Source organism: Heterodontus francisci, chromosome 27 (assembly GCF_036365525.1).
Source record: "Heterodontus francisci isolate sHetFra1 chromosome 27, sHetFra1.hap1, whole genome shotgun sequence".
In the NCBI taxonomy this organism is placed as follows: domain Eukaryota; kingdom Metazoa; phylum Chordata; class Chondrichthyes; order Heterodontiformes; family Heterodontidae; genus Heterodontus; species Heterodontus francisci.
In genome coordinates, this window is record NC_090397.1 from 39,702,356 (window position 1) to 39,845,272 (window position 142,917).

Here is a 142,917-nt window from a genome sequence, read left to right on the forward strand (position 1 = left end):
CACATGAGGCTTGGAAAATAAATCAAATTAAACCAAAAATTACAGCTAATACTTTCTGGTGCCCCACTCTATTTGTTCAGAATCAAAATTAAAAGTAGATAATGCTGGAAATATGCAGCAGACACATCACATTGTGAGTCTAGATCCTTTCTTCAATTCTAGATTTTGATAATTTTCTGTTTCTAAATCAGAGTTCCAACATTGGCAGTTTTTAAAAATTTGTTCCAAACCAAAGCTTAGCAACTCCACCTTGGGAAGAACGTGGAGAGTTTGTTTTACAGTCTTCCAGTTGTACAGCATGACAGACTTTGCCCTACTTTCACACAATCAGAAGAGGTAACTTTCAGTATGCCCTCTCTGAGCTCAACTTGTCCAGAACGCCTACCTCTAGTTCTCTCAACCTTATTCCCACTAAACCGCTAATCGCCCAAGTCCCTTTCCTGGCCCCCATGCCAGCTGATATTGTAAAGGGTTCCATCCTCCCAGGTACTGTCCCGTTCCCTTTCAAATCTTCCTTCATCAATCCCCTTCTCAAAAAACCCAACCTGGGCCCCTCTCTTTTTGCAGGCTGGTGCTCCATCTCCAAGATTCCTTCACTCTCCAAGTACTTGAACCTGCTGTCACTTCCTGAATCCATTCCCAACTTTCCTGCAACTTTATGCAGGCATCTAGATTAGATTTTAGATTAGAGATACAGAACTGAAACAGGCCATTCGGCCCACCGAGTCTGTGCCGAACATCAGCCACCCATTTATACTAATCCTACACTAATCCCATATTCCTACCAAACATCCCCACCTGTTCCTATATTTCCCTACCACCTACCTATACTAGTGACAATTTATAATGGCCAATTTACCTATCAACCTGCAAGTCTTTTGGCTTGTTGGAGGAAACCGGAGCACCCGGAGAAAACCCACGCAGACACAGGGAGAACTTGCAAACTCCACACAGGCAGTACCAGGAATCAAACCCGGGTCCCTGGAGCTGTGAGGCTGCGGTGCTAACCACTGCGCCACTGTGCCATCCATTGATAGTAATCTCTTGATGTGCTGATTGGCCTTTTTTCAAGTTTCTGCCCTGCCACAACACAACCTTGATCATAATCCCTCACCATCCTTCTTGACTTATCTGCAGCTTTTGACACGGTTGACCACACCATCATCCTCCAAAGACTTTCCGCCATTGACCAGCTGAGTGACACAGCCCTCGCCTGGTTCCACTCATATCTATCAAGTTGTAGCCAGAGAATCTCCTGCAATGGCTTCTCTTCCACCCACAAAATTACCCCTGAAGTCCTCCAAGGATCTATCCATGACCACTTCCTATTTACCATCGACATGTTGTCCCTTGGCAAAATCATCTGAATATATGACATCAGGTTTCACATGTACTTTAATGACACCCAGCTCTACCTCTCCACCAATACAAAAACAAAATATTGCAGAAGCTGGAAATTTGAAATAAAAACTAAAAATGCTGGAAATGCTCAGCGGGTCTGGCGACATCTATGGAGAGAGAAACAGAGTTAACTTTGCATGTTTGCATGAAAGTTTACATACCTGAATCATTAACTCTGTTTCTTTCTCCACAGATGCTGTCAGACTTGCTGGGCATTTTAGCATTTTATGTTTAAAGTGACTCCTGACAATGCAGCCCAACGCCGACGTCATCAGAGCGCTCCCAGATTCGCACCTGCGGGGAACAGACCCTTGCTGTCAGCATGATGATGCACACGCGCAACTTACATCAGCACCCGGCTTACCAGGGCTAGTTCACGCAGGTGCGCGAAAACGTCAGCGCAAACTGCAACGCCTGCTCGCCACTCGCTCCACGCCTCGCCACTTCTCCTTCCTCGGCCGCTTGCTCCCCACTTCACCACCCCCCCCCCACCCCCCCACCTACCTGTGGGCCACTTGCTCCCTGCCTCGCCAATTGTCCCCTCAGCCACTCGCTCCCCGCTTCACCCCCACCCCCCACCTACCCGTGGGCCACTCACTCCCCGATTCGCCACTTCTCCCCACAACCACTCGCTCCGCGCTTCAACTCCCCCTCACCTACCCATGGGCCACTCACTCCTGGCCTCGCCGCTTCCTCCCCTCTGCTCTGCCTCTGCTTCCCCACTCCCTCCCACTTCTGGTCCCCGCTTCCTTCCGCGATCACCGCCTTTCTTCCCCACACGGGAGAAGCAGGAGAGAGAGAGAATGACAAGATGGGCAGGGAGGGGAGGGAGACTGCGAGCGAGACGGAGTGGAGAGCAGAAGCGGGAGGGAGCAGGGAGCAGAGGCAGAGCAAAGGGGATGAAACAGTAAGGCTGGGAGCAAGTGGCCCGGAGGGGACAAGTGGCAGCTGTGGAGCAAGTGATGGGTAGATGGGTGCGGGAGGCAGCGGCTATTAGAAGCACGGTGCAGGAGGGAGCGGGCGACTGCTGGGGGTGGGATGGAGGCAGCAATCGCAGCCACTGTGGGCACTTGGGTTTCATTTGTTTTTGTTTTTGTGATAAATTGAGCGGTACCATCTCTACTACTGGCAGCTGCCAGAAATGGTGAAGACAGTGATGTTTCAGTGCATGATGCTGCACTTGCACATGTGTAAGTCCTGCATCACCTAGTGGTTGCGTTGTCAACAAATGCAGCCGTTTATGTTTTTATTTCTACCTCTCCACCACCTTTCTTGACCCCTCCAATGCCACTTATGCCTCTTATTTATCAGACTGCTTGCCTGGCATCTAGTTTCAGTTGAGCCTTAGGTTCCTCCAGCTAAATTTTGGGGAGACAAAAGCCAATGTCTGCCATCCCGCCACAAAACCCATTCCCTTGCATCTAATTCCTTACTCCTCCCTAGCCATATTCGCTCCATCAGCATGAGCTCCTCCTTCTACCTCTATAACAGATTGCATCTGAGCCCCTGCCTCAGCCCATCTGCTGCTGAAACCCTCACTATTATTTCCAAACTCAACTAATCCTGTTAAGTTTCTGGTCAATGGTGACTCCCAGGATGTTGATGGTGGGGGATTCAGTGATGGTAACGCCATTGAATGTCAAGGGGAAATGGTTAGACTCTCTTTTTTGGAGATGGTCATTGCCTGGCACTTGTGTGGTGTGAATGTTACTTGCCACTTATCAGCCCAAGCCTGAATGTTGTCCATGTAATACTCGTTCTTTTGATATGTGAACAGTTGGCACCCAGCCATGATGGCTTCAAATTTCCTTCCATCATTAAATAGTGCATCTACGGTGTGTCCTTGCTTCTTTTCTTGCACGTCTTTTTGAAAGGCCTCTATTGGAGTAGACACAAATACTAGTTCTATAACCCATTGTAACAATTCAATATCTGCGAACTCGCATTCCTGAGCTTTGTCTCAGTACCTTGGAACAAGCTGGTCAATGTTTTGACAGATTACTTTTTTGAAGGCCTGCCCCTTTAAGTGTGAGGCTACAAGTTTTTTAAGCAGAAAGAGCAGTTCTTTGTTTATGCAGCTTGTTTTTTTGAAATAAAAGAGAATATTTTTCTCTATGGAGACCACTGTGGCTTGTAGTACCAGCAACTGCCACAGCCAGCCTTTTACTTTGTGCTGGCCCTTGAGTGGCACTGTTAAGTTCTTCCCTCTCTTTTTGGCTTAGGCCCTACCTACAAAGCAAAAAAACAGGAAAACTAAAAGAGTAATGGCTTCAGCTACTGCTTTTCAAATTTTTCAGCCCACTGCCAGATTAGTTGAGAGCTCCAATCTCCTGGCAAATTACCTACTGTACTCACAGAGTTTCAAGACCTCCCAAGGGTCCTGTCTGTGGTCCTATCTCACTGCATTGTTGTGGGGTTTCCTGCCAGTTGCTCTCCAGGATTTTCAGCCACTCCAGGTAGGCAACCTGCTGTTCTTCGGAAAAAAATTAAATATTGCCACGATGTAATATTTGGTGGTCATTGGGAAAAATATATCCCAAACATAGCCACCATATAATATTACTTGTTCCTTTGATATGTGAATTATTGTAAGACTCACAGGCCTCCAAGAAATATCCAAAGAAAATGTGGGGTTTTATTCTAACTTACTAGAAGATATATATACAAACAGTTACTGCAGAAGCCACATCCAAACATATTTCACTCTGTTGGGCTAAACCAACAACTCCCTGGTCATGTGTGACACGACACCACTTCCTCTGGTGACTTTCATCCACAGCTTCCCAAGGTGGTCCTCTCATAAGATCATCCCACTACAGTCCAGGTCATGTGTATGCAGGCATGGACTGCTTCCTTATCTGAGGTATTGCGAATGAAACGGAACACTGTGCAACCATTAGCGAACATCCCCACTTCTTATAATGGAAGGAAGGTCATTGATGAAGCATCTGAAGAGAGTTGGACCTAGGACACTAACCTGTAGCAATGTCCTGAGGCTAAGATTAATGGCTTTCCATAACCACCACCAACTTCCTTTGTGCTGGGTATGACTCCAGCCACTGGAGAATGTTCCCTGATTCCCATCAGTTTTACTAGAGTTCGTTGATGCCATACTCAGTCAAATGCTGCCTTGATGTCAAGTGTCACCTCACGTCTGGAATTCAGCTCTTTTGTCAATGTTTGGAAAAAGGCTGCAATGAGGGCTGGAGCTGGGTGTTCACGATGAAACACAGGAAATGCTGAGTAAGTGCCGCTGGATAGTGCTGTTGATGAACCCTTCCATCACTTTGCCGAAGATTGAGATGGGATTAATGAGATGGGATTTGTCCTGCTTTTTGTGGACAGGGCATAGCTGGGCAATTTTCCACCTTATCAGGTACATGCCTGTGCTAGAGGAGAACTGATCCATCACCTGAGGGATGGCAGTAGGTGGTAATCAGAAGGAGATTTCCTTACCCATGTGACTTCGCGGAGTCCAGAGTCAATGTCCGCGACTGTATACTACTGTGCTGCCATCTCTGGTAGGTCTGTCCTGCCAAGAGACATACCAGGGATAGTGATGACGTAATCTGGGACATTGGCTGTTGGGTACATCGGGCTGTTGCTTGACTACTCTGTGGGACAGGCTCTCACAAGTTAGCGAAAAGGAGAACTTTGCAAGGTTAACTGGGCTGCATGTGCCTTTGTCATGGTGAATCTGATGCCTAGGTCAATAACAGATGGTCCATCCATTTTTGTTATTATATTTTTTGCAGTGGTTTGATACAACTAAGTGGTTTCCTAGGCTTTTTCACAGGACAGTTAAGAGCCAACCACATTGCTGTGGGCCTGATGTCACATACATGCCAGACCAGGTAAGGATGGCAGGTTCTTTCTCCCTAAATGGCATTCGTGAACTAGTTGGGAATTTAAATTTTTAATTCTAGATTTAGTTAATTAATTGAATTCAAATTCACAAACTGCCATGGTGGGATTTGAACTCACATCAATGGATTATTAGTCCAGTAACTTAGCCACGGATAGAAGAATAAGAGAACAACAAGCAAGAACAAAAAGGAATAATGAAGTGTCAAAGAAGCTTTTTTTAATTAGTGATGATTCATGTAGACAATATAAATGTGCTGACAGCCAGCTCTGAGAAACATTGCTAATTGTAGACTCAGTGAGCTATAAGCTTTAACAACACTGGAACTTCCACAAAATATTCACCTTACACTGTATCTCTTAGCTGTGAATTGCTGCACCAGTTACTCACTCATAATGCGTAACAAGTTACAATATAGATTACTCACTATCCGATTTTCCCTTCTTCCCTGTGCAAAAGCACATGGCGTCTGGGCCACAAAACTGGGCTCCTTAACACTGCTGGTGACGGCGCTACAGAGATCCCAAACCACAAATATGTTGGCTGGGATGATTTTGGCCACTTCCAGCGCATCCCTGGTAATGAGGGTGCTAACGTGGGTATGCTGTTAAATCACTGGAAGCGAGAGGGCGGATCGTGACATCAAACAGCCTCTAATGATACCATTTTGGACAACATAGGTCCAGTTAACACCCTCTGATAGTCACTCTCAGCTAAACTTCCAGGCGAGGTGGTTTTGACTTACTTTTGTTGGTGCAGAGTTATTGGAAGTACTGTGTTTTGCTTTTGAAGGAGTTTTGCTAACTTTTTGGATTTTCAAGGGAGTGATGCTGAATCCTGATGAGGCAATCAGAGGATTTGAGAGGCCTGTCATGAGAAAGTCTGCTTCAGTAAAGGGTGCTATAGTTGCAGTCCCTCTTTGGCTGCAGCATGACTTGGAAATGGAGCAGTAGAGCAGGGAAGCTATACACAGAGGGAGAAGGAGGAAGGCTTTCAATATAAGGTCTTTAGGGAGCACTTCTCCGACCTCCACTTCAGCCAGAAAAAGTGTCTGAGACACCCGTGTTTCAACAAGGACATGGTCACTGAACTGTGCCACCTCCTCCAACCCGACCTGTAGCCTCACTGCAGGTCTTGCCAGTGGCCGTCAAGGTGACCATTGCCTTAAATTTCTATGTTAGTGGATCCTTCCAAGCAGCACCAGCAACATCTTGAAGTTCTTTGCTCCATCTTTGCTGCCTCCGGACAATCATTGGCATCAGGTGGCAGGACTGTATCTCCAACACAGAAGTCCTCGAGGTGGCCAACAAACCCAGCATATACATCCTACTGAGCCAGTGGCGCTTGAGATGACTTGGCCATGTGAGCCGCATGGAAGATGACAGGATCCCCAAGGATACTTTGTACAGCGAGCTCGTCACTGGTACCAGACACACCGGCCATCCATGTCTCCGCTTTAAAGACGTCTGCCAATGTGACATGAAGTCCTGTGGCATTGACTAGAAGTCGTGGGAGTCAGTTGCCCATGATCGCCAGAGCTGGCGGACAGCTATAATGGCGGGGCTAAAGAATGGCGAGTCGAAGAAACTTAGCAGTTGGCAGGAAAAAAGACTAAAGTGCAAGGAGCGAGCCAACTGTGTAACAGCCTTGACAACCAATTTTATCTGCAGCACCTGTGGAAGAGTCTCTCACTCTAGAATTGGCCTTTATAGCCACACCAGGCGCTGCTCCACAAACCACTGACCACCTCTAGGCGCTTACCTATTGTCTCTCGAGACAAGGAGGCCAAAGAAGATGATGACTACAATGAACAGTGAAGCAGAGCTACTTTCACAGAGAAGAATAATGCAATAACAATGCAAGTTTTTATGTTCCCTTTTCTCACAGGCAATAAATATAAACATTTGAATATAACCAGGAAATGACCTCGGCAGTTTGAGTTTCTGGTAAGGAACATTAATTTGGTGTAAACTGCTTTGTGTAAATTCTGGCAATGACACAGCAGAATAAATGCTGAAAGTTAATTTGCATACAATACAAAGAGGGCCCAATTTCCCCCGGGGCTTTCAGAGTCAAAGATTTTCAGTAATTGCATAACTACAAGAACAATGAGCTCTAGTCAAATGTTGGAAAGGAAAGGATATCTTGTAGTCTGCAGATAATGAGATAAAATGGGAGTTAAACTGGATAAGATCTGTCAATGCGCACAATTAACCTGCACTCGTTCATTGCATTTCAGGCAGCCTATTAAATCTGTGCTGCCTGATGTTTTATATGATTGCTGCATGCAGCCAGTGCTACCTGCGCTGTTTGTTGGCTGCATGCATGAGTAGGGTGCCTGTTTTCTCAGATGGCTGACGCTATTTAAAGGCAGTCTGCACCTCTTAAAGGGGAGGTGCATTGTGGCTGCAAGAAGTGGTGGGAATCCTTTGTAAACTGAATCTTTGCTGTAAAAGATTGAAACATTTCTGAACATGAGAGACAATGCATCGGGTTTTTTCAATATTGCACTAGAGACACTGGAAAGGAGAAGAAGTTTCCTATATCCATAGGGAGGCAGGAGACCCTCCAGAATATGCTCAGAGGCAGTAGGAAGTAGTAGCGGCAGAGGTCAATGCTAGGAGCGTTGCTGTGACAAAATGCATGTATGGCAGGAAGAAGTTTAATGATCTTCACATGAGTTATCAAGGTGAGTGAGTTCATCTTCAAATGGAATATTCTACAACTACACTTCATCCACTGCTGAACTCACTACACCCTCTACACCTCTATCAATCAGAAATCCACCCTAACATTCACATGCTTTCCCTCATCCTCACACGCTGAGTTCTGTTGCAAGCCTCGCACTTACAATACACAGCTCATATACGCAGGCAGCTATTCAATCATGACCGCCAGATCACTCAAACATATTGCAGGCCCTCACTGATACACTTCTCTGTTTCTTGCAGAAGGTGGTGGTGCATAACAGGAAGCAGCAGCAAAGAACTGGAGGAGGACAAATGCGCCTGCAACTTTTAACCCACAAGGAACAGAATTGCTGCCCATCATGGAACGGCATCACTGCGGTCATGGCTGCAGGCAGGGCTGAAGCGATTGATGATGAGGGTATCTACATGCCTAATTCCTCTTCTCTCATCCCACTTCTGCCTCATCTTTCTGAATTAGAACCTGCAGATGGTGTAAGCATACACTTCCACTTTCACCTCTCCTCTCACCATAACCCAACCTTTATTTCTTTTTCAGTTCAGATAGCCAAGGACTGGACCCTTTCCAGTCAATGGAGGATGAGGAAGAACAAATGAGCAGACACCATCACTCAATTTCACAGTCGCAGCCGTCAGCTCAGATACTGACTCTGTGCATCAGTTCAAGGCTGGGATAGAAGAGGGATATGCACATGGTGAGACACCGGGCACAAGTGCCAAGGAGCCAGGGTGGGAGAAAGGATAGCACAAGTGCCAGTTTGCCAGAGGGCTAAGTCGTGCACTTGTCCTACAACAGATGACTCAAATGAGGACTTTGATGGGCCAAGGCACAGGAGAAGGCTGATGGGTGTACATAGACAAAAGCATGGTGCACTGAAAAGCCTGATTTAAAACCTTCACTTAATATGAAGGAGCATGGACAAGTCCAACACTCAACTTGGCACAGAACTTGGATCCCATCCTTTCAAAATGGAACAGGTGGCCACCTCTATCAGCACATCTGCGAAATCCACAATGATGCAACGTTTCTTGGCCAATGTTACAGCTTGCATTGTATCCCAAACAGCTTCCATTAAAGTTCTGAGCGCTTCAGTGGAAGCTCAGACTGCTGCCTTGCAAGATCAGATTGCTGTCATAATGATTCTAGATAGCACTGTTCAAAAGGGCTTCCAGGGTGTCACAGAAGTCCATCAATCTGTACTCCAACAGATCAGTAATATTGCTGAGGCATCGCACTGGGACAGTGTTAGTGGCTCCATGGAGCACATACCTGCTGTCCTCTCTCAGGATGACAGCACTCTTGCTGCCACCTCTGCCACTCCACCAGTGCCCTTGCTGTTGCCTGTTAGCCAGCCAGCCCAGACTGTTGCAGCCTGAAATTGTCTTCCAGGCCCAGAGCTGCTTGAGGCCATCTGCAGCCTCCACAATTGAAGGTCATCAGCCTTCCACCACCCATGCTGCTGCCACTAAGGAAGCACCTTGAAGCAGCACTCTGATAGGCAAAGGCAGACACTAAGGGAATGCACAAGGGTCATTAGTTTATTTTTGTCTGTTTTAGGAATGATTGAATTTATAAATTTGGATTGGAATCTATTTTCTGATGGTTTTTACTTCTGGGTTGTCAGAAAGACAACGGTTTTACGATCAACGATAGAGAAAGGTGAGAAGTATGGGACGGTTGGTGGATGGGTAGGTGTAGTTGGGGTTACTGGTATTGCTCATTAATTCATTGATCATGTAGAACCTGGGCAGAAAGCGGCTGTGCACGTTGTAACCGCCTTTCTTCTTTCTGTTCCTCCACTTCCTGTTGCACTTCCTCTTCCTCGTGCTCCTGCTCCGCAGCTTCTCTCTTGATAGGTGGTGGCAAGAGCTATTCCTCATAATAGCAAGGTTTTTAAATAAACAAAAAATTTCTTCAGCGCCAGCCACACCACTCCCTGTAGACTATTCAAAATTTAGGCATCTTTAGGAAAGCTCCAGAAACACATACAATTGTACCAGCAGCCAGAAGAAATAATCCAGCAACTCACCTGTAAGTAGCTCATGATCCCTTCAAGTAGCATTATTCGGCCTTTCTTCATGCCACTTAACATTGCCTTCAGCTGTGTGAGATTAAGAGAAGGTGTAGGCTGTTGCATACCAGTTGAAAATGGCAGTGACAACATCTAATCAGCAATGCACACTGATTGACATCATAATCAGTATGCTCTGTGTGCTGCCAGCAATCGTTAGGTGTACACGCGCAAACACTTTTACCAAGATGGAGTCTGGTGCACTTCCGATCAGAAGTGTGCACATGCATCTCAAATGCTATTTTTGAGTGTTAGCGGGGGCTAAAATGCGCACCTCTTGACTTGAAAACCACAAGATACGTGAAGCAAAACCGGCAGGGTATATTTGTTCTCTAAAAAACATTTTAACCAGACCCACTGAAGTAAAAATGTCAATGCATGGTCCCATTACAAAAACTGGTACTTGTGGGTTCATGCATGGCTCAACATTTACAGGTAACCACATCCTGGATTTGCAAATGCTGACAGATATTCCAGTTATCTTTTTTAATTCTTAATATAAGTCTTCCCTCTAAACCTTCCAATGTGGCTTAGCGTTCTTCATAATTAAGGTCAGTGACTTGTTGCAGGAAATAGCTCAGAAACAAGCATTCCACCACTTCTCGAACCTATTCACAATTGCACTCCTCAGTAGTAGATCTGTCTGCACGTGGTAACAGAAGAAACCTATGGGAATTTTAACAAGATGTCATGTCACATCAGATCAATTGTGCTGCTTATAACAGCTGATATTGTAAACTCAGTACACCAATGGCCTCAAAGAGAAAAGAAATGGTAGCATTTTGCAGCCAACCGTAAGCTTATCCACGGTTGCTGGTGCCTAGCATTCCACACTCCCATCCCTATGATGACCCTAGCCCACCATGCACTAAGTGCCAGAAATGGCCTCATACTGTCATGCGGCAGCAGCTCATTTTGGTATATGGTGTGCCCAACACCAACTTATACTTTCTCGTGTTGGTGAATTGGCTGTTAGAGGCCAAATTACAAGAGTGGCTGAAATTAAGATTTAACTCTCGAACAAGTATCATTTCAACTGAGCACTTACTGCCTGGAGCAGTGCTGAGGGCAGATCTTAACTTTGTGTGAGTCTGTGAAATAGGTGCAAATTGGGTTAAAATGGGAGAGATGTAAAAAGGGCTGTCAACTCACCATCACCTGTTCTAGACTATCGCACATAGTCAAGATCCACCCCCTTCTCACATCCCCAGGATGTCCTGAAGCACTTCATAACTAAAAAATAACTTTTGTAGTGCTATCACAAATGGACAAATAAAACAGCTAATTTCTACATAGCACAGTTTCTCAAACTGATGTTATTCAGCATGGTGCCACTGGCTGAGGGAGAAATGGTAATCAGAAAAACTCCTTGCTCTTCCTTAAGTAGTATCTTGGGATTTTTTGCATCCACTTAAAAGTAACAGAAGAGGCAGACAGAGCCTCAGTTGAAGTTTCATCTGAAAGACAGAACTTCTTACAATGCAGTACTCCCCCTGCGTTGCACTGAAAGGTCAGCCAGGATTATGTGCTCATGTTCTGGAACAGAGTTTAATCGACACCTTCCAACTCAGAGGCCAAGTGTCGTACATAATGAGCCAAGCTGCCAATTGATTTCTTCTTGAATTAATGAAGGCCTCGCAATTGATTGCAGCTTAGACGTATGGTGTCATCTAGGGATGTGATGTGTACAATTTTGCAAATAATCAGGGCCATATAATTTGCAAAGTGGGTTTGCATTACATCAAAAGTTAAATATTTGTTGCAGTGAGTATTGGTGGTGTAATGTCTTTAATTTATAGTAGATATCAGTAATAACCTTCAGTCATCTCCCAGGATTTATGAGTGAGTGACTCCAAACATTATTGCCAATAAATCACTCTCTGCATCTTCCAATATTGTTTTCTTTGTTTCTAACAGGATTATCATCCTATGGGATCTTACATGTCAGTTGTTACAAAGTCCAGTGTGTTTATTTTCATATCATTCTCCTACTATTGTATTAATGTGCACTATTAATGTTTCCTGTTAATGAGGAAATTATATTTTAATGCCAAAACTTATGGAAAATTACTGTCAAATTATAAAATTTCCTGTTAGAAATAAACTGTTGTAATTACTGGATAATCCAAGCAGGTTTATTTAAATTACAATAAAAGCAGAGGTTGGGTATAACAGGACAACACTGGATGAACTGCCAAGAAAATAGTGACTTTCTTTAATTTACAATAGTTATTGTCTCGGAAAATCAATCGGAAACACAATTAATCAAAATAAGGAATGTAGCTCTTCAGAAGGATCTTAAATAGCATTACAGCACAGCTGACCAGCAGGATAGAGTATATTGTAGCAATCACACACGGCTCCATGAAATGTCAAGAAATGGGGTCACGCCCATGATCACCATGCTGGAAATACTCAACATGTCAGGTAGTATCTGTGGAGAGATAATCAGGTTACTGTTTCAGGTCTGTGACCTTTCATCAGAAATGGCAAAGGTTAGAAATGTAATGGGGTTGGAGCAAGTGAAAGGGGGAGGGGGCAGGGAAGAAGAACAAAAGGGAAGGCCAGTGATAGGGCGGAGGAGATTAAAAAGCAAAGGGAGTAGTAATAATCCAAGTAAAATACAAAGCATTTGTCCAGAGAGAGTCTTAATGGCAGAATAATGATCAGAATTAATAGCATTAGCAGAACATTGGACGAGGAGCACCGAGCAGACTTCTTGAGTACAAAATGACCCAACTACTAAACAACTTGTCACATACTAGATGTCTGGGCAAACTTGGTCTTGACCTTGTGGACTCATGAGAACACAAGAGGAGCAGGAGCCATTCAGCCCCTTGAGCCTGCTCTGCCATTCAATATCATGACTGATCTGATTGTGGTCTTAACTCCACTTGCTTGCCTGCCCCCATAATCCTTTACTCCCTTGTAGGTCAAAAATCTGTTTAACTCAGCCTTGAATATATTCAATGAACCAGCCTCCACTGGTCTCTGGGTCAAGAATTCCAAAGATTAACAGCCCTCTGAAAGAAGAAATTCCTACTCATCTCTGTCTTAAATGGAAGATTCCTTAATTTTAAATTGTGCCCCTAGTTCTAGATTCCTCATGAGAGGCAACATCCTCTCAGCATCTACTCTGTCAAGCCCCCTCAGAATTTTATATGTTTCAGTAAGATCCCCTCTCATTCTTCTAAACTCCAATGAGTATAGGCCCAACCTGTTCAACCCCTTCATCCAGGAATCAGCCTCGTGAACCTTCTCTGAACTGCTTCCAATGCAAGTATATCCCTTCTTAAGTAAGGAGACCAAAACTGTACACACTACTCTCGGTGCAGTCTCACCAATGCCCTGTACAATTGTAGCAAGACTTCCCTGCTGTTACACTCCATTTCCCTTGCAATAAATTACAACATTCCATTTGCCTTCCAAATGACTTGCTGTACCTGCATGCTAACTTTTTGTGATTCATGTACAAGGACACCTAGATCCCTCTGTACTGCAGCATTCTGCAGTCTTTCTCCATTTAAATAATATTCTGCTTTTCTATTCGTCCCACCAAAGTGGACAACCTCACATTTTCCCTGGGTTTTACTCAAAGAGAATCATTCACTTTCTTAAACAATTTTCACCTCTCCCTCTTCTCTTCTTCCTACTGTCTGGTTTCTTTTCAGTTTCTGTGAAATGTCTTGGGATATTTGCAACATTAAAGTCACTCTATAAATGCAAGTTACGGTTGTTGGGATCCCAGTTCAAAATGCTCAAATTGAATTATGAATAAATAAAGCCACTTTCCTTTATTCTTCCATCACTCACACACACTGGTCTAGAATTCATGTTCCATTTCAGGAGACTCACAGACAATCCAAGAAGTGTGGCAACCCTAGGAGACCTCCTGTGGAAATTCAACCCCAATGTGTGTTCATGAGACATGCATCTCCTGACAGTACTCTATGTGTGTTTGTGTTTCAGTATCACCAGTCCCATAATGTAGCCTAGGGCATCTCACAACCAATCTTCCTTCACACTGTGATCCATGTGAATGTATGTATTTTTTTGAATGCAGCCCTGTGAAATTGAACTTTGTAAATCATCCACTTTATACAATGCTTTAATGTAGTCAAACCCAATCTGGGTCACTATTTTAAAAAGAAGTTGGTCACCATGTCATCTAAAAGAAGGGAGAGAAACAAAAACCATCTTAAGCTACTAAAATGCACAGATTGTAAAGTGGGTTAAGGTTTGAGTTAGGGATTCTGAACACAGCTCAAACAGCAGCTGGAGGAATTCATTCTCTTAACTGATTAAAGTTCTGATCCTGACACAAAAATATTCATCCCTCTCAAGTGTTACTTAACATTATATAGAGTAATAACAGCTGCTGTTGACCAAAGCAGGCAACTTAATTATGATTTGCACAATGTGTCTGAGTCGTGCATGGAACAAATGGAATGTCATGGTATATCTGACATGATGCTGGTTCCGTGGTATACAAAATGTGTGAACAATAGGTAACTCAATTGGTTCATAGTCAAATGACTCTTAAATAAGAATGTACATTTATAGGATGCTATGGAGTATGCTATGCAAACCTTTGATTCACAGGTCACCATGCTCTTACAAACTAATGTTAGGAAGTAATCATCAGGAGCTAACACTTTAGGATGTCAGAAGCAAACCAGAATATGTGTTGATACCTTTCTAAATAGCAGGCATACTATGAGTTGTTTTACTAAGCATATAACGTAACAAGTTAACTTACAGATGCTTCAAGAGCATACACAGGAGACAGCAAAAACAAAGGAATCACTTGACTAATCACGTGAAGTATCACACAATGATGACTCAGATGCCATGCATGTATTGCAAACATACACCCTGTGTCATTGAATGTGGAAATATTTTTCTCCTGGGTTCCCAGCAATAGAGCCTGGGCAATCAATATATGTTCTGGAGAATCCTGGATCACCTGGGAGGGTTGACAATCCTAATTTAGGCATTATAATTCTGTAGTTTGTAAGATGGCATTCACGCTGTTGGTGAAAGTATTAATGAACAGGTCACCTTCTGAACATTGCTTGTTCAAGACCATTGCAATCTTCTTTAGTCCTGGACAGACTCTGCAGCAATAAAAAATACTGTTCTGACTTTTGCAATCATAGAGAGATCTGGAGCTACTACTAGGTGCCTCTGTGACAATCTCCTTGCTCAGCTTAATTTTCTTGACACAATGAAGATCCTCAGCTAATTAAAGAAGAATCCAGGCTTCCTTTGCAGCAATGTAGAAAATATGATCAAAACTTGGCGCTAAAGAAATGGGTTCTATTCTTTTCCAATGTTCTTGCTATGTGTTTTTTCTGAAAGTGGTGACTGATACTGGGGTGCAATTCCTTACGTGTGTGACTCGATGGTGAATCCCATTGGACTAATTGAATGTAGGGACCTTTACACTGTGTCTTTACTCCATCCTCACATAGCATTTCCTGCAAGGGTTGTTGGATACAATTTGGCAGTGGTGGGAATGCTCTCCTTGTGATGTATGTACTTATGATGTCATCACACAAGAATGTATTTCAGCGATGAGTGCACTCAGCTCTTATAGCAATTTTTCCCTCCATGAGTGGATTCTCTGGATGAGTTTTTGCCTCTGTCACTAGCTCAGATAAGCTGGTGCTTTGTTTGCTTTTTATTCATTCTTGGGACGCACCCAGCATTTATTGCCCAACCCTATTTGCCCTGAGAAGGAGATGGTCGGCCTTCTCCTTGAACCACTGCAGTCCATGTGGTTGAAGGCACTTCTATAATGCTGTTAAAGTAGGAAGTATTTATAGCAGTTTAATACAACTTTGTGGTTTGCTGGCCACTTTAGAGAGAAGTTAAGAGTCACTCATGTGGGTGTGAGATTGGAGTTGTATATCCATCAAACCAAGTAAGGACAACAGGTTTCCTTCCCCAAAGGACACTTGGGTTTTTACGATAATCCAGCAACTTCATGGTCACATTTACCAATACCAGCATTTTTTTTTTAAATTTCTGCATTCTTTAAACTGACTTCAAATTCTCAAGCTGCTATGGTGGGATTTGAACTCAGGTTCTCTGAATTAGTCCAGGCTGCTAGATTACAAAGAATCAGCAAATGACTGGATAAACTGTTGAAAATTATTCAGCTATGTTCCGTCCCATTTTATGCTGGTTAGTGACAGAAACAAATACATTTCCACTGCCACCAATTAAAAAGATATTGATTAGTTCCTACCATACTGGTCTTACAGGACATCATGTCACAAAGTATTGAACTTGTTTGTTGTTGATGCTGTGGATTTTATTATTGTGTGCCAACTCCAAGAAATGGCAGTTTGTATTGTACTGTTTAATTTTGTGTTGGGAACAAAAGACATCCATTCTTGACTAATCAACTATAGCAGTAATCAGGAATTTTATAATTGCAAAGCAGGATAGAAAAACGGAACATAGTGGCCTTTTACATCAATCTGCATTTCTAACTCAATAACTTCAGTCATGCTGTTCCTCAAATGCCCTTTGGTGCTGGATTTATGCCATGATTTTCTTTGCACCTGTGCCAAAAGTATCAGATAATGTTGCTAGTAATGGCTTGTGGGTGTGTAAGGAAATCAAACTGCAAGAAGTAAATTAGATATGGAGCAGAATTTTAGGTTTTGGGTCTGGACCCCAACACTGGGGTCAAATGGGGGTCACAACCCCGCACTGTGTGGGAAACAGTCACCTGGCAGTGATTTTCTCCAAATTGGCCAATTAGTGGCCAGAGATTGAGCTTGCCCTTGAAACTGAAGGACCAATAAGTTCAGATAAGAGCGAGAGGGGGTGCCCCAATTTTGAGGCGCCCCCTCTGCAACTTTTAAAAGTTTTGAATTAAAAATGACCTCAGCAGCCAGTTCACCATTGTGGAGGGGGAACACCTCCACAGGGTGGCCTGCGGCCACAGCTGTGGCTGGGCAGGTGGGGAGGGCCTCAAAGCATGCCTGGAGTGCTGGCTCCCCAGACTGCCATTAGGAGACTGCTTCCAGGCAGCTGGCCTCTTTCCTGATGTCTCAGGGAGCCTGGAGGCCAACTGGAAAATTCCAACTGGAAAATAAGCCTTAAAAGGTCATTAACGAACATCAATTGGTTACCCGATACTAATGGGCGGGTAGCCTTTCCGACCTGGATCCTGCCTCCGGGAAATGGTCCGGGGGTGGGATGGTACTAGCAAACTGATAGAGAAGGTCTGATTACCTGCCAGACAGTGTCACAGAATCACAGTATTGTTACAGAAGGAGGTCATTTGGCCCATCGGGTGTGCGCTGGCTCTCTGAAGGAGCAATTCACCTAGTGCCACTCCTCTGCCTTCTCCCCATAACCCTACACATTCTTCCTTTTCAGATAATAATCCAAGCCCCTCTTGGAAACCTCGATTGTAGCTACCTCCACTACATTCTCAGGCAGTACATTCCAGATCCTAACAACTCGCTGCATCAAAAACTTTATCCTCATGTTTCCATTGCTTCTTTTACCAATTACTTCAAATCTTTGTTCTCGATCCATTCACCAGTGGGAACAGTTTCTCCCTATCCACTCTATCCAAACTCCTCATGACCTTGAACACTTCTATCAAATATCCTTTCAACCTTCGTTTCTCCAAGGAAAACAGTCCCAACTTCTCCAATCATAACTGAACCTACTTATCCCTGGAACCATTCTCGTGAATCTTTTCTACACTGTCTCTATTGCCTTCACATCTTTCCTAAAGTGTGATACCCAGAACTGAACACAATACTCCAGTTGAGGCTGGACCAGTGCTTTAAATACCCCTATTAATAAAGCCTAGGATGCTGTGTGCTTTATTAACCACTCTCTCAACCTGTCTTGCTACCTTCAATAACTTGTGCACATATAAACCCAGGTCCCTCTGCTCCTGTCCCCACACCACCCCCCACGATCTTTAGAATTGTACCTTTTATTTTATATTGTCTCTCTGCGTTCTTCCTACCCAAATGAATCACTTCACACTTCCCTGCTTTAGATTTCATCTGCCACTTGTCTGTCCATTCTACCAACCTGTCTATGTCCTTTTGAAGTTCTATACTATCCTCCTCACTGTTTACAATGCTTCCAAGTTTTGTATCATCCGCAAATTTTGAAATTGGTCCCTGTACACCAGGGTGACATCCCGAGAGTATTTAGCAATAACTTTAATTACCCGTGTGGAAGATCTTTAGCATAGTCCTGATATCACCATGGACCCTCTGGTAAGTCGGGGTCTGGAAGTAGGTCATGTAGTCACAGCATGCCTGTCCTGGGACACTCAGTGAGCAATGTCCCAGGAATATGAGGCAGGATGTCAGGAATGCCCGCTGTCATCTCATGACATGTTTATAACGGGTCTGTGCCTAATGTAGGTGCAAGTTTATTTCCCCATCGTCCCACTCACCCACGGGAGCCCCAATTATGCTTGGGCAACGTAAAAGGGAAGAGATCCAACAAAATAGTTTTCAATCCCTTTATTTATAACCATTGAGTCTGAGGAAATGGGTGTTCCCAGGGACAAGGTCAGAAAATCTACCCTAACAAGTTGGACACAGTTGTCTATTTGACATTTCTGACAAACAGTCTACCACCTGACAAACAGTCTACCACCTGAAACATTGGGTGGAATTTTCCCAGACCAGTTGGAGGCAGGTTCAGGGTCAGGGGGTGAGGGGGTGCTCAGAAAATTTCAGAAAATAACATTGGGTCGGGATCTCACCAGGGTACCCCTGTGGCTGAGTCAGGAAGCCAATGGAAGTACTTAAGAAGGCAATTATGAGCAAATTTGCACATGGATTCCTTCTTTCTCAACAGCACAGGAGCTCCATGCTGTGTCTGCACCCAGCAGGTTGCAAAAGGGGTGTGCACAGCAGGAAGAACTTCCTCAGTGAAACTGATGAGCTGTAAAGGCTTTGATCAGTCACACTGAAGAGCTCCAGCCATGGCCAGGTGAAAGACTGATATCACTGCTTGACAGGTAATTGCTAACTGCTTGAAAGGTGCTTCACCTGCCCACCACTTCACCCAGCTTCAGATACAGCTCCCTGCTGCCAGCCTTCAGAGTGGCATGGGAGCAGCTTATGCCGTTCCATTGTCCACCTCTGCTGAGGGTCAAGGGCAGGGGGCACAACACTGCCAACTGTTCCAGCAGCAGGAGCAACATCAGCAGCAGCACCCGCTGCCTTCTCCTCAGCTAAGTGATGCTCCACAGAACAGAGGGGATGGCACCGAGATCCTGGAAGGAGGTGAGACCCTCAACACAAGGTCTACAGGCAGAGGACCAGCACTTTCGACATATCTGAGCACCAGTGCTTCAGGCTGTCACGGCAAGTTGCTGCTGACATCTGCATCTTCATGGAACAAGACCTCTTCCCAGTGGACCAGGTGGGCACACATTGAGAGTGGCCAACAAGGTGTCTGTCACTATAGGACCCTGTCCCCTGCCTGCCCCACCCCACATCTCTGCCTCTCGCTAAGTTGTCTGCTGTCTCCTCCTGAAAGGAGAGAAAGCAGGGAGGTGTGAGTGCTGGTAATGGCTTGTGCACAGAGGAGGGAAGGACACCACTTATGGATGGTTACTATGAGGCAGAGTATGAGTGGGCAATAGATTGAGGGAAAGTGTGAGTGTTGCTGCTCAGATGCAGATATGAGGTGCATGCAAGGAGAGGAATGTGTGGAACTCAAGGGTGTGATAATCTGAAGTGTGCTGAGCAGCAGAATGCTCAGCAAGTCAGAGTGTGGGGATTGGCACCTGAAAGAGTTACGACACTCACTTTTCCCACCCTCCCAAGGTCCTGGATCCTCTTGGTGCACCATCTCCAGGTTGGAGGGAACACAATCCGGCTGATAACTTCCTCGGCCACTTCCTATTTGGTTGGAGAGATTGTCCTTCTCTTCTCATCCTTGAGAGAGCTTACCTCAGTACAGTCGCTCAGCTCCCTCAGCTAAACCGCCAGGTAACAGCGAGAGACCTGGTGGGGGTGGCAGGAGGGGGCTGCCTCTCCAGCTCTCCTCACCATTCCTGTGGGTGCTGCAGCCTGAAAAAAATCCAACAGATGTTCAGCTTTTCTCAAACATGCCGTGGTCCCTTTAAAAGAAATCCTTCCTCTGACAAAATGGCTGCATCATCCCTCCCACCCTCCCTAATTGCTCAGGGAAACCGGAGGCGTGTTCTTTATTGATTTGCTCTCATATAGAATAACTGGAAGGCCCACTAATCAGGAAGTCGGGTCTAAAGGCCTGCTCGGGTATGTAACTGAAACCCGAACCGGGCTCGACAGAACCACATCCAACCAGAACCCGACCCGACCCGAGTCCTTTGATTTTTTTCCCACACCCGACCTGACCCGACTACCAGAATGAAATTGATTATATCAAAGAGGTTGTGCTCTACCTTGGTTGGAATTGCTCACTGCAGACTAGTGCGGAGTTCGGGTGCACGTTTCCCGCCTTGACATCCTGGCCATTCAAATTTTGAAGCTTTTCCCTCCCTGAGCAAAAGGCAGCACTGTGGCCAGTCCAGCCCGACCTGACCCGAGCCCGAATGCCGGACCCGGAAGAGAGACCCGACCCGACCCAAATCCGACACGTCGTCGGGTCTGGTTGGGTTCAGGTAGGGTAGCCATGCTCTAGTCGGGTCCTACCGTTGCACCAGGGACTAAGGCAGTAAAATTCCGCCCATTAACTCTGTTTCTCTCTGTACAAATGATACCTGAGCTGCTGAGTATTTCCACCACTTGCTGCTTATGTTGCAGTTATCGCTTCGGTGTTCAGCATTTCTCTAACAATTTCCGTAAAACCCATAAAAACACAGGTCACCTTTCAGGAATTTTGTGTCACTTTATAAATATGCTATTCACTAAGATTTGCAGAAGCATCTGCAGATCGAAACATGTACTAAAAGAGTCTACTATTGGCAGACAGCTCGTGGGAACCTGCAGAGATTTCAGTCCGTGTAATGAGCTAGATTTCTCAAACTATTTAACTGTGTTGTGACTGACAAGATTAGAACAAAGGAACCGTGACATAGATTTTTTTTTAGTCTGGATGAAATCCAGAGTGGAAAATTAGCAGAATCGGCTGACCCTACTAATGCTTCCAGGATCAGCGCCAACAAGGTCCTTGCATCAGGAAAACCAGTTACTAGGAGCCCATTAGAGGGTTGGAAGCTGCTGGATTTAGAGCCTTGGAGAAGCTTACAGGTGCAGCACAGCAAAAGCTAAAATTTGCACCAACTCTGAAAACTCTCAACAGTTGATGTCTGATAGATCAACAGAAGAAATGTGAGCTGGTAGGTTTATGGATTTGGTGGTAGAAGTGTTTCGAACTGAAGTTAGGCAGAGGAGAGAGACATTATTTGGAACCCTACATTAGCATGCAGAAATAGAGCAGCAATGCAACAATGGCAGAAGGTAGGTAAGAGGATCCGGGGCCACCCCCACACAACCCGAGACATGGCAACACAGTGCTGTAAAAATATAACAATCTCAGCAAGGTCAGCAAGGTAAGAGGAATTAGTCACAAGGTGCTGAATTAATCAAGTTTGCATCTTACAATCACATTCCGCTTACTGTGTTGAAATGCTTCATTAGTTCACCATCAATGTCTTGGAGATACTGCAGGGAACTTTTCACCACCAGCCTTTTCCTACTAGTAATCCTTCACTCACGTCCTTGGATGTTTGACATCACTGATAGCCTCACATGGTAGGTAAATGCTTGGTTCCTGCACCTGTTGTGACTCCCAGTCTGGTTTCCATGCTGGCACCTGGGTTTGACAGCATCTCATGTTAGCTCAAGGTCATTCTCACTTTTTGTATTCTTTTTAAAGAAGATAGCACGTGATATCAGAGAGAGTTAGACACAGGTGATGGAGCCAACAATCTTAGCCCTCTCACCATGTATGGAGTAGAACTCAAGTGGACAGAAATATCAGGGGAGACCAGGATTGGGAAGTCAGAAGTCAGGTGCCAGCTAGAGGTTTGTTAGGACATTCAGGGGCAATTGTTCCTCTTTGGTCTCCTGCTGAGTACCATTAGGTGCAGTGTATCTGAGGTGCGTTGTGTCTGTAAGAGAAAGGGAGCACTAAGTTTTCCCGTCTCGGGTGAGTTGCATGGCCCAGACTGTCCAGCACTATCTCTGGTAGTTTATTTCCAGCTGTGGATGGCAACTGTTCATTAACCACCTCCCATGTTGACCAGAAGCTTTCTAGTGGAATAGTAGAGAATTGAAAGTGTACATGCACAACAAAAGGTGGGGTGCAATTTCAAACTTCATCACTTGGGCAGTGAAATGAAAATCAGCTGGGTTCTATAATGGATAGGCAATCCATTCTGCAAGATTATCATCCATGCAACAAAAGAGAAAATGCTACCTCCTGTGTCTATCTGTGAACTTATTCAGTGATTTCACTGAAGAATAGTCTAACTGGAAATGTCTATATTGGAAAATAATCATGTAAGTTAAACTAAACAACTCAGGTCACTGGTGTTTTGCAACTCACTTTAGTTTTGATGCCAACTGAGCCAAATAATTGCTGCCTCTATCAAAAAAAGGACAAAGTCTTGTTTTTTCCTGAGCCCGATCCAATCCATACCTTCAAGTGGGTAATAAAACCTATGTGACCATAAGCTGTAACTCAGTCTAAGATGGGAACCATTGTATCCACTTGATTCTTTATGCCTGAATTAATTTGTTTCTCTTTTCACAACGACAATGATGGTAGAGAACCAAAGTGAATAGTTTTATCATAGATGTAATTAATTTGAAAACCCTATTTAGATCTGATCATAGACTTTGATTCAGTACACTTATTACTGCAATACAGCGGCTAGTTGAGAAAGACAAGCCAGAATTCAGTTTCCAGTAAGAGCATCAGAATTACTCTGGATAACATTCCAGCCTGGATTAACCTTAGAATTACCAGCCTAACTGGAGTAAAATAGATTCTTAGAGACAACTACCTCAAATTCACCACAAATAATCTGCTTCTGAATTATTCTGTCAAACAAATGCCAGTTCCCTTTAAAGGTCTATGTCATTTAAATAGGGTCAGGGTGAGGGAATGGCTAACTTCTCTCCCATTCTCTGCACCAAACTCATCGCAAGTAATTATTAAATCTATGTAAGGGTTGCTAGGACTGAGTGCATTGGACACATCAAAGATTATGAGGCTTGACAGCACTCTGGTTGTAGTGCTGAAGATCTGTGCTCCAGAATGAGCCACACACTGAACCTTGCTGTTGTAGGATAGCTATAACAATGTGGGAAATTGTCCAGGTATTTTGTGTCCACAAAAAGCAGGAAAAAATCCAACCTGACCATCCTATCAGCCTACTCTCAATAATCAGCAAAATTATTCAAGGAGTCATGAACAGCACTATCAAGTGACACATTGATGGGTCTTCCTGCTCCACCCTAACCCATAATAATATTGCAAAAATACTGACTACAATTGTAATATGAAAGTATTCTAGATATAAAGACTGACAACATTAGGTAGTCTCGACTGAATGATATTTTTGTGGCTCTGCCTTATTAAATTTTGTCATCAAGCTTTTACTGTCATGACATGATTAATGCCTCAAAACTTCTTATGATCACTGTGTTACTGAAACTTGTTGCTAAACTTATTGAACATGACACATTCAAAAAAAGCAGCATACAAATAATTAGCTCGAAGTCACTGATGCTTGCAGCAATAGGTCACTATATTTTGCTTTAATCTTTTAAATAATACACAAGTAATTGCATCTACCAGGAATGTTTAATGAAAAGTCACACAAGGAAGAAGAACCAAAGGTGTTTTACAGTATTCTCATAAGAATCAGAAGATATGTCCACAGTGTAAAACTTAAACAAAATTGCAATATCAGATATATCTCAATATGACAGAATACCATGTAAGCTGAGTCCTTTACACAAAACAGGGATAAGTAAATGTAAAGCACTCCAATTCAAACCAGTTTCTACTGATATACTGCAGTTACCAGCCTGTACAAATATATTGTATGGTACCCAAAATTATATTAACAACTCCTTTAACATAAACACGAAAGTTAAGAATTTAAATATAACAAAAATTATGGCAAATATTTTGATCAGAATTACTTTGAAAGACTATAGAATACAGTCTGCAGTTTGTAGGCTAGCATTACTTCAAAAATCCTGTCTACTGCCCATTATGCTTGAAGTATTTTATCATATTTATTGAGCAATACAGTCAGGTTAACAATTTTTCTTATTTGAAGTCTAGAAGTAATATTTTAAATGAAACATGTTCCTGCAATGGGCAGTCAGATTCATGTATCATGTATTCACCTGTGCAGTGAGGCTCCAAATGTTCTTTTTCTTTTGTCAGTTCTCTGACAAGATATTGGAGCAATTTTAACTCTCACAAATGGAGTAAAATGGGTGATATTAGACTGTAAACTACACACCCTGCCTGACCTTCAATGGAAAGGTAGAGTGTATAATTGCTGACTGATCTAATATTTGGGGGAGGCGGTGGCGTAATGGTATTGTCACTGGACTAGTAACCCAGAGACCCAGGGTATTGCTCTGGGGACATGGGTTCAAATCCCACCACGGCAGAAGGTGGAATTTGAATTTAATTAATAAATCTGGAATTAAAAAGCTAGTCTAATGATGGCCATGAAACCATTGTCGATTGTTGTAAAAACCCATCTGATTCACTAATGTCCTTTAGGGAAGGAAATCTGCTGTCCTTACCTGGTCTGGCCTACATGTGACTCCAGACCCACGGCAATGTGGTTGACTCTTACATGCCCTCTGAAATGGCCCAGCAAGTCACTCAGTTGTATCTAACTGCTAGCACTGTGGGTGTACCTACCCCACATGGACTGCAGCAGTTCAAGAAGGGAGCTCATCACTGCCTTCTCAAGGGCAATTAGGGATGGGCAATAAATGCTGGCCTGGCCAGCGATGCCCACATCCCATGAACAAATAAAAAAATAATCACTCACCATAAGTTAAAATTAACCCCATTGAGCACACATCTTCTCCTTACACACACCACATGACTAAGTACAGAGTGTTTAGGAACAAATTAACAAAAGCCATGACTTAAGGATGCCCAAGTATGTGCAAGGGTAAAGTTAGAACTCAGAAACTAAAATCCTGCTGCTTACTAACACAGTGCTGGTAAGCTTCCCACTGCATGATCAGCTAGGACCTCACTTCTCATTCAAGAATGGATTCATAATGTTATCAGGAGTCTTGTGGAAATCAATCCAGTCTTCAGTTGGTCTAACTGTCCAGGTTCCGAAAATGAGTCAAGCTGGTTAACCAATCATTAGCAACACCCCAGGGTGTTGCAGTCCTATATCCTCAGCTATTAGAACTGACAACTGACTCAGTTCCAATCTTCTATCCTTGACATATCATCTTGCAAACAGCCCAACCCTACGAAAACCCTCTTTATCTATCCCTCCTCCCCAAGGAAAAAAATGACTAATTTGGCAGTGGACAACTGACAAGTGTGGGTTTGACCCATCACCAGGTAGACAATACATAAAATGCTGAACATCACAATTTACCATAACACGTGAGAATGTATTTCCATGATCTCCCTGACAATAGCATGGACACACTGCATATCCCTTTGACCAGTGTTATGAAAGTGCTTCTATTTATTTTCAATATTTTTTGAGTATTCGTATGCTAGAATTGTGGAGGTGGATTCATTTAAGACTGGGAAGATTCCATAGATTTTTTTTTTGTACAAGGGTCACTGAGAGGTCTTGTTTGAAAACCCACACTTGTCAGTTGTCCACTGCCAAATGAGTCATTTTTTTCCTTGGAGAGGAGGGATAGATAAAGAGGGTTTTCGTAGGGTTGGGCTGCTTGCAAGATGATATGTCAAGGATCGAAGATCAACCTGCCAAGAGAGAAGTACCCAACTCACCTCCTTCCTCCTGTCTCTGTGAAACCCTACATATCGAGTGTGATATCTGAAACACCTGATGCTGCATTTCTCTTGGAAGACCTGCAGATTAACCCTTGATGCCGCTTGAAAAGAACTGCTCCCAGAAAAGATCCCAGTATCCCATCTATGTGTACGCTGATGCCAGGCTGTATGCCATTTCTGGAACACAACATGTCTCATCCATTTTCTTCAAGTATTGACAAATATTTGGCCAAAGTATTTTTTTTTGTTTTTTTTTGTAAAAGAGCTCTGCAGAGAAAATCTCTTTATTTTTCAGTTAACCGGTTTGTGTGCGTGTGTGTGTGAGGTAAAAAGGGAACTTTCATATTCCAATCTGTGTGCTAATGCTTCGCTTCGTTACTGGATAAGTCTTGTTTTGTAATAAACTGATAATTTTGTTGTTTATTAAAGAAACCTGGTCAGTGTATTTTATTTGGGGATAAAGAGTAGAGTATGTTATTGACCATATCGGTAAATGGGTAAACATTTAAACCTATGTTGTGACTCTGCAACCCAACCATCATTACAAAGAAATCTGTATTTATATAACACATTATTGCATCCTCTGGGTGAACCACAGCATTTCACATCCAATGAATTAATTTTTGAAAAGTGGTCAACATGTTTCTTTATTATCAGCTTCAAGCAGTACCTGCCAGCAACTGTTGTTCAAAGACTGAACTACCTCAACCATATGACAGATATAGTGATGTGACAGCCACCTTGATGATCTGGACCCATCCAAGTGAAATGTTACATATCAGGCTTACATGGCATCAATTTTTTTTATCCATGTCTTTGTGCAAGGTTCTTGGGTGACTGTCCCCCTCCCTCCACCCCCACCCCGTACCCCCCCCCCACCCCCCACTCCTTCCAGGGTGCTGAAAAGCCACCACCACCACTACCACCCCAGCAACTGTTGTTTCCTCTTTTTGGCTTAAAGAGTTCTGAATTCTATACATGGCCCAAAGGAAGTGCATCTAGTACATGCGCAAGAGGTCAGAACCATAAAGAACAACTGAACAGACACACATTTTATATGTCACGAGCTTAAGCAGTATTGGAGCAAAAAAAGAAAGGCCAAAGTCTTCTATGAATTTGTAGGAAGCCTTGTATGACTAGCACAACTTATTCTCAAAACTATTTTTTTCCACCACAGAATAAGTGGATTTGTGGAACAGACAATTAGTGTTAGTTGAGAGATCGCTGCTAAAAACTCCGTTCTTCAAGCATGTGTCATGGAATCTTTTACATCCACCTGAACAGGTTGACAGAGTTTTGGTTGAATATCTCATTAGAAAGACAGCAGCTCTAGCCAATGCAACAGTCTCTATTGTCTGCACTGAAGGTTCAGTCTAAATTATGTACTCAAATCTTAGAGTGAGGCTTCAACCCAGAATATTCTAAATCAAAGTCAAGAATGCTACCATGTTCAGAACACAGGCAAAAGAAGGGAAAATCAAAAGGGAGCTGAAATTAGGTAGAAACAAATACACAGTGGAAGTCTGAAGCCACCAAAACCACGAACTAGAGCTCAAGACAGAACGTGAATATGTAGAAATAGGAAATACAGCAAAATCATGTCTAGAAACAATGAAGAGGTTTGTTTTTACGTTCAATGTTTTTTTTTTGCTTTTTATATTTTTTTCTTATCGGTTACTGGCTGTACAGCACGTTGCAAATGCTTTAAAAAAAAACCCACGTAATCGCCACATCTGCAGAGATTAGTGCTGTCAACACAGTTGGAAATTATCCAGCTACTCAACCTCACCTTATATGGGGTAAACAAACGGAAATAAGTAAATTACACTACTACAGCACCTATATGTGATATTCAATAGCACAGAAATCTCCAAAAACAAGTTTAAAAAATTTTGTTTTTTTGTTGTTCCTTCCTGTGGACAAGATTTAATTGCAAGCAGAAATATTTCACTAAGTGCCCAATTTGTGCCTCAGCAAATTTAGCCAGTGCTAAGGTAATCCTTTCAGATTAGGAAGTTTTCAGGTTCTATTAGTGTCTTCAACATAGAAGATTGACCTGACTGAGGTGTTTAAAATGTTAAAAGGACTTGGTAAGCTGGACAGAGATAAACCATTTCCTCTAGTGACAGGATCATGAACAAGGGGCGATAATCTTAAAAGTAGAAACCGGCTATTCAGAAGGGCAGTCAGCAAGCACATTTTCACACTAAAAGGCTGTGGATGCTGGAACAATTGGAACTTTTAAGACTGAGATCGATGGATTTTTGGAAGGTAAGGGCTTCAAGGGAGATGGGTAATGTGGGTAAATGGAGTTGAGATACATAAGAACATAAGAAATAGGAGCAGGAGTAGGCCATTCAGCCCTTCGAGCCTGCACCACTATTCAATGAGATCATGGCTGATCTATTTCAGCACAGTGGGCAGCACAGTGGCGCAGTGGTTAGCACTGCAGCCTCACAGCTCCAGGGACCCGGGTTCGATTCCGGGTACTGCCTGTGTGGAGTTTGCAAGTTCTCCCTGTGTCTGCGTGGGTTTTCTCCGGGTGCTCCGGTTTCCTCCCACAAGCCAAAAGACTTGCAGGTTGATAGGTAAATTGGCCATTATAAATTGTCACTAGTATAGGTAGGTGGTAGGGAAATATAGGGACAGGTGGGGATGTTTGGTAGGAATATGGGATTAGTGTAGGATTAGTATAAATGGGTGGTTGATGTTCGGCACAGACTCGGTGGGCCGAAGGGCCTGTTTCAGTGCTGTATCTCTAATCTAATCTAATCTAATACCATTTTCCTGCACCATTCCCGTATCCCCTGATGTTTTTAATATGTAGAAACCTTTTGATCTCAGTCTTGAACATACTCAACGACTGAGCCTCCACAGCCCTCTGGGGCAGAGAACTCCAAAGATTCACCACCCTCTGAGTGAAGAAATTCTTCCTCATCTCAGTTCTAAATGACCTGCCCCTTATTTTTAGGCTGCCCCCTGGTTCTAGACTCCCCAGCCAGGGAAAATATCCTTCCTGCATCTACCCTGTCGAGCCCTGAAAGAACTTTGTATGTTTGAATGAGATCATCTCTCATTCTTCTGAACTCGTGAATAAAGGCCCAGCCTATTTAATCTTTCCTTGTAGGACAATTTCTCCATCCCAGGAATTAGTTTGGTGAATCTTCGTTACCCTCCCTCTGTGGCAAGTATATCTTTTCTTAGGTAAGGAGACCAAAACTGCACACAATGGGGCTGGATTTTGTTCTCCCCAAGGCATCGGACTCAGTGGCGGGGGGGCCTGAAAATGGCTCTCGATGAGGCCCACCACAGACCTTGACACCAAGTGGGCCCGGCCCAATCCTCCTGGCAGCGGCGAGGCTCTGTGGCGGCACCAAAAACACCCCCCCTACCCCCACCCCCGCTACTGGGCAACGGGACCACAATTTACATATTCAAATTAATAAAATTAATAAATTTAAATATACTTACCTGCGATTTTGAGGGCCCGGCGAGACCTTTGGCGTGGCAGCCAGCACTCCCGCACCTTCAGATCCCCGTCCAGGGAAAAGAGGCATCACACTGGTGGGGTGGAGGGAGAAGGTAAGTTTGTCAGTGTGGGGGGTGGGGCGGGGGGTGGAATGGGGTCAAATACATGTAATGGGTGTAGGGGATGGTGGGAAGGGTTGAACCTTAAACTTTGTGCAGTTTGGGGGTGGGGGGGACGGTCAGATGTAAAAGGTAAGTGTTTTTTGCAGGGGAAGGGTAAATAGAAAATGTAATTGTTATTGGGCGATGGGAAAGGGACATTAGAAATTTATTTATTTAATTTTGGGGGTAGGACTTTAAAAATTTAAATTGGGTGGCAGGGCTGGCTGCCCTTTAAAAGTGGCTCCAGTACACAGGCAGCTGAGGCCATTAGTGGGCATGGACAGCCTTCCCCCTCCACGAGATTGGGGGGTGGGAGGGCGGACTGCCCCGGCTATTTAAATGAGCTGCTGCGCTTAAGATCATGGCGGCTCTTTGGAGTGCGGCCCACCCATTTTTTGAGTTTGCCACCGTGGGCTCTTAAAATCAATCCCAATACTCCAGTTGTAGTCTCACCAAGGTTCTGCATAATTGCAGTAAGACATCTTTACTCCTATACTCAAATCCCCTTGTAATAAAAGCCAAGATACCATTTGCCTTCTTAATTGCTTGCTGTACCGTAATGTTAGCTTTCAGTGACTCATGAACAAGGACACCCAAGTCCCTTTCAAATTCAACACTTCCCAGCCTCTCACCATTTAAGAAATACTCTATTTCTGTTTTTCCTACCACAGTGGATGACCTCACTTTTCTCCACGTTGTATTCCATCTGCCAAACTTTTGCCCACTTGCTTAGCCTCTCCAAATCCCCTTGAAGCGCCTTTGCATCCTCCTCACAACTCACACGTCCACCTAGTTTTGTGTCATCTTCAAACTTGGAAATATTACATTTAATCCAAACATCCAAATTATTGATATAGATTGCGAATAGCTGGGGCCCAAGCACTGATTCTTGCAGCACCCCACTAGTCACAGCGTGGCAACCTGAAAATGGCCCATTTATTCCTACTGTCTATTTTCTGTTCATTAGCCAGTTCTCAATCCATGCCTGTATATTCCCCCAATCCCATGTGCTCTAATTTTGTTTACTAACCTCTTGTGTGGGACCTTATCAAAAGCTTTCTTAAAATCTAAATATACCACATCCACCAGTTCCCCCTTATCTATTCTGCTAGTTACATCTTCAAAAAAAACTCCAAAAGGTTTGTTAACCATGATTTCCCTTTCATAAATCCATGTTGACTCTTCCCAACCCTACCATTATTTTCTAAGTGTCATGTTATCACATTGTTTATTATAGATTCTAGCATTTTCCCTATGACTGATGTTAGACTAACAGGTCTATGGTTCCCCCTTTTCTCTCTCCCTCCTTTCTCAAATAGTGGGGTTACATTTACTACCTTCCAATCTGCAGGAACCATTCCAGAGACTATAGAAGTTTGAAAGATGACCACCTATTATCTCGATAGCCACCTCTTTCAACACACTGGGATATAGATCATTAGGTCCAGGGGATTTATCCACTTTAAGCCCCATTATTTTCTCTAGTACTATATTTTTTCGTATATTAATATCTTGCAGTTTCTCGTTTACACAAGTCCCTTGATTCTCCATTATTTCTGGGAGGTTATTAATATTTTCCTCCATGAAGACAGACACAAGGTATTTGTTTAGTTTCTCTGCTATTTCCTTATTCTCCATTATAAATTCTCCTGACTCTGCTTGTAATGGCCCACATTTGTTTTGCTTTTTCTTTATACATACCTAGAGAAGCTTTTATAGTCCATTTTTATGTTTCACACTACTTTACTCTCATATTCTATTTTCCCTTTCTTAATCTTTTTCTTGGTCCTCCTTTGCTGAATTCTAAAATGCTCCCAATCCTCAGGCTTACCTTTTTTTGGCAACTTTATATGCCTCTTCCTTTTCTCTAAGACAATCCTTGATTTCTTTTGTTAACCACAGATGGAACACTTTCCTTGCTGGGTTTTTTGTGCATTAAAGGAATGTATTTTTGTTGTAAACTATGTATTAGTTCTTTAAATGTTAGCCATTGCCTGTCTACCGTCATACATTTTAACATAGTTTCCCAATCCACCATAGCCAATTTACCCCTCATACCTTCATAGTTTCCTTTGATTAGATTTAAGAACCTAGTTTCTGATTGAACTGCATCACTTTCAAACTTAATGTAAAATTCTATCACGTTATGGTCACTCTTTCCTAAAGGCTCCTTTACAGCAAGATTATTAATTAGCCCTTTTTCATTGCACAATACTAGATCTAAAATAACCCATTCCTAGTTGGTTCCTCAACGTACTGCTCCAGAAAACCATCTTGCATACATTCCAGATATAAATCAGCTGTAGTCCTATTGAATGGCAGAGCAGGCTCAAGAAGCTGAATGGCCTACTCCTGTTCCTGTAGCTCTATCACTGGTTCAATGAGTGAATCTTAGCCAGGGCAGCAGCTGAAATGAAAGAATTGGCTTTGATGTCACCAAGGTGGGGAAAATTGGCCAGGGTTCCTAATTTTGACTGCTATCCAGCAAACCCTATTGGAAGTGCACACATTATGAAAGGACAAAATTGTGCTCATCTATGTTATGCCACTGGCCAAATATTAGCACTTAACTTCAATGATCCCATGGATTAAAAACCACTTGTAGGCGGCACAGTGGCGCAGTGGTTAGCACCGCAGCCTCACAGCTCCAGGGACCCGGGTTCGATTCCGGGTACTGCCTGTGTGGAGTTTGCAAGTTCTCCCTGTGTCTGCGTGGGTTTTCTCCAGGTGCTCCGGTTTCCTCCCACAAGCCAAAAGACTTGCAGGTTGATAGGTAAATTGGCCATTATAAATTGTCACTAGTATAGGTAGGTGGTAGGGAAATATAGGGACAGGTGAGGATGTTTGGTAGGAATATGGGATTAGTGTAGGATTAGTATAAATGGGTGGTTGATGTTCGGCACAGACTCGGTGGGCTGAAGGGCCTGTTTCAGTGCTGTATCTCTAATCTAATCTAATCAAGGTATCATTATTGAACCGATACCCATACACCGGTAGGAAATCAATGTCATCAGAAGAGGAGGAGTGGGAAGCAAACTGCTGAGGAAAATTATTAAGAAAACAAAATTCAAATTACCTTGAGAGAAGTAACAGGCAACAGTCAACACCTATGAAGTTGTACCCCAGAACGAACTGCAAACTTCAGGTAATAAGTACATTTTTTTCAACATAATATTCACATGATTCACAGTCCTTCTATTTAGTCCAGAGCATTTATTGACTTCTTGGTATAATTTGAATATGGTATATTTACTTTCTTACATATTGCATAGAATCATAAACACTCCAGTTCAAAAAAGAAGAAATTTATCGCATCATGTCAAATTCAGCTCGACATCACTGGAATGGGATTTGTAAGCAGTGGGGAAGAGTTCTAGTCTAGTCAGGAGTCGTGTGTTCTTTTTAAAAACAGTTCCCAAGGACTTATCTAACAGGGGAAGAAACCATGATCAGTGGCCTTTGATCCTGTTCCAGGTAGGTTTTGAGTAAAATGGCTATAACGATTTCTAGAGCTTCAGCCAGGGCATGCATAACACCATTCGAATGGTGGTGTAGGATAAGGAAGGAGATGCTCCTGTTGACCGTACCTTCTTCATTAAGAAATCCTTATTGATTGCTGTGGATTCCATCTTCTGCCTGCAGGATTTCCCCATATTTTGACGTAACTTTTAAGAACGTAGCGGGATGCATCAAGTTCCTGAAGGTGTTCAAGGAGCAGGGAAACCAGGCGCCACTGTCGATCATCACAGTGGAGCCGCTCTTCACGCTGCTGTCACAACGTGACTGGGTGGTGGTAATTCACCTCTATAACCCCCATGTTCCTGTCATGGATGTACTCACCTTCCTTGCCAGGTACGTCGAGGTGGCCGTCAACAGTACTGATGTCAAGGACCCATTTGGTATTTGGACCAGCAAGCGGCAGGACAAGGTGTCCTTGAAGGTCGATGCCAATGGAGCTTTCATCCATCCTCCCTCCAGTTTCACTATTGGGGGAAGTTGAGGCTTCTTGGTCTATGCGGGGTAGCCCAGAGTTTGTCGCACCTGTGGCAAAAATGGTCACGTGGCAGCTAAATGTCTGCAAGAACTGCAAGAAGGAAGGCCATCAGACCAAGGACTGTAAGCAGAGTAAGTGTTATAACTTGTGCAGTGAGGCAGGCCACCTCTACAAAACCTGCCCCAAATGCTGCCACAGTTATACTCAGGTGGCAACGTCCAAGGAAAGGCTGGGAGAAGGAACAGTGAATGCGTCTGGTGCTGGGAAGGAGACAAGCAACCCTCTCCGCAGCGAGGAATGTCTACCTGAGAAGGAGAAGAAAGGGGAGGCAGCTGCAACCAGCGACCCAACACCCACCCCATGCCTGGAAACCCCTCCGCTACAGACAGAATCAATGGAGGAGGAGGCAGCAGATGGACAAACTGGTCAGTGGCAAGTGGTTCAAAGGAAAACCACAAAGAGAAAACCTCCAAAAAAGGAACAGGTCACCACCCAAACCAGTGGCAAGAGGAGGTTACCGTCTGAGACGGACTACGGCAGCTCCTCCTCATTGCATGAGGAAGGGCCGGAACGACAGCACCTGCAAAAGAAGCGGCAGAATTCAAAGGAGCTGGAAGATAAAGCCCCCCAGCTCCGGAGCACTGGAAGCTGTGATGGGCCCAGTGCAGCCCAAAGCCAAAGCGCCAAACCCAGCAACATGCCCAGCTTACCCCAGCTCCGGGACACCGAGATCAAAGAAGCGTCTGGCGAACTCCAGCTCCGGGAAGCCAGAAGCAGTGATGTCTTCAAGGACAGAGGGGAAAGACACCAACAGCAGAAGACAGCCCAGGCCTTGCTGCCTACAAGACCCCACCCCCCCCCCCCCACCCCCCCGATGTCACCCCAGTGGAACAAATCCCCCATGAGAAACCAGGAGGGGTTTCTAAGCCCAATGAATGTCAAACAGCTTGTGTACATGATGGGTATGCAGGAGCATACCCAAGGACTGGGACTAGCAAGGACAACTGGCGTGGGAAGCAACAACAAATTTTAAAATGGGTATAAAGATTGCTTTGATTAATATGCGAAGCATTAAATCCACTACGCGATGTGTTTCAACCTTGGACTACCTCGCCAAGGTCAAAGCCGACCTGCTGTTTCTGCAGGAGTGTGGAATACCACACCTCAGCACCTACAGGCAATGGTCGGTCCCACAGGCCATCGATCTGGTCGGGGGTAATGATTCCCATTCCTCCAGCATGGGTATTCTGCTGGGGGGAGGCAACTTCATCATCTCCTAAGTTAAGGAGGTGGTAGGCGGCCGCATCTTCATAGCCGATGTAATGTGCAACAATGCTCCGCTCCAGTTGATCAACATGTACGCCCCAGCTCATTGCAGCGAGCGACTGACAGTCCTCCAGCAGTTCCCACTGCTGCTTATAAGATCCAGACATATCATTCTAGGCGGTGACTTCAACTGCATCATTAACGCAGTTGGATGATCTGTCAGGGATGACAGCAAACTGGACGCTATGTCCAGATTCCTGATGAAAGCAGTAAAAGTTGCCAAGCTACACAACGTCTTCAGCAACCCTGCAGACGGAGCGCATCGTAGATACACCTGGTCAAGATCGGATAGGTCTGCCCGTTCCAGGAATGACTTCCTGTTTGTGTCCCGTGCTTTCACTGTCAGATCCACCGGCGTCAAGTCAGTGTTCTTCTCTGACCATTGCCTCTTACTGGCTGACTCTCACTTACAGGACGACCAGCAGGTTGACAGGGGGGCATGGAAGCTCAATGTAACACTGTTAACACCAGAGAGCGTTGAGGAACTCAAAAGGGATTACAAAGGTTGGTGAACTGTGAAACCCCTCTTTGAGTCTCCGGTTCACTGGTCGGAGGCGATCAAGGAGAACATCAAGAGGTTCTTTATCTTCAAAGGTGTTCAAAGGGCAAGAGAGAGACAGAGGGAAGTGTCCCGACTCCAGAAAAGAATGCAAAATCTGCTCCGGCTGGGGTTGATGGGGGTCGAGGTCAAGGAGGATCTCCAAGAGGTGAAGAGCCAGCAGGCCTCGCTCTTTGCCACAGAGGCCTCCAAGATCATCTTCCGGTCCAGAGTCAGCTCCGTTGGGCAGGATGAGATGTGCTCACATTACTTCTTCCAAAAGGTACACACAGAGAGCTCTGTGATCAGCAGCCTGAAGGAAGAGGATGGCTCGGTAACATCTTCGCAGTCCGACATACTGAGGATCAGCAAATCCTTTTATGCTGGGCTGTATGACATGAAGCCCACGGACATCACGGTTTCCCAGTCCTTCCTGTCATCTATCACGGAGGTCTTAGATGACAGCATGAGGGAGAGACTGGACAAACTGCTAACTCTAGAGGAGCTGAAAAATGCCGTCAGGTCCTTCGAGACGAGTTAAACTCCTGGAAGCAATAGCTTACCGGTTGACTTGTATTCGGCTCTGTGGGACTGGGTCGGCCCAGACCTGCGGGAAGTGTACAAGAGTATGCTTCTGCCTGGTAGCATGTCAGAATCCATGAGGAAAGGCATCATCACCCTCATCTACAAGCAGAAGGGGGAGAGGGTGGAAATCAGAAATTGGCGGCCCACATCACTGCTTAATGTTGACTACAAGATTCTGTCCAAAGTCATCGCCAGTCGGGTCAAGTCAGCTCTGGATTTGGTGATTCAACCTGACCAGACCTGCACTGTACCCGGCAGGAAGATCTCTGATAGTCTTGCGCTACTCAGGGATACGATCGCCTATGTACAGGACAGGAGGGTGGACACCTGCTTCATCAGCTTGGAACAGGAGAAGGCTTTTGACAAGATATTGCACACCTACATGATGGATGTGCTCTCCAAAATAGGGTTTGGGGAGGGAATCTGCAATTGAATCAAACTGCTCTACACAAACATCAGTAGCGCAGTCTCAATCAATGGGTGGAAATCAGAAAGTTTCCTGATCCAATCTGGAGTCAGACAGGGCTGTCCTCTCTGCCCTGTCTTGTTTGTTTGCTGTATCGAACATTTTGCTGAGTCTATTAGGAAGGATGCAGGCATAAGAGGGGTGACAATCCCAGGCAGTGGAGGCACTCAGGTAAAAACCTCCCTGTACATGGACGACATCGCCGTCTTCTGATCGGCTCCGCTGTCTGTTCGCAGACTGATGAGCATCTGCGAACAGTTCGAACTGGCCTCGGGAGCGAAAGTTAACCACGGCAAGAGTGAGGCCATGTTCTTTGGGAAATGGGCCGACCGATCCTTTGTTCCCGTCACCGTCAGGTCAGACTACCTGAAGGTGCTGAGGATATGGTTCGGAAGGGCCGGGGCGTGTGACTAAACCTTGAAGGAGCGAGTAGTCAGGGTACACCATAAACTGAGCATGTGGGAGCAGCGATCTCTCTCCATTGTGGGTAAGAACCTGGTCATCAGGTGCGAGGCACTCACGTTGTTGCTGTACGTGGCGCAGGTCTGGCCCATACCCAACTCCTGCGCCATGGCGGTCACCCGAGTCATTTTCCACTTTATCTGGAGATCCAAAATGGACCGGGTCCGGAGGGACACGATGTTCAAACCTCTGGATAAGGACGGGAAAAAATGTACCCAACGTCGCACTCGTCCTGATGACAGCTTTGTGTGCAGCTGCATCAAGCTGTGCATAGAGCTCCAGTATGCAAACACCAAGTGTCAGAACGTGCTGAGGTTCTCTCTGTCCCCGGTGTTGCGAAGGATGGGTTTGGTCACATTGCCGCGGTACGTTCCATCCAGTTGCATTGTGCCGTAGCACCTATTCTTTGTGGTTTCTATAGGAGGTAGTTGAGACACTGGATAGGCTAAAATTTGATAAAGAGGAGGTATTAGATTGGCTGGCTGTATTTAAAGTTGATAAGTCACCAGGACCAGATGAGATGCATCCAAGGATACTGAGAGAAGTAAGGGTGGAAATTGCAGAGGCACCAGTCATAATTTTCCAATCTTCCTTAGATATAGGGGTGGTGCCAGAGGACTGGAGAATTGCAAATAATACACCCTTGTTCCTGTTCAAAGAAGGGTGTAAGGATAAGCCCAGCAACTACAGGCCAGTCAGTTTAACCTCGGTGATGGAAAAGCTTTTCAAAATAATAATTCAGGACAAAATTAACTGTCACTTAGACAAATGTGTATTTATTAAGGCAAGTCAGCACCGATTTGTTAAGGGAAAATAATGTTTAGCTTAACTTGCTTGAGTTTTTTGATGAGTAACAGAGTGTGTTGATGAGGATGTTGTGGTTGATGTGGTGTACATGGACTTCTAAAAGGCATTTGATAAAGTGCCACATAACAGGCTTGTCAGCAAAGTTAGAACCCATGGAATAAAAAGGGCAGTGGCAGCATGGATACAAAGTTGGCTGAGTGACAATAAACAGAGAGTAGTGGTGAATGGTTGTTTTTCAGACTAGAGGAAAGTATACATTGGGGTTACCCAGAGATCAGTGTTAGGACTCCTGCTTTTCTTGATCTATATTAATGACCTAGACTTGGGTGTATTGTAAACTGTGAGGAGGACAGTGATAAACTTCAAAAGGACATAGACAGGCTGATGGAATGGGTGGATAAGTGGCAAATGAAATTTAATGTAGAAAAGTGTGAAGTAATTCATTTTGGCAGGAAGAATGAGGCGAGGCAAAATAAAATAAGTGGCACAATTCTAAAGGGGGAGCAGGAGCAGAGGTACCTGGGGATATATGTGCACAAATCAACGAAGGTGGCAGGGCAGGTTGAGAAAACGGTGAATAAAGCACATGGGATTCTGGGCTTTATAAATAGGAGCATCGAGTACAAAAGCAAGGAAATTATGATAAACCTGTATAAAGCACTGGTTCTGCCTCAACTGGAGTCTTGTGTCCAGTTCTGGGCACCACACTTTAGGAAGGATGTGAAGGCTTTAGAGAGGGTGCAGAAAAGATTCATGTGAATGGTTCCAGGGATGAGGAACTTCAGTTACATGGAAATATTGGAGAAGCTGGGGCTGTTGTCCTTGGAGAAGAGAAGATTAACAGGAGATTTGATAGAGGTGTTCAAAATGGTGAGGGATTTGGACAGAGTAGATAGGGAGAAACTATTCCCGTTGGTGGAAGGATGGAGAACAATAGGGCACTGATTTAAGGTGATTGGCAAAAGAAGCAACAACGAAAAGAGGGAAAAAAAATTTATGCAGCAAGTGGATAGCATCTGGAATACACTGCAGATTCTAGCATGGCTTTCAAAAGAGAATTGGATAATTTTCTGAAAAGAAAAAAATTTCAGGACCATGGGGAAAAGGCAGGGGAGTGGGACTAGCTAGGTGAGTTGCTCTTCCAAGAGGCGGCAGGGACTGACCAAGTAGCCTCTTGTGCGCTGTAACCATTCTATGATTCACTGAGGAAAAATTTGCGGTTTGATTTTATATCCTGATATTCTGCCCAATTCAACATTCATCTGCGTCATCATTGCCATTAAACGGCAGTGAGAATTAGTTCCCTTTGTAGTTTAACTAACCTAGGATATACAGTCTCTATTGCAACACCGTGACATTTACCACACTAGCAATAAGGTACCTCTTGGATTTAAGAGAAAAGACCATTTCAAGATGACATAGATATGTTAAAACTTACCCTGTGACAGAATAGTTTTCATAAAGAGGCTGCCAATGAGTGTACTGGTTCTTTTAGCAGTAGTTTGTAAGGTCACAGGGTTTGCACTCAGCTCATCAGTACTCTCACCGGAGTCAGAATATCATTGGCTCAAGCCCCACACCAGCACCTGAACACATAATTGAGGCTGACACTTCAGTATGATATGGAGGGAGTACTACACTGTCTAAGGTACCATATTCATGCAAGGCATTGAGTTGCTTGCTCAGGTGGATGTAAAAGGGCTCATAGCACAACTCAAAGATCTCTCTTGTGGTTCTCTCAATGTCCTGGACTACATTTACTCCTCAAGTAACATCATCAAAAGCAGATTAACTGGTTACTTCTCTTCATGCTCTTTGATGTAGCCTTGCTATGCACAAAATGACTATAATATTTGTATACAAAACAACAGTGACTGTACTTGGCTGTCGGTTCTTTGTAGAGAACAACTGAAGTGCAAGTGCAGCTGCATTATAACCTTGTTGCTAATATTGCCCAGCATAATTTCACCCCATCAATCTCCGTCCCTGTCCTCCTCCTTTTTATTATTGTGTATAGTAATTCAGTCAAACATTGGATTCTAAAATTCTGGCTGTAAACTTGAGTTTGCCATGTATCTTCCACAAGATGCACTGCAGCAACTCGTCAAGGTATTTTCAACAGCACCTCCCAAACCCACAAACCCACAAACCTACAACCTTTACCACCTAGAAAAACAAGGGCAGCACAATGGGAACACCATCAGCTCCATGATCCCCTCCAAATCACACATTGTCCTGATTGGGACATGCATTGCTGATCCTTCACCATCACTCGATCAAAATCCTGGAGCTCCCTACATAAAATCCAATTCGATTCACTCTGCGTGATATCAAGAAACGACTGAAGGCGCTGGAAACTGCAAATGCTATGGGCCCTGACTACATTCCAGCAATAGTACTGAGTGCTCCAGAACTTGCCACGTCCCTAACCAAGCTGTTCCAGTACAGCTACAACACTGGCATTTACCCGGCAATGTAGAAAATTGCCCAGGTATGTCCTTTACACAAAAAACAGGACAAATCCAACTCGGCCAATTACCGCCCCATCAGTCTACTCTCAAATCATCAGTAAAGTGATTGAAGATGTCGTCAACAGTGCTATCACGCGGCACTTGCTTAGCAATAACCTGCTCAGTGACACTCAATTTGGGTTCCACCAGGGCCACTCGGCTGCTGACCTCATGACAGCCTTGGTTCAAACATGGACAAAAGAGCTGAACTCAAGAGGTAAAGTGAGAGTGACTGCCCTTGACATCAAGGTAGCATTTGGCCGAGTATGACATTGAGAAGCCCCAACAAAACTGCAGTCAATGGGAATCAGGGGGAAAATTCTCCGCTGGTTGGAGTTGTACCTATCAGAAAGGAAAATGGTTGTGGTTGTTGGAGGTCAATCATTTCAGCTCCAGGACATCACTGTAGGAGTTCCTCAGGGTAGTGTCCCAGGTCCAACCATCCTCAGCTGCTTCATCAATGACCTTCCTTCAATCATAAGGTCAGAAGTGGGGATGTTCGCTGATGATTGCACAATGTTCAGCACCATTCCCAACATCTCCGATACTGAAGCAGTCTGTGTAGAAATGCAGCAAGACTGGGACAATATCCAGGCTTGGGCTGATAAGTGGCAAGTAACATTCGTGCCACACAAGTGCCGGGCAATGACTATCTCAAACAAGAGAGAATCTAACCATCTCCCCTTGACATTCAATGACATTACAATCACTGAATCCCCCACTAAAAACATCCTAGGGGTTACCACTGACCAGAAACTGAACTGAAGTAGCCATATAAATACCATGGCGACCAAGAGCAGGTCAGAGACTAGGAATCCTGAGGTGAGTAACTCACCTACTGACTCCCCAAAGCCTGTTCACCATATACAAGGCACAAGTCAGGAGTGTGATCGAATACTCTCCACTTGCCTGGATGGGTGCAGCTCCAGCAACACTCAAGAAGCTCGACACCAGCCAGGACAAAGAAGCCCGCTTGATTGGCACCCCATTCACAAACATTCACTCCCTCCAGCACCAACAAGCAGTGGCAGTAGTGTGTACCGTCTACAGGATGCACTGCAGCAATGCGCCAAGGCTCCTTCGACAGCACCTTTCAAACCCGTGGCCTCTACCACCTAGAAGGACAAGGGAAGTAGATGCATGGGAACACCACCACCTGCAAGGTCCCCTCCAAGCCACTCAGCATCCTGACTTGGAACAATATTGCCGTTCCTTCACTGTCATTGGGTCAAAATACTGGAACTCCCTTCCTAATAGGACTGTGGGTGTACCTACACCAGACTGGTTGCAGTGGTTCAAGAAGGCGGCTCACAACCACCTTCTCAAGGGCAATTAGGGATGGGCAATAAATGCTGGCCAAGTCAGCAACGCCCATATCCCATGAATAAATGTTTAAAAATATGTACTGTGGGAGTACCATCACCACATGGACCGCAGCAGTTCAAGAAGGCGGCTCACCACCACCTTCTCAAGAACAACTAGGGATAGGCAATAAATGCTGGCCTTGCCAGCGATGCCCACATCCCATGAATAAAAACATTTTTTTTTAATTAATTGGCTGGTTAAAGGAAACAAAATTTATTTCCAAATAGATGCAAGCATTCTTGAAAAACACACCCAATGCTGGAATAAGTTTATTTTGTGAATGTAGTCATGTAATTTCCCAGTGAATCTTAGCAGTGTCTTCAGAACCAGAGCTGCCTTGAGGTTTTAGTCCAAGGTTGCAAAGCAAGCAAGAGAAGCAAAAGTCCACAGCAACACCAAAAGGGGTTCGGGATTCCAAAGCAGTCACAAGACATTTCATTACAGGGAATGATAGAAAAATTGGGGAGAAACTCATTCCTGGGTCACTCTAATGTATTTTTAGTGAGAACAAATCATCCACCCACTCACCTGGTTCAAATTCGTGCACAGCCCAGGGAGACAAGGGGAAAGAAAACAAAGGAACACTCTTTCTTAAATTTTAAACACTGTATCAGCTCAATTACTGCCTAATTATTTTTCAAATACAAAATCAATTTTTTTAGGTAAATTATTTTTATTATACTTCAAGCTGAAAGAATACATAGAATTCAGATTCTGTCACAAGACTGAATTATTTCAGTGTCAATGTTAACGAAATAAAAAAAACTTTAGAATTGCAGCATTTTCTGTTTATATGTCAACTACTCTGAATTTGAAAGATAATAACAGGCTGATAAGAAAAGTGTAAATAACTTCCTTCTGACAAGCTAACTTCCTTTATCTGGAAAATCCCTAAATTCTGCTGATGCAACATCGGATTCCAGAACCACTGAAACATGTATTTAAAATCATTCAACTTTTTGTTTTCAAAAAGCTGGCCCTATGCCTCAGAGAACTTACTATTACATCAAAGTGGTTGTAAAGGTTTTCCCCCAACTTTCTTCTGTCCTGTTCTATAGATAGTGATTCATGCAGGGATGCATTGAACCTTGCACAGTAATTATACACTATTAAAACAGTTGAGCCCATACATGTTCTCACGTAAAGTTGAGCATGGATAATTAAATAGTGATCAGGAATGGAAACACTAGCCAATTTTTCTCTTTCCTACCTTGGGCTGCTAAGGCCAATTTTGGTATACCCATTATCATGCTGGACTGAAATCAGCTGTCTTAGCGTAGATCAAACTTGGAATCTCCCTGATCACTACTGTTATACACTAAGAGTGAAAAGCTAAAGTATAATTGGTATTATTGCCCCTTGGCTAGAAAAGGGAAATTCAACTTGTTTCTGATTGCCTTTACTGATGTCCATTGTTGCATTGTTGTTTTTGTATTAGTAGCATTGTAGGGCATTCTACAGGAAGTCTTAGACTCCAGTAAAGGTTATCTAACAACTCTATTATTTACAGTTACTATATACACTCTCTGCAAGCCACCTAAGCTAGCATCCTTCGTGCTGCTATACCTTCTTCTCAAGCCTATTTCATGTGACTGTTACATCGTCGCTCGTACAGTGGGAGGGGTCTCTCTCACTGTCTTTGATATTAACCCTTTACATCCTTATACTAAATCTCCCCTAAAGTCTTTATCCAACATTTTTTTCAAACATATATACATTTATGACATCTCTACTACTCTCTCTCCCCCCAAGTCTCTGACTTTACAGATTCAGTCTCATCAGAGGTTTGACAACTCTCCCCGATCCGGTTGTAATCTGTCTGGGATGATCAGTAGTCTTTGTAGGAAGTCTAGGTTGTTGGTTTGGTTTTCGTTTCTATGGGTTGGAGTATTCCATTCAGTTTGGGTATGTTCATCGTCATCTGGTTCTTGCAGATGGATTATTGGCAGTTGTTTTTGCGGAATAGGAATGATATTCCTCCAATTCCTTCATATATTCCTTTCATTCGTTTGTATAACATATGATCACTGATAGTCCTCATGTTTATGGATTACTGTACCTTCTCATTCCAGGTCATGTATCCAAACTGTTTGATCATTATTCAATTTAGGTAAGCTTCTCGCTCAAAATTTCCTATTGTAATTCCTGGTTTATTTCCTGCTATAGGAGTTTTCTATATCTCAAACTTTCTTGTAGTCTTGAGTCTTCAACTTTGTTTGCTTGACTTCAGCTACTTTTTTTTAAAGAACTGCAGTTCCAAGCATGCATTCCTGCTCAGTAAAGAAAATTCTTGATTGTGTAGGACATATAAGGTCTCTATCAGTTGTTTACTTCTATACTGAAGAGTTGTTGGATTTTGCCTTTTACTCACAGTTGTGTCCCACCTGGACCAAGCAACTGTATATCTGTCGGTTGCAGGTAATGTCTCTTCACCTAAGGTTCTTGGTCAGACAATACCCTGACCCTAGCCCCAGCGTCAAGCTTAAAATTTGTGAGATGTCCATTCATGTAGATGTCTGCCATCCAGAAATCTTGGTCTGGATTACTGATTTCTCCCAAGAACTCTCCAGGTTCTTTCTCTTGTGTGTACTGGCGTACTTGATTCACTGCTCTTTGCATGAAGGTCTTCTGCTTTGTATCATTCAGCAAAGAGATCTTGATATGGACATCTTTCCAAGTGTCCAGTTTAACCACACGTAAAATACTTAACTTTACTTGCTGGGCACTGCTCTCGTCTGTGGGTCTTCTTTACTCCACAACATTGGCAAGGTTTCCTATGTCATGTGCTTTTCACCTGTATGTCTTTTCTGTTCCTCAAAGTGTTTCTTTGGTTTTGGCTTAACCAGTTGGACGGGCATTGGACTCCTACTTATCCGCGGCTTGTCTGCTGTTCGTAGGATGTCCCTATTCGGTTTGTGAATTTACGTCTGTGTTACCACTTGAATGGCCTTTTCCAGTATAAGGTCTTCCTTGGATTGTAATCCCTGACAAGGATTCATCTGCTATGCCGACGACTATCCTGTCTCTGATTAGTTCTGCCCTTAAATCGCCATATTTGCAACTTTCTGCCAATCTATACAGGTCATTAATATGGGAGTCTACAGATTAGCCAGTCATCTGTTCCCGCTTACGGAGATTAAAATATTTACCAAGGCTTGGAGTACCTCTTCATATTTATCAGTAGCCTCATTGATCCCTTATCAGACTATTATGTCATCCATAATTGCACCTACTGAACACAGGAAGGTGTTCACTTGCTCCACTTCAGATTTTGTATGGAGTTACCAAGTGATTCTAAGTCTTAGGAACCTTTTTCTCCATAATACCCAGTTTTGAATCTGATTGGGTCCCTCTTGATTATGGAAATTCTCCGGCATTCCTAATTTTGGAACCATTTGTTTTAATTAATAGAATTTTATAGTGTGTTCCCCTTTAAGAAACTTTTTTTTCAGGATAGCTGGCTTTAATAGAGTGTCAAAGATGTTCTCAAGTGTTCCCTGCTGTTTTAATAGGCTTTTTTAGGGTTTTTCCTTTTGCTTGAGAATTTTTTTTTCCAGGCTTGATTGTCTTAATAGAGTGTCACAACTGTTTTTGAGAGTTCCCTGCAGTTTTAATTGGTTTCTTTAGAGTTTTCCCCTTTCTTTGCAAAGTTCAATTTTTTTTCAGCCTTGGTTGCTTTAATGGAGGGTCTCTGCTGTGTTTGAGGATTTCCCACATTTTACGGCACTTTTTAGGGGTTTTCCTCTCTTCGCTCTTGCGTTTAGCCCGAGTGGAGGATTGGTTTTTCACCACTTTTTTTCTCTTTTCAAGCATGATTCCTTAAGAAAATTACTTTAAGCTTTACAAAGGGCTTTTAACTCACCCAATCACTGGATTCTATTTGTAGGCCACCATGTTTCTGTTCTGTGTTGCAATCTGTATTTCAGTGCTCTGACTTCCATACAGCTGCGAAGCTCCACATAGCCTCTTCTGTACGTAAGTAGTTTTGTTAATGTACCGGGCCATTATTTCTCTTTAGATTTCTCTGTTTTTCCTATGATGTTTCTTCTTTTACTGCTGTTTACCGTTGTTTTAGTGCTGTTTTACTGCTTTTTTACCATTGTTTTACCATTGCCACCATGTTGCGTTGTTGGGTTTATATGAGTAGCATTATAGGGCATTCTAGAGAAAGTCTTAGAGTCCGGTAAATGTTAACTAACAACTCTATTATTTAGAGTTACTATATACACTCTCTGCAAGCCACTTAAGATAGCATCCTTTGTGCTGCTATACCTTCTTCTCAAGCCTATCTCGTGACTGTTACATCATCACTCATACAGTGGGAGGGGTCTCTCTCACTGTCTTCGGTATTAACCCTTTACATCCATATACTACATCCATAAGTGTATTTCCAGCAATCTACACTTTAAAGGTTTGGCTCTGATACCCTGATAGTCAAATCACCTGCAGGCATTCTTCACATTTCAAGCACATATACAAATAATGATCATTTGTATAAGGTATTGCTGGGCAACTGGTGCTATGGAACTCATATACCAGGAAGGACACAATGGTTTCAGAAAAGACAGGTTACAAAAATGGTAGAGCTAACAGGCAAAAACAAAGGAAACTGAAATGGGTGAGTAACTTTTATATTACGGGTTTTGCTGTTCAGTCTGTGAGGTAACGATCTATTGATATTATTTTACTAATATTTATATTTATCTACCAGTTTTCACATTTAAAAACTTCAAAGTGCTATACAGAATGGACTACTTTATGAAATGGCTTTGTACGATTTATGCGAAACAGTTAATATTCCAGATGTAGGTATAGTATAGTAGGTATATGTAGCTCGAGTCGCTCTGAACAGGCTCCAGAAGCTGGCCGAGCGCGTCTACCCTGAGGCACAGTGTGGCTTTCGTGCAGAGAGATCGACTATTGACATGCTGTTCTCCCTTCGTCAGATACAGGAGAAATGCCGTGAACAACAGATGCCCCTCTACATTGCTTTCATTGATCTCACCAAAGCCTTTGACCTCGTCAGCAGACGTGGTCTCTTCAGACTACTAGAAAAGATCGGATGCCCACCAAAGCTACTAAGTATCATCACCTCATTCCATGACAATATGAAAGGCACAATTCAACATGGTGGCTCCTCATCAGAGCCCTTTCCTATCCTGAGTGGTGTGAAACAGGGCTGTGTTCTCGCACCCACACTTTTTGGGATTTTCTTCTCCCTGCTGCTTTCACATGCGTTCAAATCCTCTGAAGAAGGAATTTTCCTCCACACAAGATCAGGGGGCAGGTTGTTCAACCTTGCCCGTCTAAGAGCGAAGTCCAAAGTACGGAAAGTCCTCATCAGAGAACTCCTCTTTGCTGACGATGCTGCTTTAACATCTCACACTGAAGAATGCCTGCAGAGTCTCATCGACAGGTTTGCGTCTGCCTGCAATGAATTTGGCCTAACCATCAGCCTCAAGAAAACGAACATCATGGGGCAGGATGTCAGAAATGCTCCATCCATCAATATTGGCGACCACGCTCTGGAAGTGGTTCAAGAGTTCACCTACCTAGGCTCAACTATCACCAGTAACCTGTCTCTAGATGCAGAAATCAACAAGCGCATGGGTAAGGCTTCCACTGCTATGTTCAGACTGGCCAAGAGAGTGTGGGAAAATGGCGCACTGACACGGAACACAAAAGTCCGAGTGTATCAGGCCTGTGTCCTCAGTACCTTGCTCTACGGCAGCGAGGCCTGGACAACGTATGCCAGCCAAGAGCGACGTCTCAATTCATTCCATCTTCGCTGCCTTCGGAGAATACTTGGCATCAGGTGGCAGGACTATATCTCCAACACAGAAGTCCTTGAAGCGGCCAACATCCCCAGCTTATACACACTACTGAGTCAGCGGCGCTTGAGATGGCTTGGCCATGTGAGCCGCATGGAAGATGGCAGGATCCCCAAAGACACATTGTACAGCGAGCTCGCCACTGGTATCAGACCCACCGGCCGTCCATGTCTCCGTTATAAAGACGTCTGCAAACGCGACATGAAATCGTGTGACATTGATCACAAGTCGTGGGAGTCAGTTGCCAGCATTCGCCAGAGCTGGCGGGCAGCCATAAAGACAGGGCTAAATTGTGGCGAGTCGAAGAGACTTAGTAGTTGGCAGGAAAAAAGACAGAGGCGCAAGGGGAGAGCCAACTGTGCAACAGCCCCAACAAACAAATTTCTCTGCAGCACCTGTGGAAGAGCCTGTCACTCCAGAATTGGCCTTTATAGCCACTCCAGGCGCTGCTTCACAAACCACTGACCACCTCCAGGCGCGTATCCATTGTCTCTCGAGATAAGGAGGCCCAAAAGAAAGGTATAATAGAACCTGCTTTGTGTTTAAGCTCTAATGCCTCTGTCCCCTTAACCTACATGGAAAATAAAATCAGTCTATAAATGGCGAAATGCTGCTTAACAGCAATATTAATGCCCGTGAATGTGATACATGGTTTAACTCTTAAAATGTTCCCTGCAGTCATTGCTGCAAAAATGGTGACAGCTGAGTCAAATTTCCAATGCTTTAAGAAGTTGTTGTGGTAGAATTAATCTTTGGGGAATAGCAGAAGAGACAGCTATCTGTTTTGTACCCCGTCCAAGCTTCTTTTTCATTCACTTCAAGTCCAATTTCATCCTGTCATGTCTTCTATAATGTCGCCATGTTACTCATTGTTTACTCAATTTGGCCAGACAATGCATGGAATACATGGAAGTTACAAAAGGGAAACAGACCATTCAGCCCAACCAGTCTGTGTTGGTGTTTACCTTCCATGCAAGCGAATAGTCCTAATCACATTTACCCAGCCTGATCCCATCTTCGGTCACGTTCAGGCACCTATCCAATCTAATCTTGAATGGTGACATGGTTTCTGCCTCAACCACTAAGCCTGGGAGCCTCGCAAACACTGTGTGAAGAAGTTTCTCTTGATCTCTTGCTCTAAATCTCTTGCATTTAATGTTGTATCTATGGTCCCTCATGTTAGATCCTTCAACTATTGGAAACAATCCGATTTTATCAATCCTGTGCCATTCTTTTTGTAGTTTTAAACATTTCTATCATATAATCTATTAATTTATGTTTTTCTAACAAAAATTGCATTATTTTCTTCTTATATATACTTCCTCATACCAGGATAAAATTCATTACATAGCATGTTTAATGGGCCCTTGGTATGTCTTGAGATAGATCCTAAAAAAAACTCAAAACCTGATGAATCCACAGTACCAATGAGAGAAAGACCTACGTGCATTTAAATTAACAATGTAACAGTAAGATGAAGCATGGGAACAATGAAAGAAGCTTAATGAAAAGAAGAAAAATAAACTTAAAGCGTAGAGAAAAAATAATTACATCAAATGTGAACTCAGCGGGATATAGACAATTTGGCATCAAAGGTGATTTACTACACCAATCTAAATTGGACCATTTTTATATCTGTTTCTGTAGGCAAAGAGGATTTCTAGGACAGGGAGAGTTCAGCACATCTATACTCCCTTTTTTTCTTCGAAATGCAGTTTAGGCCAATTAAGACAAGAACAGAGTGGCAGATTATTGACAGGAGAAAGGGGAATCAAAAGTTATTTTGAAGCTATATTAGTAGTAGCTGGTGCATGAAAGGCCAAATAAAAATTTTACAGGCCATATGATAGAATTGTTATAGAACATCAGTAAATGGTAAATAAAAGATATCAATGTAAAATTAATCTTGATTGTCAGAAAAGTATCATTAACCTGGAAAGACTTGTGAAACAAGATATAAAGCACAATGCACCAAGGTGAAAAGGATATGATTATGGTATTACAGTACCAAAGTAAAATCCCATTTGGACAGAGGGAAATATTTTCAATTCTGAGTGTGAAATATCAGCTCAAGAGTCTTTAATGTCTGATAAGTTTATACTGTAATCTGTTTTTATCCCAATGTCTTAGTATAGTAAACGTAGTTGGAAAAGTACTGTGCACGTGTCTAACTCACAGTGAAAACCAGAAGCAGTCTGTGAAGGTTCTAATGCAAATGCTATAAAGTCTTTTGTATAATAACCCTAATTCTCTTCATGAGAATTTGTAAATCTCTGTAATCAGCTGGATAGGGGCTCCACATCTTTAGCCAGAAAAATGTTCCAAGACCTCTCACATAAGCTGAGTCAGACAGAAATGGATGCTGAGCCAAAGAAAATATATCATCATGGGTGATTAAAAGCTTGGTTAAAGAGGTGGAATTTAAGAATGGTCTTTAAGGAGGAGAGGAAGATGGAGAGACAGAGAGGTTAAAGAAGGGAATGTCAGATCATATGGCTTAGCTTGCTGAAGACAAAGCCACCAAAGATGGGGTGAAATGAAAGGAGTGAGAGATGCCCTAGGATAGAGTTGTACAATCACAGAGGTCTTGGAGAGTTATAGGCAGCAGGAGCTTAAAGAGATAGGGAGGGAAGAATTTAAATACCAAGGTGAGAATTTTAAACTTGCGGTTTCAAGGAACCAGGAATAAATTTAGGTCAACAACACGGGGGATAGGCGAACAGGACTTAGTGTGGGATAGGTTATGGGCAGCAGAGTTTTGGATGAGATGAAGTTTAGAGGGTGGAGGATGGAAGGCTGAACAGGAGAGTATTAGAATAGTCAAGTCTGGAGGTGACAAAGGCATGGATGATTGTTTCAGCAGCAGAAGGGCTGAGGCAGGTGTGGAGGCAGTTGATGTTATGGAGTGAAAGTGGGCAGTCTTTGTAATGAAGAGAATATCGGATCAAAGGCTCATACTTGGTGTCAAAAAGGACACTGAGGATCAACCAGAGATAGTGGTCAGGGAGGAGGATGGAATCAATGATGGGGGTATGAGGTTTGTGGGGTGGGGGTGGGGCGGGGGGTTTGCTGAAGATGATCGCTTCAGTCTTCCCAGTATTTAACAGGGAAATAGTGCCTCATCCAGGACTGGTCATCAGACAAACAGTGTGACAGCACAAAGGTAGTGCAGAGTTCATGAGAGGTGTTAGAAAGGTAAAGCTTGATGTTGTCAGTGTACGTAACCTGAACCCATGCCATCAAATTATGTAACCAAATGTATGTATGCAAATGAGGAAGATGAGGTGGTAGGGATAGATCCCATGGGGGTTTCTACAGGTAATGGTGCATGGGTGGCAAGAGAAGTTATGGCTGAAGATGCTTTGGGATTGGAGTGCAACTAAGTAAGGGCAGTCCAACTCAGTTGAACAACAGAGGAAAGGCATTGGAGGAGGATGATATGCTTGACCATATCAAAGGTTGCAGAGTGGCTGCAAAGATTGAGGATGGGAAGTGTGAAGCCTATCTACTTGAATCAAATCTAATCCATTCACTATTTTAAAATTTAAATCATATCGCCTCAAAGTTTATGCTTTTCCAAAATATAAAGCCCCAGCACTTTTAGTCTGTCATGGTAGAAGGTCTTTAAACTAAGCATCAACCTAGTGGCCTTCCTCTGAACCATTTCCAGGGTTGTTATATCCCTCACCATATGAGGATGCGGGTAGGCGGTGGCGGAGTGGTATTATCACTGCACTAGTGACCCAGAGACCCAGGGTATTTCTCTGGGGACATGGGTTCAAATCCCACCACAGCAGAAGGTGGAATTTGAATTTAATTAATAAATCTGGAATTAAAAGCTAGTCTAATGATGGCCATGAAACCATTGTCGATTGTTGTAAAAACCCATCTGGTTCACTAATGTCCTGTATGGAAGGAAATCTGCTGTCCTTACCTGGTCTGGCCTACATGTGACTCCAGACCCACAGCAATGTGATTAACTCTTATATGCCCTCTGAAATGGCCTAGCAAGCCACTCAGTTGTGCCTAACCACTACAAAGTCAATAAAAAGGAATGAAACCGGACGGACCACCCAGCATCGACCTAGGCACCGGAAACGACAACGGCAAACCCAGCCCTGTCGACCCTGCAAAATCCTCCTTACTAACATCTGGGGGCTTGTGCCAAAGTTGGGAGAGCTGTCCCACAGACTAGTCAAGCAACAGCCTGACATAGTCATACTCACGGAATCATACCTTACAGACAATGACCCAGACACTGGCATCACCATCCCCGGGTATGTCCTGTCCCACCGGCAGGACAGACCCACCAGAGTTGGTGGCACAGTGGTGGCATACAGTAGAGAGGGAGTTGCCCTGGGAGTCCTCAATATCGACTCCGGACCCCATGAAGTCTCATGGCATCAGGTCAAACATGGGCAAGGTAACCTCCTACTGATTACCACCTACCGCCCTCCCTCAGCTGATGAGTCAGTACTCCTCCATGTTCAACACCATTTGGAGGAAGCACTGAGGGTGGCAAGGGCAGAAAATGTACTCTGGGTGGGGGACTTCAATGTCCATCACCAAGAGTGGCTCAGTAGCACCACTACTGACCGAGCTGGCCGAGTCCTAAAGGACATAGCTGCTGGACTGGGTCTGCGGCAGGTGGTGGGGGAACCAACACGAGGGAAAAACATACTTGGCCTCGTCCTCACCAATCTGCCTGCCGCAGATGCTTCTGTTCACGACAGTATTGGTAGGAGTGACCACTGCACAGTCCTTGTGGAGATGAAGTCCCGCCTTCACATTGAGGATGCTGTCCATCGTGTTGTGTGGCACTACCACCATGCTAAATGGGATAGATTTTGAACAGATCTAGCGATGCAAAACCAGGCATCCATGAGGCGCTGTGGGCCATCAGCAGCAGCAGAATTGTACTCAACCACAATCTGTAACCTCATGGCCTGGCATATCCCCCACTCTACCATTACAATCAAGCCAGGAGACCAACCCTGGTTCAATGAAGAGTGCAGGAGGGCATGCCAGGAGCAGCACCAGGCATACCTCAAAGGGAGGTGTCAACCTAGTGAAGCTACAACCCAGGACTACTTGCATGCCAAACTGCGTAAGCAGCATTTGATAGACAGAGCTAAGTGATCCCATAACCAACGGATCAGATCTAAGCTCTGCAGTCCTGCCACATCCACCCGTGAATGGTGGTGGACAATTAAACAACTAACTGGAGGAGGTGGCTCCACAAATATCCCCATCCTCAATGATGGGGGAGCCCAGCACATCAGTGCGAAAGATAAGGCTGAAGCATTTGCAGCAATCTTCAGCCAGAAGTGCCGAATTGATGATCCATCTCAGCCTCCTCCTGAAGTCCCCAGCATCACAGATGCCAGACTTCAGCCAATTCGATTCACTCTGCGTGATATCAAGAAACGACTGAAGGCATTGGATACTGTAAAGGCTATGGGCCCTGACAATATTCCAGCAATAGTACTGAAGACCTGTGCTCCAGAACTTGCCACACCCCTAGCCAAGCTGTTCCAGTACAGCTACAACACTGGCACCTACCCTGCAATGTGGAAAATTGCCCAGGTATGTCCAGTACACAAAAAGCAGGACAAGTCCAACCTGACCAATTACCGCCCCATCAGCCTACTCTCAATCATCAGTAAAATGATGGAAGGTGTTATCAACAGTGCCATCAAGTGACACTTGCTTAGCAATAACCTGCTCAGTGATGCTCAGTTTGGGTTCCGCCAGGGCCACGCAGCTCCTGACCTCATTATAGCCTTGGTTCAAACATGGACAAAAGAGCTGAACTCAACAGGTGAGGTGAGAGTGACTGCTCTTGACATCAAGCCAGCAATTGACTGAGGATGGCATCAAGGAGCCCCAGCAAAACTAAGGTCAATGGGAATCAGGGGGAAAACTCGCCGCTGGCTGGAGTCATAAGTAACGCAAAGGAAGATGGTTGTGGTTGTTGGAGGTCAATCATCTGAGCTCCAGGACATCACTGCAGGAGTTCCTCAGGGTAGTGTCCCAGGCCCAACCATCTTCAGCTGCTTCATCAATGACATTCCTTCAATCATAAGGTCAGAAGTGGGGATGTTCGCTGATGATTGCACAATGTTAAGCACCATTCGTGACTCCTCAGATACTGAAGCAGTCTGTGTAGAAATGCAGCAAGACCTGGATAATATCCAAGCTTGGGCTGATAAGTGGCAAGTAACATTCGCGCCACACAAGTGCCGGGCAATGACCATCTCAAACAAGAGAGAATCTAACCATCTCCCCTTGACATTCAATGACATTACCATCACTGAATCCCCCACTATCAACATCCTCGGGGCTACCATTGACCAGAAACTGAACTGGAGTAGCCATACAAATACCATGGCTACAAGAGCAGGTCAGAGGCTAGGAATCCTGCAGCGCGTAACTCACCTCCTGACTCCCCAAAGCCTGCCCACCATCTACAAGGCACAAGTCAGGAGTGTGATGGAATACTCTCCACTTGCCTGGATGGGTGCAGCTCCAACAACACTCAAGAAGCTCAACACCATCCAGGACAAAGCAGCCCACTTGATTGGCACCCCATCTACAAACATTCACTCTCTCCACCACCGACACACAGTGACAGCAGTGTGTACCATCTACAAGATGCACTGCAGCAATGCACCTTAGGCAGCACCTTCCAAACCCACAACCTCTACCAACTAGAAGGATAAGGGCAGCAAATGCATGGGAACACCATCACCTGCAAGTTCCCCTCCAAGTCACACACCATCCTGACTTGGAACTATATCACCGTTCCTTCACTGTCCGCTGGGTCAACATCCTGGAACTCCCTTTCTAACAGCACTGTGGGTGTACCTACTCCACATGGACTGCAGTGGTTCAAGAAGGCAGCCCACCACCACCTTCTCAAGGGCAATTAGAGATGGGCAATAAATGCTGGCCTTGCCAGCAACGCCCACATCCCATGAATGAATATAAAAAAAACATGAAAAAACACTGGCGGGCAAGATAAAGGAAAATCCCAAGGCGTTTTATAAGTATATTAAGAGCGAGAGGATAACCAGGGAAAAAGTAGACCCATTAGGGACCAGAGTGGCAATCTGTGTGTAGAACTGGAGGACATAGCTGAGCTTTTAAATGATTACTTTTCATCTATGTTCACCATGGAGATGGACAATGTAGGTGTAGAGATCAGGGAGGGGGATTGTAATACACCTGAACATATTAGCATTGAAAGGGAGGAAGTAATAGCTGTTTTAGCGGGCTTAAAAGTGGATAAATCCCCAGTCCCAGATGAGATGTACCCCAGGCTGTGTTGTGAGGCAAGGGAGGAGATAGCAGGGGCTCTGACACAAAGAGAGGTACCAGAGGACTGGAGGAAAGTGAATGTGATACCATTATTCAAGAAGGGTAGCAGGGATAAACCAGGTAATTACAGGCCAGTGAGTCTAATATCTGTGGTTTGGAAACTATTGGAAAAAATTCTGAGGGACAGGATTAATCTCCACTTGGAGAGACAGGGATTAATCAGGGATAGTCAGCATGGCTTTGTCAGGGGGAGATCATGTCTAACAAACTTGATTGAATTTTTCGAGGCAGTGACTTGATGTGTAGATGAGGGTAAAGTAGTTGATGTAGTCTACATGGACTTCAGTAAGGCTTTTGATAAGGTCCCGCATGGGAGATTCGTTAAGAAGGTAAGTCCATCGGATCCAGGGCAATTTGACAATTTGGATCCAAAATTGGCTTAGTGGCAGGAGGCAGAGGGTGATGGTCGAAGGTTGTTTTTGCGATTAGAAGCCTGTGACCAGTGGTGTACCGCAGGGATCCTTGCTGTTTGTAGTGTACATTAATGATTTAGATGTGAATAAAGGAGGTATGATCAGTAAGTTCACAGATAACACGAAAATTGATGGTGTTGTAAATAGTGAGGAGGAAAGCCTTAGATTACAGGACGATATAGATGGGCTGGTAAGATGGGCGAAGCAGTGGCAAATGGAATTTAATCCTGAGAAGTGTGAGGTGATGCATTTTGGGAGGTCTAATATGGGTTTGCTTTAAAATGTACATGGCATGTAAAATGGAATGGAAGGGTTGTGAGGCAACTCGCTCCTGTATCGAAGAAAACTGATTTCCTTTGCACTTTTGGAATGTCAACTTGGTGCTGTTTTGAACTGGTTTGTAATGCATTTTTTAACAGATTTTTATGAATAAAGTATATTTTTGGGAAAAAAAACATTTCCCTACATTACATTAGTGACTACTAAACCTCATAACGTACTTTATTGGCTGTGAAGTGCTTTGGGATGTCCTGAGAGTGGGAAGATGTTATAGCTTTTCACTTTTACTTACATAGATATTAGCATTTGGCACTATTTTGTATCCGAATAAGAAAAAAAAGCTTAACATATTGGTTTCTTGAAAGAATATATTAAAATCTGTTATTGTTTAGTCAAAAAGATCACTACGTGGTTGCTTGTGGATTTTGAATTGGTTAATTGCTGCCCATACAGTAGACCAGCTCAAAAAAAGGACAGCTTCTGAATCCTCCTGCTTTATCCCTGTGGTATGTTTTAGGCATGAAGATTGCACTTATATAATTCAATCATTAGTTTCCCATTGACTCAGGGGTCAAGTGCATCACCCAGTGCAGTACTGGAACATGTAATCTAGGGAAGGTACCAAATTTGTTCCCTAATCTGTACAGATATAGTGTCATAGAGCCATTTACAAGACGGAAGGAGGCCATTCAGCCCATTGAGTCCTTAACGGCTCTCCAGGGAACTATGCAGTTCGTCCCACTCCCCGGCTCGATCCCCGTAGCCCTGCAAGTCCATTTCTCTCAGGTGGCCATCTAACTTCATCTTGAAGTCATTGATCATCTCTGCTTCCAACACCCTTGTGGGCAGTGAGTGCTAGGTCATTCCCAAACACTGCTGAATTATCCTCAGTGCCCCGAGGATAGGGAATTCAAAATTCAACCAGAGCCTCATTTCTGATCACACTCAAGTGATCACTCCATCATCAAACAGCGTGCTCACTGTTTACAATGTAGATTTATATATATAAAATGGTGAATTGGCTAAGGGACCAGAACATTGTTGGCGGCATTATAACTGGAGCTAGTATGAGTCAGTGGGGAAAAGAAAATCCTTAAGCTATTTGTTCTGTGACTTGCAAGAGATTTATCAGGAATTTCCTGTCTAATCGTTTTCCTTTGCTTGTACATATTATCTTGCTCCTTTTGCAGTTTCCTGCTGCTAATAATTCATAGGTTCTGATTATCAATCCTTTTATTTATTCCTCTCCTCCCACATATGAATTACAATGAGATTATCCAGTTTGTTTCACAAAACCAGTCAATGAGTCATCCAAGTACCCAAAGGATATGAAGGAGAACAGGTTGTGAAAAACATGGAGCAAGAGTGATTACCAATTGTGACAGTCCATGAGATTAAATACGAACAATCAGTGTGAGATTAGCAATAAGAAATGGTGGGACAAACTGGATTCAGAAAAGCTCACACAGACAATAGAACTTAAATAGAAATAAAATTAACGTACACCACAGAAGAGTAGAGAAGTCACTACGCAAATGCTATTGCTGCATCAAAGCATTGGCATCAGTGCCATACAAAGTTGTTTGTGGCACTGGTATCAATAGTGTACAGTACACGCCTTTTGAAACACTGGATTTTGTTCGCCCCCCAGGAGTCGGGTTCCGTGTAGGTGGTGGGTAGTGGCGGTGCATGAAGATGCTTCCGGGAGAGGGCCACCACGCATCCCGACGCCGGGAGGGCCTAGCCTGATATTACCAGTGGCAACGAGGCCTCATGGCAGTGGGATCCCAATTTGAATATTTAAATAAATTAAAATGAATGAATTAATGAAACTCACGTCACCACCTGATGACCCGCTGTGATCTTCGGCCGGCACTCCCATGCCTTTGGATCCCTGTCCAGGGAAATGAGGCGCAATGCTGGTGGGGAGGGGAGAGGAGGTAGGTTTATCGGTGCGGGGTGGTGGGGGGAATAGGGTCAAATTAATGTCATGGGTGTGGGGGATGGTGGGAAGGGTTGTAGTTGAATGTTTGTGCAGTTTTGGGGAGGGGGGAGGTCAGATGGTAAAGGTAAGTGTTTTGGAAGGACGGGTAAATAATTAATCTAATTGTTATTGGGGGGGGTTGGAGAGGGGCAAAAGATATGTATTTATTTATTTTACTTCACTTTACCATTAAATGTTTAAATAAGCCGGTAGGGATAACAGCCCTTTAAAAATGGCGTCAGCACCTGCGCACAGGCAGCTGTCACCATTGCCGGGGTTGGACACTCCACCCCCTCCACGTGATCGGGGGTGGGGTGGGGGGCAGCCCACCCCGGTTATTTAAATGAGCCGCCGCACTTAGAAACACGGCGGCTCTGCAACATGTGGGCCACCGTTTTTTTCGCTGGCACATAATATTCATCCCAAAATATGTAGGTCTCAATCTTCCCCACTAGGTTCTGGAAGATCCTCTTTGGGACAAAACCTCTGTCTACTTCAATTATGATCCCCTGCATCAGAATGGGTGTGGCTGGGAGAGCTTATTATTCAAAATAGCTGCCTCAAAATAAAGAGCACATTTTACTGTTTAGTGAGACCACACAAAGTTTGGCCTTATCGCATAAACTAGGCTTACATTCAAGTGCAGTATTGAGGGAACAGTATGCTATTAGACGTGCCATCTTTAAGCCGATGCATTAAACCAAAGCTCCAACTGCCCTCTTGAGTGGCTGTAAAAAAGCCAATGGCACTATTAAAAGAACAAGAGGTGATGCATTTTGGGAGGACTAACAAGGCAAGGGAATATACAATAGATGGTAGGACCCTAGGAAGTACAGAGGGGCAGAGGGACATTGGTGTACTTGTCCATAGATCACTGAAGGCAGCAGCATAGGTAGATAAGGTGATTAGGAAGACATATGGGATACTTGCCTTTATTAGCTGAGGCATAGAATATAAGAGCAGGGAGGTTATGATGGAGCTGTATAAAACGCTACAGCTGGAGTACTGTGTACAGCTCTGGTCACCACACTATAGGAAGGACGTGATTGCACTGGAGGGTGCAGAGGAGATTCACTAGGATGTTGGCTGGGCTGGAGCATTTCAGCTATGAAGAGAGACTGGAGAGGCTAGTGTTGTTTTCCTTAGAGCAGAGAAGGCTGAGGGTGGACCTGATTGAGGTATACAAAATTATGAGGGGCATTGATAGGATAGGTAGGAAGAAACTTTTTCCCTTAGTGGAGGGGTCAATAACCAGGGGGCATAGATTTAAGGTAAGTGGCAGGAAGTTTAGAGGGGATTTGAGGGAAAAAGTTTTCGCCCAGAAGTTGGTTGGAATCTGGAACACACTGCCTGAAGAGGTGGTAATGGCAAAGCCCTCACAACATTTAAGAAATATTTAGATGAGTGCTTGAAATGCCATAGCATACAAGGCTACGGGCCAAGTGCTGGAAAATGGGATTGGAATAGTTAGGTTCCTGATGGCCGGCACAGACACGATGGGCCGAAGGGTATGTTTCTGTGCTGTATAACTCTATGACTGTAACTGGAAGCTTTTCCTACTAACAATATCATGTGCCCAAAGAAAGTTGGCAAGCACACACTCAGGACTATGAGTAACACCGGTGTTACTACAAATATCCTACTAATCCGAATCCTGAAGGATATGTACCAGGGTCATTGGAAATTAATGATACAACCGACAATTGCAAAGCTAACTATACACAATGGGTCAGCCATCCCTCGCAGTGGCACAGTAACAATGCAATGCAGCTATGGCATGTCAGCATGGAAACCAGAAATATTTTACCTGGTAGACAAGAGCGGACCAGCAGTGGCTGGACTACCAGGGTGTAGGGATATCAACATTGTGACTATCCACGAAGTCCCCAACGTACCTATCGCAGCAAAAGAGACCAAGGGTACCCACATTGAGTCAGTCCACGACCTACAACAAATGTACCCGGACAAGTTCGGCGCCAAAGGAGATTTTAAAGGCGATGCCATACTGCACCTCAGACAGGATTCACTCCCTGTGTCCAGTCACCTAATGTCTGAGATTGAGTCACAGTTCTTTTAGGATCTCAGTGGTCCAGGTTTGGAGAGTATCAGCCCCTTCTCAGACAATCCATACCAAGAGAATGAAGATCCAAATTCAGATGGCAAAAGTTCTTTGTCAACAGGCAGTGTTTCTTCACACTCCGGTGACTCAGAAGAAGAGATTGATGTTGTAACCATTGAGAAGCAAAGGCTGGCAGTGGGGAGCATTGCCAAGGGAAAATCTCCAAGGACCAGAACCTGCTCGCAGACTCTGGCCAGCATCAAACTGTGCAATCTGGAAACCCAGCAACAACACAACTATGCTGCACCCTCACCTCTGCTCTCTAGAGAACTGCCAGCACCAAAACAAGCCAGAACAGACAGGTATCTCCAAGTACTCCTCCCCCAAAATGTCCTCGATCTTGAGCCCCAGGCATTCAGATGCAGAGGATGAGGAGAAGCGAAGGATACGTGATGTCCTGAAGAGGCAGAGGAGGAATGGTCTGTTGGCTCTTCAGGATGAGGTGCCAGAACTTTCCAAGAATGACAAGGCCTCAAAAGTGGTCATCGTGAGAAAAGCAACAGAGTATATTAGCAGGCTGAAGGCAGAAAAACAGAAACTGAATGCAGAGAGGGAAAAACGTCAGAAAAAACAGCAACAGCTGAGATGCAGATTCTCTGAGCAAGAGTTGTCAGACCACCAAAATGATATATGGACTCCTAAGCATCTGTACTCCATACGAGACTTATCTTGGGAAAGAAAGGGGATGCAGTGTGATCAACTTAAGAGTGATGTCCCTTTAAGAACTCAGTATGCTAAAGAGCTAAGTACCAGCATGTAGTCATGTGACTAGAAGCCACAGTCATACTGCAACTGTAACATCCTAACCAAAGGTTCTTTACATAGTTTGCTCTGTATTGTATATACTAGTTTAGCTGTTAATAAATCTGTTAGAGATCTTCAAGGCACTGGAATCCATGTACCTCACTGTGTTGCTTAACATCACACCAAGAACACATGACAGGCCTTCTCACTAACGTGTTGGGGTTGAGGGGTGAGGGTGGGGTGACACACTCACCTCAGCCACTCAATTTACAATAGATGTGAAAACTGACCCCAGTGTTTATTTAAATGAAAGTTCCATTAAAGAAGTAACAGCCCCACACATTCTTCTTCTTCTTTGGCCTCCTTATCTCGAGAGACAATGGATAAGTGCCTGGAGGTGGTCAGTGGTGTGTGGAGCAGCACCTGGAATGGCTATAAAGGCCAATTCTAGAGTGACAGACTCTTCCACAGGTGCTGCAGAAAAATTTGATTGTCGGGGCTGTTACACAGTTGGCTCTCCCCTTGCATCTCTGTCTTTTTTCCTGCCAACTGCTAAGTCTCTTCGACTCGCCACACTTTAGCCCCGCCTTTATGGCTGCACGCCAGCTCTGGCCAATGCTGGCAACTGACTCCCACGACTTGTGATCGATGTCACAGGACTTCATGTCGCGTTTGCAGATGTCTTTAAAGTGGAGACATGGACGGCCAATGGGTCTGATACCGGTGGCGAGCTCGCTGTACAATGTGTCTTTGGGGATCCTGCCATTTTCCATGCGGCTCACATGGCCAAGCCATCTCAAGTGCCGCTGACTCAGTAGTGTGTATAAGCTGGGGATGTTGGCCGCCTCGAGGACCTCTGTGTTGGAGATACGGTCCTGCCACCTGATGCCAAGTATTCTCCGGAAGCAGCAAAGATGGAATGAATTGAGATGTCGCTCTTGGCTGACATACGTTGTCCAGGCCTCACTGCCATAAAGCAAGGTACTGAGGACACATACTTGATACACTCGGACTTTTGTGTTCCGTGTCAGTGCGCCATTTTCCCACACTCTCTTGACCAGTCTGGACATAGCAGTGGAAGCCTTTCCCATGCGCTTGGTGATTTCTGCAACTAGAGACAGGTTACTGGTGATAGTTGAGCCTAGGTAGGTGAACTCTTGAACCACTTCCAGAGTGTGGTCACCAATATTGATGGATGGAGCATTTCTGACGTCCTGCCCCATGATGTTCGTTTTCTTGAGGCTGATGGTTAGGCCAAATTCATTGCAGGCAGCCGCAAACCTGTCGATGAGACTCTGCAGGCACTCTTCAGTGTGAGATGTTAAAGCAGCATCGTCAGCAAAGAGGAGTTCCCTGATGAGGACTTTCCGTACTTTGGACTTCGCTCTTAGACGGGCAAGGTTGAACAACCTGCCCCCTGATCTTGTGTGGAGGAAAATTCCTTCTTCCGAGGACTTGAACGCATGTGAAAGCAGGAGGGAGAAGAAAATCCCAAAAAGTGTGGGTGCGAGAACACAGCCCTGTTTCACGCCACTCAGGATAGGAAAGGGGTCTGATGAGGAGCCACCATGTTGAATTGTGCCTTTCATATTGTCATGGAATAAGGTGATGATACTTAGTAGCTTTGGTGGGCATCCGATCTTTTCTAGTAGTCTGCAGAGACCACGTCTGCTGATGAGGTCAAAGGCTTTGGTGAGATCAATGAAAGCAATGTAGAGGGGCATCTGTTGTTCGCGGCATTTCTCCTGTATCTGACGAAGGGAGAACAGCATGTCAGCGGTCGATCTCTCTGCATGAAAGCCACACTGTGCCTCAGGGTAGACGCGCTCGGCCAGCTTCTGGAGCCTGTTTAGAGCGACTCGAGCAAATACTTTTGCCACTATGCTGAGCAGGGAGATTCCATGGTAGTTGTTGCAGTCACCTCGGTCACCTTTGTTTTTATAGAGGGTGATGATATTGGCATCGTGCATGTCCTGAGGTACTGCTCCCTCGTCCCAGCACAGGCAAAGCAGTTCATGTAGTGCTGAGAGTATAGTAGGCTTGGCACTCTTGATTATTTCAGGGGTAATGCTATCCTTCCCAGGGGTTTTTTCGCTGGCTAGAGAATCAATGGCATCACTGAGTTACAATTTGGTTGGCTGTATGTCCAGCTCATCCATGACTGGTAGAGGATAGTGCACCAATAAGATGCAAGGTGAATAATTTTCACCTTTACGGCTTAGGGAGTAAACTGCCAGAGCAGATTGCCCAACTGTTATCGAACCCATTCAATTTTCACCTATTGGTTTCAAAGGAAGTGAAGATGACACAGGTTCAATATAAGCAGTTGCGCTGGTCCTCCAGTCTAATACCTGCGCAGTGAAGCTAAAATTAACCACCAAAATAGCAATATGCTTTTAAACCTTTATGAGCTGCTTTCCTCCTTTAGAGGTAAAAATATTATACAGCAACATAAATCAAAACCAAGGCAAACTTTAGAAATCATGTGGATAAAAGCAGGCATCAAAAGATTTTGTGTGAATAAGAGAATTTGTCTTTCTCGCACTGATGTGTTTATTGATGGTGTAAGTTGTTTTAAGAACGGTAGAAAACTGCACAGATTTTTATTGATTTGCAGTGGATACGGCAAACTAACAAAATCTGTTTTGTTTGCTCTGTTGTCTGTTTAAATTTCTGTTTTTGTAAATCCCATTCACAGTTTGCAGTCTGAGACTAATGTGGCACAGTTTTATTTGTCTGCCAGTTAGAAAGGCCATGAGCCTCAGGGTATTACATATCAATTTCAGTGTGTGTCTCATTGTAAAAAGATTTACTGTACAACGCCACAGCACACCATTGCAGACTAGTTAACATATGAGGTCATGTTTCAATTCATAGGAAGCATGTGTTTGCCCTTGGAAATGGATCTTTGCACTGAGTGCAAGTAGTAGTATTTGGCAGCATCATGACAGCAATCACTTGTAGATTTCTTAATGCTATGTCTTAGGTAACTCAAGCAATTGCTGTATTGACTGTACAGAATGCAACTACACAAGTGAACTGCACTTAAGATATTGAGCACAAACCTTTCTGACTGAAAAACCTCAGAATAAAAAGATGGTAATTAATCAAGTTTAAAAGCACAATGGAGTTTACCTGCATCGGATAATTTGGCAAACAGGTGTTCCCATATTACCCAGGTTTTGTATATCTAATAGTATTTTGAACTAATATTGTTTGATTAGCACCTAGAGAAAACCTTTATACCTTAAATAATGTATAGATCAAACAGCCGAGCCAATGTAATCATTGGCAGATAACTGGGGCTGAATTATTGGGAGGGGCATCGGAGATAGGTGGGTGTTGAAAATACTGGCACCAGCTGGCGTGCCAGTTTCGCAACACCGTTCCTGGCACTGGCCAGTTTCACCAGAGTGGAGGGATGGCAGGCCCTGCAATCCTGCTCCATAACAAAGGCCAATTAAGATGGTTAAAGAATTCATTGAGACCACGTGAACAAAGTGTTGAGATTTTCACAGGGGCGCACGGGCACAGGCTGAGGCAGACCAGCTGAATGGAGGCGGGTACACAGTGGGAGGCCAGTCATGGCCGCCCCAGGGAATTAGGTGGGCCCCAATAAAAGAGTGAATGGCGCAGAGGGGAATCAGCCATTTTGAGACAGGTGCAGCACAGGTAGCAGAAAGAGTGGGCAGTAAACTTTCAGTCAGTGCTGGGGGTCTTCACCTGCCTGGCCTTGCAGGGGTACGAGCAGGGGACAAGGCTGCCAAGCACAATTAGGGGCCTTTCCAAGCACAAGGAAGGTTCCAGCTGGCAATGGGGGCATGACTCTCAGAATTGAAGCTCAGTGGCGATGAGGAGCAACACTCTCCGGAGGAAGGGCAAAGCCCCAATCATTAGGAGGGCAGAGGAGAGGGATGAGGGGCAGGAAGCCAAAAGAGGCCATACCCTCAGCATATGATCTACCACTGAAGACAGAGCTACCTTGAGATGACCGAGAACAAGTGCTGTGCAGGAGACTATGACTCACCAGGCAGATGGTCACAGATATCTGTGCCCTCATTACCGAAGACCTTGCACCTTGCAGCACTGCTTGCCATGCCCTGCCAGTAGCCATCAAAGTCACTGTGACCTTCAACTTAGTCGCTTCTGGCTCCTTCCAAGGACCAGCCGCTGACCTTAGTGGCATCTCACAAATGGCTGCACATCACTGCATCTCGCTGGTCACTGATGCTCTATTTGCCAGAGTTATTAGTGCTCTTAATTCACGACGGACGCAGCCTTGCAGGAAAAAAGGGCAGTGGGTTTCACCTCCATTGCTGGATTTCCCCCACGTGCATGGCATCGTCGATTGCATCCATGTGGACATCAAAGCACCCAGTGGCCAGCCAATCACATTCCTCAATGAAGGCTTCTACTCCCTCAACGTTCAGCTGGTCTGCGACCACAACAAGAGCTTCCTCCATGTGTGCACTCACTTTCCTGGCAGCTGTCATAACTCCTTCATCCTCCAGCGGTCCAGGCTGCAGAAGCTCTTCATTCCAACTCCCAAACTCCATGTATGAACTCTAAGGGAAGAGGCATATCCCTTGAAGACATGGCTAATTATCCCTCTACATGAGTCCCAGACAGAGACACAAAAACATCTACTCATTTGGACAAACATTGAGCAGCCCATCGGGCTTTTGAAGATGCAGTTCCGGTGCCTGGACCGGTCAGATAGCGCCCTGCAATACACTCCTGCAAGGGTGTCGATCATTGTAGTGGTCTGCTGCACACTCTATAACATGGCCCTCCAGAGAGGTGTGGACCTTGAGGATGGTGAGACCCTGGAAGGACACAGCTAATTGTAGGAAGAGGAGAAGCAGACCGTAGTAAAGGAGGAAGGAGAGGTGAAGAGGAAAGACACAGAACACCGAGGTTGTCTAGCTGCATAGGAAGGTATCCGGGCCCGGCGGAAGGCTCTTGGGTCTAGTCAGGATGCCTTGAATGCCAGGGATCATCTGATACAGGAACGTTTCAACTGAGCTTCTCTAACCCAGGATGAATCTATGGCCAAAGGAAGCTGCTCCTATTCATTAGAAGCTGCATGTATCAGTGGTTACAGGTACTCAACAGCACTATGGCTGTGAGCCATTCTGAGGGGTCAGTAAGTGCCCTGGATACACACCCCTTCCATGTTCAGCAGCAGGATGCGCCCTGAGGCTCCTTAGCTGGTGTGTCTGCTGGCGGCTAAATACCCAGAGACTTGTCCTAAGGTTTGGAGTAACTCTCACCTTGCCAGAACATAGAGGCCGGAATTTTCTGTTGGGTGGGAGGCCCCGTCCACCAGCCAAAAAGTCGGTGATGAGCCCGCCTATGCCAGGCCGGGAGAGCCAGACCGGGATTTTTCTCTCTTCAGGCCTTTAATTGGTCTTGGGCAGGACTTCCACCTCCTTGAGGCAGGAAGTCCCGCCTACTGGAGCTGCCAGCCAATCAGTGGGAGCAGTGGCCACTGCTGGGCCTACACCCAGCCATCATGAGATAGAGGAAGGATGGCCCCAGAACTAAGGTAAATTTTTAGGGCCTCACCGGGGACAGTCGGTTGGGCCCCAGCGAGTCAGGGGGGATCGGTTAGGCAGGCAGGGGGAGAGTTGTGCTTTGGGGGCAGTTGGGGCTTCGGGGAAACCCTCTGTGAGACACAGGGTGCCCGATCAGGAGGGTCCCCCCACCAGCCCGCAAGAAGGCCAACTGGTTTTGCCAGGCGGGGCTGTTAGATGCTTTTAGAGGCTTCTGCCATCAGGTTGCCAAGGGTAAATTATCTGCGACGGCAGGCGGAAGCCCTTAAGTGCCAGTTAATTGGCCACTTAAGGGCATTGATTGTCCTGGGGCAGACAGGCCATTTCTCACTGCCACCGCCCACGTAAAATTGCAGTGGGAGCAGGAGGGGGTTGGGAACGCACCCCCCCCCCACGCCCCCACCTCCCACTCAATTTTACGCCCCACCCACCACCAGCCCAGTCGTTTGTGGGTGTAAAAGTTCCGGCCATCAGGTCAGTAAATATCTTCTTACACTGGATCCAACTTCTTCAGATCACACTTCTTCCACTGACTGTGGCATCAATGTCCATCCATGCCTGCTTTGTCTGGTGGGTGGGTGGCCTCCTCCTGACAGCCTCCAGGAAGAGGATCTCCATCCTCTCCCACGCAGCCTGCAGCAGGACCACCAAGTTTGCATCTGAGAATCGAGGGACTGCCCTGTCCCAGGTTCCGGGCCTTTAGCTCTCCTGAGATACTGTGGAATTCAGACCTTCTCTGCTCTTTAAATCTGCAGTCAAAGCTACAGTAATGGCTGTCATGATGCGTTTAAATCAGGCCCAGGCTTGAATATTCCTGCCTCCACTAATGGCCACCAAACCAGTCCCCATGGCAATTAAGGATTGCCCCCGTGAAATTTGGAGCTGATTACTGTTTCTCCTGAGGGCAGGTTTGGGACTCAGAAACAGTCCTAACTTTCCTTTCCCGCCCCTGCAGCAAAAGTCCAGCCTGAGGAATCCACTGTTCATTTTAAATTTGGTAGGAAAGACAGCTTCCATTTTAACATTAGTTGTTTCAAATCTATGACACAAAATACAGAAAAGTGAGCTCTTCCTCTTTGGCAACCAAAGTAAACATTCATTAGCAACCTTTGCTGCTTTAATGCATCTTTCTGTCACTGAGATTTGGTTTGGTTGCAATTATGATATGATCTCATTAATCGTCACTTTTCTGGATTTTGATTGATTAAATAAACAGCCTTTGGGTTAATCTTTGACCACGAAAAGCCCAATGTTGGAAAAGAAGGGTTGATCCAATCTCCGGAAAAGATAGTTAAAGTCAGAAGAATGTAGTTAAACTTGAACTATCGGGAAATGTGAATCCTATGCCTCCTGATGTTCACTATCAGGGTCATGAGCATTTCACCAAAAATTCAAACAGTTTATGAGCTCATCCTGATTAATTCACCAAACCTGAAATGTATTGTTGATCCGACTGTAGTAAATTGTGAACTTAATTGAGCAAGTTAACCCATTTGTTGAGCAAGTTAACCCATTTGATGGCTGACGGGTCTATTGAAATTATGGTCTCCTGAGCTGGCTGTTTTTGAAAGATTTCAGCTCATACAATGTGAAACTGAAACAAATATTTAGTACTACAAGGCTACTTCAATGCCAGGATTGATTTATTTTGTGATATTAACCATAACATAAAATATTCAAACCAATTTTCATTTTGAAATATTGCACTTTCATTCTGTTTGTCTTGTCCTTTATCATCCAGTTTTCTTTTGTCCTATTTTGTTTTAAATTCCTTCTTTTCTATATTATCTGCTTTTATTTACAAACTATGAAACTAATTTTGATGGACTCAATTTTTCCTTTTTTATGTCTAGATTCCAGACACAAACTTTTAGCTAATTCCTAATTCTACAGTAAGTTTGAAAGAGATATCATTCATTCTGAAACTAGGTCTTAAATCTGAACAAAGAAAAGTATGAAGGTATGAGGTTGGCTATGGTGGTTCAGGAAAAACCATTAAAAGATTTGATGGTAGACAAGCAATGGCTAGTATTTAAAGAACTAATAAATGGTTTACAACAAATATACATTCCTCTAAGACACAAAAACCCAACAGAAAGGTGAATCAACCATGGCTAACGAAAGAAGTTAAAGATTAGGTCAAGGAAGTTGTTTAGAAGGTCGCCAGAAAAAGTGGTAAGCCTGAGGATTGGGAACAATTTAGAGTCTAACAAAGGAAGACCAAGAAACTGATAAAGAAAAGGAAGAGATTATGAATGCAAGCGAGTTAGAATCGTAAAGGCAGACTGTAAAAGCTTCTTTAGGTATGTAAAAAGAAAACAATTGGCATGGACGAATGTGGGTCCATTGCGGGCAGAGACAGGAGAGTTTGTGGTGGAGAATGAGGAAATGGTGCAGAGACTAAACAATTACTTTCTGTCTGTCTTCACAGAGGAAGACACAGAAAATCTCCCAGAAATACTAGGGAACCAATGGACTTGTAAAAATGAGGAACTGAAAGTAATTAGTCTCAATAAAGAGGTAGTGCTTGAAAAATTAATTGGATTGAAAGTTGATAAATCCCCTGGTCCAGATGAGCTACATCCCAGAGTATTGAAGGAGGTGGCTATAGAAATAGTGGATGAATTGGTGCTAATCTTTCAAAATTATGTAGATTCTAGAAGGGTTCCTGCAGACTGGAAAGTAGCAAATGTAGCCCCACTATTTAAGAAGGGAGCAATAAAGAAAACGGGAGAACGACAGATCTGTTAGTTTGACGTCAGTAGTAGGGAAAATGTTAGAATATATTATAAAGGATGTGATAACTGGACATTTGGAAAATAATGATATGATTGGGCAGAGTCAATGAGGATTTGTGAAAGGGAAATCATGTCTCACAAACCTGTTGGAGTTTTCTGAAGATGTTACTTGTAGCATAGATAAAGGAGAACCAGTCGATGTGGTGTATTTGGATTTTCAGAAGGTTTTTGATAAGGTCCCACGGAGGAGGCTAGTCATCAAAATTAGAGCACATGGGATTGGGGGTAATATACTGTACTGGACTGAGAATTGGTTAACAGCCAGAAAGCAGAGGGTCATTCTCAGGATGGCAGGCTCCTACTAGTGAGGTACTGCAAGAACACAAGAATACAAGAAATAGGAGCAGAAGTAGACCATATGGCCCGTCGGGCCTACTCTGCCATTCAATACGATCATGGCTGATCTGGGCATCAATTCCACTTTCCTGCCTGCTCCCTATATCCCTGCGAGCCCAAAAATCTATCTATCCCAGCCTTAAATACATTCAATGATGGAGCATCCAGAATCCTGTGGGGTAGAGAATTCCAAAGATTCACAACCATTTAAGTGAAGTAATTTCTCATCTCAGTCCTGAATGATTGGCCCCTTATCCTGAGACTGTGTCCCTGTGTTCTAGATTCGCTGACCAGTGGGAACAATCTCTCAGCTTCTACCTTATCAAGCCCTATCAGAATCTTGCATGTCTCAATTAGATCGCCTCTCATTCTTCTTAACTCCAGAGAATTTAGGCCCAATTGACTCAGCATTTCATCATAGGACAACTCCCTCATCCCAGGGACCAATTTAGTAAATCTTAACTGCACTGCCTCCAGTGCAAGTATATCCTTTTTTAAATGTGGAGACCAAAACGGCACACAGTATTCCAGGTGCGGTCTCACCCTGTACAATTTGAGGAGGACTTCTTTATTCCTGTACTCCAATCCCCTTGCAATAAAGGCCAACATACCGTTTGCCTTCCTAATAGGCTGCTGCACCTGCATGTTAACTTTGTGCGTTTCTTGTACGAGTACCCCTAAGTCTCTCTGAACATCAACACTTAGCAGTTTCACACCTTTTAAAAAAAATTCTGCTTTGTTATTTTTATGACCAAAGTGAACAACTTCACACTTCCCTATTTTATACTCCATTTGCCATCCTGTTGCCCACTCACTTAACCTGTCTATATTTTTTTGCAACCTCTCTGTATCTTACCTTTCCACCGAGCTTTGTATCATCAGCAAACAGATACAATTACTCCGAAGAAGGGTCACTGACCCGAAACGTTAACTCTGCTTCTCTTTCCACAGATGCTGCCAGACCTGCTGAGTGGTTCCAGCATTTCTTGTTTTTATTTCATACAATTACTCTCCGTCTCTTCATCCAAGTCATTAATATGGAGTGTAAATAGCTGAGGCCCCAGCACTGATCCTTGTGGCACCCCACTATTCACTGCCTGCCAACTTGAAAATGCCCCATTTATGCCCACTCTCTGCTTCCTGTCTGTTAACCAATCCTCTATCCACGCTAATATATTATCCCCAATACCATGAGCCCTTATCTTGCCTATTAATCTTTTATGTGGCACCTTATTGAATGCCTTTTGAAAATCCTGGTATACTACATCTACTGGTTTCCCATTATCTACCCTACTAGTTACATCCTCAAAAAACTCTTAATAAATTTGTCAAACAGGATCTCACTTTAGTAAAACCATGCTGACTTGTTCTAACCATACTGTGCTTTTCCAAGTGCAATGTTAAGACTTCTTTAATAATAGTTTCCAGTATCTTCCCAATGACTGACGTTAGGCTAACATAGAAATATAGAAAATAGGAGCAGGAGTAGGCCATTCGAGCCTGCTCCAACATTCATTGTGATCATGGCTGATCATCCAACTCAGTAACTTGTTCCCGCTTTCCCCCCATATCCTTTGATCCCTTTTGCCCCAAGAGCTATATCTAACTCCTTCTTGAAAACATACAATGTTTTGGCCTCAACTGCTTTCTGTGGTAGCGAATTCCACAGGCTCACCACTCTCTGGGTGAAGTAATTTCTCCTCATCTCAGTCCTGAAAGGTTTACCCTGTATCCTTAGACTATGACCCCTGGTTCTGGACTCCCCCACCATCGGGAACATCCTTCCTGCATCTACGCTGCCAAGTCCTGTTAGAATTTTATAGGTTTCTATGAGATCCCCCCTCACTCTTCTGAACTCCAGTGAATATAATCCTAACCGACTCAATCTCTCCTCATACGTCAGACCTGCTATCCCAGGAATCAGTCTGGTAAACCTTCGCTGCACTCCCTCTATAGCAAGAACATCCTTCCTCAGATAAGGAGACCAAAACTGCACACAATATCCCAGGTGTGGCCTCACCAAGGCCCTGTATAATTGCAGCAAGACATCCCTGCTCCTGCACTCGAATCCTCTCGCTATGAAGGCCAACATACCATTTGCCTTTTTTACCACCTGTTGCACCTGCATGCTTACCTTCAGTGATTGGTGTATGAGAACACCCAGCTCTCATTGCATATTCCTCTCTCTTTATAGCCATTCAGATAATAATAATTAGCCTTGAGTTCCCAGTTTTCTCCCTGCAGATTCGAGAACTAAACGTGTGGCTCAAGGATCAGTGCTTGGGCCACAGCTGTTCACAATCTCTATAAAAGATTTGGATATGGGACCAATTGTAATATTTCCAAATTTGCTGGTGACACAGAACTAGGAGGGAGCATAAGTTTTGAGGAGAATGCAAGGAGGCTTCAAGGGGATTTGGACAGGCTAAGTGAATGGGCAAGAACATGGCAGATAGAATATAATGTGAATAAGTGTGAAGTGATCCACTTTTGTAGAAAAACAGAAAGGCAGAGTATTTTTTAAATGGTGAGAGGTTGGAAAGTGTTGATGTCCAAAGAGACTTGGATGTCCTTGTTCATGAGTCACAAAAAGCTAGTATGCAGGTGCAGCAAGCAATTCAGAAGGCAAATGGTATGTTGGCCTTCATTGCAAGGGGATTTGAGTACAGGAGTAAAGATGTATTGTTCCAATTGTATAAAGCCTTGGTGAGTCCACACCTGGTGGCTTGTGTTTAGTTTTGGTCTCCATATTTAAGGAAGGATACACTTGCCATAGAGGGAGTGCAACTGAGGTTTACCGGACTAATCCCTGGGATGGCAGGATTGTCTTATGAGGAGAAATTGCAGCCACGCAAAGACAAGCAAAATAAATAGCAACTCATAAATATAAAAAATAAGTTTCTCTTTTATTTGTTTGTGCTTTTTTAAATTATGAAGTTCTAATTCATACACTTAGCAAAATGATAATATGCATTCTATATTTACACAATTAAAAGTGTCAAGAAGTTAAGAAAATATAATGAACTTGTATTCTCTCATCCTCTTACAAATGCATTACCAGCTTATAAATACAGATCGAGAAAATATTTCAGTGACCACGAAGAACACAAGGATATTCTTTGAAAGCACAATGACTTAAAGCATTTTCACTTTTTATATGTCTAAGAATAAATCAGAATAGTATTTGCCAAATGTTAACCAATTTCAAAGATTGGGTCATATCTTGTATTGTTTTACTTTAAGAGAACATTTACAAAACTGTCCCTTAATCATTGTAAGGGATATGTTTCATACATAAAATTATAAGTTCAATGTAAAAATTGTCTATCTTTATACCGTCTAGAAGTTTAACATTTTAAATAATCATTTTTAAATAGTGCACAGTTCCTAGTTGCAGATTTACTAGTATTTGTTGCAATGTATGTTGTAGCATTGAAAAAACATTTTTCCTAAAAGAAAAAGATGTATGTTCAAATAAAATATAGTTTAATACTCAGCAGTACATTTTCAAATACATTTTTAAAAAGTCATTTTGATATCAACACATTAACAATTGCAAAATCATTGCACATGTTACTTCTGACAGCTGTTTGGAATATCTGTCCAGTGGAGACAAGTTAAATATTTAATACATTTCTTTGCTCAATTATTTATCAGTCCTAGGTTAAGTTACAGTTTAAAATATATTAATTTGAGCATTGTACACTGGCCACTAAAGAAGTTTATTTTTCAAATACATTGTCACAGAAAGTCTTTACAAAATACATTCATCAAAAAAGCTAGTACTTCAAGGGTTAACAAATAGTATATCCTTATTTCAAGATCGAACTTGTGCTTGAGCATCTTGAACATATTTTTGCTCTGACATGTATGTCAGTAATGTTTTCGACAATGTGAGAAAATTTGATTGGCTTAAGTCTTTCCAATCCTCTGTACCAAACAAAGGAATGTCTTCCCCTGTAGAATCTAAATGACTCAAATTTACAGTCAACCTTAGACTTATGGATGGATTCACAAAAAACAGGTTTTATTTCTCCACAGCTGCCAGCAAGGTACAAGGAATCACTAATCTAATGGCAAGAGATAAAAAACACTCCTGTTTTTATATTTGCATGCACCAGTCAATAACCCCCATATGTTTGATTCAGAGTGTGCAAGTCAAATAAATAGCTGCACTTGGATTTGTCTACACGGTTATATGTTAAGATCTGAAAACATAAAGGTTGGTCTATTACCACGAAGCATAACAGCAAAATATCCAGTCTCAAGCTTATTTGTCTTTTCATTTTTCATAAAGCATTGAAGTTTTTCTATGCATACTTTTGATCAAACTACAATAATTGCTGCATCCCAAATTTTTGACAGTTTCTGCTGCAATAAATACCAGGACACCTGCTGATTCATCCAAAGCATTCTTTCCAAATAAGTAGCTTTGAGTATATTTCCTCTTCATTTCACAGAGGAATGTAGCAAAGCCTCTGATTAGCTCAATGTAGGTGGCAAAACCATTAGATGAGAGAGGTTCCTTTTATTTCCACAGACATTCTGAAAAATAATCAAGAACACTTCTGTAATATAAATAGAGACAGATGCAGATCATGGCCTGGAATTTCATCTCAATCAGGTTGAGTTTGTCAGCACAATTCGCTTGATATCTCTGTAACTGGGGCAAAAGATCGTGGAATTTTAAGCCCAAATTACAGGCAGCGCAAATTGAGTTCTGCGATCTTTTGCACTGGTTTTATAAACATTGTGCTAGAAGCAGGCCCCATCCACACAATTGGCCACACATCCAGAGTGAATTCATTTTTGGGAGTTTCCGCGAATTGTGCTCATTTGATGGCTACAAAAAAAGTTTTGAATGTTATTTGTTAAATTTACTAAAGAACTCATTACTGTACCACAATCTAACTAGAAAACAGCTTTGTATATTTTTTTTTAAAATAATTTTGAGTAATTTAATATTGAGTTATTCACAGGTGGCAGATTGACACTGATTTAAAATGTTTATTTTCAGCTGTATTAATCAAGTAATTAGATGAAGGAATTTTAAAGCACTGCCCAATTGTGCTGGTCCATGGCAGATTTTGTGTCTGCCAATATGCAAATGGGTTTGAGTGTAAACTCTGGGGGGGCACCACTTATCAAAATGGAAGCTCTACCCCCCATATAAACTGGAGGATATTGAGAGAGGTAGAAGAAGTGAGGGACCTTGGAGTGCATGTCCATAGGTCCCTGAAGGTGGCAGGACAGATAGATAGAGTGGTGAAGAAGGCATGTGGACTGCTTTTCTTTATTGGCCGAGGTATAGAATACAAAAGCAGGGATGTAATGCTGAAACTGTATAAAAAGCTGGTTAGGCCACAGATGGAGTGTGGTGTACAGTTCTGGTCACCACATTACAGGAAGGACATAATTGCTCTGGAGAGTGTACAGAGGAGATTTACAAGAATGTTGCCAGGGCTTGAAAGTTGCAGCTGTGAGGAAAGATTGGATAGGCGAGGGTTGTTTTCCTTAGAACAAAGGAGGCTGAGGGGTGACTTAATTTAGGTGTACAAAATTATGAGGGGCCTAGATAGAGTAGACAGGAAGGACCTGTTTCCCCTGGCGGAAAGGTCAATTACCAGGGAGCACAGATTTAAGGTGATTGGTAGAAGGAATAGAGGGGACATGAGGAAAATGTTTTTCACCCAGAGGGTGGTGGGTGTCTGGAATTTACTGCCAGGAACAGTGGTGGAGCTAGAAACCTTCAACTCATTTAAAAAGGTACCTGGACCTGCACCTGAACTGCTGTAACCTGCAAGGCTACGGACCAGATGCTGGAAGGTAGGATTAGATTGGGCGGCTAGGTTTTTCAGCCAGCACAGACAAGATGGACTTAATGGTCTCCTTCTGTGCCATAATTTTTCTATGGTTCTATAATGCTAATAACTACTTATACAAGACCCTTTTCTAAAAACAATCAAATCATAACTGGGGTATATGTATTTCTTAAATGCGACATGACTAAGCATTGGAAAGAGAAATTCAACAACATTCTAGGGATTGCTGGGAATTTTTAAATATCGATCTGAGTATTACCTAGTTAATGTCATCCATAATTGTGGAGGAATAAGCAGACCCAAAAGGAAAGAGATTGAGGTGCAGTGTAGAATGTTACACTTTTAATTATTGCATTGGATCCAATGCCAATTTGAAAGTTAATAGTAGATAATAGCAGAAGCATTAAAGCAAGACAAAACTTTTCTTGTTAGTCGTCAATACTTGGGAGATTTTTACAGTGTAGTTATGTGTGGATGACTTTGCTTCCTTTCTAATTAATAACAAACCAAACAGTCATCAAAGGTAAAGTTTTTTTTGGAATTGAAGGTTTCCTACCTTTTGGATGACTGGTTTGAATGCAGAAACACTTTTCTGTAAGGCTGTTGAAGAGCTACATAAATTTCGAGTGGCACGAAAGAAAAAGAAAATAAATCTTTAATATCAAACACATTGAAATTATTATTTTTTTTTTTTTTAAAACAGAGCACACCGCACACACCCCACCCAATTGTCCTCAAACTTGTATCAGGGTCTTATATATGTCATAGGACCCCCAACTTATATACAGCAATGAGGCTCATGGCTGATTCTGGTGGGCACTTGGGCTGCTCAATGAATGGTTCCAGGAAACATAGCAATAGGGTGGGAATTGGCCAGTGAGTTCACGACAGCTATTTTAACTCCACTACTGCCCCTTTTCCCCTGGGCAGGCTGGCTTAAAATCATCCCGATCATGACAAAGTGGCAACTAAGCCAATAAAAAGTTAAACCACAAAAAGCCTCCTCCTAAAAAGACGTGCGAATATGGAACTCATTGGCGGAGATCCATAGATGCAGGATTACCCTAAGTATCTAAAAGGGAGATAAATACTGTATCGGGAAGGAAAGTTATAAAGGGACAATGGGGTTTAAGATTTAGATCTGCCGCAATTAAACAAAATAATGCCGTAGTTTCTACGGCCATTTTTTGGATTCTAATAAAAGACTTGAAACTTTAAAATATTTTTTTTAATTTTAATGCCTTTCCTATCGCTATGAAAAACAGGGACTCGTGAAGAGAATAAGACTGTGAAAAATGTCCACTTTTACTGCCAATGATCACCATAGTACTTTGCTGCTCTGATCAATGCAAAAGTTACAGTTCATAAATTATGTATTTTTTATTATTTTCAAGACTAAGAAATACTCAGACATTACTGACAATTCAAAAATGAATATTGTCCCTTTATTATTTCTCACCTGTGCATGACATGTATCCAATAAAGAGCATCATAGTCACTAGGATCAATAAAATCACAGTGATTGCAATTGGCCAGATATATTGCGAGGAAGCAGCTGTGGAGTTTAATTCTGTAATAGGAAACAAATAGATATTGGACAACATTATGTACATTACTGTGTAAAATATACAAGGAGGCATATCACCTCAACCTCAATATGCCTCCCCCTGCACTCCCACCAGTGGCCCCTACCCCACCCGCAACATGTAAACTCCAGCAGGGTTGGGGAAGGGTGGATGGAGCCTGGCCTTAATTCCCAGTTTCTTCCTGTTTGTCCCTCATACTATTGCTCCCCTGGACCCCCCGGTGGAAGATGGTGGCAGGTCCATGGAGGGAGGCCTCCTCTCCCTCCAACCAGACATCACACACTTATCTCTGTAGGTCTTGTTCTCTGCCAAGCCCTACAAATCTGCAGTGCCTGCCTTGTTCATGATGCTTCTGCTTGTTTTAAGGTCTATCATGGCCTCTTCCAGTGATGCAACTGTGTCCCCTTTGCAGCATGACTTTCATTTCCTCACCAGCTCTGATGGGCTCCATCTTGCATCTTGGCAGTGGGAATCCCGCCCGAAATGTCCAATGATCCTTGACCAAAGAAAATGTGTCAGCGTTGTGACCAGGTCAGAAGGGCGGGCAGAAGTTCCTCTTTGCCTGTGCCCCATTGAAAGGAAAGTTCAGCCCTATGTGTTACTACTAGCAGTTAATTAAGGTAGATGAAGACTGATAATGTTATCTTCCAACAGTAACATTAGTTTAAGATTGTATTGTTTTCTCCCATCCCCTTTGAGATTTCCCTGTGACACAATTCTCCTTCAGGGAGCTGCATGAGTGATTCATCTGATTTTAATTCCTTTTACTCAGCAACTCCCACTCACAGTCTGGTTAATAACTCTAACTCCCAACGGTGAAAGCTTTTGCCAGTTTGCTACTTGTAGCAAAATCATTAATACATGTTTATACCAATCTTGACCATTTTGCTACAATTTGCAAGCATATAAAATCTTTCTCCCCTACGGAGGTTTATAGCTGTGTTCTTGCACCAACCACTCTGCAGCTCATTTCCATTCAAGTTTCAACAGGTTTGTTGGACATGCTCTGACATGAATAGAGTCAACCATACACATAAATACTACTTGGCACAATTAGAAGATTTCTTCCGGTCACAATGTGCCAGCTAAATCATTAAAGTTGGAGGAAAATTTCCCATGACTACTAGTGACATTGTAAACAGCTTTGCTAGAAACAGCACAGAAAGGAAATCTTCTCACTATGTTTACACTCACATTACCATTAGCATATATAGTCACCAGAGGACATTTTCTCACTATATCTACACTATTGCTACCATATAAGCACCAGAAGAAATCTTCCCAACAGCATCAAAATTCCACTGGATGGAGCACCTCAGCTTAAGTGCTGATTTGAGCTGCCCAGAATCTCCAATACTGACCCAACAGTAGTTCAGTGGGATGGGAGAAGGTTCAGTGATTTGAATGCCTTCAGCAGGTATGACTACATCTGGGCATCCCACCTTCTACCCAGCCACAATGGCAGAGGCCAGAAAGAGTTCTGATCCAAGGGAGCACCAGGATCTCCTCCATCCCACTGGAAGTAACAATTTGATGCCCCATGGAACCAGCGCCCTACTCCCCAACATTCATGGCCAGATTTTCAGGGGTCAATAACCTGATTAAGAAGTAGTCCAAGGTTCTGCCCCCACAAAGCCTGGACCCAGCACACCCAGATCCCAGCCTAGTTTCTGGCACTCCCACTGAAGCCATAGTGAGAGTCTGCCACAGATTTTCAGGGTTACTATTTTATACTGTCACTGGTATTTAGTTTAGTTTTAGTTTAGAGATACAGCACTGAAACAGGCCCTTCGGCCCACCGAGTCTGTGCCGACCATTAACCACCCATTTATACTAATCCTACACTAATTCCATATTCCTACCACATCCCCACCTGTCCCTATATTTCCCTACCACCTACCTATACTAGGGGCAATTTATAATGGCCAATTAATCTATCAACCAGCAAGTCTTTGGCATGTGGGAGGAAACCGGAGCACCCGGAGGAAACCCACGCAGACACAGGTAGCCTATTAGTTATGGTACGGGACTAGCCACCAGGAAGTTATGAGTTCAAACCTTACCATAGCAAATTGTGCAACTGAATTCAGCAAATCTGGTAATTTGTGGACAGATTCCAAAATAACCATGGAAGTTGCTGGATTGTTATAAACATCTAACATTCATTACTGTCCTCCAGGGACTGGAACCTGCAGACCCTAACTCCATTGGTCTACATTTGACTAGTCCAGCATTAAGTGGTACACAATGTCCTCAGAGTAAACAGGAATGGGCAATAAATGCAATTTCCACATACCAAGAAAAATTCAAAGCCGACTATGCAGTGACAAAAGGAAATATTCGAAGTATATTTACAGTGTCACTACTATAAACAATCAAAACTTCCAGCTGTGTTTTGGATTTCCTGTTGAAGGTAAATGGGTATTTTATTTATTTAGAGATACAGCACTGAAACAGGCCCTTCGGCCCACCGAGTCTGCGCTGACCATCAACCACCCATTTATACTAATCCTACATTAATCCCATATTCCTACCCCATCCCCACCTTCCCTCAATTCCCCTAACACCTACCTATACTAGGGGCAATTTACAATGGCCAATTTAACAATCAACCTGCAAGTCTTTGGCTGTGGGAGGAAACCGGAGCACCCGACGAAAACCCACGCAGTCACAGGGAGAACTTGCAAACTCCGCACAGGCAGTACCCAGAATTGAACCCAGGTCGCTAGAGCTGTGAGGCTGCGGTGCTAACCACCGCGCCACCCCCACTGTGCTTCCTATGATGGCAGACATGGGCTTTACTTCTCATATTTCCTCATGCAGACTATTCAGCCCATCATCCTCCCATGGTCAAGAATGTAGGTCAAAAAACTTGATCCCCAAGTGCTAGGGAAGGATGAGCACTTTTGATCAGAGGCTCATCCATCTCTAGCACTTGGGATCAGTGCTGGGAAAGACTCAGATATGCCAGCCCTCTGAACAGTACAACTCTGCACAGCACAGGCAAGATCAGAAATTCATTACAGTGGGGGATTGTGCCCTTACTTACAGCACCACACATCGGTGGACTAATGCAGAGTGCCACCATGCTGCACTCTCTGTACCATTCTGATAGCTTTTCTCTTCCAACTTGGTCATAACCTAACCCAATAGGTCAATCTATCTTAAACCTTGTAGCACAGCTTAAACTAAAAGGAAATTATTTATTCTCATTTGAGAACAGGAGTGCATTAATAGTGTCACCGACGTGATTGTTCACAACTGTTAACACAGATCACATCAGGTGAAATGCTTCTCCATCTTAATATCGCGTAAATATTTCAGCCTTATTATTGACATTCCCAATTAATAGAAAGAACTTTCATTTATAAGGCACTTTTCACAATCTCAGGACATTCCAAAACACGTTTGACGTGTAGTCACTGTTGTAATGTAGGAAACTCCACAGCCAATGTGCACACAGCAAGCTCCCACATACTGCAATGACCAGATAATCTGTTTTTTTAGTGATGTTGGTTGAGGGATAAATATTGGCCAGGACATTAGGGAGAGCTCCTTTGCTGTTCTTCGATTAGTGCCATAGGATCTTTTATATACATCTGAGATCAGAGGGGTGCCCCAGTTTAACGTCCTATCCTGTGCTTCTATCAGTATGAACTACATATTGTAAAACAGTTAGTACAAACAGATTTCTTAACAGCATTTGAGATATATTTCTAAAAAATATAAATCAGCTACTTACTGCACATTATGTCACAGATCTGAATCCGAACAGAATATTCTATATCTGTTCGCCATCCCTGCCAAGGCAAATTATTTAGACTTGTGTTACCAATTGTTAAAATATTATTACATTTTAAATAAAATCAATGTAACCCTGACAGCTCAATGAGCAAATGTACTGTATGGAAGTTCATGGGTTCAGTCCATGGGTTGCAATTAGTAGGTTGACTTCAAGCAACTGACAATGAGTGGAGTGTTATAGACAGCATCATCTCTGGCTAGAGAAGGGAACAATGACTTGGTTTCCTACACTGAAATGCTATCGAGCAAACCCCTGCTGGATGTGCTCTAGTGAAGAAAGGTCATGTACTACAATGATAACCCAAGGTCAAGTTGCCTCACGTCCTTCAGCCTGGTTCGTCTTATACATTAATAAGTTATCAAAAAGCCACAAACACTCCATGAGCCTAATTGCAATATGAGTTTCTAGCTTCAGAACAAGAAGGGGGGTCGAGTTTCGGAGCCACGAGGTCATGCTGCAGCTGTACAAGACTCTGGTGAGACCGCACCTGGAGTATTGCGTGCAGTTCTGGTCACCGCATTATAGAAAGGATGTGGAAGCTATGGAAAGGGTGCAGAGGAGATTTACTAGGTTGTTGCCTGGTATGGAGGGAAGGTCTTACGAGGAAAGGCTGAGGGACTTGAGGTTGTTTTCGTTGGAGAGAAGGAGGAGGAGAGGTGACTTAATAGAGATATATAAGATAATCAGAGGGTTAGATAGGGTGGATAGTGAGCGTCTTTTTCCTCGGATGGTGATGGCAAACACGAGGGGACATAGCTTCAAGTTGAGGGGTGATAGATATAGGACAGATGTGAGAGGTAGTTTCTTTACTCAGAGAGTAGTAAGGGCGTGGAATGCCCTGCCTGCAGCAGTAGTAGATTCGCCAACTTTAAGGGCATTTAAGTGGACATTGGATAGACACATGGATGAAAATGGAGTAGTGTAGGTCAGATGGTTTCACAGCTCGGCGCAACATCGAGGGCCGAAGGGCCTGTACAGCGCTGTAATATTCTAATTCTAAAAAAAAGAACTGAGAATTTAGAGGAAAAATAAATTAATTTAGCTTTGCTTAAGAGATAGTACTCACATACCTGCACACAAATGATGCTGTCACATTCTTCATGAGACAAGTTAAAAACCCTAGAATAGGCACCAATCTGAAACAGAACAAACTATTGTAATGTTTTATTGTTTTGACACTGGAGCTAAAATGTAAATCAATTAGCAGTTTTCAAGCTATTTCAAATCTTTCTACTTAAACATCTACCTTTGAAAAAAAGGTATTCAAATGACATTAGAGGAGGACTAAATGGAAGGTGATTTTTCTTTCCACATCATGTTTTTTTGTAATGCAGAGCAAGATTAGTTTTTTTTTATTCATTCATGGGATGTGGGCATCGCTGGCCAGGCCAGCATTTGTTGCCCATCCCTAATTGCCCTTGAGAAAGCAGTGGTGAGCTGCCTTCTTAAACTGCTGTAGTCCATGTGGGTAGGTACACCCACAGTGCTAGCTAGTGGCTTGCTAGGCCATTTCAGAGGGCATGTAAGAGTCAACCACATTGCTGTGGGTCTGGAGTCACATGTAGGTCAGTCCAGGTAAGGACAGCAGATTTCCTTCCCGAAAGGATATTAGTGAATCAGATGGATTTTTACAACAATCGGCAATGGTTTCATGGCCATTAGACTAGTTTTCTTAATTCCAGATTTATTAATTAAATTCAAATTCCACCTTCTGCTGTGGTGGGATTTGAACCCATGTCCCCAGAGCAATACCCTGGGTCTCTGGGTTACTAGTCCAGTGACAATACCACTTCGCCACCGCCTCCCCAAAGGCTAACTTTTCTATGAATGTGCATCAGAATAATAAAATAATGATGCCATTAATTTAATAATGCAACTCAAAAAAGCTAATGTTAAGAGTTTAGGTTAAATTTAAGTTTTTGTTCAGTGGGAAAGACTTTCCCTGTCTTTTGTAGGTATTTAATCAGTTTCAATATCTATAAACCTTCCCAGCCTGTGGTGGAAATATTCTATTGTTGCAAAAACTGCATTATATTAATATTTATATTATCTTTAGTCCCATTGACTAACCTGTGGTCTAATCAACAAGTCAACATGCACTCACTGTATTTGCAGTAACATACAGCTCCTTCAGTGGTTCACACTTGTGGGGTGCAGTTCTGTTACACAGAGCCATCTTGAATTCAGCCTTATCCTGAGTCACAAAAGTAAGCTGTAGCTTGCCCAACTGCTCATTTGTACTCATGTTCCAAACTATAAATAAATAAATTAGTTATTAGCTGGTGATAATCGTGGTTAGAAGTCAATTATGAAAATTGTACACTTGTAGCTTTGAGCCGGTGAATATCTCATCTCTGACCAGAAATCTTATACTTTCAATCAATTTATTCTAAAGACATTGAGGGAGATCTTGACTTTGCGTGATAATGGGTGATAACGAATCAATAGCCCATTTTATATTACTCCCATTGAAGTCAATGAAAATATAAATTGGGAGTGATGTAAAACAGACTGCCAACTCACAGTGGCGCAGTGGTTAGCACTGCAGCCTCACAGCTCCAGCGACCCGGGTTCAATTCTGGGGACTGCCTGTGTGGAGTTTGCAAGATCTCCCTGTGTCTGCGTGGGTTTCCTCCGGGTGCTCCGGTTTCCTCCCACATGCCAAAAGACTTGCAGGTTGATAGGTAAATTGGCTATTATAAATTGCCCCTAATATAGGTAGGTGGTAGGGAAATATAGGGACAGGCGGGGATGTGGTAGGAGTATGGGATTAGTGTAGGATTAGTATAAATGGGTGGTTGATGGTCGGCACAGACTCGGTGGGCCGAAGGGCCTGTTTCAGTGCTGTATCTCTAACTAACTAACTATACTGTAATGAAAAGTCAGGATCTACCCCATTTACATACACTTTACATGGAGTCTGCTGTCTCATGCACTCTGTGTCTAGCAGTGTCTTTGTTTCACTGTAGAGCTGCTGATACTTGCAGCAGCTTCCAGCCAAATGGGTGCTCCAGTTCAACTACCCAAGTTAAAAACTGTAAGGCATTTACCACCACCAGTTCTCTGGCAGGGTGTTTTCCAGATGGGAAAAAAAGTGTTTCCATCACAATGAAAGGAGACCTGATGGCAACAACAATCAGTTAGTCACAAACAGTCTCCATACTATGGAACGATCACACAAATACATTAGATTCTTTTTTTATACGAGGAAATAAATCCTCAGTCACAAAGCTCTAGAGTATTTTCAAATTGCTGGTGGAAGCAGCAGGGATGTGACAAACATACTCTTGCACCATCCTATCATTATTTCGCTCAAACATGTTTGCACACCTCCAGCAATTTAGCATAAGGATGAACTTCAACAATGCTATGTTTTGAACAGGTGTGCCTCAGGTATTTTTTTCTTCTGTTGTTTGCCTTTTGCATAACTCAGTTTAGAGCATGGCAGATTTTTTTTTGGAGGGAGCAACCTCCCTTGCCTCAGGAGTGATAAAGAAAAACTAGTCCTTTGCAGATTTCTAACACACTAACAAATCTCCAGGATGTAGCTGTAAACATTCTATGATTCTATTCTATTATGTCCCAACCCTGCAATCTTCACTACAATACAAAGAAAAAATTGCTTGAAAAAATGTCCACAAAATCAAAACTGGAGGTATAACTCAGGAGTCAGGACAGCAATTTGACAACTTTTGAAACTTTATTTTCAATATTTTTAGTCTTAATAGAGGGTCAATGGTCCCATATCTGAATAAATGTTAAACTATTCAACCTTAGAGAGCATCACAGCGAAGTCCAATACTGCCCTCGGCTAAATATCCACAGGCACATTTCGAGAGGGCCACCAGATAGCAATCATGGGGTTTAATTTCTTTCAGTTGCACACTGGTTAACAGTTTAACTTTAAGTTTCCTAAATGTGTTGGTGACTACACTGAAATAGTGCACACAGATTTTCAAATGAGCATGTAAACCCACACATCACCCAGAGTGTGAACCGTAGCTGCCTAACCCAGTTGTAGTGTCAGAAACTCTGCCCTGGTTGAGGTCAGCTAACTCAGAACAGATCAGAACAGACTAGAGGTTAAACTTGTGACATTATAGGATCTGTGTGGCTCAGTGCCACACGGTGAGTATATTTTCTTTTTAAATGCAATTTACCTGGTAAATATCCAAAAGCAAAAGGACATCTGACCCAAAAACCCTCTCTTGTGGTAAACTGTAAAATAAGTTTAAAATGCAATCAGCGTGATTAGGATTAGGGTGAGAATTGTAAACGTACTAGTTTAAAGTGTTATAAGTCTGTAAAATACCCATTTTTACATTTGCATGCATGAGGATAGAAGCTTAATGCAGCATCTAAGAACAAACGCAAATTCTCTTTTCTTCAAACATATTTAAAAGTACAAAACTTTTCCCATTCCAAAAAAAATACTGTTTCCAAATCTGCCAATTTACTTCCAACTCTGTGCATTTGATTGTTGAGAAATCATAAAAATGCTCAACTGGAACATTTAGCTTGTAATGCAGCCACACAAATTTTAAAATCTCAGTTTCGATCCACAGTTTGCATTCAATTGACTGCTTTCAACAATGCTAAAGCAGTAGGAATCCCACAATTCACCTCAGTATCTCTAGGCTGAATGAGAAAAAACAACAGCCCACATGAATGCTGTCTACAGCTGGAATAGCTGTGTGTGGAGGACAACACTGTGCGTAGGTGGGTATGTGAGGCATTAACTATAAAAGGTAAAGAAAAATCATAAGTTCTATTTTAGATGCAAGAATGGAAAATGTTTTACCTTCACACAGAGCCTTGGATGTGGATCTACACGTGAGTACCTGACCTATTCAGAAAAGTAATCAAAATAGTATTATTTTCACACAAAAATTGACGCTGAATGTTTTTAAAAAACTATATAAGTAAAAAATTTTCTTCACAATAATTATGGATGAGGAAAGCCATGCAGTTCATTCATCCAGAGTGACCCTAAATTTCTCTAATTGTAGCAGCTAATAGTTGATTAGACAATACCAGGATTTTCGGCTCCGCCATTCTATCCAAGAATAGATCCCATGTATTAATCACTCTTTATATGAAGAAAAATGTCCTAATATCAATCCAAAATCGGCCCTTCATTGGTTTGAGCCTATGGCCTTTTAAACTAGGCTCGCAATTTAATTTCAGAGTCCCAAATTGACATTCACATGAAATGGTTCTATTATTGTGTACACAGCATGAACTGTCTGGTCCCCAAGTAAAAGTATAAGAATTTGAGAGAGAAAAGGCCTGTATTACAGGCAGTTCGACAGAGAATTGCCTGGACAAGGGAGGGGGTCAAAGCTCGAAACCCCACCTCCAGTTACTATGAACGTAGAGAATAAATGTAAAAAGACTCAAATGTTGTGGGTCTACTGGCAAATAAGGCCCAGGTTATTTACCAGAGGAATAAAGATGGCAAGGCCCAGCATGAGCTGTGGTCCGATTTCATGCTGGGACTGACCAAAAGCAGGTATTTTAGCCTGCTAATCAGGACAGGGTGGTGTGGTTTCTTATTTATGAGGAGGGACCGAGGCAAAATTGAAGCACGATTTGATATATTTGTTATTCTGTATATTCATTTACTGACTGTAAAATAAAGCTGCTTAACAACTCAGATCAGGCCTCATCTCACTCAAGTTTTAATCAGTCCACCTACTGGAAGATTGCAGAAGTGCATGTGATGGCATGTGCAACTGTATATTTTATTCTTCCTCGTGTAAAAATTATTAAAATTTCATTGCAAATGCAAAGAAGGAAGTTCAAAACAAACCAAGAAATGTTCTATTCAAGCCACACAGTTTAAAAAAAAAACTGAAATGTAGTTTAATCTTTGCTTATTGGGGCTGACACCCCAGTCGATCCTCTGCAAAATCTGCCTTCTTATTTCAAAACTCAAAACTTATAATTCAATTTTTATGGATCTGTGAATTGCTCATTCAAACATTGGAAACTGCCCCAAAGGAATCTGCGCTGCACCCATTTGCTGCTGTTTTTAATTTCCTATAATCTCCAGCTCTCCAGAGTTGGACTAACGTCATCAGTCATCATTTGGCTAGGTTCATTGGCTGGTAAGCCTCACAGAAATTACCAAATATGCTTTAATGCATTCTGATCATGATTGGCCAGGTTTCTGTTGGAACAACTAATCAAATGTAATCGAACAAAGTCACCCACCAGAAAATGGAAGTGATCCTAAAGAAATGTTGTTAAATGAAAAATAAAAGTCATACCATCATCCTGGGGCTGAATTTTACCCTCGACGGACAGGCGCTGTCTACCGACTGGAAAGTCTGTGGGGAACCTGCCTCCGCTTAGCCTGGGGATCCGGACTGCATTCTGCAGTCCCCAGGTCTTTAATTGGTCTAAGGTGAGACTTCCACCTCATTGAGGCAGGAAATCCTGCCTAATGGAGCTGCTGGTCAATCAGCGGGTCGGCAGCTCTCTGTTCCAGCCGCACCACCGGGAGCGGTGGCAACTGCTGGGACTGCAACCCAGCTTCGACAAGAAGAGGAAGGGCGGCCCCGGGAAAAGTAAGTTTTTGGGGCCTCGTCAGAGGTGATTGGTGGGGCCCTGGCAAGGCAAGGGTGGTCGATTGGGGGGGGGGGGGGGGGGGGGGGAAAACAGGGGTGCATGTTGGGTGTGGTTGGGCCATCGGGGGTGGTCTTCCGTCAGGCACAGATCATGAGAGCCCCCTCCAGGGTGTTAGAAAGCCACCTGCTTTTGTCAGGCGGCTTTTCTCTGGCCTGGGCCACCTGACCGGCCAAGGGTAAAATCCCCGTGGTGGCTGGCAGAGGCCCTTAAGTGGCTGTTATCAGGCCACTTAAGAGCCTTGATTGGCCTGGGGTGGGTGGGCCGGTTTTTGCCCCCCCCCCCCCAAGGCTCACACTTCATTTTATCCCCCCCCCCCCGCAACCCCACGCCACAAAATCCCTCTTTTGGGGGCATAAAATTCCAGCCCTAGTTTCTAAAAGTGGGAAACATCCCCCAAAGTAGCTATAACTTAAGGTAATCAAATAAATAATTGAAAATGGTCAAAATTAGAAAGCATTCAGTGTGAAGGTCAAATTTGTGGTTGCATATTTTGATCCTTAAAAGGGAGTCACAGTCACAGTATTAGCAATATATAAAAGAATTGTTTTACCTATTTCAAAGTGTACTGTGTAATTTGCTGTTTTGCTCACTGCCCTTTGAAATAGCTATATGCTGAATTACATTCCCCTTCCCTTTTCTCAACTCAAACTATTTGTAAAATATTTATCTGCTTCCTTTTGAAAAGCTTAATGATTTTCCCTTCATTCCTTTAGTGTTATTCTCAGATTCATGCCCTCTAGTTACTGACTCATCAACCAGAAATAGGTTCTTCCTACTGATCTGGTCAAACTCATTGGAAATATCTATCACATCGCCTCTTAACCTTCTAAGTTCTGGAAAAATATTATGCAGGATTTGTCACGTTAGCACTGTTTGGTTTGTATTTAACTTCTAAATGCATGTACTTACTTTTTGTTTTACTTTGTGGGAGGAGTTTTGTAGATCAATGCAATAGTCATTGCTTTCAGTCATCCAGCAGAGGTTTACGTCAACCTCAACAGGGCAGGCCAGTTCCCAGGCCAACTCCTGTGATGCGTGATTGTATGTTATACCATTCCAGAGTTCAGCTGTATCTGTTAGTCAGATATCAGAAACTGAGTTGAAGAATATTTGCAACTCCAAAATTACAATTTACATAAACAATTAGACATGTGTATTAGTTAGCCCCACCCCAAGAGATTCTTTGCAGGACCATACTGTAACAGCAATAATTTTTTTTACCACTCATTTCCTTAGGGGAATTGAGCATGCTTGCACACCTCAGTCATAAACCTAAAGAGAGTCACTGTATCAATGATTTTATTCATTCCTGATTCTTGGTTTTATGGTTTATTTGACCTTGGCATTATGCTGTGCCAATATTCCTTTGTGTACTACTTAAGGGAAGCAATAGTCCAGTTATTAGTCTAAGGTTAGAGTTTCCGCTTTAAATGCAATTTCCAGTTGGGCTTGAAATTGTTCTGGTTAGCTTACGCTTCATGTTTCTGTTAAAATTCATTTGTATAACCACAATCTTCTATGAACCAGCACAACTGGGAAGCGTACTGGAAAATAACCATTTCTTTTTGGTTTCGTTCCATTGTAAAAGTATTTCTCGATGTATTTAAGAGTGGTAACCTGGCTCAGTTATATTAATACAGCTGAAAATGTGTTTATCAGCTAAAAGTAGGCATTTTTAATAAGTGTGTCCAGTTCTCTGCCTGTGAGTAACCTGATGTAAAATCAATCACTGGAAGCAATTGACCTTAAAGAAATGTCGTTAAATGAAAAATAAAAGACATGCCATCATCCTAGTTTCTAAAAGTGGGAACCATCCTCTGAAGTAGCTATAACTTAAGGTAAATCAAACAAATAATTGAAAATGGTCAAAATTAGAAAGCATTTAATGTTAAGGTCAAATTTGTGATTGCATATTTTGATCCTTAAAAGGGAGTCACAGTCTCAGTATTAGCCATCTATAAAAGAATTGTTTTATCTATTTCAAAGTGTACTGTGTAATGGCAGGACCATATCTCCAACGCAGAAGTCCTCGAGGCGGCCAACTTCCCCAGCATATACACCCTACTGAGCCAGTAGCCTTTGAGATGGCTTGGCCATGTGAGCTGCATGGAAGATGGCAGGATCCCCAAGGACACATTGTACAGCGAGCCCGTCACTGGCATCAGACCCACCGGCCGTCCACGTCTCCGCTTTAAAGACGTCTGCAAACGCGACATGAAGTCATGTGACATTGACCACGAGTCGTGGGAGTCAGTTGCCAGTGACCGCCAGAGCTGGTGGACAGCCATAAAGGCGGGGCTAAAGAGTGGTGAGTCGAAGAGACTTAGCAGTTGGCAGGAAAAAAGACAGAAGTGCAAGGAGAGAGCCAACTGTGTAACAGCCCCGACAACCAGTTTTATCTGCAGCGCCTGTGGAACAGTCTGTCACTCTAGAATTGGCCTTTATAGCCACTCCAAGCGCTACCCCACAAACCACTGACCACCTCTAGACGCTTACCCATTGTCTCTCGAGACAAGGAAGAAGACGGTGTAATTTGCTGTTTTGCTCATTGCTCTTTGAAATAGCTATGTGCTGAATGGTTTCTCTAAAAGTACTAAACTAGTGTCAAATTTGAAAGCATTTTGGCAACACTGATTCATAGCTACTAGAAATTTTGCTTTAAAGTGATCAAGCATATTTTAACAGCTGTATGAGAAATGTCACACTTATCATTCTGGTCTGGATTGGATTCAAATTCAGCTCCTGGAAGGGAATGGATTGCATTCTAATCTGACAACCAGTGATTTGCTGAATTGGTGGAATCATTAACAATCTACAAACCAAAGTGTTTTATTTAACACATCAAGATGATTTACATTGATTAGAGGAAACAAGATGTTAGATGTAAATGTACCAGATGGCATTGAATTCTGTTTGTGCATTACAAATTGAAACAGTTGTCCGAAGAGCATGCTCATTTTGGCTTGTTTCCCTGTACTGAATCACATTGGATTTGATTGTGATGAATATTGATCCATCCTAATAGGACTTTTTGTATTTATTCTTAGACAAAATGGTTGCAATAAGTATAGATACCATATTGTACAGAATAAAGTCCATAAAGAATGTGATACTTGATTTGGATTAGTAAATTCATGGGACTATTAAAGATTAGCTCATTCCCCTTTAACAGGCGCAACCCCATTATAATTATTTTATAATCTGATTCAGCATCAAGAAACCACAAGGATAATACTTCATGTATATAAAAGTTTGAGTGTTTTTCAGCTGTAATCCCCTCAAGTATATATGCTTCACAATAATTACTGCAAAGTCAAATTACCTTACTTTGTTGTGCCAAAATCAATGGATGACACTAGAATTCTAAAGCTTTAAACCATTTGCTACAAATTTCTGTTGTGTCAAGTACACTTCAAATATTAGAAGGAACAAGTTAAAGTTTGCTAAGTTAGGGAAGTCGAGCAGCAACAGTGAAGGAATGGCGAAATAGTTCCAAGTCAGAATGGTGTGTGGCTTGGAGGGGAACTTGCAGATGGTGGCAATCCCATGCATCTACTTTCCTTGTTCTTCCAAGTGGTAGAGGTCGCAGATTTGGAAGGTGCTGTCAAAGGAGCCTTGACGAGTTGCTGCAGTGCATCTTGGAGATGGTACACACTGCTGCCACTGTGTGTTGGTGGAGGAGAGAGTGAATGTTGAAGGTGGTGAGTGGGGTGCTGATCAAGCCTTTGTCCTGGATGGTGTCAAGCTTAAGTGTTGTTCAACCTGTACCCATATTCCAGCACAATCTGGGTGGAGTAGGCCAAACCGGACCTGCTCCAGGCAAGTGGATCACACCCCGACGTGTCCTTGTAAATGGTGGACAGGCTCTGAGGAGTCATGTAGTGACTTAATCGCCACAGAATTCCCAGCTTTTGACCTGCCCTAATAACAGCTCTATTTATATGGGTGGTCCAGTTATGTTTCTGATCCTGGCGGTGCATTGGTTTCTTGCTCCCCCTTTCTTCACTTCTACCAGCCATTGAGCACTTGGTGCCTGGACAAAACAGACAACCCTGGAGGCAACATTCATGCAGTTCATATGGATGCCCTTAATTAAATATATGATTTGCATGTCCCCACCCATATGGCTGGTACATTTTATGCTACCAGGCCTGCCCTTTTGGGTGGAGGTGATGGGGATGGGGTGCACAAGCTGCAGAGAGCACATTTAGAGTCATAGAGAGATACAGCACTGAAACAGGCCATTCAGACCACCGAGTCTGTGCTGACCATCAACCACCCATTTATACCAATCCTACATTAATCCCATATTCCCTACCACATCCCCACCTTCCCTTAATTATCCTAACACCTACCTACACTAGGGGCAATTTACAATGGCCAATTTACCTATTAACCTGCAAGTCTTTGACTGTGGGAGAAAACCGGAACACCTGGCGGAAACCCACATGGTCACAGGGAGAACTTGCAAACTCCGCACACGCAGTACTCAGAACCGAACCCAGGTCGCTGGAGCTGTGAGGCTGCACTGCTAACCACTGCGCCACTGTGCCGCCCAACATCAGCTAAGAAAGATCACTTCTAACATCACCTGCTCCAGGTCCACCAGAAAACCAGTGGATATAATCGAAAAACCGAGGCCATTGTATTTTAAGTATACCATTCCTTCACTGTCACTGGGTCAAAATCCTGGAACTCCCTTCCTAACAGCACTGTGGGTGTACCTACCCCACATGAACTGCAGTGGTTCAAGAAGACAGCTCACCACCACCTTCTCAAGGGCAATTAGGGATGGGTAATGAATGCTGGCCGAGCCAGTGATGCCACATCCCATGAACGAATAAAAAAAAGGAACATAACTGTGTGAAATACAGTTTAAGCAGGCAACAAAAAAAATTCTATAAGTAAATGTAAGCATGTAAACAAACTTCAGATTAACCCACAATAAAAACAACACAAATTGTGCATGAGTAAATGGGGGTAAAAAGATGGGCAGGGATGTAAAACAGGCAGTACCGAATCAGTTTCCTGTTATGCTTACTGCTCGATATTCAGTACCGTTGACAGCAGAAAAAGCAATTCCAATTGTTTTACCTCGCTGCCCATGTTCAATTTTACCCCAGATGTTTTAGCTTCCCCACTTAGAAGACACGCACATTTTTTTAAAAATTAAATTCTGTGACTTACAATTTTTAAATGGACAAAGTTGTATCCTCCTAGCATCAGGTAGTGCTGACCAGCCCTAGAATTACAACAAAGCACATAGAGTCTCAAAAAGAAGACACCTTGAGATAATTTACATGTGGAAAATAAGTTTTCGCTACAATAAAATGAGAACCTTAGAAGAATATGATCAGAATATTGTAAGAATAATCACAGAATTTATAGCATAATATTGAAGTTTATAAACAGCTCTACAAATTTTACAGCATAAGATTAAATTAAGGACAATTAAAAAGAAATATTCTAAATTTTTGAAGTTCAAATAATCAATTCTATTCAACCACCTCTTTAAATCCTTTAGAGTTTCAGTACATGGCAAGTCATTAAACTACTCATTTTATATTTTCTATCATTGATCATACTTCTTCAACTGAATGATGCAAATACACCACTGTAGCACTCACTTATTACCTCAATACACAAACAGGGCAGTATCTGAGAGAATGGCAAGGTGACCTGTTTGGAGTCTTGTACTTTAATCTGTAAAAAAAAAAAATACTTTTAGCAATCCCAGTGACAATAAATATCCAAATTACATTAGCGAGTAAAGAATCATATGTATGGTCCCAAAATTCCTGAGACTGAAGGCTGAGTTAGGGATGAGGAGGAAATGGTGTGGAATTTGGTTGCACAAAGATTCTGCTCCATTTTCCTTGGCCTTTCCATTTTCCCTCTATATTAAACAGGCATGTTGAGGGGAGCTCCAGGGCTTCCCTGAAAAATTCCATCCTTCACACCCTTGAAAGACTTCAGTGGAACTCATGGCTAGTTATTGCAAGTTCGTTTAGCAGACTAAGGCAATTGATCTTGGAGGGGCTCAATTACCTTGTCTAGAGTCAGAGTCATTATGGCACAGAAAGAGGCCATTCGGCCCATCAAGTCCATGTCAGCTCTCCATCGAGCAATCAATCAGTATTCCCCTGCTCTATCTCCATAGAGCCCAGCAAGTTTATTTCCCTCAAGTGTCCATCCAATTTCCTTTTGAAATCATTCATCGCCTCTATTTCCACCCTCCTCATAGGCAGCAAGTTCCAGGTCATTACCACTTGCTGTGTAAAAAAGCTCTTCCTCGCATTCCCCCCTGCATTTCTTGCCCAAAACCTTAAATCTGCATCCCCTAGTCCTTGTACCATCAGGTAATGAGAACAGCTTTTCTTTGTCTACCTTATTTAAACCAATCATAATCATGCTCACTTCTATCAAATCTCACCTCAATTTCCTTTGCTCCAAGGAGAACAAACCTAGCTTCTCCAACCTAAACTTGTAGCTAAAATCCCCCCATTCCTGGAACCATTCTGGCAAATCTTCTCTGCACCCTCTCAAGGACCCGGACATCCTTTCTAAATGTGGTGACCAGAACTGGATGTAATACTCTAGTTGGGGGCTAACCGAATCTTTATAGAAGTTCTGCATAACATCCCCCTGCTTTTGTACTCAAGACCTCTATTTATGAAGCCCAAGATCCCATATGCTTTGCTAACTACTTTCTCAATATATCCTGCCACCTTCAAAGATCTATGCACATGAACCCCCAGGTCCCTCTGTCCCTGCACGCTCTCTATTGCCTCTCCCTATCCCTTCTGCCAAAATGCATCACCTCACACTTCTCTATTAAATTCCGTCTGCTCATTCTGCTAGCCCATCTATGTCCTGTTGCCATTGATTAGTATCATCCTCGCTGTTTGCTACTCCTCCAAGTTTGGTATCATTGGCAAATTTTGAAAATTTGCTCAGTATTTCGACTATCCAAGTCATTTAGATGCATCAAAAAAGCAATGGTCCCAGCACTGACCCTTGGGAAACACCACCGACTACCATCTTCCAGTCTGAAAAACAACCATTTACCACGACTTGTTGTTTTTAGCCAATTTTTTTTTAATCCAAGCTGACACTGACCGTCTTATTCCATGAGCCTCAATTATGTTAATCAGCCTTTTAAGTGGCAATTTGTCAAAACACTTGCTTAAAATCCATAAAGCCAACATCCATTGCTTTCCCTCATCAACCTTCTTGGTTACGTCATCAACAAAATCAATTAGGACAGTCAAGCATAAACTGTCTTTTACAGATCTGTGCTGGCTCTCCTAAATTAACTCAAACCCCAATTATTATTTATAAAGCCTTACCCACCACTGATGTTAAACTGACTGGTCTGTAGTTACTAGGAATATCTTTACATCCTTTCTTGAATGAGGGGGTCACATTTGCCACTCTCCAATCATTTTGTACCTTCCCTGTACCAAGGGAAGATTGGAAGATTATGGCAAGCCCGTCTGCTATCTCCACTCCTACTTGCTTTAGCAACTGGGATGCAAGCCATCCAGACTTAGTGACTTATCCATTCTAAGTATAGCCAGCCTTTCTAGTATATCCTTCCTATCAATTTTCAACTTCTCTGTTACCTCTACTCTGCTTCCACCGATACAAAGTGCTCATTAAGTATTCTTCTCTTCTCCTGGCAGGGCAAGTGGCAGCGAGCTACACTAAAAGCTGAACAATATGGAACAGGGTAAGTAGTCTGGGGCTAGGGTGGGGTGGGGTTCTATTCCACCATGCTTGAACCAGCTGAGCAGACTGCTCAGAAATTCTGGGGGTTATATTTTCAAAAGGTGATGGAATTTATGTTGAAACAAAACAGTGATTATTTACCAATGCATTGATTCCCAGATCTTCACACGTAAACCATTTGTGGCACAAACGCACATTGTAGGCAAGATCTTCTACGAAGTCAGAAACTTGAACAGATAATGTCTTCTGCTTTTTGTCAATAACATAGTCTAATTTACCAGCTGAAATATAGTAAGAAAGTCAATAGTCATTTATTTAGTATTCAAATTCTAAATCCTGCTGAACTGTCAACCAATAACTTCAACATGTCAAAAACTCTATGGCAACAAATCAGTTTTTCTTTAAAAGATGATATCAAAAAATCTTATATGCACAACATCCAATTTGGTAATTATAAATCATAAACATTGAAAGCAAGCTTTGAGAGATTAACAAGCTTTTATATTGTATTGTACTGCATTAAAATGTACACTATGAAGGTCACTGAACATGTTGGAGCTCAATCCCTGTACATTGTATTCTTTACTCCCTGATGTAACTGTAAAACCCCAACCTAATAAGTTCCTGTTTGCAGACATCCCATTACTATAAGGCACAAAACAATTGTAAAGTGTAAAGTAGAATAGTGGTTTAGTTACCAGACTAGTAATACAAAGGCCTGGATTATTAATTCAGACAAAATAGGCTCGAATCCCACACAGCAGCTGAGAAAATTAAATTCAATTAAATAAATAAATCTGGAATAAAAAGCAAGGGCTGGATTTACCTTAGGTGGACGGGAATTCGCCACCGACGTAAAAGTCAGTGGCGAATCCACTTCCGCCCAGCCCGGGGATCCATCCCGCATTTTACGGGTCCCCGGGCTTTAATTGTTCCGAGGCGGGACTTCCACCTGCCTGAGAGAGGAAGTCCCGCCTCAATGAGCTGCTGGCCAATCAGCGAGCAGGCAGTCCCAGCAGCGCCACTGGGAGTGGTGGCTACTGCTAGGACTGCAGCCCAGCCAACCAGATGGATCCAGGAGTGAAGGTAAGTTGGAGATGCCTCACAAGGGGGATCGGTTCGTCCCTGGTGAGGCTAGAGTGGTCGTTTGGGGGGAGGGGGGGGCGTCTTGGGTCCTGGGGTGCATTGTGAGGCAGGGGATGGCCCTCAATTGGGCACCCTGTGCCCGACTGCCACAGCCACCCCCCCCCCCACCTGGGGCACGGAAAGGCCGGGAGCTATCGCCGGGCGGCCTTTCACGTCCCTAGCATACCCGCTTGCCACGGGTAAAATACTCGTGGAGGTGGGAAAGGGCCCTTAAGTGGCCACTTAAGGGCCTTAATTGGCCTCGGGCGGGCGGGCCATTCCCCCTCGCCCCACCCCGCTCGACTGCCGTAAAGTTGACCAGAGGCAGAAGCAGGGCAGGTAGGCCTTCCAGCACCTGCCGCTCAATTTTACTGCCACCATTCGACCCACTGGGGCAGCGTAAAATTCAGCCCCAAGAGTCAGTAATGGTAAATGTGAAACTTTCCAATTGTCAGAAAGACCCATCTAGTTAACTAATGTCCTTTAGGAAAGGAAATCTGCCATTCTTACCCAGTCTGACCTATATGTGACTCCAGATCCACAGCAATGTGGTTGACCTTTAACTGCCCGCTGAAATGTCCTTGCAAACTACTCAGTTGTATTCAAGAAGGCAGCTCACCATTACCTTCTCAAGGGTAGCTAGGTTGGGCAACAAATGCTGGCCTCATCCATGATGGCCACATCCCAATAGAACAATTAAAAAGACTTCTTCACGCGTGGAATAGGCAAAAAACAGAAGACCAAGCAGCAGTGTCAACAGCTGAATTTTCCCAGCCTCATTTTGACGGGCTGGGAGGTATCTGGACAGTCCCCAAAGCATTCCTGCCACCGGAGAACTTTCCAAGGGGCAGGCTGGGAATCGGATTGGCGGCCTGCTCCACGGAGGCAGGCAGACAGGCAGCCAATTATGCTGGTTAAGGCCCCAATTTGGGGGCAATTTTGTGACCCCACAGGCATTTTGTCACTGGGGAGCAGCCCCCCGCTGTGTGCAGAGGTGGCCAGCTCAATGGAGGTGGCCTCCCCATGGCAAGCGAGGGGGGTCATTGGAGCCAGAGGTACCAAGCCTCAATGATGGCGCCATGAGCATAAAAGGCCGCAATCGCACCCGATCGTGATACAGCCTAGATTTTGTTTATTTCTTCACAACTGTGCAGCCTTCATATTGAGGTGCCCTCATGGTTCCCAAAGTGCCTCAACAGCTTCCACCTTTCCTGGTGGGGCTGCCAAGCTTTCAGATTGGGCCTGCAGCATCGTAAGCCTGCCTGCCATCCTTAATAGAACAGCAAACAAAGGCAGCTAATTAGGAGGCCACCTCCAGGAAAATCACTGAGCTGGTCTCGCTGCCAGAAAGTGGGGGCTTGGGACCCCCATTTGGTACCGACAGCAGGGTCCTTCTGCCCGCTGCAAACTCGACCCCTAATGTTTCATTACAGAGACCAAGAACAGGTTCCCCATCTGCCCTCTAGGTCAAGGAGACTTCAGAGAAAAAAAAAAATGATGAAATGCCAGAGCTTCAAATACTTATCACATGGATCATAAATTTATTAAGTGTATTACTGTACCTACGCAAGTTGGGATGTTTCTTCCAATATCTTCATTTGTACAATCTAAAATAAAGAAAAAGCCAGTTGAAGCCTTATGATGCCAGAGTCCTTCTGCAAGAATTAAAGTATAATCATACATATCTAAATTCCTGTTTCTTGCCCCCAGATAAATCCACATCCTAGTCATGGAGGTTTAACACGTACCAATTATAATGTGTGTGTTTATCTACCTAGATATCATTATTTGAACACTAGATGCAAGACACATTTCTTTCGTGTCAGGAATGGGGAACAACCATTTGTCCTAATTCGAATCAACTTGACCTAGATTAAGTAAAACGGGTTACATTTTAGCGGCGGCGGACCAAAAAAAAAGGCGGCCCACACATGTTGCCGAGCCGTCACAATCTACCGTGCGGTGGCTCATTTAAATACCTGGGTCGGCCCACCCCACCCCCCCCCCCCCACCAATCACGTGGAGGGGGCGGGCTGTCCGACAGCAGCAATGGCGTCAGCTGCCTGTGCACAGGCACTGGCGGCATTTTTAAAGGGCAGCCAGCCCTACCGGTAGATTTAAATTTTTAAAGAGGCACCCCTCCCTCTTCACTGTTGCAAACTAAATTCTAATGCCCCTTTCCCACCTGCCAATAAGAATAAAACTAAGTATCTTCCCTTCCCCCCCCACAAAAACACTTACCTTACAAGTATGACCTTCCTCACACCCCCCCCCGCAAAAGTGTACAAAGTTCACCCCTTCCCACCACCCCCTACACTCATGACAATCATTTGAGCCTGTCCCCTCCACCCCACTGCACTAAAAATCTTAACTCCCACCTCCCCCCACCAGTGTCAGACCTGTTTTCCCCAGGCAGGGAAGTGAAGGCACGGGCGTGCCGGCCACCGCACTGAAGAGTGCGGTGGGCCCGTAAGATGGGAGTTAAGTTTATTTAAATGCATTAATGGTGCTCATTTCAATATGCAAAGCACCCTTTCCATGAGTATCGGTGATGCCCGAACATAAATCTTACACACATAAATGGATCAAAATGTGTTCAGTTTTGGAAAATAGTCCTAAATGTATAATAAATATGAGAGACATACAACTTAGTTTTTTTCCCAATTTTCTTCCCTTCCCTGCTTACTGGGGTATGCTTCCATGAGTGGTGGCTGCCCTTCAATAGGTCAACATTATTCATATGCAAACCTTGGCATGCTACTCATTGTGGAATCACAGCCATGGCCACATCTGTCCTCAGTTAACATCCATGTGTGCACATTTCATTCAGAGGAATAGGAACCTTGGTTAACTTTTTCTCTGTAGTCCAGGGATGTCAAGATGAATTTTAACGCTATTACTGTAGTATAAGGGTTTGAAAAAGTTAATGTTTGAGGCAGTGTGAGGAATACCTCCCACCATGATGATGTAAGAGATCACATGTGAGAGAGACTTGAAGGAGAAGTAGCATGGCTTCAGAGAAGTCATACAGACCTATGTAAAGTTGTATATAATTAATATGTAATAAATGAGTTAATGTTAAAATTACTGAAGAGTCTGTAAACTCTCCTAGCTAGTCTAACCAAATATACAAAATGTGGCAGACTAACCAAACATACAACAATTACCAGAGTCACAGCTGAGATTATCCCATTCCGCACAGGCTTTGGTACTTGCCAGTCTGTTGAGCTCACATCAGATTGGATAAACCCACTAAACCAGTTTTCAAATTGAGTGTCACCTTATTTTCTCTTGCATGCATAGTAATGCTCTTCAACTTCAGGTGCTATCCATATTCACAAACCTCCTCTGTAATACTTATGTTAATACCATGTATCTGAAGTCCTCAAATCCCTTGTTACTATTAGGTTCTGCATGTGAAATACTGCATTGAACATAATTTTTTTGTTATACCAAGGCTAAAGAGGATTTTAACTTCTGAGCCTCAGTTAATTGCCAGCAGTTAGCTGCTCACTCATTTTCAGGTGGAAAGCAATTACTGGCTGATGGGGTTTAAGGTTGGATGGCTAAGAGGCTGCTCACCAGCACTAAGAGAAGGCTGTTGGCAGCAAGCTACTTCCAGTGTGGCTGGGCAAAATGCTGCAAGAATTTCATGGGGGTGGGGGCCCGGGGTGGTGGGAGAAAGATGCAGGTGGGAAGAGAGGAGCCTGAAATTTCCTGGCAGGGCCTGGAGGAGCACTTCTGTAGGGCGGGCTATCAGTAGCCAGTAGCTGTTAAAAGGCACTTAAAACAATGCCTAGATTTTTTTCAAATGGGCCACCACAAAAAATGTTCAATTTGCTGGTGAAACAATAGGAGATCCAGGAACATTCCCATGTGGAGGAGAAAACCACACAGGGAAATAAAAAAGCATTAAGTTTTGTTATATCCCTCCCTTGGAGCGCCTACTGAGTGACTGTTTCTGACTTGCTCTAAGCTGCATAATATGGAGCTCCCTTCATTTCCATGGCACTCAAGACATTGTTCACAGTTGGCGCACAAATTCAAAGCACACAAAATGCTGGCAGCCTGCAACATGGGCTGCTGTGCACATCAAGAAACCTGAACAACATTAATTGGCACCACTGTATATTCAAATTGCCAGTTCTTTTCCTGAAGAGAGTCATGCTGTCTTAACAGCACAAATCAAGCTACTTACTGAGGTGAAAATAATATCTAAGAGCCAGATCCATTTAATCATATGGTGCTACTATTCACAAGTTGTCAACTGCTCCTCGGAGTATGCTTCTCAATATTCTTTGAAGTTTTTGCAGCTTAATTTTGCTAGAAATATAGGGATTCCTACTGTAGGGGAAGCTATTCAGTACCTACACCAATGCATAACTCTCTGCTACGAGTTTGCAGGTCAGAAAAACCTGTTTGACTTAGGTATTGGAGTTCATGCTGTTTTTAATGGGTAACAAACCAAAAATAGTATGGGTAGCCACATGTGTCCTAGTTATGCATGTCTTTTTGTGGGACATATTGAACATTCCTTGTTTCAGTCCTACTCAGGCCCCCGCCTTCACCTCTTTTTCTGGTACATTGGTATCGGTGCTGCTTCCTGCTCTCACCCCAAATTGGAAAACTTCAATAACTTTGCTTCCAATTTCCACCCATCTCTCACCTTTACACAGTCTATCTCTGACACTTCCCTTCCCTTCCTCGACTTCTCTGTCTCCATCTCTGGGGATAGGCTGTCTACTAATATTCATTATAAGCCCACCAACTCCCACAGCTACCTTAACTGCACTTCCTGTAAGGACTCCATCCTATTCTCCCAGTTTCTCCATCTCCAACACATCTGTTCTGATGATGCAACATTCCACAACAGCACTTCTGACATGTCTTCCTTTTTCCTCAACAGAGGAAACTCACCACCCATCATTGTGGTTGACAGGGCCCTCAATCATGTCCGACCCATTTCCCGCACCTCTGTCCTCAAACCTTCCCCTCCCTCCCAGAACTGCGACAGGGTTCCTCTTGTCTTCACTTTCCACCCCTCCAGCCTCCACATCCAAAGGATCAGTCTCCGCCATCTCCAGCATGATGCCACCACCAAACACAGCTTCCCTTACTCTCCCCTGTCAGCATTCCGAAGGGATCATTCCCTCCGCGACACCCTGGTCCACTCCTCCATCACCCCCAACACCTCGTCCCCTTCCCGTGCAATCACAAGAGGTGTAATAGCTGCCCTTTTACCTCCTCTCTCTTCACTATCCAAGGCCCCTAACACTCCTTCCAGGTGAAGCAGCGATTTACTTGTACTTCCTTCAATTTAGTATATTGTATTCGCTGCTCACAATGCAGTCGCCTCTACATTGGGGAGACCAAATGCAGATTGGGTGATCGCTTTGCGGAACACTTCCACTCCGTCCGAAAGCATAACCCCAAGCTTCCCATTGCTTGCCATTTTAACACAATCCCTGCTCTCATGCCCACATTTCTGTCCTTGCTTGCTGCAGTGTTCCAGTGAGCATCAACGCAAGCTCAAGGAGCAGCACCTGATCTTTCGATTAGGCACTCTACAGTCTCACAGACTCAACCTTGAATTCAACAATTTCAGAGCATGACTGGACTTTTTTGATATTTCTCTATTTTTAAAAATTATTTTATTTCATTTTATTTTTTAACCATGTGCCTGTTTTTTCATATGGACAGTGTTGCTCATTACTCTGCCATTAACACTCTCTCTGGGCTAATATTTTGTCTTTCACCACAAGCATTAACACACTCTTTGCCTTTGTCCCATGACAGCCATGTTATTTAATCTCTCCTGCCCTCTGCCCTATCACAACCTTCCCTTTTGTTCTCTTCCCCACCAAACACCACCCCCACTTGCTTAAAACCTAATTCTTTTCTAACCTTTACCAGTTCTGATGAAAGGTCACAGACCTGAAACATTAACTCTGCCTCACTCTCCATAGATACTGCCTGACCTTCTGAGTATTTCCAGCACTTCCTGTTTTTATTTCAGATTTCCAGCATCTGCAGTATTTTGCTTTTATTAAACCAAAAATAGTGCACCTCAGAAAGCTGTAAAAGTAATTCAGAGTGTGTTACAGGTGTTGATAAAAATACCCTTTTCACTTTATAACACCCAGTTAATAAGCTATTGAGTCTGGTACAGTCTAGGATCCTTTCACAAATTAATAGGAGACCAAAAGAGGTGGAAAGGACACAGTTGAACACAAGGTTGCTTCACATGATTTATATTAGAGAGTCATAAAAAATAATGTTTTATACTAGTTGGTTGGCATCCTTCCTTCTACAAAAGATGATGGACACACAGTAAACAATCACAGTAAACACACCTTTGCTGTGAAAGCCAATCCTTGAAAGGCAGGTTCTGCCACAACTGGTGCACATGAAGCTGCCAAGTGACACTGAGTTGTTTTTGACATTGGCACCTGTTGCCAAGCTAGTCGTCATGGTAGTGCAGAATGTGTCATCATTTCCCTCTTTCACCAGCAAGTGACTCCCAGGAGTAATAATCGACATTTAGGGCCTTCATATTACGCTTGCAAGCATCCTTGAAGCAGAGCTTTGAGCGCCCCACTGGTCATCTGGCCCTGGCTACCTCACCATACAGAAGGTCCTTGGGTATGCAACCATCTTCCATTCTGCGGACTGGCTATTGTAGATTATCCAAATGTTATGTTGAGAGGCTGCTATCCACTTAAGATTGTAGTAATCTTAGTTTCGTATTGGTAAACACTAATATTCACCTCTACCAAATTTCACCCAAGATTTGTCCAATAAAAAGGGATGTTTCAGTCAAGAGTGGAAATGATTTTAAGTTACACACATTCATGTTCATGAATTTTCATCACGTATTCATGATTTTACACCACAAGCATAAGAAAATCACATCAGAAATAGCCTAGGGCAATGTTGAGTAACTGTTGATATTACACACTTCAACAAGCAACATACATTATTACCTTCTACTTGGTGCTCCTTTTTTAGAATGACATCGCAATAGTAAGGGATTGTTTTAAGTATCACGTAATTATATTCAGCCATTGCAGCACTGAAACAGTCATTTTCAATTTGTACCTGTAATAAAAGAAAAATAAATATTGTTTGTCATTTTCTTGTGACCAAATTCTGTTTATCATAAATATACTCATCCAGGGTCATAATTATTTGAACCTGCATACAGTAGCATTTCCAGTGAAACTTAGACTAGACATTCTACCATCCTTAAGAAATGTGGCTCTCTGGAAGGCTCAAATTAGCTATTCTCAGAAGCAATTTTAACAATGATATTAATCATCCTGGTAGGAACCAGAGTAGACCCATCAGCCATGTTCTGCCATTCATTTAGAACATAGTTAATCTGCCTCTTAACTCCATTCACCCTCTTTGGGTCCATATCCCTTACTTTGGGTGTGGAGTCACATATAGGCCAAACCAGGTAAGGACAGTAGACTTCCTTCCCTAAAGAGCATTACTGAGACTAGCTTTTAATTTCAGATTTTTATTTGAATTTAAGTTCCACCAGCTGCCACGGTGGGAGTTGAACCCATGATCCCAGGGTCTCTAGAATTACTAGCTCAGTGACATTACCACTACGCCACCACCTCTCCTGTGAGCTTGAACCTGTTACTGATGGCATGCTCTGCACCAGCACGCAAATTAACATTTCATAAAATGAAGTATACTCAGCAGAGATTGCTGAAGGGAATATATCCAAAACAGTCATAATTTTTTTCTTTCTGACAAAAATCGCTGCATATTTCCAACATTTTCCCTTTCCTATTTTCACCTTTTTAAATGTTTTCTCCAACTTAATCACCATTGTTCACTAGTGTCCATCGGTATCTCCCTCCATACTTCTCAGGACAAAAGTGGTTAGTATCCACTGAGCATATCTGCTCTAGTAAAGTGTCAGTTTGCTGCAGACTCCCAGCAAAACATTCAGCAAATGATTAATGATCAAGGGGAGGAAACTAATAGGGAAATCTTCAAATGGCTGATCTTTTGACGGAAGCACCTAAAGCACTGACACTAAATTCCTGCCAGGATTATTTTAGGGTGAAGGTTAACGCATTTGAAATAAGCACATTAGAATCGTTTTAAGTAACAAAAGGCAGGAATTTGATCCAACTGCCTTAAGCATGGGAAGATTATCCATCAGGAACTTCCTCCTAAGTATCAAATTTTGACATGACTACTGAAATTGCTTTGAAAAGGCAGCATGTCAACACAGATGAAATTACTATATAGTTTGAGAAAAGTCCACACGAGAAATGTTAAACTCTCTTTTGTAAAGCATAAAGCAATGTCCTACAGTTTTGCATAAAACCGGTGCTGAGTCTTGCACTGGTTCATTCACCTAACAATATCTCTTTTAAAATTCTTCACAAAAGATAACATGGGGTTAAAACCTCCCCAATTGGGCCTTATTTCAGAGCTAAATGTCAGACTGAAACATACATTTGGACATTCATTTTCTAAGCCTCTACCAATCATATCTTTGCATCAAAATCAAACCAAAAGTTCAAGGATGATTCTCTAAATTAGTACACATCAAGGGATACTGAATCTAAAGTTTTGGTTGGGATCTCAATCAATTTGGAGTCAGATCCTGTCCTAGGATTTTCAGAGTAAAGTTGCTAGGTTTTTTTTTGAGTTTCTGTGCCTTTCTTTAAATAAATCAAAATATCAAATTTTATATGTAAAGTATGCTATCTGAAGCTGATTATGTATATAAATAGAATGAATTCAGAAACTTCCAAACAGGTTCCAAGTTGAATCTATTCAGTCTCATTAAAAAAGTCCACATTTTTCTTTGTTGTCGTAATTATTATTAGATTTCTTTGGACCCAATGTCACCCATCATAATGATTTTTTTAAAATTCATTTTTGAGATGTGAGGATTGCTGGCAAGGCCAACATTTATTGACCATCTCTCATTGCTGAAAAGATGGTGGAGGGTCTTCTTGTACCACTTCAGTCTGAATCACATGCTTTGTAGTCATTAGATATAATTGAATAGCTTGCGAGGCCACCTCAAGGCCATTAAGAGTCAACTACATTTCACATATAAGATGGACTACAGCTAAGCTGGATAAGAATGGCAAGTTTCTTTTGCAAGATTACATTAGTGGATCATTACATTATTTTACATCACCTTTACTGAAGCCAGCTTTTTATTCCCAGAATTTTTAAATTGAATTAAACTCTCAAACTGTCATCATGGGATCTGTACTGTTTTCATCTCCTTACTTAATGGAGGATATACTTGCCTTTGAGGGGGTGCAATGAAGGTTTACTAGATTGCTTTCTGGGTTGAGAGACTTGTGCTATGAGAGGAAATTGAGTAGAATGGGCCTATATTCCCTGGAGTTTAGAAGAATGAGAGGTCATCTCATTGCAATGTATAAAATTCTTAGAGGGTAAATGCTGAGAAGTTGCTTCCCCTAACTGGAGAGTCTAGAACGCTTTGGGGATTACTGTCTCAGGCTAAGAGGTTGACTATTTAGAATTGAAATGAGAAGAAATTTCTTTACTCAGACAGTTGAAGATCTTTGGAACTTTTTATCCCAGAGAGCTGTGGATGCTCAGCCATTCAGTATATTCAAGATTGAGATCGACAGATTTTTGAACAGGAAGGTATAGGATATGGGGATAAGGGAAGAAAGTGGAGTTGAGGTAGAAGATCAGCCAAGATCTTATTGAATGGCAGAGCAGACTCAAGGGATTGTATGGCATATTCCTGCTCCTAGTTCTTATGCTCTCTGAATTATTAGTCCAGGCCCATGGATTACTAATCCAGTAACATAATCACTATATTTCTGTACCCGTTACTATCTAACAAAACGGGCTAGATTTATCTAACAGATAGTTGTATCTGAATGATGCCCACAGATATTATTGTGCAAATCAGCCAGCAAAGTGTAGCGAGGAAGAGATACCCCATGAATTGCAAATTACCATAAATTGCTGGCCAAATTTGCAACACTTGATTAGCTTTGTGAAAACTGCATCTCCCGCTTAACCTCCCTGTGATTTTTATGAAGTTGCTGCATTTTCACATTAACTGCCCATTAAATTCTCCAAAGAAAGTCAAGTCTAGTAATTACAGTACCCTAGTATTGACATGATAATTGTTAGCGATTACTTTTCTGGCCAAGAGGGGATTGGTAAAGAATTATTAAGTGCGGAGTCTCACTCCTTCAGGTTGTGAACTGTCTTAAGAAATTTTTTTAAAGTAAAAATGATTATTTTTGAAAAATATTTTACTTTTCCTTTCTGTCCCTTTTTTCTCTCTCTTAATCCAATCTTTCCTTCTTTCTATTTATTTCTCTTACATATGTGATTTAACATTGAATTCACCCTCTTCCTCAGACCTTACCCTGTTTATTTCTCAATCTTTGAATCTCATTCATTAAAGAGATATAACTGGTTGTCCCATTGTTCATAAAGGTCTCGGATATTCTGTTCCCCTCACTGCACCATTATCAGCTCACACTTCCAACAAGCTTGTGGGCAAAAGAATTTTCAAAGTCAAATGTACAATTGTAATTCTAACTAACAGGGAGTGTGATTTTATAGCAATATCTGGCCCAATACATATAGGGTTTTTATACTGCAGTTTAATCAGTGTTAAGAGTTAAGCAATGAGAATTTCAAACTTACAGGCTGTGCAGCAAACTTCTTATATGTACGTTTATTGAATTTCACAACTGCACATTGGTATTGTAAGGTGCTCATTGAAATTGAGCACATTTCCACACCTTGGATATGTTCTGGAACATAAGAACAAAGTAAATGTAAGGCACTTTATAATTAATATCTGGGAGAATTTGAGAAGGAGAAGGTGGTATACTTCTCAAAGTTAATACTTAGGATAAGAGATGGGCCTGATACTGGCTGAGACATATGGTAGCAGGGAGATTCATTGCATTCCAATGGGAGTGTTCACCTGCTCATTATCAGGTCTCCAAGCTCTCACACAGTTCTACTTGCCAATCAAGTACACCAGTATGTTCAGACCACACAAGAGATATTGTCATCTTTTTTCTTCAGCAGTTAAGGGCAAACATCCTCAAGACACGGCAAATTATTTAAATGTTTAACAAAATTAAGTATTTCCCCTTACTTCATCCTTATTCCCTATTATTCGTCTTTACAACTTCCATTAGTACCTCCTATTGCCAGGTTTGTCCTTACAGATGGAAGGGTAAGGAGGTCCAAGGCTTATACTTGTTTCTGCTGAGCTGGCAAATAATATGCTTGTCAGAGGTTCCATCCTCATCTCCCTACTGTTCATCACATAAGGGGATCAAAGGATATGGGGATATGACAGGAAAGTTGACTTGAGGTAGAAGGTCAGCCATGATTTTTTTGAATGGCGAAGCGGGTTTGCGGGGCTGTCTGGCCTACTCCTGCTCCTATTTCTTATGCTTTTTATGTTCTTATGATCATCCTTTCACCTTTAACCAGGCAGAAAGAATAGTTTGAGTTGCAGAGGTCTCCATAATTACCACAAATGCTGCGCTATAATGTGCAGCAGGACATCTGATACAAGCAGTACTGTCTTAGGCAATATTCATTACCTTTCTTTCCTTCTCTCTCCAAGATGTAAAACAATAACATGTAAATCCCACTTCTGCTGGTAGTAAAATCTGACAATATAACCAAGGAAGTAGTGTGTGGCACTCAAATTCAAGCTTCTGACCAATTTATTGGGAGCAAAGAGTTCAGCTGCTTGAGATATTTGATTGTCAACTATACAATCTAACTAAATTATCTTTGGATCCCTGTAGAAGTATCACCAGAAGAAATGCGACAGCGAAATTTATGACATGTGGTCTTTTTTCATCACCAAGGGGTTTTCTACCAGTAAGTACATGACTCTCAATAACCTGCGTTCTTAATGTTTACTTTGTATATGAAATTACTTTGAAAATACACTGAAATTTCCACAAGGGTTCTTTATAGGCAATCGGCATAATCCCCATCTGAGTGGCTAAAAACAGCTGCTAACGCTGTTTCTCCAAAGACTGGCAGAACACTGCAGAAAATGTTCCCATAAATTTTTTAACTAAATGGAGATATATGCAATGTTCAGAATCTATATTGCTGTGTACATACGCTCACTGCAACAAGGATGCAATTTTCTTCCAAATTAGTTTTTCCAGACAGTTTTTGATGAAAATACAGAAATAAATACCATCAAGAATTAATGTCCCTTTAACTTTCAGGTGTATGGAACATTGCCTTTCTTTTATACACTTCAACACGGTAAATACTTTGAGATCCTCCACAATTTTTGAGGGCAGGGATGACGGAGGCTCATGGCAAACACTGTACTGGTCATCTACAAAAGGAATAAATTGCACAATATTGTTAGACATGCAAGTATCCATTACACACATTTGAATAGAAACTATATTTAGTTATCCCTAAGTTAGACTAACAATATCAAAATGTTCCCATCCACTCCTAGTTGAGCACTGAAGTGCCTGACCTCCAACTATGTCTACAGTTTGCCTACTTAACACCTTTGTGGGAGTACCTAGGCCACAAGGACTGCAGCAGTTCAAGGAGAAGGCCTACCACCACTTTCGCAGGGAAACTAAGGATGTTCAATAAATTCCAGCATTGCCCAAGAACATGTAAAAGAAAAGATTTCTGCTGTCTACAACTGATTGGAAAAATGACAGAAATATTGTAATAAAGAAACATTGTTTGTTGTGGCCATGAACATAATAATATTGGCACATCTATATCAATGCAGGTATAGCTAGCTATACAATTTAGTACAACACATACATCCTGTGATAAAAGCAAAATACTGAGGATGCTGGAAATCTGAAATAAAAACAAGAAATGCTGGAAATACTCAGCAGGTCTGGCAGCATCTGTAGGGAGAGAAGCAGAGTTAACGTTTCAGGTCAGTGACCCTTCTTCAAAATTGGCAAATATTAGAAATGTAAAAGGTTATAAAGAAGTAAAGCGGGGGTGGGACAAGGGATAACAAAGGAGAAGGTGTAGATAGGACAAGGTCACAGAATAGCTGACCAAAAGGTCATGGAGCAAAGGCAAACAATATGTTAATGGTGTGTTGAAAGACAAAGCATTAGTACAGAAAGGATGTTAACGGATTGAAAATTGAACAGCCACAAGTACAAACATGAAAAAAAGAAACAGTGGGTAAGCAAACTGAACAAACTAAGATGAAATAAAATAAAATAAACACAAAAAATATATATATTAAAAAAAAGGAAAAAGGAAAAAAAAAACTAAAAATATAAGTAAAATGGGGGGCCCGTCATGCTCTGAAATTATTGAACTCAATTTTCAGTCCGGCAGGCTGTAGTGTGCCTAATCGGTAAATGAGATGCTGTTCCTTGAGCTTGCGTTGATGTTCACTGGAACACTGCAGCAATCCCAGGACAGAGATGGGAGCATGAGAGCAGGGGGGAGTGTTAAAATGGCAAGCAACCGGAAGCTCGGGGTCCCGCTTGCGGACTGAGCGGAGGTGTTCCGCAAAGCGGTCATCCAGTCTGCGTTTGGTCTCCCCAATGTAGGGGAGACCATATCGTGAGCAGCGAATACAGTATACTACATTGAAAGAAGTACAAGTAAATCGCTGCTTCACCTGAAAGGAGTGTTTGGGGCCTGGGATAGTGAGGAGAGGGGAAGTAAATGGGCAGGTATTACACCTCCTGCGATTGCAGGGGAAGGTGCCATGGGAAGGGGACGAGGTGGTGGGGGGAATGGAGGAGTGGACCAGGGTGTCACGGAGGGAACGATCCCTTCGGAATGCTGACAGAGGAAGGGAGGGAAAGATGAGTTTGGTAGTGCATCCTGTGCCTTGTCAGAAGGGCTGCAAGTTTCAAAGAAGATTAGAGTGCTAACAAGTTTGAAATAAGAAGCATCAGTTGGAATTTAAATGTTATTCTGTGCCACAACAGATGGGACAATAAAACATTAGTGTTAAGATACAAGTTGGATGCAGTTTACACCAGTATCACACAGAAAGCTGTCATACCCAGTAAAAGCATGTCCTATTCATAACTTTAAACGTGGACTGTATTCAGCATTGAATCTTCTGGAGCTGAATTTTCTTTTAAATGAACCACAAAGGGCATTAAACTGCTGCAATAAGATGGCTGCCGAGGATCAGGTGACTTTTGCAATTTCAGCCCAGACTCAAGCATCCAGGAAGTTCCTAATTGATTGACCACGAGTGGAATGACTTCCTTGAAATGGACACACTAATATGAAACCATTTGTGGAATTCACACTTCCTACTGTTTTTTGGGTCAGACCACACTCAATATCTATGGACTCCTAGACTCACTGTCCCTGAGCTCGAAACATAATAAAGAAAATAGTTAAATCATAAGTAGGTGTGAATGGCCACCTACATCCTCACTGTGTAGCAATAGCTTCGACCTTCAAATCATTGAGTGAACAATAGAAGCATTAGTCAAGCAGCCACCTAACTGAAACCCATCAAAAATAATGAATCTTATTACTCCAAACACCAGGAAGAAACTAAAAGCAAAATACTGCAGATGCTGGAAATCTGAAATAAAAACAAAAAATGCTGGAAATACTCAGCAGGTCTGGCAGCATCAGTGGAGAGAGAAGCAGAGTTAACGTTTCAAGTCAGTGACCTTTCATCAGAATCAGGGAGAAACTAGTCAGTCAGTCTGCAAACAACAGCTGGAGAGACAGCAACAAAAGCAGAACACCTATGCCTTAAAACTGGAGACTACAACATCCCAAGGTCTCCAAGACTGTTCCTTTTCGAATCCACCAGTGCAGAAAACTGACCTTCTAGTGCTAAGACTACAGGCCACTAACTTCGTGACCTGCTCAAAATCCACCTCTTCGAGAGAATCCTGCAACGACTTTGATCTATGACTCTGGCTATCGAATCCACCTAACTACACTTGAAGAGTGAAAACGCCTTCTTCACCGTCCCACAATGCATGCCTTTTGGCAAGGACGAGCCAAAATCACATGACTTACAAACTAGTCCTTTGTTTATAATTGGTAAAAGTGCACTTTCCTCTTTAACAGCTTTCTTTCTCGGGTGTGTGTGTTAGTGGTGAATGAATGACGCAGCATTAGACTTTCGGGATGAATGTGTGAATAAAAATAATCTTGTTTATTTAAGCCAACGAAAAGTGTGCTGCAGGTTATTGAAATTAGCACATGTTCCGGGGTTAAGAAACACACACATCTTCCTTGTCAAAAACACACTGATAACAGATAATAAAAGGGAAGGGAACTGGGGTTTCATTTCTCTCTCAATTCTCTGTCCGTAACAAAGCAAAAAAAAAAATTGGCTATTAATAGCAATTTAATCAAAGTGAAATAACCAACTTTAATGGTAATTAGTGGATAGTCAGAAGCTTTTTCCCTGGGTGGAAGAGTCAGTTACTAGGGGACATAGGTTTAAGGTGAGAGGGGCAAAGCATAGAGGGGATGTGCGAGGCAAGTTCTTTACACAGAGGGTGGTGAGTGCCTGGAACTTGTTGCCGGGGGAGGTGGTGGAAGCAGGTACCATAGAGACGTTTAAGAGGCATCTTGACAAAGACATGAATAGGATGGGAATAGAGGGATACGGACCCCGGAAGTGCAGAAGGTTTTAGTTTACACAGGCATCAAGATCGGCACAGGCTTGGAGGGCCGAATGGCCTGTTCCTGTGCTGTACTGTTCTTTGTTCTAACTTATTACTCTAACATCTTGATGGAATTGTGAAAGTTTTCTAAATTAAATTGTTTTACTATTTTTCTAGAATTACGATTAGAAATCTTCACATGAGAGTTTACAATGTTGCTAGGCATAGAACACTGATGTTAATAAAACACTTCAACAACCTGAAAGCAGAGTCATTAGGGCAGATTTATTTGTTTCCCACCACCATACTTGACAGGAATAGTGCACTTGTCCTCCTGTTAAATCCCAGGATCACCAGGAATTCCTGCCATGGCCCCAGGGCACCCTGCTCCTGGCAGGGCCTAGAATGGAGATCAGCAGCTTGAAGACCCTGCTTGAGCTTCAAAGTCTTTGGGAGGGATCTTAAAGTTTAGAGGAGGTCTACTTTAAAATTTTGGACATGCATCCAGGAGCCCCCTGATCGATCCTTGGGTCAGTTGAGGATCAGATCCTAATTCATCTACTCTGAGTCAATATTCAAAACAGAGAAATAAACTATGTTTTGGTTGTATTTGAATGAATTTTGTGATTATCAAGGTGTGAGATGTTAGTCTTGAAAAATTAACCATTTACCACTCAGTATCAGCATTAAACAATCCCTGACAAGATACAGAACAATTTCATACAGAATAAGGTTTTTGCTACTCTTTCCCAGTAACGGATTAGTGTCTCCTGCAGCACTAACCATTTCACTATTAGCTCATGCACCTGAGCAACTGGATTGACATTGTTCAAATTCATTCCCAGAGCACTTTTGGAAGTGGCAGCTATTCACAAATTAACCTGCTTCTAAATTGAACGAATAGAGTGATAACCCACGGCAGCAGCCAATTCCCATATCATTAGATTTTCCAATGTTCTCGCCTTATTTTCTGAAGACCAACTTGTGCTGGGTCAATTCCAGTGGATGCTGCACACTCTGATAAACATTCAGATAGCTGTTCTTCATGTAAGAGGGTCAGAAGGCTATCAACTGTGAAGGAAATCATGTTGAGCTGGCTTATTTTTCCCCTTCTCTAGGATATCAGCACTGTGGCCAAATGATCAACAAACTCAGCAGAGAATGAGGATTGAGCCTAGGAACTTCCTGATCTGTGTAACAGTGCAACACTAGATGATGTATTTACTCATTAAGATATTGGAAGAGTTACTTGTTATAGCTATTTTAAGATTGATATACGAGTGCACATATGAATGCAATCTTAGAACTCCTTATTGCAGAGTGCCCTTGAGGAAATCCCTGCTGAGTCATAAACAAGAAATTCTCAGTGGTTAAAATCAACGAGGCACTACATTTACTGATGATTAAACCAGAAGTAATTCTCAGTTAAGTGAGAATTTTTAAATGATATTTTTGACAGAAATAAAGTAATATAAATTCAGCTTTGATTAAATCTACTTCTCATGCACATGGTGGTAACTGTGGCATGATCAACACTTGAGAACGGGAATGAACTGGAAAAAGCAGAAAGAAAATCCATCTGACTGTGACTGTAAATCATGGCTTCTGTTCTGTCCTGGACACCATTCATCCTTCAGTTCCCAGCAACATCTCGTGGGGGCAGGTAAGGAAGATTTGACTTCCAGCTGAAACGGAAGCACTCGGTGGAGCAGCCATGTCCTCTGTCTGAAGCCACTGCCAGGAGATCAGACTATTTTCAGATTCAGGCCTCACTTGAATGGCACCTTTTTAATTCAGCTCTTTCCAGATATACAGATTTGCCATGTCTATAAATTATGAATTATTTTACTATTTAAAAAGTAATACTTACCAAAAGTCATGTTTTTGCTTTTGCATTGGAGACCCTGAAAGAACAAGAACATAATTAGGAATCTTTTCTGACTTGTGTGTATAAATGTGTGTTTGTATGTGCATGTGGATAAGTATGTGTGTGTAGATGTGTGCTTCTCTGTGTCTGTGTATACGTGGGTGGATATAAGTATTTGTGCCTATGCGTGTGCATGTACTCAACCTACCATTAAGGTTAGTAAAAGTATATAAGTAAAATGAAAGGTAAGTGAGGTTAGCAGTGTAGCACACTGGATAAGAACTCAAGCTGAGAACTCATCTCAGCAGCAAGTGAAATTGCTGGGAGGGCAATCTCCTGGAATCACCTTTAATTATCTTGATTTACTTTGTATTTACACAGAACTTTATCACATCTCTCAGGTCAGCACAAAGCACATCACACACCATGAATTATTTTGAGGATAAATGAGGTAAAAAGAGAAGTTCTGGCAATGGGCCTCAATTAAACCTTTAACTAATCTTCCTCTTTCAGATACTGATCAACTTGCTGCACACTTCCAGCCAGGCATTGGTTTACACTTGCACATCGTGGAGGAAGTGGTTGCACTCTTTTTTTTGCTTCAAAGCAAAAATAAATGCCAAAAATTGTATGCTACAAAATGAAAACTGCCTGGAAACAGCACAACACACAAGAAAAAAGTCAATACATATCAAAATTGTTTCTCTGTTGAATAGATAATATCTCTTTTCATCTGCAAGATCTAGGTTATACCACCAGAATATCTAGCTTATAAAGTAGGTTATCAGACATCAAATTCAAATGGTAAAAAGGGCTTCTGGCTTCATTGCAAGGGTTCTTTGGAAATGGGGACAAGGGAGAAAAAAAATAAGATCACTTCCCTCAATGCTTTACTACAAATATTAACACTTCTCTAATGTGGTCTTCTGTTTGTAAAAGAATAAGGAAAGCTATACAAACTATATGAATAATTTAGCAAGTTTTATTTACATATAGATTAGTAAATACCTCAAGCAGCTTTTATACAATTTCTTGGGTCTCAAGCATGCCTTTGGCCCACATTCATAGCCAAATCGTGCAGCCATAATTCATTTGAACTGCTTAAAGCAAAGCGCATGCACAGACTGACAATGGCAGTTTGGCCAGTGAGCATGTATTAACATCATGACATCAGCAGGAAGGGATATTGTGTTACCCAATTGTCCAAGGCTTGAGTCATGTTGTCACAAATCGGAATTGCGGTGTGGTGGAGTAATCGGAGCAGCCTGTTTGCTGATGCCAGATGACCTGGCAGCAACAAAGATAGTCTGGTGAGAAATGGATTTTCCTGCTCCCTGGTCTTCATCAATACAGGAAAGTTACCAAACAAATGCCAATGACTATCCAAGATCTGATCAGCAAGACCTTGTGCTCAAAAGGCACCATTGAAATTGAGAGCTATTTCAAGGCAAGAAATCCAATGAATTCAAATGTTATAAGAATGTACTAAAAAGGGGAGTTTGGGGTTGTCCTTAACCTCCAGGATGATCTTGCAAGATGATTAGACTGCACAGGGGGAGAAACAATGGGCTGAATTTTACAGAACCCCCCGACGTCAGGGGTCATGGGGGGGGGGGGGGGGGGGCGGAAAATGCCTCTGGCAGAAGCCCACCATGGGCTTCAACGCCGGGAAGGCTCGGCCCAATATTGCCAGCGGCGGCAAGGCCTCATGGCAGCCCACTGCCGCTCGGCGACAGGAGCCAAATTTAAATATATAAATTAATTTAAATAAAGGAATAAATTACTTCCTCGCTCCCACTGTCTGTCCCGGTGTGATATTGGGGCCGGTGGCCGGCACTGCTACGCCTTCGGATCCCCATCTGGGGATTCGAGGTGGAACACTGGTGGGGAGGGAGAAGCAGGTACGTTTCTCTATTCAGGGTGGGGGGGGAGGGGGGGGAAGCGGGGTCACAGACATCCCATTGGTATAGGGGATGATGGGAAGGGATAAAATGTAAAGCTGATGAAGTGGTGGGGGGGGCGGAAGGTCAGGTAATTAAATCTATGATTATTGGGGGGTTGGGAGTGGGGCAAGATCAATTTATTTAATTTTTTAAAAATCAATCTCCCTTTAAATATTTAAATTGAAATGTAGGGCTTGAAACCCTTTAAAAATGGAGTCAGCATCTGCACAAAAGCAGCTGACACCATTGCCGGGGTTGGACAGCCCGCCCCCTCCATGTCATCGGCATGGGCGGTCTATTCCAGCCATTTAAATAAGCCACCGTGCCGAATATCGCAGCAGCTCCGCGACGTGCAGTCCGCATAGGCGGACCGCCATTGTTTTCATCCACTGCCAATTACAGAGGCGGAAGTATAAATTCCAGCCCAATATCGCTTGAGATGTGTAGTGTAATCTGGTTGTGTAATTTGAGTACGTGAAGGTGAGTACTGTACCAGGGCAACAGCATGAGTACAAGACCATATGGGATTTGGTGGGGATGAGATCAAAAGTAAAAGCAAGGCAGGAGTTGAGCAGGTTGATGGACTTGGTGATATCATGTTGGCTGAAGGACAACCTTCCAAACCCATGACCTCTATCATCTAGAAGGACAAGGGCAGCAGAAGAATGGGAACACCACCACCTGCAAGTTCCCCTCCAAGCCACACACCATCCTGACTTGGAACTATATCGCTGTTCCTTCACTGTCACTGGGTCAAAATCCTGAAACTCCCTTCCTAACTACACCATGGGTGTCCCTCCACACATGAACTGCAGCAGTTTGAGAAGGTGGCGCCTCAACACCACCTTCTCAAGGGCAATAAATACTGGCCTAGCCAGTGATGCCCACATCCCATGAAAGAATTAAAAAAGAGGGAGTTACAGAGAGTGCTAGTGAAGGAACTGGGATAGTTCTACCCATGGTCAGATAGGAAAGGAAGAATGGGTTGCAGTTGGGCAAGGAGATGTGAATAGTAAGGGAAATAAGAAAATGATCAGAGAAGGTCTTGTCAATTATCAAGATCTCAGAAATGATGAGGCTTTAAATGATGGTGAGTCAAGGAAGAAGCCATAGATATAGTTGGGTGAGTTGATCTGCAGGGCAAGGAAGAGTGTGGTAAGGCATGCAGAGAACTCCAAGGATCATGGGGTAGGAGAGAACTTAGGTATAGTTTTAGATGTCAAAGAACATGAGTCACTTAGTGAAAAGGCTTAATGAGGGAAAACATTTCAGCAAGGGAATTACTGGGGGACTTGGCAGAGTACAGACAGTGAGTTTAAAGGAGAGGAGGTACCAGGTGAGGTGCTTAGCCAAAGAGAAAATACAGGAGAATTAGGGTACAGGCCGAGATGAGGACTGGAGATGACAGCCACTCCACCATTAAGGTGATTTGGGCAGAGAACTTCTAGCCTATTCTTATATTTTATTTTTATCTTTGCGTACCAGGTACAATTCTATGCTATTAGGTACATAACTAATAAAAATGTGGACTCTACACTATAAAGTATTATTGATTTAAGTGTATGAGTGAATAAGCAAATAATTTAAGGGCACTACAAGTTCACTCAAGTTATGTTTCCTTTCATAATCATGAATAAATATCAACAGACATGCAAAGTCAATTTCATTGCAGTGTTTTTTTCTTTAGACCATTAATATTTAAGTACTCTATGCAGTAATGCACATTGTTTTTAGTAATATCTAAGCATGAAATGTTGCTGTTCTCAAGCTCAGCATTCACTGACCTTGACCACCCTCGAGAGGCCAGTTTTCTTCTTGTGACAATTCTGCCAGCTCCTTGAGGCCAGACTCTTTGCATTGACATCCCTGCTCACCAGTTCCCATTTCCTTTGGAGAGGTGGCCTTGAGGGCCTCCTGGCCCCCTGCAGAGACATTTGGCTTCTCTCCTCCTGTCCAGCTCCACCACTAAGGTCTCCAGTGCTGCAGTATGAACCCTCTCTTTTCCCTAGTGCTCCATTTGTGCAGCTCCTACATGCAGCCAGTGTCAGATCAGGCAGCCAGCAACAGCTCCTTCCACTGAGTGAAGTTCTTTTTTTTTTATAAAGAGGGACAGGCTGCCTTTAAGAGGAACAGGCTGGCTGCACCATGTGAGATCAGTGCACGCTACTCAGCCCCCTGCTGGGTGTTCAGGCAGCCAACAGTAGGAACCCCACTCAGACCAACGCTATAATCAGGTAAATGAGGAGGCAGCACCAAATTTACATGCTGCCATCCTCAACGGTACCGGAGGCGGGCTGGTTGCAAACCGCAAGCCCCATGCCCGAAAACAGGCCATAACCAATTTTTAGCCCATAATGTCATAAAGGGAAAGAAATGTGCCTATTTTAAAATAAGTGGTCAGATGTTATCAAAGATGAGGTGCATGACTTCACAGTACATAAACTTTGCATATAAACAGGAGACCGCAAACACCAAGTGAACAGGTGAAAGTGCCTAGCGAAAGCTCAGTGCGCCAAAGAAACATTTGTATTAAAAATAATGCACCATTTTTTTATTGCATATTAAAACACCTTGAAATAAGTTTGAGAATAGAATTAAAGATCTGGCTTAGGGTGTATGTATCTTATTGTACATCCATTTAGTCGAGAAACTGTTAATGGCAATATTTTCCACCCCTCCAAATTATGTACTGTAAAATGGGTTATTTTGTATTGGATTTGTGTTTTCATATCTGCTCATTGAACACAAAGATGTAATCTGCAGGCATATTTGATAATCTTACCAACAGAAAGAAAGACTTGCATTCATAGAGCACGTTTCACAACCCAGGAATGTCCCAATGCACTCTACAGCCAATGCAATACTTTTGAAGTATGGTCACTGTTGCAATGTAGGAAACACAGCTGTCAATTCGCGCACAGCAAGTTCCCACAAGCAGCAATGTGATATTGACCAGATAATCTGTTATTGTGATGTTGGCTGAGGGATAAATATTGGCCAGGACTCCAGGGATAACTCCCTTGCTCTTCTTCGAGCTAGTACCATGGAATCTTTTACACCCACCTTAGAGAGCAGATGGAGCCTTGGTTTAATGACTTATCTGAAAGACAGCACAAAGGCACACATCCATCTATATTTTCTTAAACATCTTTCATCTACTCCTACATCCTGTACGAACAACTTGATTTCCTTCCTTTGTTAACTTTTGGTGTCAGCTTTTCCCATTATAAATTTCTCTGCCCACATTTATAATGGGTTTTGTCTACGTAAACTCCTCATTCCAGTCACCAGCTTTCCACAGAATGTTTCTGAAATCGTTTTTCATCTGCCTTTTATTTTCAATAACTAAAATTTGTAACATCTAAAATAAGGGTTTAAATAGCATTTAATAAAAAATGACATTTTACAGTAATATGATTACATTTATCCATTGAATTGTCTTTTCTTTCTACTAATGCCCTCATTAAAGTTTTGTGCTGAAGATTTCAGTCTCTCCCAACAGCCTGGATTTAATATTTTTGCTTACAATTGTGACTCTGTGAGCTAAACCAATTGTGCAGTCTTAGCATTTTCATTGTATCTAATTTCTTTGTATAAATCAGCTGTGCCGATGAAATATTTGTCTTTAGATTCTAGCACTTTCTGGTCAGTACTACTTTTGTGAATAATTAGGAAACATGAGAATAATTTTAAGATTTTCATTGGGATAAAAATTTATAGAAGGTTTTTTGAAAAAATGGACATGAGAGAGAGAGAAAAATAGTTTTCATTTTTCATATTTGTTGAAACTGTTGTGTGCAATAAACTTTAGAAAATGTATTAAGCTGAAGGACAACGTGAAAGACTGGGATTAGAGCAAGAAGGCAAAAGAGAGACAGAGACTGGGGTAAGAGTGGAAGGAAGAGACGGAAGTGAGGAGAGAGAAAAAATGTTTCTCTTCATTGAAATATTAGTTTAACTTCCAAAAATGTGAATTTCTGAATATAATTGTGTCTTTTGTGTTCCCATTGACAATCTTCAATTGGAAAAAGAGAGCAGACAGAGAAGAGAGCAGACAGAGAAGAGAGCAGAAAAAAGCAAAAAGAGGTAAGGGGAAGCAGAAAAGAGAAAAAAAGAGGCAGAAGCAGAAGATGAGACAGTAACAGAAACAAGAGAATAACCATAATCTCCAACTTAGCATGTACAACCATGAGAGATCAACTAGCAATATATTGCATTTACTATTAATGTTTCACTATCCTGATTTATCATCATTGTTCTTTGTTTGTGTGTCACAGAACAAAGAAAATTACAGCACAGGAACAGGCCCTTCGGCCCTCCAAGCCTGCGCCGATCCAGATCCTCTATCTAAACCTGTCGCCTATTTTCTAAGGGTCTGCATCTCTTTGCTTCCTGCCCATTCATGTATCTGTCTAGATACATCTTAAAAGACGCTATCGTGTTCACATCTACCACCTCCGCTGGCAACGCGTTCCAGGCACCCACCACCCTCTGCGTAAAGAACTTTCCATGCATATCCGCCCTAAACTTTTCCCCTCTCACACTTGCAGCTCTACAATTATACCACTAGATGGAGCTTCGTAGGTTCCAGAAACTGCAGATCTTCACACCTGTTTCTGGTGCATTACTAATGCATTCAGATGGAAATTCATTTTGTCCTAATTTTCAATGGGCCAGGCCATTGGTCATCTACAAGTTGTGTTTATGTTTACAGCTTTTTTTTCTACTTTTCATTATCTGAGCAAAATCCCCCACTATCAACATACTGGGGGTTACCATTTATTGAAAACTTAACTAGACCGGCCACAGAAGCAGGTCAGAGGCTGGGAATTCTGCGGCGAGTAGCCCACCTCCTGAATCCCAAAGCCCGTCCACCATCTACAAGGCACAAGTCAGGAGTGTGATGGAATACTCTCCACTTGCATGGATGAGTGTGGCTCCAACAACACTCAAGAATCTCAACACAATCCAGGACAAAGCAGCCCGCTTGATTGTCACCCCATCTACCACCTTAAACATTCACTCCCTCCACCATCGACGAACAGTGGCAGCAATGTGTAACATCTACAAGATGCACTGCAGCAACTCACCACATCTCCTTCGACAGCACCTTCCAAACCCACAACTTCTTCCAACTAGAAGAGCAAGGACAGCAGACGTATGGGAACACCACCACCTGCAAGTTCCCCTCCAAGCCACACATCATTCTGACTTGGAAGTATATCGCTGTTCCTTCACTGTCGCTGGATCAAAATCCTGGAACTCCCTTCCTAGCAGCACTGTGGGTGTACCTACACCAGATGGACAGCAGCAGTTCAAAAAGGCAGCTCGCTACCACCTTCTCAATGGCAATTAGGGATGGGCAATAAATGCTGGTCTTGCCATGAAACAAATAAAAAAAGCAAAAAACTTTAATAGTGGCAAAATATTTATCACTTTTTCATTCTCCCATAGCAAATGATTCTAATCTTCTATCTCTATAATTACCATGAATCAGAAATATATGAAACTGAATTATGTGGCAGCTGCTGCGAAAATAACATTGAACCAAAAAGATGTCTTAGAACCAAGTGAATTACTCTTTTATCTTTGGGAATTGGGTTCAGCCTAAACCTGGGAATACTTGTAAGTGTTCCATTCAGCAACACTAGCGTCTCTCACCTTGATCAGGACCAAAAATTCACAAAATAGTTAAAATCTTGAAGATTTTTTGGGGAGTGCAACAGATTAAGATTTAAAAGCATTGAAACAAGATGAAACGTTATAAGAGTACAATGAACTTTTTTTTTAAAAGAACAGAGCATGAATTCAAAATTACCATTTTATATTTTTGTCATAATAGAAGATCGTTTAAAAGGCTAAACTCTACCTGAGAACACCTGAGTCCACATTTAGTGATGTTTTCAACAGCTCGACAGCAAGAAATGAGTAAACCCAACGTAAACAGGAGGCAGCAGCTTTTCCTGCGCATTTTGTCTTTGCAAATTAAATATTTATCATGAAAGGCACAAACTCGTCCAAACCTTTTTTTTTTCCCCCTCAAGCAGAGACGCTACAACCTGCAAAGAGTTTGCTGACTATCAACCTACAACAGTTTCTTTTAACACTGACTGGCCGCCTCCGTCTGCAGCTGAAAACCAACCCCAACTCCTCGCCCCGCCTCTAGAAATTCCTGGAGCCGAAGCCCTAGAGCTGCGGGAAAAAAACCCAACCCTTCGAATTAATGGGGCACAACTTCTTGGAAAAAGTTTTAACAGCGTATTCCACCGAAAGGTGACATTTTCTACATGTTTCTAAAATGAATATACTACCATGAAAGTTGTGCTCTAATCTACAGCCTGTTAGTTACATTAATCATTTAAGGGGAAGCTCTTAGCAATAAACAATTCTCAAGAATTCAGACTGAATTTTCAGCAGTTCCAGTTGCCCATATTAGCTCTCAATTGGAATGGAGTACTTCCAAATGTCAATAGTTTTATTACTTTTCACTTGTCATAGTTTACAGTAAGAATTGAAGTCTTGCGCCGCATTATAGATAATGTGTGCGACAGATCCGGGAAAAACTGTCGATGGAAACGTTTACCTCAGATTAAGTTATAACTGCAAAATATTTAATTAACTAGAATCAGAATGCCGAGTGTAACTGGATTCTCAAGGTCTTATTCACTGGTAAGAAATATGCTCCGAGCCGGACAGTGAATCTTGAATTGATTTTAGTGCTGTAAATGTGAATTGTCTTCAAAATGTTTCACTCTTTCTTCACCATGGGCTCTTGGGGAATCAGTAACTTTTTTTCGATCACAATATACAGTGGAATCTAACCAGCATCGAATGCCTCACCAGCGTCAGTATTTGCCCAGGCATCAATGGGCAGATCTCTTCCGCAGAAGCATTGTAAATCTGTATTAAATTTGCAAGACTCCCTACACTCAGACACAAATTCAATGGTTAGGGCAAAGCATTGTATGCGACTGAGCCAAACACACTACTATCCTGATCATCAACCCCTTTTACTGTCTGTCTGTGGACACCAGGTGAAGAAAGTTTAAACCAGGTTGAGACAGCTCCCATAATCAACCAACTAATACCATTCAGACTCACTCAAGATGTGGGCACACTTTTATGAGGTTGTTTAAGGCGAGAATGGTAGTGTGGGGAGACAGAGAATCACATCGGAACTGTCGGCCCAGAAACCCAGTGTCGTGATGTCGGTTCTGGATTTTGTCAGCGGCGGGAAAGCACCAGGGCAGCACTGACACCTGATGTGACGGGAAGCTACATTAAATTGTTGAGCAGCTTTTTAAAATGGATTTAAATCTAATTATTTTCAATTTAATGATTGGCCCTCGATTCAGTGAATGGCAGGCGGCACTCATATTCTTCGGGTTCACCGTTAAAATCTGGCGGCACCGAGGAGAGAGGCCTCATTGCTGTGACGGGGAGGCAGCCTTGAGAATTGCTGCATAGGGGAAGAGAGGGGCTTCGGAGGCCATTGTGGGTCTGTGTTGCTGTGGGCTTTGCAAGGGGGTTTGGGGTCTCAGAGATCTGCAAGTGTGTTCAGGGGCTCGGGGTCTTGGGAGCTCTGCAAAGGGGTTCGGGAACCCCGAGGCTATGCAAGGGTTTAGTGTGGGTCTAGGGGTGGGTGAGGAGGGTGGGTGGTGCTGCATTGGGTTACCAAACTGCTGTGTGATATGTTTGGTCACTCACTGCTGGAAGAGTTGGTTGACCATCAGGAAGGTTGAGCTGCCAGATGTTGCCTTACCTCTCTCTGCTACTCCAGCATGCCCTGTGCTCTTGACACCAGAGGCTCATCATCAGCCTGGGGCTTAACATGGGCCTGGCCACCCACAGTCTTCCAACTGTCAGAGGTTTCGGCTGTCTCAGCCTCAGCCAGCTGCTCGGGCCCGCATGCAGTGCTTTCACCAGCTTGTGAACCTGATTCTAATGCCGAGCGGTTACCCACTGAGGCGAAGGTATTTGTGCTGGTGGAATGTGCAGGAGCATCATGGATTAGTGCATCCTCTGAGTGGTCCTCCTCCTCAGAGGTTGATGGCTGTCCCCCTGTAGCTGCAGTCTCCTGCGCATGCCGACCTGCATGAGAGAACACAAACATCCTTAGGTGAGGCTGTGCAGATCTTCTCATGCCAACCATATGTGATGTAGGTCTCCAAAAGTGAAGCCAATCCTCACTCTCTTGCACTGTCCGAGATTGCATGGCCACCCTGGGTCCCCCTCAATTCCAAGGCCTCTTCCTTGGTGGCAGTGAAAGGGCACAGGTCAGGAACTCCTCTGCCAGTCTGGGTCATCTCCCTCCTGTTGTGACCCTCTTGTCCTGCAAGTGGAATGATGGAGATAGTACAGATCAACATGAGGGCGGCACAGTGGCGCAGTGGTTAGCACCGCAGCCTCACAGCTCCAGGGACCCGGGTTCGATTCCGGGTACTGCCTGTGTGGAGTTTGCAAGTTCTCCCTGTGTCTGCGTGGGTTTTCTCCGGGTGCTCCGGTTTCCTCCCACAAGCCAAAAGACTTGCAGGTTGATAGGTAAATTGGCCATTATAAATTGTCACTAGTATAGGTAGGTGGTAGGGAAATATAGGGACAGGTGGGGATGTTTGGTAGGAATATGGGATTAGTGTAGGATTAGTATAAATGGGTGGTTGATGTTCGGCACAGACTCGGTGGGCCGAAGGGCCTGTTTCAGTGCTGTATCTCTAATCTAAAAAAAAATGACAGTTCTCAATTTTCAGCCCCTCATTGCCTTCTGGGGAATCTGATATAACTCATGCTGACACGTACTATCAGGGGAGTTAAGGGGGCGTGAGCTATGAAGGAAGGTAGCCTGTGGCCAAGATGCAGCCATGCATCTGTCAGGATTAAGTAATACCCTAGCCGCTCTGCCATCGCCGTGGTAATGTCACCCTCCCCATGTTGCGCACTCTCCCACATAGTCATATGCAATCCCCAAAAAGGAGTGGTATGGAGCACTCACCGTGGCTGAAGGCAGGAGGTCATTGACCATTTTTCAGTACTGTTCTCAGTTCTGGTGGGTGACTCCACGGCTACTGACCTCCTCTGCGATCTCCACCCAGTCTTGCTTGGTCAGGCGGGAAGACCTCTTCTTGCCATCACTGGGGAAGAGAACCTCCTGCCTTACCCATGCAGCCTGGAGGAGAATCTGCAGGGAGGCATCACTGAACCATGGGGCCATCCTTTGCCATGCCTCGGCCATCCTGTGATGTTTTCCTCAGCGTTGTGGGGGGGAGGTTCCAGGAACCAGTCAAGCAATGTTTTAAGCTGCACCAAGTTGACAAAATAACTCTAAGGCAGGAGTGAATGCAGGGCCAACTCGCTTTTAAATATGGCTCCAGCACCTGCACCAGAGTCATCTGATGCTGTAATCAGTGACTCGCTTCCTGCCTTGCCACGTGATTGGGGGGTGCCCACATCTCCACTATGAAAAATGGCCCCATGATCGCAGAGTGGCAGCCACCCATGTGATGGATGGGAGTGGTGTCCATTTCTAGGCCTGCCGCCAGGATCGGCAGTGGGCTCATTAAATTCATCCCCATTGAATGGACACTTGAGATCTGTCTCCAGCAATATAGTTGTACCTCAGCTTGAAATGCTATCTCCAGAAAAGGAAGAAAATCAGTGCAGAGGAGCAATAGATTATATCACTTAAATGTTCAAAATCAATCCAAACGTTCCCATTGCCCTCTCACTGTCTCACACACACAAAGTAAGTAACAATTCAATCATGTCTATTAATTTATGGATCACGTGTCTGCGTGTGTCCAATACTGTAAGAAAAATCTGTCAAATGTAAACCAAAATAAAATAAAGTGCACCTGCTTTTAAGGCTAATTGTAGTACTTGCACCAGTGATTTTACTGAATATCCTTCAAGCACTGTGGGCTAAACAAATGTTGGACTGTGTAAGTTGTAGAATATTTCTGCTTTGCCATGGAACACAAAGCATACCTCACCATTAATACTGAATAATAGCAAATCTATCTCATGTCCAAAAGATCCAGAATTGATAAAGGCTCCAAGCAGCAGTGAATTATAATACTCTTTTTCCACAAGTGAATAAATATTGTTGAAATGTGCAATGTATCGTTTTGGTGTGTGGCTCCTGGTGCAACCTTAAGCATATCTTTAAATGTATTCTGGAACATGACTAAATGCTACTGGCTGTTAAGTGTTTATTCATATGTGAATTTTAAACTGGGATATTTATGGGTGCAAAAGATTGATCCCAGGAGCATTGACATTTCTAATTCTTTTTGCTCTGTCGCAACACCTTCCCTTGCATTTCTAATTGTATATCGAATTGTACATATCAGGAAAAATGTTTTACTCTGCAGTCACACTTTATAGAAGAATCATAGAAACATACAGCACAGAAGGAGGCCATTCGTCCTGTCTTGCCTGTGGTTGTCTCTTAGCAGGAGCAGTCGTGCTTAGTCCCACATCCCTGCTTTTTGCCCGTAACTCTGTAAGTTCCTCAATTTAGTTCAGTTGAAATTGCTGGCTTTATTTATTTCTATCTTGAATGCATGTATATCTGTTGATTGAGTACTTAGGCTGTAAACTTTTTGTCCAATTAAGATCTTTTTGCTAATGAACTAATTCGTAACATGTTTCATGTGTAACGAAAAAGTGTATAATTATTAGATTGTAAGAATTATCAACAACTTAATTTCTGAGGTAGAAAATCAAGAAGACTTAAAAATGTTTCTGCCATATGGATCTGAGCCAAACCATATGAGCTGTGTGTGAACATTTAATATAAGGAAATGACGATAGGGGATGTCCCAGATTATCTTAGATAGGGCATATTGCCAAATATCTATATCTATATTTTTTTTAAATTCATTCATGGAATGTGGGTGTCGCTTGCTAGGCCAGCATTTATTGCCCATCCCTAATTGCCCTTAAGAAGGTGGTGGTGAGCTGCCTTCTTGAACCGCTGCAGTTCACGTGAGGTAGGTAAACTCGCAGTGCTGTTAGGAAAGGAGTTCCAGGATTTTGACCCAGCAACTATGAAGAAACGGCGATATAATTCCAAGTCATAGAAACATAGAAACATAGAAAATAGGAGCAGGAGTAGGCCATTCGGGCTTGCTCTGCCATTTAAAAAAGATTATGGCTGATCATCTCCTTCTTGAATATATTTAATGACTTGGCCTCCACTGCCTTCTGCGGTAGAGAATTCCACAGGTTCACCACCCTCTGAGTGAAGAAATTTCTCCTCATCTCAGTTCTAAATGGCATACCCCATATCCTGAGACTGTGACCCCTGGTTCTGGACTCCCCAGCCATCGGGAACATCCTCCCTGCATCTAGCCTGTCTAGTCCTGTTAGAATTTTATAGGTTTCTATGAGATCCCCTCTCACTCCTCTGAACTCTAGTGAATATAGGCCTAGTTGACCCAATCTCTCCTCATATGTCAATCCTGCCATCCAGGAATGAGCCTACTAAATCTTCTTTGCACTCCCTCCATGGCAAGAACATCCTTCCTCAGATAAGGAGACCAAAACTGCACAAAATACTCCAGATGTCATCTCACCAAGGCCCTGTATAACTGCAGTAAGACATCCTTGCTCCTGTACTCAAATCCTCTTGCAATGAAGGCCAACATACCATTTGCCTTCCTAAGTCAGGATGGTGTGTGACTTGGAGGGGAACTTGCAGGTGGTGGTGTTCTTATGCATTTGCTGCCCTCGTCCTTCTAGTTGGTAGAGGTCGTGGGTTTGGAAGGTGCTGTCTAAGGAGCCTTGGTGCATTGCTGCAGTGCATCTTAGATGTTACACACTGCTGCCACTGTGCGTTGGAAGTGGAGGAGGTGAATGTTTATAGATGGGGTGCCAATCAAGCAGGCTGCTTTGTCCGGGATGGTGTCGAGCTTCTTGAGTGTTGTTGGAGCTGCACCCATCCAAGCAAGTGGAGAGTATTACATCACGCTCCCGACTTGTGCCTTGTAGATGGTGGACAGGCTTTGGGGAGTCAGGAGATGAGTTACTCGCCGCAGGATTCCTAGCCTCTCACCTGCTCTTGTAGCCATGGTATTTATATGGATACCCCAGTTCAGTTTCTGGTCAATGGTAGGCCCTAGGTTGTTGATAGTGGGGGATTCAGCGATGGTAATGCCATTGAATATCAAGGGAGATGGTTAGATTCTCTCTTGTTGGAGATGGTCATTGCCTGGCACTTGTGTGGCGCGAATGTTACTTGCCACATATCAGCCCAAGCCTGGATATTGTCAAGGTTTGCTGCATTTCTGCACAGACTGCTTCAGTATCTGATGAGTTGCGAATGGTGCTGAATATTGTGCAATAACCAGCAAAGATCCCCACTTCTGACCTTATGAATGAAGGAAGGTCATTGATTAAGCAACTGAAGATGGTTGGGCCTAGGACACTACCCTGAGGAACTCCTGCAGTGATGTCCTGGAGCTCAGATGATTGACGTCCAACAACCACAACCATCCTCCTTTGCGTTAGGTATGACTCCAATCAGCAGAGAGTATTCCTCCTGATTCCCATTGACTTCAGTTTTGCTAGGGCTCCTTGATGCCCTTCTCAGTCAAATGCTGCCTTGATGTCAAGGGAAGTCACTCTCACTTTGTACAAATTCAAAAAACTCAGGTTGCCCAGCAGGTTAGTCATGTGACTAGCTGGTTTGACCATGTCCATTTGTGTATTCAGCCATCTTAGCAATCAACCTGGAATGCGAGCTCCCCCACCTTCAACATCTGGTGATCAAAAGTTCATCGTGGGTTGAATGTGTCAGGGAATGGCTACTTTGTCCTTCCAAACACTGTCTGTTAATATGCAAATGTATTTCCAGCCAAGCGTCCATTGTGGGTTGAATGTGTCAGGGATTGACTGCTTTGTCCTTCCAAACACTGTCTGTTAATATGCAAATGGATTTCCAGCCAAGATCTGGCAATTTTTTTAAAGCAAGTCCTTACTTCACTCCAACAACAGTTTGAAATTTAATGTCCATGTGGTGAAATTAATATGCCTCATGCTTGACAGGTGGAGGCCTGCATAACAACTACTTTAGTCATCTCTTCAAAATAAAATTCAGTGAGATTCATCAGGCATGACCGACACCTTACAAATCCATCCTGGCTTCTCCAATTAGCTGAAAATTTTCAAGGTGCTCAGTCATTCTATCCTTAATTACAAATTCTGATAATTTCCCAAAAAAAGATTTTAGGCTAACTCTTCTATTACTCCCTGGTTTTCCTCTCTCACCATTTTTAAACAGTGGAGCAACATATGCAATTTTCCAATCTAAAGGAATGATTCTTGAATCAAGAGAACTTTGGAAGATTATCATTAGAGCATCTGTAATGTTCTCACTTACTTCCTTTAAATCCCTGGGATGGGAACAATCAAGTCCTGGGGATTAATCACTGTTTAGTGCCATTATTTTTCTTCATTACTGTTATTTTGCTTATGTTAATTTTGCTGAGTGCCGAACCCTAATTCAATATTAGTTTTTTTGGGATTTCTGGCATACTGATCTCTTCCTCTACAGTAAATACTGATGCAAAGTAATTATTCAGCACGTGCACCATTTCCTTATTTTCATAGACAAAATCACTGTTATCAATTTTTAAGGGGCACACATTACTCCTGACTACTCTTTTTTTCCTAATGTAATTTCCTAATGTAATACACAATGCAAGACTTTGTTATATGATGTTTATGTGCAACATTGTGGTGTATATTTTTAGCAGGGATGAAATTGCAAAATCTGCTGATGTAAAATTGCTAATCCATTTGCTTAAATCAATTTCTGATCCTGTTTTCAACATTTTTTAAATCTACATTTCGGCAGACAACCTTAATACTGTAGCCAAACTTTGTTGAGGAAAAATATGATGGTGGAGACGTTTGATAACAGTCCTGTGAAGCAGCTTGATTGTTTTACTATGCTAAATATAAATGCAAATAGTTGTCATTGTTGATGTAGCAGCTTTATTTTCCCCCTGCCTGCTGGCTTCCAAAGTTACCTATAAATTAGAATCATAGAAAGAGGCCATTCAGTGCATCATGCTTGTACTGGTTCTTTGAAAGTACAGTTATGCTTGGCCCCATACCCCCACATCTTGTCCATAACCCTGTAAGTTCCTCATTTACAGGTACCTGTTTAACACACTTTTAAAATTATTTATGGAATCAGCTTCCACTACCTTTAAAGCTACAGCAGCTCAGATCCCAAATAACTTTCTGAGTGAAAAAATTTCTCCTCATCCTTCTTCTGGATCTTTTGCAAATGATCTTAAATCACCTGTAGTGATTGACTTACCTACTCTATCAAAAATTTGTCATCACAAAAACTCTATTTAGGTCATCTTTTGACCTTCACTGTTCCAAGGAGAAAATTCCTAACTTTTCCAATCTCTGTTCATGACATATCCTCATTCCTGGTAATATCCTAGTAAATCTCCCATGTACCTATACTGAGGCCTTCACTCTTTCCTGAAGTCTGGTGCCCAGTGATTTATTAAGTTCTAGCTTAATCTCTTTGTTTTTATATTCTGTGCCTCAATTTATAAACCCAACAAACCCATATGCTTTTTTAACCATTTTGTCAACTTGCCCAGTGTGATGACCAAGGCGGGAGTAATGCACTGTCAATTCAGTCCCAATACTCCACAGGTCGCAGCATATTATTAAAGTTTTCCCACCTACCGGAAATTAGTCAAATTAAAAACCCTATAGTAACCCCGAGCATAAAACAGACAAACCAGGTATCTTTAAACAACAAGTTAGCTATTTATTAATAAACTAAATCTTCAACACTATTAAGATAAATTTATGTCTAAAGACCTTATAACTTCTTATTTAACCTAATATTATTTAACCATGCACACACACATACATTCAAAAACAATAGTTAACCAGTTTTTTAAAAATAATATTTCTTATGAATAAAATAAGTAGCTGGGTTGTAAGTCCTGGTGAGTTACATTCCTGGTTGGTGAGGGTCCCAGAGTAGAACAATCAGATACCACTCGATGTCTCCATGTGAATTTGACAGTCTATAACGGATGGGCATTCAAATCACTTTGGTTGCAGCAGGCATCACACAGTTCTTTTAACAACAGGTCTATTTGGATTCTAATATTGGTCATTTTTCAGTCGAAACTTTACTAAGAATTCCAGCAAACACAAACAAATGACAGAGAGTCCCTCTTGAAGACAAATGTTCTTTTCTCTGGATTTTATTCCCTCTCCGTAGGCAATAACACTGCCTGTAACTCAATGTAGTTTTTTATGTTAAGACAAATAGACAGCTTCTTCCTTCAGAGCATGCTTCACTGGACTCTAGTTCAAACCAGTTGAAGCCAGTCTTTATCCACAGTTAAAAGTTACAGTACACCATGTGACCTTCTCTCTGTCCTGCTGTGGCCTAGGAAACGGTTGCAGCTGCTGGCACTCTGTACTCAGTCTTAAAGGCACACTGATTTAAACAGAGGAGGAAAAAAACAGTTCCGTGACACCGGCCACCATTCACGGTTTATGTATATGGCAAATGGAATTTAATCCTGAGAAGTGTGAGGTGATGCATTTTGGGAGGACTAACAAGGCAAGGGACTATACAATGGATGGTAGGATCCTAGAAAGTACAGAGGATCAGAGGGACCTTGGTGTACTTGTCCATAGATCACTGAAGGCAGCAGCACAGGTAGATAAGGTGGTTAGGAAGGCTCATGGGATATAAGAGCAGGGAGATTATGATGAAGCTGTATAAAACGCTAGTTAGACCATAGCTGGAGTACTATGTACAGATCTGGGCACCACACTATAGGAAGGATGTGATTGCACTGGAGAGGGTGCAGAGGAGATTTACCAGGATGTTGCCTGGGCTGGAGCATTTCAGCTATGAAGAGAAAATGGATAGGCTAGTGTGGAAAGAGAAGCAGAGTTAACGTTTCGGGTCAGTGACCCTTCTTCGGAAGGGTCACTGACCCGAAACGTTAACTCTGCTTCTCTTTCCACAGATGCTGCCAGACCTGCTGAGTGATTCCAGCATTTCTTGTTTTTGTTTCAGATTTCCAGCATCCGCAGTATTTTGCTTTTATTTATGGATAGGCTAGTGTTGTTTTCCTTAGAGCAGAGAAGGCTGAGGGGGGTACCTGATTGAGGTATACAGAATTATGAGGGGCATTGATAGGTTAGATAGGAAGAAACTTTTTCCCTTAATGGAAGGGTCAATAACCAGGGGGCATAGATTTAAGGTAAGGGGCAGGAGGTTTAGAGGGGATTTGAGGAAAAATAATTTCACCCAGAGGGTGGTTGGAATCTGGAACGCACTGCCTGAAGGGGTGGTAGAGGCAGGAACCCTCACAACATTTAAGAAGCATTTAGGTGAGCACCTGAAATGCCATAGCATAAAAGGCTACAGGCCAAGTGCTGGAAAATGGGATTAGAATAGTTAGGTGCTTGATGGCTGGCACATACATGATGAGCCGAAGGGCCTGTTCCTGTGCTGTATAACTCTATGACTCTATGACACAAAGGTATCTCTGCTCATCGACGCTTTTCAAAATTATGCCATTTATAGTATACTATCTTTCCATATTAATTGTCAAAAAGTACATCACTTCACAGTTCTCTGCATTGAACTCCACCTTCCATTTCCCCATGCTGTCCATGTCATCCTGAAGGCTATAACTATGCTTAGCACTATCTACTATGATGCTTAAGTTTTGTATAATCTGCAAACTTTATAATGCTACCCCCTACATCCGAGTCTAGGTAATTTATAAAAACTGAAAAATAATGGACTAAAACTGACACCTGGGGAAAACCACTGCAAACCATCTCCCGTCTGAAAAACATCTGCCACAACACCTTGCTTTTTATCACTGAGCCAATTCCAGAACCATGCCCCTACCTTTCCCTTAATTCCAAGGGCTTCTATCTTCTTAATAAGCTTCCTGTGTGGTGCTTTGTCAAATGCCTTCCAAAAGTTCATATATACATCTACTGCCCTACCTTGAACAACCTTCTTTGTTATCTCATCAATTAATTTAATCAAGTTAGTCACACAATTTGCCTTAAACAAATGTATGCTGGTTCTTAACTTTAGGTTACTTAATTACTCCTTTTAATTAAAAAAATCCTAATTACGCTAGGGGTCTTTGTTCTACTCCAAACTCTACCCACTACAATCTGAAGTCCTTACCTTTACTTTTGAAGCTCCTGATAAATCCTACTTAAATAGATATAAACAGTTATGATATAGTTGCGATTATGGGGACATGGCTGCAGGGTGACCAAGGATGGGAACTGAACATCCAGGGGTATTCAATATTTAGGAAGGACAGGCAAAAAGGGAAAGGAGGTAGGGTAGCATTGTTAGTAAAGGAGGAAATCAATGCAATAGTGAGGAAGGATATCGGCTCAGAAAATCATGATGTGGAATCTGTATGGGTGGGACTAAGAAACACCTAGGGGCAGAAAACGTTGGTGGGGGGTTGTCTACAGGCCCCCAAACAGTAGTGGAGATGTAAGGGATGGCATTATACAGGAAATTAGAGATGCATGCAATAAGGGTACAACTGTAATCATGGGTAATTTTAATCTACATATAGATTGGTCAAACCAAATTAGCAATAATACTATGGAGGAGGATTTCCTGGAGTGTATACGTGACGGTTTTTTAGACCAATACGTTGAGGAACCAACTAGAGAACAGGCTATCCTAGATGGGGTATCGTGCAATGAGAAAGGATTAATTAACAATCTTGTTGTGTTGGGTCCCTTGGGGAGGAGCGACCATAACATAATAGAATTCTTCATTAAGGTGGAGAGTGAAGTAATTGAATCCGAAACTTGGGTCCTGAATCTAAATAAAGGAAACTACGAAGGTATGAGGTGCAAGTTGGCTATGGTAGATTGGAAAACTTTACTAAAAGGGTTGACGCTGGATAGGCAATGGATAATATTTAAAGAACGTGTGCATAAATTACAGCAATTATTCATTCCTGTCTGGCGCAAAAATAAAACCGGAAAGTTGGCTCAACTGTGGCTTACAAAAGAAATTAGAGAAAGTATTAGATCCAAAGAGGAGGCATATAAAATTGCCAGAAAAAACAGAAAGTCTGAGGATTGGGAGCAGTTTAGAATTCAGCAAAGGAGGACAAAGAGGTTGATTAAGCAGGGGAAAATAGGGTATGAGAGTAAACTTGCAGGGAACATTAAAACTGACTGTAAAAGCTTCTATAAATATGTGAAGAGAAAAAGATTAGTGAAGACAAATGTCTTCACTACAGTAAGAAATGGGGGAAATTATAATAGGGAACAAAGAAATGGCAAAACAATTAAACACGTACTTTGGTTCTGACTTCACAAAGGAGGACACAAATAATCTCCCAGAAATGTTAGGGAACCAAGGGTCTAATGAGAGGGAGGAACTGAAGGAAATAAGTATTAGTAAAAAAAATAGTACTAGGGAAATTAATGGGGTTAAAGGCTGGCAAATCGCCAGGGTCTGATAATCTACATCCCAGAGTACTAAAAGAAATGGCCCTGGAAATAGTGGATGGATTGGTGGCCATCTTCCAAACTTTTATAGACTCTGGAGCAGTTCCTACAGATTGGAGGGGGGCAAATGTAACCCCACGATTTAAAAAAAGGAGGGAGAGAAAAAAACAGGGAATTACAGACCAATTCGCCTTACATCAGTAGTGGGGAAAATGCTAGAGTCTACTCTAAAAGATGTGATAGCAGAACACCCGGATAGCCTAAACGGGATTGGACAAAGTCAGCTTGGGTTTACAAAAGGGAAATCATGCTTAACAAATCTACTGGAGTTTTTTGAGGATGTAACTAATAGAATAGATAAGGGAGAACCAGTGGATGTGGTGTATTTGGATTTTCAGAAGGCCTTTGATAAGGTCCCACATAAGAGATTAGTGTGCAAATTTAAAGCACATGGGAGTAGGGGTAATATACTGGCATAGATTAAGAATTGGTTGACAGGAAACAGAGAGTAGGAATAAATGGGTCTTTTTCTGGGTGGCAGGCAGTGACTATTGGGGTACTGCAGGGATCAGTGCTTGGGCCCCAGCTATTCACAATATACATTAATGACTTTGGTGAGGAAACTAAATGTAACATTTCCAAGTTTGCAAACGACACAAAGCTGGGGGGGTAATGTGAGCTATGAGGAGGATGTGAAGAGGCACCAATGTGATTTGGGCAAGTTGGGTGAGTGGGCAAACGTATGGCTGATGCATTATAACATGGATAAATGTAAGGTTATCCACTTTGGTTGTAAAAACAGAAAGACAGATTATTATCTGAATGGTGACAGATTGGGAAAGGGGGAGGTACAACAAGACCTGGGTATCCTTGTATACCAGTCGCTGAAAGCAAGCATTCAGGTACAGCAAGCAGTTAGGAAGGAAGATGGTATGTTGGCCTTCATTGCAAGAGGATTTGAGTACAGGAGCAATGATGTCTTCTGCAGTTATATAGGGCCTTAGTGAGACCACATCTGGAGAATTGTGTGCAGTTTTGGTCTCCTTATCTGAGGAAGGTTGTTCTTGCCATGGAGGGAGTGCAAAGAAGATTTACTATGCTGATTCCTGGGATGGCAGGGTTGACATATAAGGAGAGATTGAGTTGACTAGGCCTATATTCACCAGAGTTTAGAAGGATGAGAGGGGATCTCATAGAAACCTATAAAATTCTAACAGGACTAGACAGGCTAGAAGCAGGGAGGATGTTCCCGATGGCTGGGGAGTCCAAAACTAGGGGTCACAGTCTCAGGTATGGGATATGCCATTTGGAACTGAGATGAGGAGAAATTTCTTCACTGGTGGTGAACCTGTGAAATTCTTTACCGCAGAAGGCAGTGGAGGCCAAGTCATTAAATATATTCAAGAAGGAGACAGATATATTTCTTAATGCCGAAGTGATCAAGGGATATGGGGAGAAAGTGGGAACAGGGTACTGAATTAGACTATCAGCCATGATCTTTTTTGAATGGCGGAGCAGGCCCGAAGGGCCGAATGGCCTATTCCTGCTCCTATTTTCTATGTTTCTATGTTAATCCATGCCTTTCCAAATGAAAGTTTATTTTGCCCCGATACATTTGAACATACGAATTAGGAACAGGAATAGGCCACTCGACCCCTTGAGCCTGCTCTGCCATTCAATAAGATCATGGCAGATCTGATTTTAACCTCAACTCCACATTCCTGCCTACCCCCAATAAACTTTCACCCCCTTGCTTATCAAGAATCTATCTACCGCTGCCTTAAAAATATTTAAAGACTCTGCTTCCACTGCCTTTTGAGGAAGAGAGTTCCAAAGACTCATGAACCCGTGTGAGAAAAAGATTCTCCTCATCTCTGTCTTCAATGGGCGACCCCTTATTTTTAAATAGTGACCCCTAGTCCTAGATTCTCCCACAAGGGGAAACATCCTTTCCACATGCACCCTGTCAAGAACCCTCAGGATCTTATATGTTTCAGTCAAGTCGCCTCCAACTCTTCTAAAGCCCAGCTGAAACAAACCTAGCCTGTCCAACCTTTCCTTATTAGACAACCTGCCCATTCCAGGTATTAGTCTAATAAACCTTCTCTGAACTGCTTCCAATGCATTTACATCCTTCCTTAAATAAGGAGACCAATACTACACAGAGTACTCCAGATGTGGTCTCACCAATGCTCTGTATAACTGAAGCATAACCTCCCTACTTTTGTATTCAATTCCCCTTGCAATAAACAATAATATTCTATTAGCTTTCCGAATTACATGTTGTACCAGCATACTAACCTTTTGCAATTCATGCGCTAAGACACCCAGATCCCTCTGCATCTCAGAGCTCTGCAATCTCTCACCATTTAGGTAATATGCTTCTTTTTTATTCTTCCTGCCAAAATGGACAATTTCAATTTTCTCACATTATACTCCGTTTGCCAGATCTTTGTCCACTCACTTAACCTATCAATATCCCTTTGTAGCTTCCTTATGTCCTCTTCACAACTTACTTTCCTACCTGTCTTTGTGTCATCAGCAAATTTAGCAACCATACCTTTGGTCCCTTCATCCAAGTCATTTATGTAAATTATATACATAATGGTTCCAATAATTCCCCCCTCCCCACCCCTCAGATGTTAAGCTGACTGGCCTATAGTTTCCTGGTTTATTCCTCTCCCCTTTCTTGAATAGTGGTATAACATAAGCAACCCTCAGTCCTCCAGTACTACTCCTGTATCCAATGAGGATTGAAAGATTGTGACTAATATCTCTGTTATCTCTACCTTTTCTTCTTTCAGCAACTTAGGATGCCTTCCATCTGGACTAGAATACTTACCCCCTTTCAGTAATGATAATCTTTTTAGTACATCTTTTCTAGCTATTACTAGCCCGTCCATAACATCCTTCTCCTCTTGAAGTAAAATCTTCACATCATCTGTTTTCTGTGTGAAGACATATGCAAAATACTCACTGAATACATTCATAAGGTCCTCTGCCTCTATATGAAGAATTCTTTTTGGGTCCTTAATAGGTCCAACTTCTTCCCTTGCTAACTGGCTACATTTAATTGGTGTGAAATTCAGATCGGTAGCACCTGTTGTTTGGGCGCTAGGCATGCCATTTGGTATCTAAAATGTCTTCCAATGGCATGCACAGACATTTTTAGGGCAAGTCTCACCAGATGCCATATCGGTGAGGGCTTCCCCATGGTGCACATCACTTTGCAGATGGCGCATGTCAAGTCTTCCCTATACTGCAAGCGAAAGGGATTCCACTCCCTCAATGTCCAACTGGTGTGCATAACCGTAGGCAGTGGTGCCATTTTGGAGTTCAACATTCCAACTAACACTCCATCTTAGTCTTACACAGCTTTGGGGCGGCACAGTGGCGCAGTGGTTAGCACCACAACCTCACAGCTCCAGCAACCTGAGTTCAGTTCTGGGTACTGCCTGTGTGGAGTTTGCAAGTTCTCCCTGTGACCATGTGGGTTTCTGCCGGGTGCTCTGGTTTCCTCCCACAGCCAAAGACTTGCAGGTTGATAGGTAAATTGGCCATTGTAAATTGCCCCTAGTGTAGGTAGGTGGTAGGAGAATGGTGGGGATGTGGTAGGGAATATGGGATTAATGTAGGATTAACATGAATGGGTGGTTGTTGGTCAGCACAGACTAGGTGGGCCAAAGGGCCTGTTTCAATGCTGCATCTCTCTCTGAGAGTCTCTAAGTGAAAACTCATTAGGCAACAGGAAGGGTCCCCCATATTTAAAGAGATCATCAACCTCTTATAGGTTAGTTGCTGTTTCATTTCTTGTGGCTGTTGCTTCAATTTTGCAAATGTTTAGTGCTTTCTATAGCTATTTCAATTTGCCAGTTTCTACAGGGAGAGGTGTGGCAGCTGCTCAATGAATTTTTGCTGATTTCAAGGCTTCTGCACAAACCAGTTCATCCCAGCCAAGGGTGCTTTAGTGGCCAATCCCCTTGGAATACAACATGACTTGAAGAATGAACAGAGACCAAGCAAAGCAGGACAAGTTGCTGGAAGAGGGAAGAGGAGGTGTGGGAGAAAGGCTCTCAGCAGGAGACTATATCCGCCCAGCATGTTCAGGGAGCAATTCTCCAACATGAACCTCAGCAAGAAAAATGTGTGTGACATCTTTGCTACAGTATGGACATCTCACTGAAATCTTCCACTGCTGCAGCCAAACCACAACTTCAGAGCAGGGCATGGACCACATTACTCGTGGCTGTAAAGATGACTGTGGTGATGAACTTTTATGCATCAGCTCTTTACCGGCTGGAACTAGAAATAATTGCAACAACTTGTAGTTTGCCATCCAGTTGCATGAGGGAGGTCAATGATGCTTTCTATTCATTTGAGAGCTAACTATAGTTCACTAGCCACTGTTGCACTTCTTGAGTATATGGAAGGAATAACGCACAAGGGTTATGCTGTGCTTTAGAGTTGTGGGATGTAAGAGGTACATGCTTACACCATCTGCGAGTTTGTAAATCAGACAAGAGTATGCAATGTTGCAGAGATGGGATGTGAGAAGGAGGATTAAGTCTGAGCAGAACGTTACCTTCTATGGTTCAAGCCCCCCATTGGCCACAACCTCAGCAATGCACATCCCAGTAATAGCCAGCACCACCTCCTCCATAGGGCTCAGGACATCCAAGCTTGCCTGTCTTCCCCAGGTTACCTCCTTCTGCCTCCGGTTGTATATCACCTCATCCTGCAAGAAAGAGGGAAGTGTATCAGTGAGTGTCCTGCAATTTGTTTGACTGATGTGACTATTCATGATTGAATAGTTGGCCATTTGTGCAAGTTGTGAGAAGTGGGTGTGAGGCTTGCAGCAGTGCTAAGTGTGTGAAGGTGAGGTAAAGCAAATGAATGTCAGGATGAGTCCTGTCTTGGTAAAGATTGTTGGTAGAGAAGTGATGAGGGTTTGGTGACTTGCTCAGTGTCTGAGGCTAGTGGTGCAGTTGGTAGGATATGGCATTTGAAGATGCATTCACTGACCTTGACCACTCGTGGAAGTCATTGAACTTCTTGCGGAACTGTACCTACGTCCTCAGGACATGACTCCTGGTATTGATGTCCATGGCTATCTGCTTCCACTGCCTTCTGAGGGTGTGCCTGGAAAGTTTCCTGGCCCCCTGTGAATACAGCACATCTCTCTTCCTTTCTGCCTCCTCCACCAAGTCTTCCGGTACAGTGACTGAAAACCTTGGAGCCCACGCTCTCCCCATTATTCAATGTTTCACAGGTCAGGTTCAACTCACAAAGGATTCCAGGCACCTGTTCCAGCCACAATGTACCTCCCCTTTAAGAGGTGCAGGTTAGCTTTAAGTGGTGCCAGCCAGTCATGATGTTGAGCTCCTGCTCAGGCATCCAGCCAATCAACAGCACAATTAAGTGCTGGCTGGACACTGAAATCATTTAAAACAGCAGGCAGCATGAAGTTGGCAGTTAACTGGCACGTGCTAATCATGCTTCGCAATCCCCACTCCTGGTTTCAGGGGCTATTGAATTTAGCTCCCTTTATGTGCTTAGGAATTTTTTAAGGCTTCAATTTAATGTTGCATGCTAATCTTTTCTTGTTACCTCTCTTTGCCTCCTGTATTAACTTTAGCAATTCCCTCCTGTAGTTCTCATTATCTACCTAGTTATTAACTGAATTTTGCCCCTGACATTTTTCATAAGCCTCATGTTTCTTTTTTGTTTTAACTTTTAGGCTTTTATTTTCTTTGTCATCCAGGGTGTGTTAACTTTGAATGCTCTACCTTTTCCCTTCAAGGGAATATGCCTAGTTTGTACCTGAACTATCCCTTCCATGGTTTGCAGAACAGGTACAGCTAAGCAATTTTTTCCCTTGCAATTAAACCTTGTATAAATGGCAAAGTGGTAATGTTCTGCTGAAGAAAACTTTCTTACACTGAAATTTAATCCCATACCTCTTGCTTCTGACAAGTTGAACTTTATAACTAAGTGGTACCACCCTACACTGAAATCAAAACAAAGATGCTAAAAACAGAGTAGGTTTTCCAGCATCTAGAAAGAGAAAAAACAGTTAACTTTCATTCGTGCATAGACTCATTATCATTATATTATACTCTGTATATGTCATCAGCCTCTCAAACTTGGCAGTGCCACCAACTGGCTATAGCATGCACTACATGTGAAAAAAAATGCTAGTCATTCTTATGCTGCATTCATACTGAAGCTGCTTGATGAGACTAAGCATTAATTTTTCCCTTCTCATTGTAGATACCACAATGTTGCACATAAACATCCATATATAGTAATTAAAAGTCTTGCATCTTCCATGTATCAATAGTGTCAGTCCTTTCAAAAGTACTACTTCTCAAAATGCTTTACCTCAAAGCAATGCAATGCAAAAGTGTCACATCAACAGACAAAATTCGTCCTAACACTCAAAAACTGCAAAAGCTCGGTCAGTTTCAATAAAGGCAGTAATGTAGTGTGTAAACATTCCACGGGTCTATTTCTCCATGCATTTTGCTAAATATTTATTGGATGAGGTTTGTGCTGGGGGTTATGGAGGGGCCCTGAATCTTTTGGTGCCTGAGGCCTCAAGAATTCTTTCACAGTTCTATGGGGGGGGGGGGGGTGGGGGGGGAGGGAGATGGATGAACAACACTTTCGTAGAAGATAAATGGAACATCTTTAAAGGAATAGTGTTCAACATGCAAGACAAGTCTTCTTCTTCTTCTTTGGCCTCCTTGTCTCGAGAGACAATGGGTAAGCGCCTAGAATGGTCAGTGGATTGTGAAGCAGCGCCTGGAGTGGCAATAAAGGCCAATTCTAGAGTGACAGACTCTTCCACAGGTGCTACAGATAAAATTGGTTGTCGGGGCTGTTACACAGTTGGCTCTCTCCTTGCGCTTCTGTCTTTTTTCCTGCCAACTGCTAAGTCTCTTCGACTCGCCACACTTTAGCCACGCCTTTATGGCTGCCCGCCAGCTCTGGCGATCGCTGGCAACTGACTCCCACGACTTGTGATCAATGCCACAGGACCTCATGTCGCGTTTGCAGACGTCTTTAAAGCGGAGACATGGACGGCCGGTGAATCTGATACCAGTGACGAGCTCGCTGTACAATGTGTCCTTGGGGATCCTGCCATCTTCCAAGCGGCTCACATGGCCAAGCCATCTCGGGCGCCGCTGACTCAGTAGTGTGTATAAGCTGGGGATGTTGGCAGCCCGAGGACTTCTGTGTTGGAGATACGGTCCTGCCACCTGATGCCAAGGATTCTCCGGAGGCAGCGAAGATGGAATGAATTGAGACGTCGCTCTTGGCTGACATACGTAGTCCAGGCCTCGCTGCTGTAGAGCAAGGTACTGAGGACAAGTACAGACCAAAAATCAGTAAACTCAGAATACACAAACAGTGCACTGAATGGATGAATAAACACATTGACCCAGATCTTGTGGTCAGCAGTGAATAAACGGTGCCAGCCGTTCATTATACTTACACTTGCACATAGACTTTCTATAGGCTCTTGTACTGGAACCTCTGGTGATTAGAATCCATTTTGGTGCAGCACCCTTTACAGGAGTTCTGGGATCTGTGTGAATAAGGCAAGCAAGTGTCTCCCCTTAAGCAATCAGATTGAAGAATTTCAATGAACAATACAGATTCCAAACCAGCAAATGTAAAATGGAATATTAAATTCAATGCAAAATCAAACACAAAAAGCGAAATAGAAAGGGAAAGGAAGATGGGATTAAAAGAGCACAATAAAAGGGATAGCAAGAATTTTTTTTAACAAATCTAAAATTTTTAATTTTTTTTATATATATGTTAATGATTTAGATGAGGGAACTAATGTAATACCTCCAAATTTGCAGATGACACAAAACTGGATGGGAGGGTGAGTTGTGAGGAGGATGCAGAGAGGCTTCAGGGTGATTTGTACAAGTTGAGTGAGTGGGCAAATGCATGGCAGATGCAGTATAATGTGGATAAATGTGAAGTTATCCACTTTGGTAGCAAAAACAGGAGTGCTGATTATTATCTGAACAGCTATAAACTGAGAGAGGGGAATATGCAATGAGACCTGGGTGTTCTCGTACACCATTCGCTGAAGGTAAGCATGCAGGTGCAACAGGCAGTAAAAAAGGCAAATGGTATGTTGGCCTTCATAGCGAGAGAATTCGAGTACAGGAGGAGGAATGTCTTGCTGCAGTTATACAGGGCCTTGGTGAGACCACACCTGGAATATTGCGAGCAGTTTTGGTCTCCTTATCTGAGGAAGCATGTTCTTGCTATGGAGGGAGTGCAGCGAAGGTTTACCAGATGGATTCCTGGGATGGTGGGACTGACGTATGAGGAGAGATTGAGTCGGTTAGGATTATATTCGCTGGAGTTCAGAAGAGTGAGGAGGATCTCATAGAAACCTCTAAAATTCTAACAGGACTTGACAGGGTAGATGCAGGAAGGATGTTCCCGATGGTGGGGGAGTCCAGAACCATGGGTCATAGTCTATGGATACAGGGTAAACCTTTCAAGACTGAGATGAGGAGAAATTTCTTCACCCAGAGAGTGGTGAGCCTGTGGAATTCGCTGCCACAGAAAGCAGTTGAGGTCAAAACATTGTATGTTTTCAAGAAGGAGTCAGATACAGCTCTTGGGTCTAAAGGGATCAAAGGATATGGGGGGAAAGCGGGAACAGGTTACTGAGTTGGATGATCAGCCATGATCATAATGAATGGCAGAGCAGGCTCGAAGGGCCGAATGGCCTACTCCTGCTCCTATTTTCTATGTTTCTATTAATCTGAAGGAATGATAGTCCACACTTGTAAAAGTTAATTACCATGCCCGAAAGGCTGGTTGGCAGTAATAAAGACTGATCACAGCATCAAAAATTCACTTACACGGGAATGAAAATTTTCTGATGTATTTAGTGGGTATCTAGTGAGTAAGTACAACAACTTAACACAATCCATGTGTTTCAATGGTCAGCCTCTGTGTAAGATATTGTTATAACAAAACCTCTGGAGGCGCTGGGAAACTCAGGCAGCAGCTTCTTCATTTCCATGTTTAACTGCTACTGTCCAGTTTACTATTGAATAACAGTGAGTGTCGAATGCCTCACCA

At 43.0% G+C, this 142,917-nt stretch overlaps 1 protein-coding gene across 4 annotated transcripts; it reads right to left on the reverse strand.

The window, feature by feature from the left end:
- Positions 1-72,024: 72,024 nt before the first annotated feature.
- On the reverse strand, positions 72,025-121,410 carry LOC137384998 (interleukin-17 receptor E-like protein). 4 transcript variants are annotated; one of them, XM_068059729.1, is made up of 18 exons: positions 121,151-121,410; positions 113,342-113,375; positions 108,063-108,209; positions 106,526-106,635; positions 102,823-102,937; positions 97,402-97,446; positions 94,856-94,995; positions 92,618-92,686; positions 92,171-92,225; positions 87,893-88,056; positions 85,152-85,196; positions 84,511-84,568; positions 82,455-82,603; positions 81,421-81,486; positions 80,288-80,345; positions 76,419-76,529; positions 75,516-75,570; positions 72,025-73,682 (listed from the first exon to the last, which is right to left on the reverse strand). In XM_068059729.1, exons 1-18 carry the CDS (start codon positions 121,250-121,252, stop codon positions 73,646-73,648), a joined length of 1,560 nt encoding a protein of 519 aa, XP_067915830.1. In that variant the 5' UTR covers positions 121,253-121,410; the 3' UTR covers positions 72,025-73,645. The 4 variants fall into 4 exon arrangements, with proteins under 4 accessions (XP_067915830.1, XP_067915832.1, XP_067915831.1 ...); XM_068059731.1 differs by lacking the exon at positions 121,151-121,410 and adding an exon at positions 120,372-120,425; XM_068059730.1 differs by lacking the exon at positions 121,151-121,410 and adding an exon at positions 114,347-114,446.
- Between the last annotated feature and the right edge of the window lie 21,507 nt (positions 121,411-142,917).

Bases quoted from the DNA above. Each gene is read 5' to 3' on its own strand.
- LOC137384998 (XM_068059729.1), bottom strand. From the start codon at position 121,252: ATGCGCAGGAAAAGCTGCTGCCTCCTGTTTACGTTGGGTTTACTCATT. The intron at 97,447-102,822 runs GTAATAATGTAT...TCTTTATTTTAG, and splicing joins AAAGGAGCACCAAGTAGAAG to ATTGTACAAATGAAGATATT. The intron at 94,996-97,401 runs GTACAGTAATAC...ACTATATTTCAG, and splicing joins AAACATCCCAACTTGCGTAG to CTGGTAAATTAGACTATGTT.